Source organism: Macrosteles quadrilineatus, unplaced genomic scaffold (assembly GCF_028750875.1).
Source record: "Macrosteles quadrilineatus isolate MER2022 unplaced genomic scaffold, UCM_ALF_1.0 Scaffold_9__3_contigs__length_116548681, whole genome shotgun sequence".
Classification (NCBI taxonomy): Eukaryota; Metazoa; Arthropoda; class Insecta; order Hemiptera; family Cicadellidae; genus Macrosteles; species Macrosteles quadrilineatus.
The window spans coordinates 19,088,196-19,212,768 of record NW_026542602.1 but is presented as its reverse complement, the minus strand read 5'-3'; the positions used below and the strand labels follow the sequence as shown (position 1 = coordinate 19,212,768).

At 34.3% G+C, this 124,573-nt stretch overlaps 6 protein-coding genes across 8 annotated transcripts; 2 read left to right on the top strand and 4 right to left on the bottom strand.

The window, feature by feature from the left end:
• Window positions 1–4,478: 4,478 nt before the first annotated feature.
• Window positions 4,479–18,649, bottom strand: LOC129004298 (opsin, ultraviolet-sensitive-like). Its single transcript, XM_054432829.1, has 8 exons — window positions 18,582–18,649; window positions 15,056–15,247; window positions 8,364–8,579; window positions 7,570–7,700; window positions 7,040–7,212; window positions 6,675–6,835; window positions 6,174–6,275; window positions 4,479–5,393 (listed from the first exon to the last, which is right to left on the bottom strand). The coding sequence occupies exons 1-8, from the start codon at window positions 18,635–18,637 to the stop codon at window positions 5,285–5,287; spliced, it is 1,140 nt and encodes a 379-aa protein (XP_054288804.1). The 5' UTR covers window positions 18,638–18,649; the 3' UTR covers window positions 4,479–5,284.
• Window positions 9,489–13,699, top strand: LOC129004299 (uncharacterized). Its single transcript, XM_054432830.1, has 5 exons — window positions 9,489–9,534; window positions 10,013–10,082; window positions 11,443–11,497; window positions 12,526–12,658; window positions 13,300–13,699. The coding sequence occupies exons 1-5, from the start codon at window positions 9,513–9,515 to the stop codon at window positions 13,668–13,670; spliced, it is 651 nt and encodes a 216-aa protein (XP_054288805.1). The 5' UTR covers window positions 9,489–9,512; the 3' UTR covers window positions 13,671–13,699.
• Window positions 18,650–21,707: 3,058 nt separating the features above from the next.
• On the bottom strand, window positions 21,708–45,989 carry LOC129004297 (FAD synthase-like). 3 transcript variants are annotated; one of them, XM_054432825.1, is made up of 7 exons: window positions 45,599–45,989; window positions 36,464–37,350; window positions 34,541–34,743; window positions 32,374–32,515; window positions 31,103–31,224; window positions 24,027–24,166; window positions 21,708–23,888 (listed from the first exon to the last, which is right to left on the bottom strand). In XM_054432825.1, the coding sequence occupies exons 2-6, from the start codon at window positions 37,340–37,342 to the stop codon at window positions 24,031–24,033; spliced, it is 1,482 nt and encodes a 493-aa protein (XP_054288800.1). In that variant the 5' UTR covers window positions 37,343–37,350; window positions 45,599–45,989; the 3' UTR covers window positions 21,708–23,888; window positions 24,027–24,030. The 3 variants fall into 3 exon arrangements, with proteins under 3 accessions (XP_054288800.1, XP_054288801.1, XP_054288803.1); XM_054432826.1 differs by having other exon boundaries at window positions 36,464–37,394; window positions 45,844–45,989; XM_054432828.1 differs by having other exon boundaries at window positions 45,872–45,989.
• Window positions 37,757–102,114, bottom strand: LOC129004296 (uncharacterized). The gene is made up of 19 exons (XM_054432824.1): window positions 101,995–102,114; window positions 88,027–88,063; window positions 86,864–87,027; window positions 86,256–86,393; window positions 83,227–83,432; window positions 82,582–82,655; window positions 80,891–80,936; window positions 80,235–80,488; window positions 77,292–77,457; window positions 76,512–76,574; window positions 74,974–75,084; window positions 74,184–74,361; window positions 72,757–73,638; window positions 71,885–71,938; window positions 70,032–70,094; window positions 68,612–68,788; window positions 62,194–67,461; window positions 38,097–38,221; window positions 37,757–38,012 (listed from the first exon to the last, which is right to left on the bottom strand). Exons 2-17 carry the CDS (start codon window positions 88,034–88,036, stop codon window positions 67,270–67,272), a joined length of 2,778 nt encoding a protein of 925 aa, XP_054288799.1. The 5' UTR covers window positions 88,037–88,063; window positions 101,995–102,114; the 3' UTR covers window positions 37,757–38,012; window positions 38,097–38,221; window positions 62,194–67,269.
• LOC129003273 (tRNA (guanine(37)-N1)-methyltransferase) lies at window positions 38,363–39,649 on the bottom strand. Its single transcript, XM_054431564.1, has one exon. It carries the CDS (start codon window positions 39,647–39,649, stop codon window positions 38,363–38,365), a length of 1,287 nt encoding a protein of 428 aa, XP_054287539.1.
• A 14,563-nt stretch (window positions 102,115–116,677) lies between the features above and the next one.
• Window positions 116,678–117,572, top strand: LOC129002021 (uncharacterized). The gene is made up of 2 exons (XM_054429514.1): window positions 116,678–116,832; window positions 117,357–117,572. The coding sequence occupies exons 1-2, from the start codon at window positions 116,704–116,706 to the stop codon at window positions 117,543–117,545; spliced, it is 318 nt and encodes a 105-aa protein (XP_054285489.1). The 5' UTR covers window positions 116,678–116,703; the 3' UTR covers window positions 117,546–117,572.
• Window positions 117,573–124,573: the final 7,001 nt, after the last annotated feature.

The following is a 124,573-nucleotide window of genomic DNA, read 5'->3' as shown; positions in this document are numbered from 1 at the left end:
ATTTGGATAAAAGAAGAACATAAGCATATTTAAAATGATTATGTTTTTATATGACTTAATTGAGCGGAGCAAGCGAAGCTCTTATACGTTGACTCTTATGCATTTCGTAATAGAGCAAACTTCTCATAGACGGCTGAAGCAATTGTTTCTAAATTTTGCATGGTGATAAATACCATATCGGTGAGTGCCAACATATATATATATGGCATCAAACAAATATCTTAGGAATCCGCCACACGGGCCCTCAAAGTTTCAATGCAATCCTTATGGAAGCAGTATTTGACACATAAACAAAGGCATAAGATCAGCTGGTGACTTTTGAATGAAGTAGATCAGAAATAGCTGATAGCATTATTTCCCGTATATTAGTACAGAAACGGTATAGATCATAATATAATCGAATGACGACACTAGCCTGAACCGTACTAAAGTCAATGAAAGTCAATGCTAATAGCCTTAATATCTCTTGTTTGGACGTTTATTGACAGTTCCATTTTGAATAATAAAACAAACATGTTTGCTATGAGTCCATCAAACTAAATTAACAGTCGGAGTTGTGTTTGGAGGCTTGTTCTAGGCTTACTTTTGGAAACCTTATGTAATATTTTTAGTGACCCCTATATTACTGATGAATTGGTTTGTGAATTAGTATATGATTTTTTTTATCTTTTTATCTTTTCCGAGTTTGTTTAGCTCTTCTACCTGACCGATTTTCATGATCGAGGTCTCAAATTGAAGGTATGCACGCAAAGACTTCACATCAAGATCGGCATATTTATCTACTGTATTACTCTACCAAAAAACATAAATTTGATTTATTTTCGAATTCTTACTTCAATTTAACATGTATTTCACCAGTTATAATTATACAATCCTATATATTTTGGTCTAAGAACCTGCATTGAAATACTGGCTTTTATTTAAGCCATAATTGATTCAAATTAATTTATTAATTAAGCAAACGCAAGGTGAACAATCAAGAGGAAAATTATATTTTATAAGGGGTTTCTATGATTAAAAATCAATGAGTTCAGTATTGTTTATGTTTTTTATATGTTTTAGACTCAAAATAATCAGTTACCCATGTAGCACAGATGGTTGGGCCAACGTTGGTAAATTGTGGAGCCACACAGTTGGCCAACGGTAGAAATGTCACCTCTTTAAACTGTTATCCAACTAACCATTGTCCAACAATGGCCCAACCATCCAAAAATACTGATGGCCAACTAACCATAACACAACTTATATCCAACCAACCGTTTTATTTCACACAAAATAATAAATATTTATTATGAAAAGTATAATTACTATATGAGTAAATTAATTAAATAGTTCATAAAAACAAATTTTGAAAAAAAAAACTAGAATAAAAGTTTTTGGCCCAGACGGGTCTCGAACCCGGGTCCTTCGACTTATGAGCCTCTTACCAATACCACTGAGCTATCTGTGATTGTTGCTGTAGAGAGTTTTCAAGTGGTGAAAGAGTAGCCGACAGTTGCAATGGTCGCAATACTTACATTTTTGATACTACACAGTATAATATGATTCTGTTAATCATTTAAGGCATCATAAGTAGTTATTATTATTATTATTATTTTTTTTTTTTTGGGAGTTATAGAGAGGATACTGGGTTTGAATATAGATGATTTAATTACTGTTAGATTATTAATGCTATTATAATTGACTGTTATGTTATGTGATTAATTACTCTTTCCACTTAAATTGTTGCAAATAAGTTAAAGAATAGGAAAATATATTTGCATTATTATAATTATGTTGTGAAAGCTAGATCCAGAGAATGAAAGTTGTGTAAACTCAACTATGGTCCAACGGAGTGAAAAACGGTTGGACAACGGTTGGCTTGATGTATGATACCCAGCAATGCATATTAATGTATATCATTAACAATGAACCAATGTTGGTCCACAGTTGTAAATATTGGTTGGCCTAACTATGAAATATACAGTTGGACAACGGTTGGTTGGTTGTGGAAGCTCCAACCAACCATCGACCAACTGTCCCCACAGTTGGCCAATGTTGGCCCAACCATCTGTGCTACATGGGTAATAATAGACTTTAATTTGAGCTATTGATCGTTTGATGTAGTTATGTTTAAGATACTGTATTACTCAATCAAAAATCATAAATTTAATTATTTCCCGGATATGATTTTTTTCCAACACAGCAGAGCAGCATGGGTCCTCTAGTTAGTATGAATCTTGTGGAGTTTTTGATAACAGAATCAAGTGTTTTAATGCGAACAAAGTTTATGTGTTTACATGGTAATACACAGCTTTGTAAATAATAGTGTCTTAGTTGAAATTTTTTATGTGATTGGCTTACTTGAGAAAAACAGAATTTTTAATATTAGCTTTTATAAAAAAAAGATATAAATTAGTTTGAATACATGTTAACAAAATTTACATATCACCCATACGCTGAGGAGTGAATAATTGTGAATTGCATGATGTGTTTGAAATGCCGCTACGTAGCAAATAGTTCCATCTTGTTAAGATCATCAAGGACGACTAGTAAGCACAGCAATTTTAGCCAAAACTCGACGGCTTAATCTTCGTCTTCGATCACCTTCCGATTGATTATACAAATTATTAACGTGTAACACATGGGTTATGGTTTAAACGCTAGAATCATTGCAAATGTGAATGTTAATATAACTTTTGTAACGATAATATATTTCTTGGTTTCGCTTATACTCTAACCATCACATAAAGCCCTCTTATGCAGTTATTAGTAGCAAAAATGGTAGGGTTCGAAACTGTAAAGGGTTGATTTCAAAGTTACATCTGTACCACCCTGTTTTAGAATAAGTTGATGACTAACCCTGAGGGTTTAAACTTAAAATGTAAATGCAGGTCTCCGAAAATGCCTAAAATTACATCTCTGTGTTTTTACTCCCCTTTTTTACGAATCAACGTGTAGCTAATCTAATTACACCAATATTTATCTTTACACAAATGTTCTCTTCACTTAAAATTGTTGGTAAAAATAACTATGAAGCTCGATGGCGAAGGCCAACCTTACTAATATTATAAATGTGAAAGCTTGTGTGTTTGTTTGAAGTTCAATCACGCATAAACCACTGGACGGATTGGGCTGAAATTTGGCATGATGATAGCTCACATTCCCGATTAACATATAGGCATATTCTTATCTCAAAAATCTTTTCAGACTCCCCCACAGTGGCTCTGTAGTTCCCCATGTTAACCTTATGAGTATTCATATTTAAAAGAATTAAAGAATTTAGTCAGCTGTTTCAACTAAAAAAGTTGGTTCTATGATATACAAAAGCATTAAAAAGTTATAAGATTTACCAATAGGGTGCAGCACTATAATTTTTTTTGCATTTATGTAAACAGCTAATTTGAACTAAGTAGCAACAAAAAACTGTGATACGCAATGAGAACTGTCATAGTAGGATTGTTTATATACAGTGTTATGTTTTGAATATCATGAATAATTTGTGATTTTTTGTGAATTCGTAATAATTTTTTTTTTTATCGTTTAGGTGAAGTGGTAGTGGTAGAACATTATGGCTATGGTAGATGTGTAATACCATTGGTATACCGTCAATTTAAAGAAGCAAATTTTATCAAACTTTGTCCTCCCCCATTGCAAACGCAAAGTTTGAGTACTATATAACTGCGATAAGCACTTTAAACTTATATGCCAACCCCGCACGAAGGACGGGTACTCTGCTAGTAACAATATGGAACATTGATGACTCCGCTCAATTTTGTGAATACCTCTGCAAACGCCACCTAGTTATGATAGCTCCTTACCTAAAAGCTGTTTTTATTTGATTTGACATAAAAATATTTCTCCAGTCTTTTTTTCTTTTGGTGAGGTTTAATCAATTAAATTGATCTCAACAGCTGATAAGTTGAGATCTAAGTATTACAATTTTACTTCTTTTCTCATCTCAATCCTTGAACCTCATTGGTCCATTACTTATGTTGTAAAATAAAACTAGTTGCTCTGCCCTGAGAATGGACCACAGATTTAATCTGCCCTAATTAACACTGATGAAATTCCAGAAGTGTGTACTACAAAAGATTTACCAATACAATTTTAATACTATTTAAAGATTCTTCCAAAAGCATTCTTCATTTTATTATATTCATTAAATATTATCTTCATCATTATACTTCATTTAAAAGAAGAGAAACCAGTTAACATAGGAACAAAACACCTATGAGGATGGTATAAGAAATATGTTATTCATTGAATGATCAACCATATTTTGTAGCTATTTTAAACAATGCTAAATCCTAAAATTGTTTATAATTTCTCTCTGTCGCAGTTAGAAGAATTATCGTAAGCCTTTAAAGCAACCGTATAGATTTCAACGGGTTTCACCTAGTAACTATTATTTTTATAATTTTTTTTACTATAAAACATTGAAAGTTTTTTTATAAAAACACATTAAACATTGAGGAAATAATAATAAAATCAAAGTGCAAGACAATAAAGTTCTTTATTTTCATAAAAAGATTAATTTACAAACTAAATTTTAAATACCAAAATATATGCTAAATTAAACAAAACATACACAATAATATAAAGATACAAAGCTTGATAAGTAATTCATACCTTAACTAAACATAACTACGAAATAATTATCAAACATAGTCCTCATAATTACGTTGCTGTGCAATATAAAACATAAGAAAAAATATATTTTACATGCAAAATAAAGTAAATGTGAAATGTTCTGTGTCCAAATCTTAGCCATGAAACATGCATAATTTCATACAAAATATGAGTAGAAGATATTATTTTGCTAGATACTTTTTAGTACCAGTAGTACATTTTTTGCGGTAAATTGTTATCATAGCCTATGGCTCTTTATACAACCAAATATAAAAAAATATAAGAAAAACCGTTAAATTTTGTTTACTTTTTCATGAGTACAATTGGAAGGATAATTTTGTAGTTATATCATCAATTATTGTAACTACTGCTATCAAGCAGATTAATTACAATTAATTATGTTACTTGTTTTCTGCTTTCAAATCACAAGATTTAAAATTTGAATAAAATTTAACATCAACACAAAGGTAACTAGATGTAGAGCTCTAGTAAGTTTAACTTCTATTTCAAATGACTAGCGATTACTAACAATGGTTAAGTAAAATATTCAACAGTCTTATGATTTATTGAAAACAACTAATTTTTAAATGGGACTAAATAGAATTTATGCATCGAAAGAAAATCCAGAATAATGGTCCAGCAAGCAGATGCAGTTCTGCCAACCAAAAAGATTTTACTCAGCTGGTGTGTTGGCAGCAGTGGTCTCTGTGGTAGTAGACACTGTTTCACTCGGAGCGTGTTCGTTTATAGCCAAGAACGGAAGTCGTTTAGCCAACTCAATCCTGCAAACACACGGGAAGATTAATTTATTCAATTACACCTACAGCCTTCAATTAAATAATTTTTATAGTATGGCTATTTTTAGAATAAATTCAATTTCTCTTTATCTGTTTTGTGACACTTCACCAAAAGTATTTTATAAAGTTAAAAGCTCAGTTCATCAGGAATCTCTGTAACGAATGTAAATGAATTTTTGCAAGAGGAATATGAATGGACATGTGGGACAGTTTTTCAGGGAAAACTTACCAAAACAGTTTTACAATACATGCAAAATATTTATGATTAGATAAAAAAGATTATAGATTCCTATTTTTTACTTGTATGAAACAATACAGACAATTTCTTGAAATTCCACAACTGTCGCAAAAATTCTTAAAAATTAAAAAAAATTGTTTAAAAATAATTAATTTTAGATAACAAAAATAAAATTTTGTATAAAACTTGTAGAAATATATTTTTATGGTAAATTTTATTTTGAAATTTCCTTGATCAAAAAACATCTCAAATATTCCCTTAAAGATTTGTTGGTAATTCCAACAGAGTTGTCAAATTGTATCCTGTTATGATGGTATATAAATCAAATAATTTAGACCCTCCCCAGTCCCCAACACTTTATTATTTTGTGAAATAATATAAAAAACTGCTGTTTGGTATAATATAATGCAGTATATTTATTCAGTGAATAGCAAGAATAGCGTGTGAATGTTCTCTCAGTTTTCTGTCCCTCTTGCACTATCCTCCCTATTGACATAATCTTTATTTTCAATTGTTATAATCATCACCTGTATCTAGGGTGGCTGATGGCATAGACGTACGGGTCGATACATGCAACTGCCTTGCAGGTTAGAGCGGGAATCATCGTAACTCCTGGTGTCAGCAGGGATCTGAAAGGAACACATCATAAATCAGTACATATGTGTTAATATGTACAGAACTAATAGTACAAACACTACATTATGGGGTTAAATCACGTTAAATGTTAAAAGTTTTATATCTTTTATATTTTCTTAAGCGAAGGACAGGCTATGTGATTGATTGATTACAGTATTACCTTAATTGATACTTTGGGGTTTTGAGATGTATGAAACAATCTTTATGTGAATAAAAATCTTATTCATTTATTTATTAATCCATGCTACGCTTTAATCCATTCATATGAGGATTAGTTGCTCTCTATTAATAGGTATTATAAGTGTTTGAATGAGATTTATAAACTACAGTCTTATAAACTCTTATCTGTTTATTTGATTTATATTGTATTAAATATGCTTTAAAATACTCACTGGTCCCCAAACGCTCCGATGAGCGCGAGCACAGCATATGGTGTCCAGGAGGCAACAAAAAGGAAGCAGATTGTGATCGCAGCCTTGGCAATTCGGATCTCCGCAGACTGACTTTGTTGCTGTTGGTTACTCCTTAGCGATTCAACATTCATCTTCTTTGCCTGAAGGATCATCAGTTACACTTTAGTTTGAAAACCAATCTTAGATGTTTGACAAAGTTAAGAAATGAATGCAATATCTCCTCAAATCATACAGATTATGACAAAATTGTAATCACATTACAACCAATGTCACACAACAATATCTCCATCCATACACTATGTATAAAGGAAAAGTAAAAACAGACCACATACTCATTTTCTTACCTGTTCTCGCAGGGCCTTCTCATGGTTGACAACATGGCTGACAATCTGTGAGTAGAAGAAGACAATCAAGCTCATCGGCAAGACGTAGCAGATGCAGAACAGAACCAGTACAAAGAACCTGTTCTCGTCTGTGTTGGTGAGGTAGTCAAATGAGCAAGCTGTCAAGTATCCCTCTGGAAAAAAATGAAAAATATCATTACTGTTATTCAATTGATTATTGCTGAAATTTTCCATTTTGATAAAAAAAAACAATGTCTTTACAACATTTTGGGTATAACTTGTAGTTTGTTTTCCCCAAAGTGTCCATTTGGGTTATTTTTTAACAACAAAGAATGCCTATCTTATCTTCTGTTTTAAGATTATTATTTTCTTCAGAATCAGGCCTATTTATTGTTGCTTATTAAACTTATATTTAAGTGTCTGTGGAGGCTTTACTTAAGTAATTTTCCAACTTTGACTATTGTTCTCAATCAATGATTCATCAAAACTCTCCACATTAAAATACTGTAAACAAATTTAAGTATGTTTACCAGGAGCGTATCGTCCCCATGTTTGTGAGGCTGGTAGGAACACCCATGGAGTAACGTACATCCAGATACAGAGGATGAACATGAATGCCTTCCCTCGAGACATCTTGCCATCCAAAGGTCGTGCAATCGTACTGAAAAAATCACAGTGTTAATACTAGTAAAACACTTCCTTATAAATTGTGTGTTGACAATTTGTGTTAAGTTCTGTAGTTATTAGAACACTGCAGAGATTGAACATGAAATGGCAAGACTAAATGCTACAAGGTGTGGAGGATGGAGGCACACTCACTATAGGTAGAAGCGGAGGCAAAATGTTGTAAGTGGTCACAGAGATAAGTAGGGTAAAATATACCTAGTAAAGGAACCTTTAAAACCAGCTGGAATTATGTGTTTTAATATGTAAAATTTACAATTAGGATTTTGTAACTGAGACACAATTTTATTGCTTTTGGTGTTTCAGTTATAGGGAGAGGACTTCAGACTCCATCTTGTTTGGACTTGAGTATGAGTCACAAACTCCCAACTTTTCTTTGTAGGCCTGTTAACAATAAACAAGTTACTACCTGTTTTTTTTGTTTTTTTTTTTTAAGTAAAAACCGATGTTTTTTTGTAACAGTTGCTATTGTAAAGTTAAGGATATAAATAAAATAAATTCCATATAATCAAGTTTTATTCTATTTATTTTTCCTAAGAACCATACTGTAAATAAAGAAACCAAGACAATATATTCTGGAGGGTTGATTTTGTTTGGCTTAGCTACAAGCTATTCGGCTTACTCAGATTATTTAACCTACCTGTATCGGTCATAGGCGATGGCAGCGTTTGTAGCAGCAGCTCCGATCCCCGACAGTGATCCCATGATGGCAAATACCTGACAACCTGTCTGGCCGAGGGCGAACCCGAGGTTGAAGGAGTTGTAGATGAAGATGGGAGTCTTGAGCATCATCATGAAGTCGCAGAGCGCTAAGTTGATGACAAACATGTTGGAGGGAGTACGAAGATTTCGTGCACTGGAAAAATACAACAATATCAACAGTTTTCTATTTACTGTAACTAAAATATAACTGTCATTTTAGGTTACTACACATTATGTGATAATGTAGCTCAGCTGATTTGGCACTCCTTCTACTGAAATTTTTGTACTGGGAAGAAGGAATTTGAAGGAAGAGAAAAGGTAGAAATGGATAAATTGCAGTCTGGAAAAGGTGTCATTCTAGAAATGTAACAAGTAAACAATTGTTTTAACTTATTTGAACAAGAATAAAAAGAGTTAAAAATTTTAAATCAAACAAATATAATAATTTTATCTACAAAAATAGTTAAATGAAACTACCTCAGAAAAGGAACTTATTGTGTTAAAATTATAAAAGAAACACTGTTGTGTTGGTTATGAATACAATAATTTCACACAACAAAATAAAATAATATATTCTTAGGTTTTAAATATCATTTGTATACACAAAACTCACATGGATTAAAAATTTGTTGTATGGACAAAGTTGCTAACAAATCATAAAAATTGAAATAAATTGTTTACGAAGACATATGTAGATTGTAAATAGTTTGTCCCCTTGTAGGTCAAAAAATTTTTAAAAGTACCGGTAGCTAAAGCTATTGTTCAGATGAAAATAAATTATGCAATCTTTTAAATAAGGGCAAATCCTATAAAAATATGTTTTTAAAAATAATAAATTCTTTCAAACAATTAATTAAAACTGACCGCAACAAATTTAAATATTTTGTAATTTGGTATGTTTAATCGGTACCAGCCAAACAAATTCTAAACAATATTATAGTATGATAGGGCCAAGCCCAGGCTTCATAAAGCCCAAGACCAAAGTACAAAACCGGATCATGTGTAGGTTTAGACCTGCACAAGGACAATCCTCAAGTCCTTATCAGTCTGCCCTTATCAGTCTAAGCCTAGATCATCTCATATCAGCATGGAAAAACATGAGCTTTCAGGTAAATGTGAATTTTTATTGCTATAGAAAACTAAATATATGATGATTCAATTGGTTTTTGTAGTAACCTTATATCCACACAATCTATTAAAATTAGAATAACAACAGAACTTTTAGACCTTAAAAATGATATTAATTATTAACACCAAACTAAGTTTGGCTACAACATGAAATTTTATTCTCGTAAGACAGGTGGGAATTTTACTAAAAAAACATAATAATAAATGTTTTAAATCGATTAATTTGAAATATTACTAGTGCAAATATTATACGATTAATGATTGGGTTGTTTGGTAATAAAAATACACTTTAAAATTCACAGATATGGATTATTCTATAATCTGTTTACCCGATAGAGCTTTTTGATAGAAAAATTTATGCTATATGGAAGTATAGAAATGAGAAAGAAATGGTTCATCCATGTTATTGAGTTGGTTATATGATGCCAATAGAATAATTAGTTGTTATGCTTGTTGTAGAGAGTTTCATCAAGTCTTTTTCAAATATAGCCGTCAATAAAGAGGAGAATGGAAATGAAGACAAAAAGAGGTGAGAAATGAGGCTAATTAATTAATACTTTATTACAGTATGTTTTAAAACAGTGGTTCTCAGCCTGGGGACGCACCCGCCTATACTCTGATTATCGAAAGAATATGCCTTGCGGAGCGGCCGTACGGTGAGCGAGTTTGAGTATAAACATTATATTTCACAAACTTGTGGAAACGTAACACAGAAGGTTAGAAATTTCTAGTAAATGGTGCTTAAATATTCAGTTAAGCACGTTTTCAGCGCATGTTTGAAATATTTTGTATCATATTCCGATGAATTAATATTTGTAGTTATGTTTGTAAAAACACGAATTTGCAAAATTTTAATTGCGATTTGTGTTTTTTTACAAATATAACTACAAATATTAATTAAAATTAATATGAATCGGAATAAGATAAAAAATATTTAAAACATGCGCTGAAAACGTGCTTAACTGATTATTTAAACACCGTTAATTAGAAATTTCTAACCTTCTGTGTTACGTTTCCACAAGTTTGTGAAATATAATGTTTATACTCAAACTCACTCACCACACGGCCGCTCCACAAGGCACATTCTTTCGATAATCAGAGTATAGGAAGGTGGGTGGAAGGATTTCAGGGGGAGGGGTTGTGAGTGATCCTAAAATAAACGATTATTAAAATAAAGCAAAAACTATATAACATTAATTTGGAATTGTAAAAATTTTAAATTTGATCAAGTTACCTTATTAAAAATAGAGTAACAGTGTGGTAGAAAATTCCTGGAACAGTTTAAGACATTTTACCTACGACCGTTTTTTAAAGTAGCCGTTTCAGTTCAGTTCTTAGAATTGAAAAGTTTCACATAACAGCATTGTTTACCTACTTTCATAACAGCATGGTTTTACTCATAACAACTCGAGTAATGGACCAATGAGGTTCAAGGATTGAGAGAGAAGAAGTAAAATTGTAATGATTGGAACTTCAACTAATCAGCTGTTCAGCCTAATTTAATTGTTGAGTGGTGCAATTACAATGTTTCATTGCATCACTGTCAAGTGGCATAAAAGAGGTTATAAACGAAAACATGACCTCTCTTAGAAGTTAATGATAAGTAATTTTTAGTAATTAAAACACTGTCATAGGTAAAGTAGTGTACGCAACTCGCGTAAATAGTGTTAACGACACTCGTAGAAGTTTTTAAGACACTCGCCAAGGCTCGCACCTTAAATTTTCTACTCGTGTCATTAACACTATCTTTACCAATCGTTGCGTAAACTACTATTTAGATCAGGTTAAGAGAAAGCTATTTAAGTTAAATATTTATTCTTTGTACCGTACTATAGTCTCTAAAACAACAAGTTTTACCTTACTAACTTAAACATTTTTTTCTCTTGTAGAGGCTCTTCAAAAAAGAAAATAACTGGAAAAAATATTAGTGTGCAACCTCATGACGTAAGTACTTGTACTTGTTGCTCAGTCAAGGACATTTTCTTTTACTGAATTTATTACCGATAATATAGAAGAAGGGCTGTATGAACATGTCGTGTGTTTCTGTGTTTCTACCACTAAGCTAGAAACACCAACTAAAAGAATCAAACAGCTCATTGGCTCATGGCTTCATTACAATCTTACAATCCCCTACTTCCAATTTGCTAAGTACAATGTCTACAATGTAATATTCCCTTAGTACAAATGGTGGCCAACGTCTCTCATTCAGTGCTACTGGCATTTTAAAATGTTTTTTGTGAGGGAAAGGTTGAAATTTAGCATTGAAAAAGGTCCAATACAAATTCACTTCCATAATAAGAACAAACTTATTTACAATTGTATTATCATCTGTAATCTTATAAATGGAAGTGGTTTCTTTTAACAATGTTTTTGTCAAAATTGTTGAGTTTGAGTTTTGAGTTGATACAGATACTGTATCCGTTTTGGGTCCCCCTGGACCCAAAAGTGGTTTTCACAGTGATGTGTGTGTGTGTGTGTGTGTGTGTGTATGGATGACGTGTACAGAGCTACAGACCACACCTATGGTCCAATCTAACATAAAAAAAAAGGTTGCATATTAAAGTGTGTTGTGTAGTGTAAAGTGTAATTGTGTGGCTGATGTATCGTACAGGCTAGCGAAAGAAATGCAGCCTTATCAGATTCCGAGTGGTTGACTACAACTGACACGTGTCCGTCCATTCATCTCCGAGTGCTGATGAGGAAGTGCCAAACGATGTATGTAATCTTGTACATTCTCATTCTTTACGCTAAGAATTTGTAAACAGGTGAAGAGTTTTAGCCGGTGTATAGTCTTACAACTCTATGAATGGGAACGATAATGTTGATGGTATCTAACAAAATTATATCCACAATATGTTGACATGTAGAGAACAAAATGTAAAATGTAAATGCTAACATAAAAGTCAGAGTTAAAAAGTTGTAAATAAATTTTCTATTGCCAACATTAATGTTAACATTAACTTATTTCACAGGTGCTAGAGAAGTGTGATGGACTGGATGAGCTGAACCTATCGTCTCCTGTTACTAAGAGAGAACAAAGAGGACGTCGTGGCAGAGGCAGAGGTCGTGGGTTTTATAGAGTCAACAGTAGAAAATCTGCTCCAGGTAAATCCACAACATAGAGTCCTTAAATGGATCAAAACAATATCAAATTCGCTACTCGCAGTACACTGATTATGAGAGTGACATTAAAAATGTGTTGCAAGTTCAAAAGAGTAAAAACCAGATATTTTAAAATTTGTCTTCATTTTAAGCTGGTTTTGATGTTTATTTGATATCCAAGAACACCATAACGCATATTTCTGGATAAATGTTGCTTTACCATCTATAGACAAGAATGTAACAGTTGAAACGTTTTGTGTTGGTTATTGGGATAGATGGTTTACGATACCAATTTTTGATTCAGTGGATTTGTATACTCTCGTTTGATAGTTACAACTTCAACATAACAAATTTATTTTTGACAAGACACAAGCACACTCTCACTATAGATTAACATAGGTACTATAAACTGGCTATACATGTTATAAGTTGTCCTCCTTTATCAAGTTTTTTATGTCCTCTGTAACGCATAGAGGATGCTGGCCAGCTAGTGAAATTTTTCTTGCTAGTTAAGGGTAAATTTTACAGTGTGCACTCTGTATAGTTTCTGAACGTGATGTGTTATTGAGCTGTAATAGATCTATCAGGAGTATGTTTGATACCTGATTCAACCCTTATTCTTATATTGTATACTATGTTTTCAGCAAGACCAATACAAGAGTCATCAAGTTCAACCGGAACTTCTGATTCCGCTTCTTCTTCTGATTCTGAAGATGAAACTACCTCTGAAGACACCTCAGACTCGGACTCAGAATCTACCTTGGAGAGTGGAACTAGCTTGTCTGGAAGTGAGGATTCTCAGACAACTTACACATCTCACTCGACCAACTCAGAATCTGAAGATTGTGACGACAGCTGTTCATGTTGCTCTTGCTCCTGTTGTGAGGATTCTTCAGTCTCTTCTACCTCTTACGAGTCAACTGATGATCTGACTGATCTTCCCCGAGTGAAACGTGGAGGTCGTCTAGGCTCCAAGGGTAGCAAGAAGGTGGCTCAACACTGCGCTCAGTCTTAACTCATTAGCCTTAAAGGCAATGTTGAGGCTTACAGATGTATTTTTAAAATTTTAAGATATGCTGATTACTTCAAGGTGTTTGAATGAGTTAAAAAACAATTTTAGCTTTAAGATTAGGCTGTGGTTTTTAAAAATTTATGCATTTTCCCAAATTTAGAATTTTAAAATTAGATACATAAAAAATACAAAGTGATAATGCAAAGAAGACTTTTATAGTATGAATGATGGAGACAAATCAAATGATAAAGGTATGCTTTAATTTTGTGGTCTACGAGTTTAAGCTAATTTTAAATTAATTAAGGATTATCAGTTAATAATGCATGTGTGATAAATGTAATTTATAAAATTATTGATTCTAAGATATTTATAAAATACGCTTGCAATTCTTTTCTTTATAACGTTTGTAAATTGCAAGTTCTTAGAAATATTTCTGTATTGAAAATTATAGTATAAGATATTATTAAGGAATGTTATTACAAGTTTTAAAGATATATTCAGACTTTGAATCCTATGATAAAAATACATTTTTACCAATACAATTTTTATTTTTATTTTTACCAAACTTTCTTAAAAATCTTAGATTGGCAATGTAAAGGTGTGTAAATAATTAATTCTTCTTTCATGGAGTTCAGGCTGAGGAATTTTTCAAATTTTTGTTTGAATGGAAACACATGTGTGCCCCTGTGTAAAAAAGGCTGTAATTAGCCCTGGACACATATCTTGTACTCGTTCCTGGGATTTGTTACTTAACATCTGATACGGGAACCATGAGTATACTAAAACCCATTACAAATATCAAGCTAATAAACTGCCCAGAAGCTATCATGTATTTTACTTGACAGTACAACCAAAATTAACTACTATTTCAAAACTATTTCCAATACACTGTAGGCCTACTTGTAGCTCGCTGTGTTTATGTAAAGCTTAGTTAAGTTATTTCTTTATTTTTACAGTCAACCGTCTTGATTTATGGGAGAAACAACTCTTTTAGCTTTACCCGGCACCAACGTTAAGCCGTGTTTACACCAGAATATTTAACCTGTGTCTAAAACAAAACTTTAGAACAATCCAAAGAATGCTAGTTATTTGTTGGAAACATGTTCAGAGTAATTAATGGGTTTTCAGTGTTACAGAAATTTTGTTTTCCACAGTAAGTTGGAAAAAATATGTTTACAGTCCTATTCTTAGTCCTATTTTCACCTGAGTTTACAAATAGTGCCAAACTTGAATAAAGTTAGCCACAGTTTTTGATTGTTGTAAACTCCATGTAAAATAGGCTTTAAAACAGTAGAGGCGTTTAATGACAAACCCCTTGATGTATTAAATAAATATAAGGTGTAAGTTTCCCAGAATGTGGATTTTACAATGTTAACAGTGATACTCACCCGCAGAAAATCCAGATGACCAGTCCATTTCCGACGAGAGCTATGATCATGAAGAAGACATAGATGAAGCCGAGCATGTAGTGTTGCATAGCTTCCGGAGCCTGGTACTTGAGCCAATGCTGGGGAATGTGGACGAGCTCTTCCGTAGGGACGTTCCAGCCCAGCATACGCGGTCCTCCTCCCAGACCCATCCTGGAATTGAAATATGGGATGTGAACAGCTTAGGAGTTGAGATGGTATAATTCTGAGCTCTTATTTATTGCAATAAAATAACTTTATCCCACTACTTTACAAGACAAAAATATTTTGCATAACATTTTACCTATAGTCGGGACCACATAAGTTTGCAGTTGGTGGCAGCCAATCACAAGACAAGGCTAGTGCGACGTTGCCACATCGCCCGTTGACAACACTAATTAAAATATACAAAGCAATATTTTTAAATCAATGGTATTGTTAGATTTGTCAACACCACACGGTTCTCATTACACCTGCAAACTTAGGTGGTCCCGACTGTAGAGGATGGAATAGATGGAATTGGAATATGTTTGTTATTTAATATTTTCTAACATAAATAATCATTTTTTAAACTGTAAGGGTGAACCTCTCCCAAAAACGTTATATTTTTGCAATCATCTGAGTGAGGTACAAAGCACCAGATAGGAAATATTTTAATTTTGTTCATATAATTGAATCAATAATTGAGGGCTATTACTTCAAATTGGTCTTTTGACTGTGTTTATTGTATTAACACACATCCACTACCAACTATCCTCACCTCCCAGAGAAAAAGGAATATATGACAGCTCGTAGGGAACATATTCAACTAAAAAAAAGTAATCTTATATATGGCTTTGTTTTAACCTTGAACTAATGCACAAGCCCAGACAATTACTGACATAAAATAATACTCATATTTAGAACGTCATTATGTACCACTGCAGAGGCTTTTGCGTGAAATAGTTTGGAGAAAACTGGCTTTATTGAAACAACTAGTATGTAAAAAAAATATTTAAAAATACACACACCGCAGCAAACCTGCCTGATTGGATTTTCAATTAAATTAATTTAAATAACATTAGGTTTAACCTACGTTTGCTGCAACAGGGATGGTAATAATGTGTGTTTTTAATAAAATATAGCTTAGTATAAAATGTATAAAATTTGCCAAGTTTTATCAAAATATTTTCATAAAAAAGCATACTAAAACAGTTTCTCCATAAAATAACATGGGAATTTTAAATTAAATTTTTTTCAATTTCCTCCGAAGCCAATGGAGGAAAAAGGAAATAGGAAGGGGAAAACCCTTCCAAATACAGAATCATTTTTTTAAGCGCTTTAAAATAATTTAAAAAAAATCGGGAAATTTTATGTTTTGGGGGTCAAAAATTAGAAAAAAATCAATTTTTATTTCGTTCCCATGGTCCAATCATGCTGGTTTGCAAACTCATCTAAGTTTATCCCACCCTACATCTTCAAGCCAAATTTCATCCAAATCGTACAGTAATTACTCAAGTTATCCCGTTCACCAACTTATATATAAAATACTCCTGCTGCACCAAAACCTGCGGACTAAGCTAATTTCCATTTGCCTGGATTGATTTTCAATCAATCTATTAAATTAACATTTATGTTTAACGAGTACCTAGCTTAGCTGCTACAGGGAAACTAATAAAGTGTGCTTACTAAACTAATATCTAGTCTTAAATATCTAATAGCTTAGTATGAAATAAATAAATTCGCCAAGTTTGATCAAATCAAAATATATCCATAAACAAGCCAATTACAACATTTTACAATATTCTCCATAAGAATAACATGGGAATTTTAAATTAATAATTTTTATTCTGTATCCTATTCTCATTGTCATAAACTGTTCCGCCCTTTGGTTTACAACCTGTCTGTGGTTAAACATTTAGCTGTTAACACACACACTCCCGCATGGTGCTTGACAATACATACAGCGGAGTGTGGGGGGTGCGAGAGATCGTGTTAAATTACAATTCACATTTAAACCGTAGTTTTGTCAGCATCACTTCATGTTTGAAAGTGAACTCTAGAAATTAAACACAAGGGCGGCGAAGCCCTACTGTAAAGGAAATAATATTTTTCACTACCCTTCGTCCCTCCGCTAGATCATAAGCTTTAAAATGACAAAACAGTCGTAATAATAGGTTAAGTAGGACGACTGAAAAAGGGATGTTACAGACAAAACCCTTATTGTATTGAGTATATAGAAGATATGTAGTTAGAAGATTAAAGACAAAAATCTGTACTAAACGAATACACAGTATCTATGATATGATTAAGTCGAGGTGGTTTCTGTGTGTGTTTGTTCTGAGTGAAGGCAGAAATTACTAAACAGACTGGGATATGTTACACAAAAGGTATTGAACACATCCAACAGATAAGAACTGCGGTTCTTTTGTTCGATATTAAACAAAGTACTTTAGTTATAGGCTTGGGAGCAATATCATTTTATTCCTTCTAGATCAATTCTCTAGAAGAATTTCCCACAAATTTTCAAAAGTTTAAACAAGTTATCTTTGGAGACCTTTATAATTGAGTGGAGCGAGCGAGGCTCTCTTAGACCGGACCATATGCAAACTATGTAATCAGAATTAACTCATTAATGGCTATTTAATACAAACTTTCCAGAGTCATTTTGACAAACAGTGTTCATGTTATAAAAGAAACAAATTTCAATTTAAAAATATCTGTACTATTTAAAACCAACATTATGTTTTTAGCATCAGCCTTTGAGTTGCCATGATGGTTACGAGATAACATCGTGGATGTAAACAAAGAATCATAGCATTGTTGGCAAACTAATATACAATCTAAATACAGCACAAAGGAAAAACCACTCATGTGACAACCTTTGATCAAAGAATAAAGAGAAAGTATTACAGGGCATTTGGAAACCACCACTGTTTTTTTAAGAGGTGCACTATTTTACAGATTTTTTTGCGGTAATCCTAAAATGCTATGGGAAGGAAGTGAAATAGGACCACGACGTAGGTCAATGACGTTCATCATTAAACGCTTTTATAATTAGTACTTTTTTTAATTCAAATTTTATTTAGAATAAAAGATTATTTTTTAACTATTTTGTTCACTATGCTCAATTGGCGGACCTGAGACCGCACACCTAGTACGTAATGTTATGAAAAACTTAGTTATCTTTGAAGACCATGACATTATGAAGCATACTAAATTATTTATTATTAATTAATTATTGAAAATTAATCATATTTTAAAAAATCTGGGAAACACTATGGTACATAGAAATAATATTGAAATATTTAAGCTTTGGACAGAAATCCTGTAAATCTGCATTTACAATACAATATGTGCTTACTCAATTAAAAAAGGATAGTCTTGATGAGCAACCTGATTAAATACAAACTCTTTCTTTCACTTACTTGGTCTGAGATACACAAGCTATGTAGCCTTAATAAAGAGTGTCATTGTATCAGGACATATAAAAAAATTTTTGTGTGGTTTGTAACTGAAGTAGACATACCTGGCCATAGCCACAGGGGAGGAGAGGTTGTAGCTGGCCCCATCGAAAAACTCCATGGCTGCCGCTGGACTAACGGATTCGGATGTTGTCCGTGGATATAAAACATGGATCAGCTGATCCTGTTAGCAGCTAACGTTGTTAGGGTTAACCCTGAGTCAAGGACGGATTACCCCCCTTCAGCAGAACTTTGTTAGCCATCTGTCAATAAACTTTCAAGGTTCTTTTAATTCATTAACCTAGTATAGAATATGTTTAAGATGTTTTAAGTTCATTTTTTGTGATGGTAAGATTTTGTTATAAAAGGGATTATTGTGTGCGTTAATTTTCCATCACGATAAGCAAAATCTTATTGTGAAATATACTTATTACCATTTCATGCAGGATCGTTAACACCTTTCCGTAGAGTAGCGTACGATACTTTACGCCTCACTACTAGTAACAAATATACAGGCTGAGTAAAACACAACTTATTGACAACCTACTTACAATTACTGCATTATTTTACATACACTATTTTAAATGAATATCCAATTTTTAAATCGTAACGTTTTACCTTGCCAATATTTATTGTGAAGTGGATGTTACTGATAAAACCCTTACTGCTTTTTAAGTGTTATATTTTAGTGAAAATACACTACGTGGGTATTTTTTATTTATTTATAATGTAGCATAGCATGATTTATGGAGCTAATAGAAGAAACTCATATTATACATCCTTGAAAAAGTGCAGCTAAAACAAGCCATTTTTTAATTTATGATCCACAAAGAATACAAAAACCAGCTGCTTACAGCGTAGTGTTGGAGGAAAATTATATTCACTTGAATATAAGGATATTGGGGGGTTCTGATATGAGTTATAACCATTTATAATTATTTCTAGTAAGACTGATTGGTAAATAGCTATTTGTGTATTAAGAGCGAAAAGTACGTCATTGCCGCTTGAGAACTGTAAATGGCTGCACGAAGCTTAGTTGAGTGTGACCATACATTCCTAGAGCGGCAATGACCGTTTGTGCTCGTAATACACTCAACATTTTTCCTACCACCTTCATTAACTTATAATAACACACAGATTAACTTTTAAGGTATATGAAATGTCGTTTAAGTTATTTTTGCTTTCTTAAAGGTTATGTTATTTCCTATCGGTTTTAACTAACTTACCGGATCAACGGCTGTGTTTGATCTAGAAACGACAACAGGGAAATCATTCCTGCTCTAGAGCGGCAATGAGCTATTTTGCGTACTGTTTACATGTTTCTCTATGTGATTATTTCCATGCAGTGGTAGGAAAAAAAATATCTTCTTAAACTAAGCATTCATAAAAAAAAAAATTACAAAGTATGTATTCAAAGCAATATAATCATATTTCTTTGAACAGCAGATTCAGATCAGCAGTATTGGGTGGTTTAAAAAAATGTATTGATGTAAGTAAACGTATTGTACAGTAGAACCCCGAATAACCACAATAAAGGGGGGAATGCCGTTTCAGATAACCTATCCTATGCTAAAAATAGCCAATGTATTACCACGGTGTGTAGGAATATTGAATGTAAAACAATGTCTAGGTGTTTTATTTCAGCGACAAAAATGTTACAATGTGTTTAAAAAGCCCCTTTCTAGAGTTTAGATATTACGTACTGTACTTATATTTTAGCCCTGTGTTCATTCATTTATGGAACCATTTCGGTTAATTGCGGTTCTACTGTACTACATTTTTGTTACATAATTCAACCAGCCTGTGTTTCACTTTCATAACCATTACGTTATTGAGAGAGAGCACAGGTTGGATTGACCTTAATCCACAATGATCTCCTCAACCAGTAAAACCTTCAATCTGACATCCATGAAGCCTTACATCCACAGTTGATAGAAACCCTTCAAAAGCACATTTAGAAGTATATGTTGAGAGTACAAGTGCATATGTATATGTAAACACAGGGTGTCCCGTAACTCTCTGGACACATGTATATAGTGTTATTGCTTAGGTCAAGACAAACACATTTCACCATAGGAACATGGGTCTGTGGTGCCTAGCTTTCTATCTGTCTGTATTTATGTGTTTTTTACAAAAAAATTAATAACTCCTACACGGTTTGAGATAAAGCGTTGAGATTTTTCAGAAATGTGTATTTTATTAAGACCTATCTTTGTTTAAAATTATACGGAAAGTAAATAAAAGAAACGTCTTATAACACTTAAACATATATTTACGCTTATACTGTTACTCACAAGACGGTAAATATACAAAAAAGGTGGTAAGTGGTGCTCGATTTCGATTGGACACTCCAATCATCATCAGACCCAATAGGCGAATTCCGCCTATCCTATGCTAAATAAAAAGTTGTAAATGCTAAGTAAGTAAATAAAAAGTTTTTATTTACTTTCCGTAAATTTAATAACACGTACAATGCTGATCAAGAAGTTATTTAAAATTATACTAAAAAATCATTAACCGTTTCAAAATGGCAGCCATTTAAAATATTTGATGCAAATTCACGAAAACCGTTAACTTTAAAAAAAAATTGCAAGAGACAAAAAAGTTAGTAAATTTTATGCAGTTTTCAATGATACCTTTTTTGTTAGGGATGGATAAATAATAACAGAGAAATGTATTCTTTCCCAAATGCATGACCACTTTTCTCCATTTAAACAATGCTAAAATACTCCATTTACATTGTCTAAATATCTTTACACTAATCTGTTATACGTCAATCAGGTGTTTTAAAACATAACAGCTTATTCAATCATTTGTTTTTGTTATTTATAAATATATCTTGTTCTTTGTTCTAAGTAACATTAATCTTTCTTTAAATAAATTTTAAATTTTAAAGCGTTGATAATGTTAACATTTTTTGTAATTATTAAATTCAATTAATTGGACAATACCTTATAGTACTTCTTTATCTACAAGAGGCCTCCTTTACTTACAATGAGGAAGATTCTTTACTTATAACAAACAACAAAGTATACTTATAAATAACAAAAACAAATGATTGAATCAGCTGTATAAAAAAATACACCAGAGGTATTTAGACCTATGGTAGTAGCTTATTCACTATACAGGAAATTGAGGAAATTCACTGAAATGGTGTGTGGGGGGGGGGGAGAAAAACAAAATAACAAAAGTTTGGCATTTTGACATTTTAATATAACTAATCAACAACTACTTTAATCTGTAGCAAAATCAGGAAAATACCATTTCTAAACAGTGAAAATATATTAATATTAACAGCATTCAGTTAGAAACTTCCACAGCCTAAGTATTTTCAAACAGTGCAATCAAAATTTTACTGAGAGTGAAAATCAATGAAACCACAAACCATGGTAAACAAATTAGCCAGAGTAGGCTACTATTCACATTAAGAATGACATCTAATCTAAATAATTAGATTTTGTAACACTTAAAAATAATAAAAAGATACTGAGTACAACAAGGTACTTAAGTACAACCCTTCCTGGATTTCTTTAAGAGACAAAGAATGTGATACTTTCAGCACACCTACTTCTACATAAAGTACAAGCTGCCAAACGCACCCTAAATTAATTTCATATTTTAACTCACAACAACTTAACTAATAGGCAACGTCTAATTTATCATCAAATTCAGTTGATATACATTAAGTACTGTTCTTAAAAAGAAAAGCCTGCAACGTAAAATGCAATAAATTCTAAAGAGAGAGAATTTAATATTCAGTAATTAGTAAAAAACAACACTTTGTGGTCCGATAATGATGAAATAAAATACCAATAAATAGTAATAAACGTTAAACCTCTGAATATAATAAAAGGGTGGGTGAGGTGAGAATTTTAAGTAGGACTTTTTATAACTGTTCTTGTATGACAAAAAGTTTACAAAAATAATTGAATTTGGTATCACAATGATATTTACTTAAATATTTTTATACAAATTCAAGGACATTCACAAATAGTTTAGCTTAAGCGCCCTTTTTTTGGTTTCAATATAGCCCCATCTATTCTACAAATGCTTGCAATCAAGTTGATAGCTTTACATAAAATCTCCATCCTTAATACCACCGGTTCAAAAGCGTCGAGGGAATCAGACTTCTGAGATTGTAATGCAAACAGACTTTGACAAACAACATCGACAACTTCAGCATCCATACCTTCTAAGCATTTAAGGTTCAAATGCTTCAGTAAATTGGCCTCTTCAGGAAAAGGTTTCCTCCAAGCCATAAGCTGGTCCCTAGATTTTACTGGAGGAAGTCTTTTACTATCGTCAGACAAATTAAAAAGTTTTTTAGCCAAGGCAAGTTCAAAAAGTCCACCAGCAGAAACAGTACAATTAGATTTTTTAAAACTAAACTTCAACATTTTTAAACAGTCCAAAATTCCTTCAGCATATTCAGAGGCAAGAGATTCACTGGGTGCTTTCAACAAAAGTTGATGAATTGGCAAAGAAATCCATAAGAAATCATTATCAGGTTTGCATTCTACAATAATATTATCTTGTAACGAAAGTTCAAATAAAAATTTAGCAGTGTCTGAACAAGTAGCGTGGATGAAAAAAACATTCTTAATGTTTAGCAGATACTGTGCTCGATCTTGAAGGAAAATGTTGGTCACAAATAGAACATTTTTGGATTCGTCTTTAAGTATTTCTGTAATGTCCATTTCAACTTCCCCATCTTCAGGAGATGTTTCTAAAGAGTGGTAGTAAACTTTGAGTATACTCTGCACTTTAGTCTGGGGAAACCTTTTAACCCAATGTCCTTTAATAAGTAAACCATCTTGTACACAAGACAAACTGACTGGAAAAGGACTGAATTTAGGGCAAAGTAGTGAGAAATATTCCACATAACGATCTATATCACTAATCGAATCGAGTTTTGAAACTAAATTACTCACCAAAGAGGCAAGCGTTTTAGAAACAACAGGTGAAAAGCGAGTGGAAAAAAACGTTTTAATCACATTGTTCAACTTGTCATTTGTTAAAACACAACTGCAAGTGGTCGGAAAACTTAGAGACAGCTGAGTCTGTAAAACTAACAGTTTATATACAAAGGAAGCATTGAATGCAACTTTTTTCAATAAAGCTTTAACGAGTATCACAAAACTCTTGACACCATCACCGGCAACGTCGTGTAGGTTGTTGGCAGAGTCCAATAGTAGAGATAGGACGGGGTTTGGTCTCAGGAACACCAGGTTCAAGATCAGGCTTCCGGAGCGAGTGATAGTGAGTCGAGTGGGCGACTGTGCGAGGACTGCTCGTCCATCTGGGCCAAACGAGGAGTAAAGAGCTGTCCACATCTCCTCGCTGGCTTCCACAGCCTTCACAATCACCTCGTCCTGGATAACAGAAACTGCAATGAAGTAGACCTACATTGATCCCAAACCCACACACACATTGACCCATTTTTGCGTTGGATAAGACAAAAATGTTAGAGTACCTGTAACTAAGATAGATGAATTATGCAGTTCACTTACCTGACTATAACCTGCCATTTCGCTCGACTGAGTCATCTGACAACATCCACGCAGGTTGATACTTCTGTGAACCATCTGAGTCTGTGTACAAGAGGCTGGGATTTGGCCGTGTGTTGTCTTTGTTGCCTAAAGAAGTGTACCTGGAAACCACATATCAGGTTATATGTATTGCTTAATGTAAGAGGGGGAGGGTGTTGAAAATGGAAATCATAAACCTTATGAAATCTTTTGTTTTCTACGGAGATATCGTTTTAATGTATTTAGTCCACTTTTTACTGATTGGAATTATTTGGCTTGAACTAGAACCTAATGGAAACAATGAATTAAATTTGAAGATACTTATACTTACTCAATTAGATAGTCTAATGCTGTATGACAATTTGTGTTTGATGCAAACCCAAAGAGCAGTTTTGACGTAAAATTACTGCTTAGATGATAATCTTGGGTGGCATAGAATAACCAAGATTGAAGCTAGGTTTTAGAATCAGTGCTCCAGTAGTCTGAGATTTACCCAAATTGAAGACTTTAACATCATTTTGAGTGTTTTTCATCTTCAACTCCCTCAAATTCTTCTTGAACTCAAGTTCCATAATTTTTTTCTGATAGAACGATCTCGGGTCATTTGATTTTTTTTTTACCAACTTCTTTGCCTTTTTATACCCTCTAAGAAACAACTTTCTCTTCCACATGTAAATTAAAGAGGCAATCAAAGCGACCGATGGAATCAAAGAGATTGCAAAGTAACGAATCAACTCAACCTGAGAATCGTGACCGACTGCCACAGCAAAGTTGGGATCGTGATACACATTACAGTCAAAGTGTTTGCCAACCTTTGTAAACCTCTCAAAAAATTGTGGACAAGTTAACTCAAAATTAAAGCCACATCCGAGAATATTTGCAAACAGCGGCACAACAGAAGTAACATTATAAGACTGATACTGCACTAAGACTTGAGTACAATTAGGCCTCGGGTTGGTACAACTGGCCTGGCAAGATGTCCATGTGGATGAACAGTTGGTAATGCCCAAAACAGTCACTGTGCTATGTACTTGACAAACAGCTGGATCAAACGGTAAACTAAGACTGAGAAAGAGAGGCTGTGACACCACAAGCAGGCAAACCAACATAACAATCGTCAACAAAACCACTAAAATTCCACAAAGCTGACTCTCCATAGCTTCCAGTTTAGCTCTCATTTCCTGAGTTCTATTTTGAACACATTAATATAAAATGCAATCTGCTAATTTACTTATTCCTCACACCGATATAGAAAAAACATAAGTTCACTAAATACCTTAAGGAAGACAGTAGATTTTTACACTTTGAAACAAACTCACATTAACTCAAACTTCAACTTGTGCTAACACTCTGAGAGGCATTCTAAAGCCTTACTCCAGGTTATCAATTTTTCACGATTCTATTCATTCACAATGAGGCAATTCACTCACGTACACTCATTAATTACAAGCTAACATCAGCTGAATTAGCATGTTAAATATTCACTAAATGTCTCTTGTCACAGAATGGCGAGAATATTTTATTTGTGTTTTCTGCCTTTAATTATCAAATTGACCAAATTTAAATGTTGTAATAATTGATGTACATTTTTATTCTAGTATTTGCTACAAAAATTCAATTTAATAAACATAAATTTTACTTTCTCCCCCTGTACAACAAAATCGAGGTTCTACTGTACAGCAGAACCTCGCTAATCCATTACCTACGGGACCACAAGCATAGCATGGTCGGAACAGCAAAACATCATATTATCAGAGGAAAGTGTTTATTGACATAAAAACATAGTAAAACTGTATTTTGAACGAGGAATATTCAATATTGTACTAAAATTGTTCAGCAATCTAGAAAACTAAAGAAGGGCCTAAATAATTGAAAATATTATTAGGCCTAATTTATCACAGTACAGTAGACTCCCTCTAGTTCGGCTACGGTTGGATCGGCAGCCGGATGGTCCTGCCCGGTTCAGGGGTATAAGTCATATCGTCACGGGCGAATGACCTTCGACAGGATTCAACTTAAATGTTTAGTTTCTGGCCATAGAAGTAAACAATTCATGTCAGTTTAGTTGACGGGTGCTTCTATGGGTGAATTGTTGCATATTACCCATGTAAAACTATGTTACATAACCTCAAAAATACCAAGAACATTTTATAAATAGTTTTTCTTCAGTCTAATATGTTTAAATGCAGTGGTTGTTATTAAATATTTCGGACCATTTTTTTATGCAGTAGGTTCCCCCATTATTGTTTTTGAAACACCACGGTTTATTTGACAAAAATAAATTAAAGCAAAACAAAGAAATAGCCATTGTTAGCTTCAAGGTCAAGCTATCCGCTTGCACTGACAATCATCTGCTCTTTACACAACTGTCTGCTGCGCTTGCTATCTCACAACAGTTTGTGATTGGGGTATTAGTAAGCATGGCAACTTGTTGAATGTGTAAATGAAGAGAAACCAAAGAATGAATAGAAGAACAAAGAAGAAAGAATAAGTGGTGTTTTAGGCCAGTTTGTTATCTTAATCCTATTTTACGACTGTCGTTATTATTTATCTTTGCGAGCCGGGTGCGCGGGGGGAGAGCGGTACCAATCTCCCACCACGCAGCCAAAGTTTCCATAGCATTGGTCAGACTACGCTTTCTAAAAACATTCGACCAGCGCTGATCGCGTTGTTTTCCTTTTTTGCGTACATTTTTATAGAATTTAAATTTGAATTTAATTCAAGTACCATACAATGTAATTACTAAGGGTTCTATAATATTGTTTTGGTACTGCAGTAGAGTATTTTATTTTGATATAACATTTTTTTTTACTTATTTAAATGTACACCAAACGGTAAAATCATATTACGCCTATATTCCAATTTAATTGTTAAGTTTGACTTTTTAGGTGCAAATTATTAACTTTAATAGTTAGAGTTTATAGACGATATCTTAAGATATAGTATTTTATGTAAAAACACATACAGATATACCTATGAACAGAAAACCATAAGGCTTAGTACATTTAAGGCTTAGTAGTCATTATGGAAACTTTTGCTTATTTTCATATTATGTACAATAAATAACACCTTAAAATATCGGACGGGTTTTCCGAACACCCTTTAAAACGGTTAATGGCTTGCAGTTATTTATTTTATACTTGCTATACTTTATACTTACTACTTTTTTAAACTTGATAAAATGAAAGTCAGTCTCTTAATGTTAATGTCATACGTAAAGTATTTTATGACCGGAAGAGTATTGTATTCTATCGTGTTCTATCGACTGTCAGTTTATTGGACTGTGCTGTTTAGATGAGTAGTGCGGTTGAGTAATTATTGAGTGATTGTTAAGCCGTGGGTTAAAAAAGTGTCAGGCTAGGCTAACATAGATTAATATCATGCAAACCGCCCGTAAAAAAGGGCAAACCATTCACAGAGAAGCGATGGAAATATTATAAGACCAACAGGTGCCGTGTGTTGGTGTTACGCATCCGCTGGGAGTAGAAGTAGTATAGACAATATTTTTAGGGCGACTAGTAGCAGATCGCCAATCGCCCGGCTGTGGTGGGGGCCCCTCCTGGTGGAAGGGCCACGCGCAAACATGAGCTTACAGTAGACTTTCTATGGTTCTGTTCTTTACGTGATTTATTGCTGTACGTACAGTGTTGTGTAATTTTTGTTTTGCTTGAGTAAGAGTGATTTATTTAAACGTTACAGTTTTTATTTCTGAACCAAGGTTAATGACTTAACATATCACGATTGCGCAATACTACTATTTGTATTTTGATTATGTAAAATGCAATTTAATGATCACATTAACATCCATTTTAAACAGTATTAGGACATTAGGTGTTTTATGGATATGTAATATATGTTTACGCCATGTTGGATTAACCGTGGTTTTCAGTTATCTGTAGTCTCCCCCCCCCCCCCCCCCCGCATTACCCTCGATAATTGAGGTTCTACTACATCCGGTTAGTCCGGCCGTTTTGTAGTCCGGCCAGTGGTCCAGTCCCGAGGTGGCCGAACTAGAGGGAGTCTACTGTAAATCACAAAAATAATATATCAGAGTGTTTACTACATTCTGGATAAAACATTCATGGACAATTCCGGTACATTTAAGGACACTTTGTCGTAACCTGTGTTGTGCGATTACCGAATATACTTTCCTGATTAGTCAAACTGTATTAATTTTGTTCTTCACTGAAGTTGTACCAGACAGAAAAGTAAATAATAATAGTCAAGAGTTAAATTTCAAAATATAAATTTATTGAAAGTAAAACAACATATACTTTAGGTAAAGCTTTGTTATGGTGTAACAGAGAAACGCAATCATCGTCTTCCGCGACAGCGACAAAATCCTGAATATCTCCATCGGTCAGAAAAACATTATCATATCATATCCAATCTAGGCAAATTAATTTAGCATGATTCACCCTAGCACAACGTTAAGTTCTCTACTTTTAAAAAAAAATTCTTAAATTCATATATTGTAATTTAGTTTTTGGTACAAAATCAGTACGGTAAGCGGCTACCAGTAAGCACAGAATAAGATTATTATCTTTTCATTTGCAAAGTTAAAATTTTTTTTTTTACAATGAGGTTATGTTACGTAATTTTAGAGCCATATATTGACCACGGTTGATTCGCCCCAGGTTAATCTAGGTTCTACTTAAAAAAAGTAAATGCAAACTCACACTACTACACCAAGGGTCATTGTTCTACTGACTGAAATACGCACTGACAATATACAATGCGTCATTGACAGGAACCAACCTGAACGGAATGATTCACAGGAAATGTAAACAGAGATAAATTTCCGCTAGAATGGTTGGACTAGGCGAGGAGGAAACCCCTCCAAGGTTGGACTAGTGGAAGACTATTGTGTCACAGCACGGTCAGACCAAGATAGGAGTCGGACCATCTGAGGCCGGAATAGCGAGATTCTACTGTACTGTAGCTTAGCATCTACAAAATATGTGAGAGTAACAACTTTTATTAAAATCCATGTTTTAGCCCCTGAGCTGTATAATAACTATTATTATTATTATTATTATTATTATTATTATATAGTATTAACTGTATAATAACAGATTAGTTGATAGACTGATAGCTAAAAAGAAAAACAAAAGGCCAGGAGATAATAATCTACAAAAGGAAAAGAAAAAGTATGTATGTGGGGAATACTCCCATTCCATTCAACACACGCTCACGAAGGAGCTGAAGAAACTCGACATTCAATTGACTTTTAGGACTAACAACAAAACAAATTAACAAATTGAATGTTTCAAGTGGCGTAATTGATAAAGGTAAAAAGTAGGGATGGACGGGATTGAATTTTTGGTTCGGGACGGGACGGGACGGGATGTTTATTTCCTTCCTGATTTTCGGGACGGGACAGGACGGGATTTTTTTTCTATGCATAAAAAGAAAGTCTTGAGTATTGCAGTTACCAAAAAAGACATAAGAAATCAATTTTTACCGTTTGTGGCACTGATCTATAAAAACCAAAAAATGGGTAACAATTTACAGGTACCTATAGAAACTTGTGACTCGTGGTCGAAATGACTCGCGGTCACGGGGTGATCGTCGGTATGACTCGTGGTCACGGGGTGATCATCGGTATGACTCGTGATCACGGCACGATCGTCGGCATGACTCCGCGGTCATGGCGCGATCGTCGGTATGACTCCGCGGTCACGTCGTGATCGTCGGTATGACTCCGCGGTCACGGCGTGATCGTCGGTATGACTCCGCGGTCACGGCGTGATCGTCGGTATGACTCACGATCACGGCACGATCGTCGGCATGACTCCGCGGTCACAGCGCGATCGTCGGCATGACTCCGCGGTCACGGCGCGATCGTCGGTATGACTCGCGGTCACGGCGTGATCGTCGGTATGACTCGCGGTCACGGCGTGATCGTCGGTATGACTCGCGGTCACGGCGTGATCGTCGGTATGACTCGCGATCACGGCACGATTGTCGGCATGACTCCGCGGTCACAGCGCGATCGTCGGCATGACTCCGCGGTCACGGCGCGATCGTTGGTATGACTCGCGGTCACGGCGGTGGGATCGTCGGTCCAATAATCGCGGTCACGACACGATAGTCGTTATGACTCCGCGATCACGGCGCAATCGTCGAAATGACTTTGTCTCCTGCTTTCACGGACCTATCGCTCGCAATAGCGGCGTCATCGGCACTCGCGAAGCGGCAAAATCGCCGACGATCAGACCAAATCCCGTCCCGAAAAATTCCCGAATAAAATGTTATCCCGTCCCGATAATCGGGAATATTTTTTTCCCGAAAAATTCCCGAAATTTTGGGACCCGTCCATCCCTAGTAAAAAGTCAGGTGTGTATAAGATTAATTGTGCAAGTTGCCCGAGCTACTACATAGGAAAGACTGGACGTTCATTCAAAACCAGATACAAAGAGCACCGTCCATTTCCTAGAGCCGACAAACAAAAGTCATCGTTTGCACAACACTTGGTTGACAAAAACCACGACATGAACGATCTGAACACTGGCTTAGAAATACTCCACACAAGTAAGAAAGGCAATAGACTGGACACCCTAGAAGAGTATGAAATTTACAAAGCTTACACCGAAAATAATTTGGACGATATAATTTTAAACGACAAACTACAGTACAAGTCACACTTCATATTCAATAGCATTTTAAATCAGAAAAGGAACAAGAAGCCAGGAGTACAAAGTTCAACTGATAACGCCACCACACCGGGCTCGACATAGAAATCTTCCAGTCGGTTTTTGCTCGGAACGGGAACATGTCACCCGTTAGTACGACAGGCCTGTTCGGTTTTTGTTAATATTTTTAATGTATATTATTGTTCGTATGTGTTACGTGTTTAAACTTCAACGACGCTACTTCAGCCGTAGTCTGACGATGGCATTGTAATACCGAAACGGCCGTAACATAGTTACACCACAAGAATTTGAGCTGCAGTGACGAAGGTAAAGCCTATTTTTAGTAACAACTTTTCCTGCGATTTTTTAATTTTAGGAATTGTGAAAATCACGGATCACTAAATAGACAATGCTTCTACTCACCCTTGGTCATAGAGAGAGCAGTAAGGTGCTGCGATGCCCCGTAGGAAGGTCCAGATATCCTGGTAGCTCCAATCCAACAGAGGGTTGACTCTCATCACCTGGGTCCAGTCAGGGTCTGTCATCTGAAAGTACGTCATCTCATAGTGAAAAAGTTACTATGTTGTAGTATGGGCAAAATGTCTTGTACAGTTGAACCTTTTTAGTAAGAACCTCAGTAAAATTAATTCCTCGATGAGAACATTTTTTTTAATCCCCTTGAAACTGTCATAATGGTCAACGCTAAAAACATCTCTATGCAACATAGTAATTAGGTTAAAAACCTCCATAAGACACATTTGTTTGTGACATGGGCTAAGACTGATTAACCTCTATACAACGAATATTCTACCTCTACAAGACGGAATCAACCTCTATAAGACAAATTTCTCATGATCTTAACCTTCATAGTACATAGTTTTCAAAACAAACAGAAGCTTGTCTCAACATGAAACCCCCACATTCCCTCTTCCTTTCACAGTCATTGTTTGGCACGTGCCAAAAACCTCCATAAGTGGAATAAAGGCTGTATTAAACCTCAATAAGACGAACCTTTTATTAAGAATACATCGATAACACAAATTTTTCCCATACCCCTTGAAATTCGTCTTATAGAGGTTCAACTGTACTGTAAATCATGTAAATAGTTTCCTATTTGACACAACTCTCACTGTAAGACCTAGAATGTATTGTTGACTTTGGCCGCTTAAGCCTACAAATGAAGTTGTTTGCATACTTAAACACACATTTTATTATAACTTTACTGAAATTAGGAGAAAAGTTTATATATCTTCTAAATTTTCAATTATACAGTACCGGTAGTCATTTATCACACTGAAAAAGTACTTGACCTCTATGACTAAATCCTTCAATTTGGCAACACAAGTAACATTCTTCCTTTAGCTATCAAAAATTGGTTTTGTATTGGATGAAAATATGTTTTTTAAGTGTTTTAGTTATGAATCTTGAGTGGCCTGATTGTTCATGTGCATATGGATCATACAGTCATTGATGATGTATGTTAAAGAGTGGATAAAGCGACTGAAGCATACTCTGAGATAAGTATGAATGAAAAATGAGAGTGAGATTTGAAAGATAAATTTTAATTGTTGATGCAATTTTATGATTGCTGTGTTTTCACAGTAGGATTGCTGCGATTCTTTAAAATCCAGAGAAAAGTAGGCCACATTCTTTTTGTAGTATCCTAAAAAACCTACATTTATTCATAGGCTTACCTGAAAATCATTTAGGTCTTTGGAGTAAGGGTCAGTGCGTCTAGTTCCAAGGAAAATTGCTTTAAGGGAATTTTTTTCTTTCACTAGTACTTTTAAAGCTGACTTGATGGGTCCAGGTAGTGTAGTTAATCTGATTTGATACCTGTTACACATCAAACAAAGAATCTAATTATTAAAAAGCTTATGCTCGACAAACCAACAGCAAATAGTTTAGCAGGTAAGTTAAATACCATAGTATAGGCCTATTGTTCATTGATTTAAAAATATTATTTAATGTTGTTTCCTAAACTCCCCTCACAAAGGATAAGATTTAAAGTTCACAGCTCAATTTTAAAAATGAAACCTCACTAATACTAAAAAAAACTCAAAGGAAATTGGTAGGCTGAAATTTAGTTAATGGCTCAAAAATATGATTTATTGTTGAATTATGTATACAATTTATTGAATTTGAAATATTAAGTAGCCTTTGAAACCAACTATATTAGAACAGATTTCAGTGTTCTTAATAATAGCGCTGAGGAAGGAAAATTCTAGCTTCCTTACTTCAATTGATGACTAAAAAAAAATATTTTAACATAAAAGAAACAGTAAACTAAATACTATGGAAAAATGTCTAGCAAAAAAATACATATATTACTGGTTGATGTTTTCTGATTTACTAAAATAGGCCTAGACCACACCAAAATGAATAGACAAAAATAGCAAAAGCGTTTGAAACTGATATTAAATTATACTGTCATTTGTTGTGCGTAGGATCAAATCTTATTTAATGTTTAATCTGTACCTTAATTCTCTGTGCATAAACCTACATAAACATATTGTTTATGTAAAATGTTATTTAACCCTTTCAGTGCTATGAAACGATATATCGTTGTTTTAAAAAAACCCTAAGGGATATAGAGAGGAAGGTTATTTAAAAAAAAAAAAAATAGCAAAACGGTCATTGGTGACCTGCATGTTCATATGATACACTACCAACCACTAAGCTAAAAGATTCGCCCATTCCGATGATTTTGAGGTGTATGTCTAAACCAAGGATTATGAACACCTCACTATGCCCCAGTGGTTGTAGTATATCGCTACAAACACACAGGTCACCAATTATTTGCCACACAGGACGGGATTCGAACCCGAGCAGACGAATGCCACTGGCCAAGTGACACACGCCCTAGCCTTCTCGGCTATCTGTGCTTGAAGACTGGGGAGTCAAAACCCGGTATTTAAGCTGTCGCCACCGATTGCGAACAGATGGCGCTGCAGATGGTTGTTCAATGCGTTACTAGGTAGCAGCACCAGCTAGTCACGGACTATTTAGATGCAATCTTTTAGTTTTAGTAGTAGTAAATGTATTCCTGAGACTTTGCTGCAAAACATTAGTTTCCCTAAAATTGCTATATTACAATAACCTCGTCCAACTAAATCAGGGTTAAATTCAATATTACATTGTAAACTATATGTCTTTTGATTTTGTGAGATTTCGGTTTCAAATAATGCTATCAGAACATAAAAATTTATAGGAAAACCAGGAAAATTACAACAAAAACTAAGTTTTATTTTATGTTTACTACAAATACCGGGATTTATCTTTCTTATATATTTTCTTATTGTGTTATTATTCAAAATTAGCCTAATTAATAAAACGAGAGGTCGTCCAGTGGTCGAAACTCGACCAAAAATATTTAATGTACAGACTTCTTTATTTTCATTCCACACTTTGAATAGAACATGTGATTGGAGTTTCTTCCATTTGTTTTGATTTTCTGTTTATATTTCGTTGTTATTTCGTCACCAGCATGGCAACTCATAATATCCATGTTAAATTTTTCAAAATTTTAAATTCATTTTTTGTGCTTATTTTTGAGCCTATTTTAATTTATAAAGGGATTCTGCACACCTACAGGAAAATAGCTTTCTAACAGTATGCGTAGATTTTCCCTACGATGCACACGAGCTGAGAAAAAAGGTTTTAAAGAAACATGCTTGCCTATTAATATATAGATAGATAGTGACAACATGACAGTTAAAATTCAACAACGGGTAATGGAATTAAAAGGCAAACAAAAAAGTCTTACAAAATATGAATTATTGGCCTAGCACTGAAAGGGTTAATGAGTTTATTTATTGATTAGAAATATCTACTTTAGTACTATTTTGCGTAGTTGTTCACCTGTCAACAGTGTCTTTAATGAAATGCTCCACTTCTGGGAAGGGATTGGCGGGATGGAAGTAGACAGCTTCCAAAGGTTCTGAGATGTTCTTGTAATCCTTGACTGCCAAAACAATGTGCAGCAGCACGGTGCAATCTTTGCCTCCGTTGAAACTAACGCTTACTCCACTGGGCGAGTAGGTGTCGAACGCTTCCTCCACCAGCTTTGAGCAAATATAAAAGTATGTATCTTTATTTGTAATTAATTACCAGTGTTGTAATATCATCGTACGGTTGTATACAATTTTCTCAATAACTGACAATATATCGGGGAAATTTGTTTAGCGTTTGATACCAGCTGCAAACTATAGGTTATTGAAATTATATACAGAAAAGTGGTCTCTGTTAATTAATTTTGGCCTAGTTTAAATTGTAGCAGAGACATAAGTCCTGTCACTACGAAGCTAATTCTAGGTGTCATTCACAGTAGAGCTGATTTGTTTTGGTCGTTGAGACGAGCTATGTAACATATTAGTGTTCATAAAGTGCAATCATTAACTGTACGGCTCTTTGTTTCAGGCCAACAATCATATAGGTACCATAAATGATCAACAGCAATGTTTTCAAAACTAGACCGGCAGCTTGTAAGTAGACAGTATTAAAGCAAAAAAATACTTGCCTGGCTAATGTTTGTAATAATTTACTGTTGCAAATCAGTATCTCTTTTGTACCAAAATATGTCATTCAATATTTTAGAATAGAACTTCACAAATTCTAGCTATTGACATAGATTTGACAAAAAAGTAGAAAAGGAATCAACAGACCTTGTTGACATTAGAAATACTTCATTCAACCTAGGTTAATGTCACAAGAGAAAATACTGTTATAAGCTGTATGAGGATCTCTCTTTGTTTGATAATTCAAAACACAGATGGAAGGCTAGTGCAGCAGGCAGGTGTTATATTGATCACACCTGCAACTACTACAGGCCACCTGTCATTGTTACCATGGTTACGTGAAAACAATGTTATGTTGCCATGGCTATGTGAAAACAACATTTTTATTGATGTTATAATGTAAATCCAATATTTTACCAATAAATAAAACTCAATGTTATGACTCCTCTCAAACACTTTTTGAATTATTTCATTTTGTTTTTGTAATTTGTTTAGGGATTTAAAAATAATTATGCCATTGAAACTTAATTTTTGATTGTGAAGTTACTAACATAATAGTTTTTTTTTTATTTCATACTTATAAAATAAATATTTAACTTTGGTCATTTTTTAAAATCTTTATATAGTCACACATATGGGAGTGCAGTGCAAATGGAAAATGGCTGCGCTGTTGTACTAATCTGCCCCGGCAGATGTAGGGTGGATTCTAGTGATTGTTTAAGAGTCTAACAATGCCAGAGGTTTTAGTGGCAGAATTTCCATAAAAGCGAACTTTTGGTAAAATTGTTTGAAACTGTCTTTTAAGTCTGTAGACAGATGAAAAATAAAACAGAACTTTTTATTGTATTTCAAAGTAAAAATGTAGTTCACTCTAAATTACTTAAAAAAAATGCAAGGCCACGTTCTTGCCATTTTGACCTTTATCACTTAATAAAAAATAATATTTTATTTATCATAATATATTGATTTGCATTTTAATTGTCATTCTAGGCCGTATAGCCGTATTCATATTGTCAAATGAAGTAGATAATGAAAAAATAAATATTACCTGTTCAGTTAGTCTACAGTTACCCATAAAAATCGTACTTGGGCATTTTTTGAAAAATCTATTACCAAATTATTTTTAAAACTTTAAATAGTTATGTGACCTTTTCAGAATGCATTATAAAAATCAAACTGAATATAATCACACACCATTTAGAATAAAGTAAAATATAGTAGGTAACTTAAATTAATTGGTTAATAGCTTACAGCCACGGAACATTACCTTGATAGATTTGTTGAGAGTAGCAGCCAGTCGTGTGTCAGCGGTGGTCTGAAGGAACTTGTATACTGGGTGACTCATGGTAGGATTCTGTAGACAAGGAGCCAACCACTTGGGCGAGATGAGACTTTTGAAGTAATCCTCTGCCGCCTTGATTTTGTCCACGGACAACGCCTCTATCGTAATCTGAGTCTTGTACTTAGTCCCATCCCCCACCACTGGGTATGAACCAAACACACAATCTGTCATCTCTGTTACCGTTTTGTTTAAAGCATTAACAACTATCTCTTCTTCGACTGACAAGTAAATCCTACCAGTGTAAAACGAACAGCCCTGACTTTGGAAATGCTCTTTTTCCAGTGACGAAAACAGACTTTGCATGTACTGGGGGACTCCGGGAAAGATAAAAACATTTGCGATGTTGACGACAGGGAATTGGGTAACAAGTTGAGATTCCTTATCAATAAAAAACGGAGTTTCTGATTTCCCCCAGACTATTTTAGCAGTTTTTGGTACAGTTGACAGTGCGCGAACACTTTCAGAGGAGTTCTGATCTAAAATTCTGTTCCAAAATGCTTCCAGTAAGCTGTTGCACGCTACATCAGTTTGGAATCCCGCAGCGATTCCTCTATATGTAACGTCATCATGGGTCGGTCCGATTCCACCAGTTGTCAACACAATGTCATACCTTTTTGAAAAATCCTTTACGGTTTCAGCTATATCGTCAATGTTATCTTCCACCACTGATATTCTTGCCACTTTTGTCCCGATTGCTCGCAAGCGTTTACACATAAAGAATGAATTTATATCATGAACTTGTCCTTTCAAAATTTCATCTCCCACCACGATTATTCCTGCAGTTTTCCCTGTTACGGATGCCATGCTCGAACCTGCATTAGTAAACACTCCTAATTCCTCCAATTCCCTACATACACTAGCAAAAATGTTTAATGAGAGCATATTCCGGGTAAACAATGCAAAAAGTAAAAAATCTTGATCAACTCAAAACAGCATCAATTATGGTTAAATACCTCATTTGATAACCCATGATAACTTATCTAGTTAATTTAAAGTTTTTTTTTTTTCGGTTAAGATTGCCCTACAAATTATATTGCAATCTATACATTTGTGTATATATATTACATCTCTCACACAACTAAAACACAGCAATCAAATTAGGAGATATTAAATTCAAATTAAAAACAAATTAAACTGTAATTGACATAAAACCCCTTTGTCAAATGGAATTATTGTTATTATATAAGATTCTAAGTATTTCAAATAAATGAGAATCAATAAAAAATAAAAATAGATTTATTACGGACAAATGTACAATTTTGGTTTAGACTTCCATTTTGCCTAATTTGTCCAAGGCTTCTGCTGAGCTTTCCTCAGTTTTGTTGAACTTTTCGATTCTGCTCTTTAAGTCTTCCTTGGGTGGAAGGGAAGGTTTATTTTCTTGTTTCTGGGGCTGGGCTTGTCTAACTGTCTCTTGAAGCTCATTGAGAAGCTGATCCATTTCAACGGTTTTTTGTTTTGTCACTTCTGTCAGCTGTGAACAATTACATTTTGTCTTGAAAGGTCATCTTCATTAACCGAAGTAAAAAAATACGGGGGTGTTGAATAAGATACCTACTTTTTTCAACTGTGTGGAGACAGCTTTTGCCTTGTTCTTGGCTTTGAGGCTCCTTGCGCCAGCAACTTTGAATACATTTTTGCCTCCTTTCTGCTTTCCTCCTTTTCCCATTTTGACTTAGGGACCTACGGCAGAAATCCAGGAAAGTTATTTAAGCAATAACAATTTAGTTTCAGCAAAAAAAATTCTTTTTGATTCTTTACAAATGATTATAAAGTATTATGTACAAATTTACATGGCATGTATGAATGAAACTAACATTGATTTTATTTTGATCTCTTGTAAAGTTTGCCAGTTTCTTCAGAATCTAACATTCTTTTCTTGTCAAGTAAAATATTCTCATTCAGTTGGAAAGAAACCCTCATCATTTCTTTATTTGGAGCAACATTTCGTACAAATGTAATTTCATCCAGACTCTCTGTGATGGAGCAATTCAACTCACTTTCAACTAGTTCTTTTGCCATCTCTTTATAATTGTCGACTCCCTTGACAAAACAGTATACGTGAGTTAAGGGAAGGTATTTCACACTGGCTAAATCATCTGCAGAAAATAAGTTCCTGAAACATGGAAGAAAAGTGTGAGCGAGAGCAGGCAAGTTCATCACTATGTGAGATTTCACATTTCCTTTCTCTTGTAAAATGTGTTGCTTTATATCCTCTTTGATGAAATCTGCACCGTCTTTGTTGAAAGCTTTAAAGTTATTTCCAACTTTGTTGATTTTTGCATTGTGTTGCAGCCACTTGAAAGACTCCGGATTGAGATCATTAGCTAGAACTGTACATTTTTTCTTAGCCGCTGGGATTGAAAATGGCCCTACTCCTGCAAATACATCATAGAGTACACTTCCTGGCTCTAACCTATTTACTATCCTCTGATGCTCTGTGGACAGTCGAGAGTTCCAGTACACAGATGAAAAATCAAACTTAAAAGTTACATAATTTTCCTTGACTTCAGTGACAAAATTTGGTTCTCCAGCTAAAACCTCCATTTTGAAGACTCTGAAAGTATTTTCAATATTGTCTACTTTGTTTACAACTGTTCGTACTCGTTTGAGCTTGTCAAGAAGAACCTCTCCGATGACATACTTGTAATCTAGAAGGTGTTCCTTGAGATTCACATGGACTATATGTCCCACCATGGAATATCCAGAGAAATTGTTATCAACTCCCTCTGAGAGTGGCAACACTGCTTTAAGAATGTCGTCTGCAGTCCAGTTATCATATGACAAATTCAACGAACATGTCTTGAAATTTGACTCAGTAACCTCAAATTGTTCGAGCTTTTCTCGATGAGGCGGTTGTATGTCAGTAAAGCAAGATACTAGTTTGGGATTAAGAATTACTTCTTTCATCTCATTTGTTATGTCTCCTTCGAATGGTCTGATTGGCCCGAGAGCGCGCAACCGTAGCAAATATTGTTTAAAAATATCTTTCAAGGGTACGACCGACTTGGTCTTGACTAGAAGGCTCGGAACTGTAATTGTGCTGTTAAAAAGAGACCGATCGAGTTTTGTCATACCTCTAACTGACGGTGGGGGAACAAGCTCTGCCATTTTAACAAAATAAGGACGGCTTAGTACAGGAGAATAATTAGGCCCAGTATTGAAAAAAATGTACCCAGTTAGTAGACAATTCCACCTCACTAATGTCTTTGGTCCATTCATTTGGAGCAGTTTGAACAGTATCAACTTAAAAAACCATGGTTGAACAATGTCTTAGTGCAGTAATACACATTTCTGCTCCCACGTTGATAATTAAATCCCTGAAATAAATGTATGTTTCACTAACTATCAGCGTTCAATACAAAAAATTAGAAACAATTCTTTTGCACATAACTGCGTAGTTAGGGGCTCTAATTTTGTAACTTTCAACACTTTTTTATATAGGCTACCCTAGACTGAGGACTTAATTTAATGTGATGCTGTTTAAAGAAATGAAAAATTGGGCCTAACTTACCAGCAAGTAACAAACTTTAGGTGTTGGGTTTTTAACCTATTTAAAAAATTTATAATATGCCTATTATATTCTCTTTGATATACCTAATAGGCCTAAATATGTATTTGATTAATTCTGTTCTAGACCTAAATGGTAAATAAACTAACACTACGGATAAGTTATACTTAAAAAAAATGAAATACTATTCATATAGGCCTATATATATTTATTTATTCACGGATTCACCATTTTTGCCACTAGAACAATACCTACTGCAAGAATTGCTCAGACCAACTAATTAAAAAATAGGTAAAAAAAACAAACAAACCTAGACAGCTAACTATAACAAATTAAACTAATGAATCTAAAAGTTGGCCAAGACTAACATATTCCTACCTCATTATTTTTTTAACTTTAGTTTCAGCTACACACAGTTCAGGCACAATAATAAGACGGAAACTAGCTATCAACTTTCAGATTAGATAATCCCTTTTTTATGATTTTAAGAGAAATTTATTGATTTGAAAACATTTTATTTCTGATAAATGATTTTTTAGATTTAGCTTAAACAATAAATTATCAAGTAAACATCAGAACGGATGGCACAGTGCCGGTCGCTATCAGATTATTCAACTGACGTGATACTTAAACGATGATGAGTTGAATAAATAGAACATTAGGTTAGGTAAAAATTATTTTTCTAAATGTTTAATCAGGTACGTGAATAAATAAAGTAACTGGACTTAAACTGAGTAGGTTGTAAGTCTATAAAGAGGCCTAGGCCTGGTTATTGTTTACTAAAACATAAGAAATTTAGAACAAGTAACTTAGTCTTAGGCGCTTGATTTATAAATTTAAAATCTAAATTTTTAAACGCAATTAATTTTTATCCTGAATGTTACACTTCAACTGATAGTTTGATCACGTTATGATATGTTGCGCGTGAACGTAATAAAAAAATTATTGTACGGCCTAAGCATTACTAATTTTTTTAAGCTCAATTTCAAGACCATAAAATTTATAAAAAGCAAATAGTAGCCTATTAGGCCTAGGCTAGCAGTACTTAATTTTCCTACAATAAATAAACTACAAAACCCAGTAGGCCTAACATAAATATGAAATAGTTCTAGAGGTAAATTATTGGCTTAATTTTATTCAACCATCAGCGATGCATAAACAACAGACAGACAGTCTAATCCCTACTTGCGTTAGATAGTGCGGTAATTATATCGATCACAGATGTTACGTTAAAATAGTATTTTTTATACTATTTTGATGCTAAATAATGTCCTGAAATCAAAAATGACTGCGGTTTTCAACGGAAAAGTCAAATAAACATGGAAAATCAGAAAAAAAGATGTAGGCTAAATCTTTTTGTATCAAAACACACATTTAAGGTAGGCCTACAGTAATTAAATTGTGCAGAATTTTATGCTGAATATGAATATGTAATTTTTTTTTCAAACTATTAATATTAATATAAACACGCTATCATCGAAAAAGTGGGTGAAACGCCTAGGGTTATAAACAAAAATACCCCCAGCTCAACAAACCTGCAAACTAAGTGAATTTCAATTTGTCTGAATGGATATTTACTACAATATTTCCATAAACAAGACATATTGTCCATTTGAATAGGCTAGCATTACATTTAACGAGTACTTAAGGTTTGCTACTACAGGGAGATTTGTGTTAGCCTATAGCCTATGTTATTGTCCTTTAATATTGATTTTGTAATTATTGAGATCATCTGTTATAGTTAGTTTTTTTGTTTATACTGTACTTGGAATTCAGTTTAACCTTTATTCCTAAAATAAAAGTTGTTACTGTAATACGTTGTAAAACTTCATTATTTGACATGGTGGCAGCGGTTTTGTTTTTTAAAATGCCAAGAAACTATAAACCATCCATAAGTAAGTCAAACCAATCACCAGAAACACTAAATGTTCTTTTTTTTTTTAAAAGAGGTTGGCGGCCTCTTTTAACCTTGCATTTGCCCGTCCACATAGACTAAGCGCCCGTGCGTGGATCGTTAACAGCAAGGCAAGGAGTGAGCCGGTACAGTACAAAGGTAAACTGTAGGCCCACTGATAAAATGTTATCGGCAGTGACCAGGATCCGAACCCACGACATCGCTGCCTTGGGCCCGAAGTCCGCGACACTACCGACTGAGCCACCGACTCACTAACTAAGACTGCAAAATAGGACGTCGTAAGTCATGTTTCAGCCTCCTGAACCTTTTGATTCCAAACATTCAGAGTTATGGGAAAAGTGGTTTAAGCGATTTGAAAGGTATAGAATTGCATCAGGACTAAACAATGAACTTGAAGTAAAACAAGTAGGCCTAAGTTACTTGATTTACTGTATGGGGCCTGATTCTGAGGACATACTATCAACAGCACACCTCTCAAAAGATGACAAGGCCTCATATGAACCTGTAAAAGAAGCCTTTGATAACATATTTACTGGGAAAAGAAACGTCATATACAAACAAAGTCTAATTCAAGATCACAACATCCAAAAGAATTATTTGATACATTTCTAGATAGCGGACATAAGTTCAATGGCCGAACACTGTTCATTCAAGATAGAGCCTTAAAGCAGAACTAATACGTCATAGAATTGTAGTGGGTATAACAGACAAACGTTTGTCGGTCCAATTGCAAGAAGATTCAAATATTACACTGAAAAAAAAAAAAACAGTTCAAAAATGCAAACAAAAAGCAGCAAACAAGCAGCCAAACTAGGAATGATAAGCCAAGGAAAACATGCAGAAGTTGACCGAATCAAATCAGAGACCTTTGTTTTTACGTTGTTGCAGGTTTAAATGAACCTTTACTTAGAATTCCTGTGATTCAATCTTTAAATCTTATAACTCTCAGAAAACCTGATACTGCAGGTCTTAACTCAATTACCTTAGACTCTGTATTAACTAGGCACCCTGATCTTTTCATTGGTTTGGGTAGCATTCCAGGAGAATATAAAACTGAATTGAAAAAATTGCTCAACCGTACTCGGTTGGTGCTCCAAGAAACATATCAATTCTACGTTCAAAAGTGGAGACAGAATTGAACAGAATGTTGGACTTAGGAGTAATAGAAAAAGTAGAGTCTCAAACTGACTGGCGTGCACCAATAGTACCAGTACTCAAGCCCAATGGTAGTTTACGTTTGTGTGTCGATTATGATTATGTATACTGCACTTAATAGGATTTTTTTTACAACACAGATGTAAAAGAAACACTCAAGGACAAATTGGACGCTCTAAAGTATTTTCTAAATTAGATGCCCAGTCAGGGTTTTGGCTGATTATAATATCATCTGACACAGCTAAACTAACTTCTTTCATTACTTCATTCGGAAGATTATTTTCAAAAGATTACCCTTTGGCATTACACGCGCTCCAGATTTCTTCACTACACAGATGTTTATTTTAAATGGTAGTCCTGATAATCGATGGGGTAATTGTCACATGGATGACATACTTATACATGGCCAAACGCAAGAGGAACATGATTACAGGCACTTAAGTATTAGATCGCTTGAAAAAAAACAAAGATTGTACTGAACAAAGAAAAATGTTCTATTTCTCAAACGTCTGTGAAGTTTCTTGGAAACCTGATAGACTGCGATGGTATCAAGATCGATCGTATGAGAGCACTCAAAGAACTTCTCCTTCCTAAAGATATTGCGGGAGTTCGACGTATAAATGGTATGTTGAATCAACTGAACAAGTTCATTCCAAACTTGCTGATAAAACTTAATTCTGTGACCTCACTAGAAAGAATAGAATTTTTTTATGGACAAGTAAACATCAAGAAGCCCTTTCAGACATTATACAGGCCGTTAAAGAATCAATATCTTTAACAAAGTCGGATGTAAATGCTGAAGCTATTGTTATAGCCGATTCATCAGCAAATGGATTGGGTGCAATGTTACTTCTGGTTGAAGATAAATCTCCCAAAGTAGTGATATTGCTTCAAGGACCTTACAGGATTAGGATTGTGAAAGACAATATGCTCAGATAGAAAAGGAGGCTCTTGCATGTGCATGGGCCGCAGAAAAGTTTTCTAAGCTTTTAGATGGAAAAAAATTTAGAATCCTAACAGACCACAAACCATTAGTTTCGCTCCTAGGAAGCAAAGACTTAGACATATACTAGCTAGGATTCAGAGATTCAAAATGTGATTGATGATACCGTATTTGACTACTCCATTGAACACATTCCCGGAAAAGAAATGTTTACTACAGCAGATACATTAAGCCGAGCGCCGATTCCAGACTCTACAGAGCTTCTTAAATGTGAATGTGTGTGTCTTATTGTCGCCGAGGCTTCCTGTAGACACCATGCCTGAAAAACTCGCTTAAACATCGTGACAGGACAGTTTCCTATAGGTCTACTAGATACCTCACCAAGATTACTAGACACCACGCCCATATTACTAGACACCATTACCATTACTAGACATCATTACCTAGATTAACCTAACCTAACCGTAATCTGAGCAAGGTGTCTAGTAATCTTGGTTATGGTGTCTTGGATCTGGGTGTGGTGTCTAGTAAGTTAATCTATGAATGGTGTCTAGTTAGTTGGGCTTGATGTCAAGTAATCTGGGGGTGGTGTCTAATAATCTTGGTGAGATGTCTCTGAGTATTGTAAACTGTCCTGTCACGATGTTTAACTTAAGCGAGTTTTTCAGAGATGGTGGTCTAGTAATCTAGATGTGGTGTCTACAGGAAGTCTCGGGGACAAAAAAAACATTCGTGAAAGTTGTAGTGTTGGTGTCTAGGAACAGTTTAGAAACATCTTATAGAACGTTTTGGATGAGTTGGGAAAGTGAATAATAACCAAAGCGGTCATGCTTAACCCTTGAAGATAACCAGACATTTAATCCACCTTTTCAATAATAAACTTAGTGCGTTTAATATTTACCGCATGAAAAGAATTAATTAAGTTACACAGCCTGATTCAGCCTAGAATTCCGCACATTTAAAATACCTTGAATGTGGTTTTAGGTAGGTATGAAAAGATTTGACGTGGTTTTTCCAATTTTTCTGTGTTTAAGTTATAAGGCGGACTGGCTAATTGACTTTTCCAGGGAAAACGAAAATCATTTTTGAATACAGTTTGATAATTAGCATCATAGTACCGGTATTGTAAAAATACCATTTAACCTGACATCTGTGGTCAAAATAATTACCACCTGTCAATTGATTCATCTGAAAGAGCCATAGCCATCAAATATGATCCGGCTTGATGCTTTGAGCTGCATCACAGTCTGAAGTAAGTTAGGCCTACATAATTAATTTATCTTAGCATAACTGAGTCCTACAGTATAAAATCCAGTGAAATAACTTAACTAATTTTGTCCAACAAGATTCTTACCGAACCTTGAAGTAGGCCTAATAACTTAGGTAACTCAAAGCCATCTTTAACTTGATGAAGGTAGGTGTATGGCTCTGGGGAGTGGGATTTTTTAAACAATATTTATCTAAACGCCCTTTTAACTAAGTTCATTAAACGGTGTGGACTAGGGAATAAAAAGGAACTTGAGAGTGTTATCATACCTTAACTGTAAACAAAACAAGGCGTAGGCCTACGGTAATAAACAGGTAGCACTAATATATTCCACTGTTGCTAATATCACACACGGATAAAATGGGGTTTAGTCTAAAAAACAATGCACAATATTCCGAACAAACAAAATTAACTAGGTAGGCCTAATAGCTTAGTTTATCGTAGAAAACCGCAAATAGCAAAATTAGGCCAATCCACGGAGATGATCCGGTATTACTATTTACTACTGTAGTACTTAGCCTATTAGTGTATTGTTGGTTTACCAGGTTTAGGTAAACACAAAACAAATGAATTGCCCAAAGCCCAAAAATGACCAAATGATGAAGGAAAACTTAAGACTTTTAAGGTTAGATTTAGTTAGATTATGACTTATGGAATGGTTCGCACTTCGCTCTCGGCTCGCTGTGGTTGGTTCAGCACATGTAATTAATTGTTTTTGACAGAGAGAAAAAGGAACACCTTTTACCTTTTCACAACAACCTATAATCATTGGTTATACATATACAAAATACCTGAAAACGTCTTATAGCACTTGTTATAATATAGTTACACTTATACTGTTTACTCCACAGTCCACAAGACGATAAATATATATATATATAAGATGGCAAGTGGTATAAAATACTCAATAAATCATACTAGGTGGCGTTTGCAGAGGCATCCACAAAATTGAGCGGAGTCATCAAGAGTTTATATTATATTGTTTTGGTCATACTACAGTAACAGTTACACCGTTACACCAGTCGTTTTTAAAGCATGCGTTGCGGGTCTGTCTAAAGTAGCATTTTTACTCTTTAGGAAGTAAAAATACCTAGTTTGTATCCTCTATGGAGTAAAAATCAGCTGTTGTCAACTCAGTTGTAAATTTCTATATTGTAAACGATTGCATGTATCGAAATATGTATCGATTCGTGCTTCGTAATTATTTTAATCTACAGTCTACAGTCTCTTCCCATAGCCTTTTAGCATTGCAGATACATTAATCCATTCCCACACTCAACACGCTCACCTTTACTACTTCCTTCACCACCCCCAACGTCGTGGACCTGTTTCCCTCTCTTCCCACAGCATTTTAGGATTGCAGATACATTAATGTAATTGCCAAAGATAGTTCCCACACTCTGCACTGTAAGCCTTACTACTTCCTTCACCATTTCCTACGTCAGAGACTTGTTTCCTTCCCTTCTCATAGCATTTTTGGATTAAAGATACATCAATCTAACTACCACAGACGGTTTTCACACTATGCTCATACTTTACTACTTTCTAAGCCATTTCCTACATCGTGGACCTGTTTTCACCACTTTTCATAGCAATTTAGTATTTTAGATACGTTAATCTAATTGCCACAAACATTCCCCACACTCTGCACTGCTAGCCTTTACTACTTCTTTCACCATTTTCTATGTTGTGGGGATGCTTCCATCCCTTCTCATAGCATTTCAGCATTGCAGATACGTTAATCTAACTGCTACAAACGGTTTCCAGTTCCCACACTCCACACTGCTCACCTTACTACTTCCTTCACCTCTTCTTACGTCGCGGACCTGTTTCCCTCTCTTCCCATAGAATTTTAAGATTGTAGATACCTTAATCTAATCGTCATAAACAGATCCCACACTCCGGACAGCTCACCTTGACGACTGCCTTCACCACTTCATATGTCTCGGACCTTTTATCTCCCTTCCCATAGTATTTTAGGATTGCAGATTCCTTAATCTAATCGTCATAAACAGTTCCCACACTCCGGACTGCTCGCATTTACTACTTCCTTCACCACTTCCTACGTCACGGACCTGTTTACCTCCATTCCCATAGCATTTTAGGATTGCAGATACCTTGATCCAATGGTCATAAACAGTTCCCACACTCCGGACAGCTTGCCTTGACTACTTCCTTCACCACTTCCTACATCGTGGACCTGTATTCCTCCCTTCCCATGGCATTTAAATATTGCAGATACCTCAATCTAATCGTCATAAACAGTTCCCAAACTCCGGACAGCTCGCCTTGACTACTTCCTTCATCACTTCCTACGTCGCGGACCCGTTTTCCTCCGCTCCCATAGCATTTTATGATTGCAGATACATTAATCTAATCGTCATAAACAGTTCCAACACTCCGGACTGCTCGCCTTTACTACTTCCTTCGCCACTTCCTACGCCACAACCCTGTTTACCTCCCTTTCCATAGCATTTTTGGATTGCAGATACCTTGATCTACTCGTCATAAACAGTTCCCACACTCCGGACAGCTCGCCTTGACTACTTCATTCACCACTTCCTACGTTATGGACCCGTTTTCCTTCCTTTCCAAAGCATTTTATGATTGCAGATACCTTAATCTAATCATCATAAACAGTTCCCACACTCCGGACTGTTCGCCTTTACTACTTCTTTCACCACTTCCTACGTAGCGGACCTGTTTCCCTCCCTTCCCATAGCATCATAGGATTTCAAATGCCTTAATCTATAATGGTCATTAACAGTTCCAACACTCTGGACTGCTCGCATTTACTACTTCCTTCACCACTTCCTACGTCACGGACCCGTTGACCTCCCTTCCCATACCATTTTATGATTGCAGATATCTTAATTTAATCGTCATAAACAGTTCCCACACTCCGGACTGCTCGTATTTACTACTTCCTTCACCACTTCCTACGTAGCGGACCTTTTTCCCTCCCTTCCCATAGCATCATAGGATTGCAAATGCCTTAATCTAATGGTCATAAACAGTTCCCACACTCCCGACTGCTCGCTTTTACTACTTCCTTCGCCACTTTTAACGCCACGGACCTGTTTCCCTCACTTTCCATAGCATCATAGGATTGAAAATACCTTAATATAATGGTTATAAGCAGTTCCCACACTCCGGACAGCTCGCCTTGACTCATGGCCCCCACAAGGGTGGGGCTGGTGCAACTCTGGTCACAGGGCCCGGGGCCTCAGGGGGCCCGGGCCTACCCATATTTTTTTATTTTTTTCCCCATTGAAGATCACTTTACAGCAGATCATAAATTGAAGATAAAAAATAATATATATATTTTACAAAAAACAAAGTTTAATAATTTAAAATGCATTAATTCTAGATTCTAAGGTAGTTTATATTTAAATACTATAGCTGCGTAGGAGCGTATGTTCTATACAACAGCAGAACAGCCAGCTCGGGCCCCAGTGGCCGGCTCCACAAACTCCCTCTACCCTTTCCTCCCGCCAGGCGCCTAGCCCCTCCTACCTCACTCTCCCCGTAATAAACAAAGTTTGGTTTTATAATTGAACTGATAGTTTCAAGAATGAATCCTTATAGTTATAAGTTAAAATAAAATTTGTAAAGCATTGAAAAATTGACATGTACTATGTACCATAGCTAAGGTGACCAGACGTCCCGTTTTAGGGGGACTGGTCCGTCCCGACAAATTCTCTCGGGACGCGTATTTGTCCCGTTTTATCAACATTTGGTCCCGGTTGCACTTTTATGTATGGTATTCCATTTTCCATTTTTCAATTAATGATTGCAATCTAGGTTATTTGACACAAACTTAAAAATTTGGTATCGTTAGTTCTGAAAATTTCCTTCAAATGTCGGAGCTGTTACATTTCTGTATCATCTTCTGTTTTGATTTGAAACCCCTATTCCTGGCGGATTCATGTACCGGGCATTCAATCATCAGGTGTTCTACTGATTCCTTGCGGCCCATTGCGCAGCTACCGCAAATAACGAAATTACAAACGGGGAAATAAAACTGGGGCTAAGGATAACTTCTTTCTAATCTTTCATCTCATTTTTGGCTGATATTGAGTCTCCTTCAAGTGGTCTGATTGGCTCGAGAGCGTGTGCAGCCGTAACATATAATCATAGTAGGTACTTAGATTAAGAGTATATTATTTATCTATTATTAAGGGTACCGGCACTCTTGTCTTAATCTTAGTCAATGCTATCATTTCGATAGTACTATACTTTCAATATAATATCTTCTAATGGTATAGATAAAATGCTATATTTTCTACTAACACCTTTGATCGTTCTCATGCACAAATAATATGCCTGGTTTAGTTAGGAAAAACCTAATAGGAAAGTATTAAACCCAGGGCTGGATTTAGAATTTTGGCTTTTGTGCATCCTTTTGTAACGAAGTTGATATGTCTTGGAAAATGGTAGTTTGTTTATATGAACGGGTGTTTGCGAACCAGCATGATCGGACTATGGGAATTTATGGGGGGTTTTATTAGGGGCTAAAAATTTAGTTTTCTCATTTTTGGCCCATATATAAAACTTTGAATTCCTCAATTTTTCTCTTAAACATTTTCTAGATCTCATAGAACAAAAAAATCAGTATTTTGTAATTTCGAACTGTTTTTGGCAAAACTGTTGTTGGTTTTTTTTCCTAAGCTATTAACATTTCATCAAAAACTTTTATCTTCCCCCTAGCAGCAAATCAAATAAGTAGGCCTACTCGTTTAACCTTAAGTTATTTCAATAGGGAATAAAGCTGACATGCTTAAAGGAATATTTTAGCGGAAATCCAGTCAGTTTCAGGTAAATGGAAATTATAGCTTATTCTGCAGGTTTGCTAGGGGGGGGGGGGGTATTATATTATTTTATTTATTTATTCTCAACAATAGCAAAAGTCAATTTCTAGAGTTCTTATAAGAAAAATGATGCAATATTATAAATAATCGTAAGTAGCCTAGATCGTGTAGTAATTTTAAATCAAAATTTCTCCATTACCTAAAAAAACTCTTACTAGGTGGCGTTTGCAGAGGCATCCACATAAAATTGAGCGGAGTCATCAAGGGTTCATATTATATTGTTTTTGTAATACTGCAGTAAAAACAATCTATGTAGTAGTAAAAGTAGCAATTTTACTCTTTAGGGAGTAAAAATCGTTTTTAGCCTCTATGAAGTAAAAATCAGCTGTTTTCAACTTATTTGTAAATGTCTATTGTAAACTATTGCATGTATCGAAATATGTATCGATTCGTGCTTCGTAATAGTTTTAACCTACAGTCTACAGTCTCTTCCCATAGCATTTTAGAATTAATTGTGGATAAATTAATCCATTCCCACACTGAACAGTGCTCACCTTTACTACTTCCTTCACCACCCCCTACACGTGGACCTGTTTTCCCCTCTTCCCATAGCCTTTAAGGATTGCAGATACATTAATTTAATTGTCAAAGACAGTTTCCCATACTCTGCATTGCAAGCCTTACTACTTCATTCGCCATTTCCAACATCATAGACCTGTTTCCTTCCCTTCTCATAACATTTAAGTATTAGATACATTAAATATATCTAACTGCCCAAACGGTTCCCCCACTCTGCACTGCCAGCCTTTACTACTTCTTTCACCACTTCCTACGTCGAGGAGCCTCTTTCCATGCCTTCTCACAGCATTTTATGATTGAAGATACATTAATCTAACTGCCACGGACGGTTCCCACACTATGCTCATTTTTTACTATTTCCTAAGCCATTTCCTACATCGTGTACCTGTTTTCATCACTTTCCATAGCATTTTAGTATTTTAGATACGTTATTATAATTGTCACAAACATTGACCACACTCCGCACTGCTAGCCTTTACTACTTCTTTCACCATTTTCTATGTCGTGGACATGTTTCCACCCCTTCTCATAGCATTTTAGCATTGCAGGTACATTATTCTAACTGCTACAAACGGTTTCCAGTTCCCACACTCCACACTGCTCACCTTACTACTTCCTTCACCTCTTCTTACGTCGCGGACCTGTTTCCCTCTCTTTCCATAGAATTTTGAGATTGTAGATACCTTAATCTAAGCGTCATAAACAGTTCCCACAACCCCGGACAGCTCGCCTTGACTACTTTCTTCACCACTTCCTACGTCACGGACCTGTTTCCCTCCCTTTCCGTAGCATTTTAGGATTGCAGATAACTTAATCTAATCGTCATAAAAAGTTCCCACACTCCGGACAACTCGCCTTTACTATTTCCTTCACCACTTCCTACGTCACGGACCTGTTTCCCTCCCTTTCCATAGCATTTTAGGATTGCAGATACCTTAATCTAATCGTCATAAACAGATCCCACACTCCAGACAACTCACCTCTACTACTTCCTTCACCACTTCCTACGTCACGGACCTGTTTCCCTCCCTTTCCGTAGCATTTTAGTGTTGCAGATAAATTAATCTAATCGTAATAAACAATTCCCACACTCCGGACAGCTCGCCTTTACCCTTTTCCCTCCCTTTCTATAGCATTTAAAGATTGAAGATACCTTAATATAATCGTCATAAACAGTTCCCACAGTCTGGATTGCTTGCCTTTACTACTTCCTTCACCACTTCCTACGTCAAGGACCTGTTTTACTCAATTGCCATTGCATCATAGGATTGCAAATACCTTAATCTAATGGTCATAAACAGATCCCATACCCCGGACAACTCGCCTTTAATACTTCCTTCACCACTTTCTACGTCACGGACCTGTTTTCCTCCCTTCCCATAGTATTTTTTGTGAATAGATACCTTAATCTAATCGTCATAAACAGTTTCCACACTCCAGACAGCTCGCCTTGACTACTTCCTTCACCACTTCCTACGTCACGGACCTGTTTCCCTCCCTTTCCGTAGCATTTTAGGATTGCAGATAACTTAATCTAATCGTCATAAAAAGTTCCCACACTCCGGAAAACTCGCCTTTACTACTTCCTTCGCCACTTCCTACGTCACGGACCTGTTTCCCTCCCTTTCCATAGCATTTTAGGATTGCAGGTACATTAATCTAACTGCTACAAACGGTTTCAGTTCCCACACTCCGCACTGCTCACCTTACTACTTCCTTCACCTCTTCTTACGTCGCGGACCTGTTTCCCTTTCTTTCCATGGAATTCTAAGATTGTAGATACCTTAATCTAATCGTCATAAACAGTTCCCACACTCCGGACAGCTCGCCTTTACTACTTCCTTCACCGCATCCTACGTCACGGACCTGTTTCCCTCCCTTTCCATAGCATTTTAGGATTGCAGATACCTTAATCTAATCGTCATAAACAGTTCCACACACTCCGGACAACTCGACTTTACTATTTCCTTCACCACTTTATACGTCACGGACCTGTTTCCCTTCCTTTCCATAGCATTTTAGGACTACAGATACCTTAATCTAATCGTCATAAACAGTTTCCACACTCCGGACAACTCGCCTCTACTACTTCCTTCACCACTTCTCAAGTCACCAACCTGTTTCCCTCCCTTTCCATAGCATTTTAGGGTTGCAGATACCTTAATCTAATCGTCATAAACAGTTCCCACACATCCGGACAGCTTGCATTTACTACTTCCTTCACCACTTCCTACGTCGCGGGCCTTTTTTCCTCCCTTCCCATAGCATTTTAGGATTGCAAATACGTTAATCTAATGGTCATAAACAGATCCCATACACCGAACAGCTCGACTTTACTACTTCCTGCACCACTTCCTACGTTGCGGACCTGTTTCCTTTCCTTCCAATAGCATTTTAGGATTGCAGATACCTAAATCTAATCGTCATAAACAGTTTCCACACTCCAGACTGTTCACCTTCCTTCACCACTTCCTACGTCACGGACCTCAAGCTAGTGACGTCATTTGACTATATTTATGATGATCCATACCGTTTCTATTCTAATATCTGTGGATTAATGCTATCAGCTATTTCTTTATATGTACTGCATTCAAAAGTCAACAGCTGATCATATGTTTTTGTTTATGTGTCAAATACTGCTTCCATAAGGATTACATTGAAACTTTGAGACCCAGTGGGGTGGATTCCTGAGAGATTTTTTTAACGCCATATAGATGTTGGCACTCACCGATATGGTCTTTATCACCATGCAAAATTTGAAAACGATTGATCCAGCCGTCTAGGAGGAGTTTGCGTATTACGAAATGCATAAGAGTCGACGTATAAGAGCTTCGCTCGCTTCGCTTCGCGCGCTCCGCTCAATAAGTGTCAATCTTGGTACGTATATTCAATTTTACTTCCTGAATAACATACTAAAAAGTCCTTGGAAAAAAACTTGTGTTACAGCCGCCATCTTGGAAAATGGCGTCCAAAAACCAGTTTTTGCCCGATTACTCAAAAACTATTCATCCTATAAAAGAACATTAAATGCAAAAAACGTTCGCCAAATACAACTTTTGTATTAAGAATATTTCAATATAATTAACGGTTTAGCCATAAAATTCAATATTTAGAAGGAAAATTCTTAAAAATAACATTAATTGCCATTAAAAAGTTTTAAATATATTCTTAAAAAAGATTTTATTATTTTAATTTAAAAATTGGAATTTTCTGAACAGTTTCATACCATAACATAACTTTTCCTTTCCTTTTATATTTGCTGTGACATTTTAAATGGTACACTGCTGGTGCTTTTGTGATAGACTACCATATACTAATCCCATACTGAGTTCATTATGGTACAAGGATGGGATTTGGTATATATGTTTTATTTACCTACTGGAATAACAAAACAAAATCCCTCGCAAAAACACCTATGCACTGTCAATTATCTTAGTAAACGGATATTGATATTTACCAAAGGATTAAGATTCAGGGTGTATTTAAAAGAATGTCGGGATTTCAAAGGTCGTTCTTCGGGATCTATTCAAGATAATTAAATGATTTAAACGTAAAATTGAAGGGAAAAGAATAATGTTTTTTTTCTCATTATTTGATACAAATCGGAATGATTTAATAAAATTCAGATCTTCATCAATCTTATATGAGCGTAAAACTGGCAAAGTCTGTACGCTTAAGGCGATCGGCGGGTTTATCTGATGTCTTAAGTCAATCCTTTTCGACACAACGACTCTATCTTTTATAGATAACATCATCAAGTGACCAATTTAGGTTTGTTCAACTGAAGATTTTGTCGGGCAATAGATTTTTTCGGGCTTCTGATGCAGAATTGTTGGATTTCTTTGACTATGTCATCGCTTGTTTTTAGCCGGCCAGGTGAATGTCTTTTCAAAACACTTCGGTGCCACCAACGATCACATAAGACCAATCTGGTCCATGTGATACCATGTGGTACCACTTGGTCTTATGTGATCGTTGGGTGCCACGAAACTCATTAAACCAGCTTCAAGTTTCTTTATGATGATATAAAGAAACTTGAAGCTGGTTTAATGAGTTTCGTGGCACCCAACGATCACATAAGACCAAGTGGTACCAAGTACCAAATTTAGTTTAATTTAGCGATAGATATAAATGCCATCTGGCATATCTATATAGCAATAGATATATATGATTGCAATCTGTGTCTCTTCTGTTGTGCCGTAAACCGTCGTACAACTTTGCAGACTAAGTTCAATTTTGCCAGAACTTTCTAAGTAGGAAATTGTCCGTTCAACCATTTTTCCTGTTATATACTATGCTCTTCCTGCTTTTGCCTGTTGCCTTACTGGGGAAAATTTGATGATTCTTTCAAGGTCTACAATCTGAAAACATTGATCACACTAGCGAGTCCAGATTGAGTGCCAAGGTGTTGACAATCGAATCATGGGGAACTCCGACATACAAACTGTAAATCTGGCCCACAAAGTTCTTCAGACGGGAAAACCTGAGTACCTTGGGAAAAAGTTGGTGTTTAGGCATGAAGTCAATGATCACAGTACTCGACAGGACAGCCTGCTGCACTTGCCAAAGACAAAACTGGAAACGGGGAAGAAGGGGTTTAGTTACTTTGGTCCCAAAAAGCACAATGCTTTGCCACACACTTAAAAAGAGTACAGTTATAATAGGTTTAAGAAATGTGTAAAAGAAATGTTTACCTAAACTGTATAGATACTTATACTTTTGATTTTATTAATAGATTATTGTATTGTTTTATTTACTTAATTTGACAAAAGTTGTCATGAAAAACAGAGTTTGTACTTTGATGAACGCTTGCAAATAAAGACCTTATTTATTTATTTATTTATTTACTGGCGACTGGCGTCAAGCCTATGAGTCACAATAGCGGCCTACCACTGCGCACCTGTTATGCGCACGCTTAAGGCCAAAGTTTTCTCCATTGCTACAAGGGAAATAAAACTTAGTTATTTTAGCTTCAATTCGACGTATAAAACGATTAGTTACCTTGAATAGTACCCAAAAATTATCATTTAAAATCCCGGCATTCTTTTAAAAACACCCTTTAAATCAGTGGAAATAGGTTAATATTGTATGTAGTTAAAAACAAACCCATTTTATACAATTAAATATTTTTTAATTCAAACAATTATCATTGTATCCAGTTACATAATTGTCCCAACCTTATTCATCATCAGACTGAAGTACTACTGCTTGCCAAGAGTTTCCGCGTTATTTTTATTATGCTAGTTTATTATGGTAGTCTAGCAACGGCATTTAAAATTTCACAGAAAATATAAATTGAAAGGAGAAGTTATGTTACTGGTATGAAAATGTTCAAAACATTCCAATTTTTGAATTAAAATAGTAAAATAGTTTTTTATTAATTTATTTAAACATTTTTAATGGCAATTAATGTTTTTTTTTTTAGAATTTTCCAATTTATTGTCTGAATATTGCATTTTATGGCTAAACGGTTAATTATATCGAAATATTCTTAATACAAAAGTTGTAGCTCTTTCTTTGGCGAATATTTTTTGCATTTAATGTTCTTTTATAGGATGAATAGTTGTTGAGTAATCCGGCAAAAACTGGTTTTTGGACGCCATTTTCCAAGAGGCGGCTGTAGCACAAATTTTTTTCCGAGGACTTTTAGTATGTTATTTCGGAAGTAAAATTGAATAAACGTACCAAGTTTTATACTTATAAGAGTTTTTTTAGGTAGTTTCTCAAATATGACTAGACTAAGATAATAAAAATATACATCATGGTTGTTTATACAACCATGGGCAGTTATATTGACATGTCATGAAAATATTTATTTACTGTTGATTCTAACATAAATTAAAGACACAGAATCACAGAAACCGCTTAAATCTACGACACAACTGAATCAAAGAATTGGTTATACACCACTACATGATGTTTTTGAATATGGACTATAGCCTACTCTATACAAAATATTCAATGACAATTTTACAAATAAAAAATGAAAAAGTAAGAAATCAATTCCATGTTTTAATACTATTTTTTTTTACTCACGGAAAAGACATAATGTAACAGACATCAGTATCGCCCAGAAAATCATTCCTAAAATGAAATTTGTTTTCCCCCAGTGATTATTAAAGCTGCAGCCTGAAAAGATACGAGATGTAGTAATTTAAATATTACCTATTTATGTTCAGGAGTTCAGTGATCAAATATTTGCATTGTTATCAATCCTGCAGACATTATTTTAACAACTGAACAAATGAGATTGCTTACCACCAGCCCATGCTAAATATAAAACCTTATGTGGGTACCAGTAGGCTATAACATTCTGTACAGCCTTTCTCTGATAAATAGTCCCAGAGTTAGATTTTTAGACTGCTCTAAGGAAAATTGTCCTTCTAGCCTGAGTGTTTGTATGATGAGAGTGATAATGGGTGTCTAAGGACTTATGTTTTACAAAAAACAGTTAAAACCCGAAATAATTCTTTGGAAATGTTGTTCAGATCAATTTGTCTAAGATAATTAAACAGTTAATATTAACATAACTAATAATTTAAGTGATTAGTATTTTTGGGTGGCATCTGTTTCTAAGAAAAATCATAACAGATAACAATTTAATTTTAAACTGTCCTTAGTAGTGACAGTGTAGCTGTGAATAGTAAAATGTTTAGTGAAGCTGAACTTAAGAGAGACTTTCCTTTAATGCCATTTAATTATCCTCACAGTGAGTAAACCTTTGACACAGCGAAAAAGCATTTGTGTCAACCACTTAAAATATACACCCGTCCATAAAAATCAAATGACATGGAAATTTAAATCCAAAGAAAAATTAAAAAATATGAAGTTAGCATTGGGTGCTAAAAATATTCCTAATTTTATTAGAGAACAGACATACACCCAGAATTTGTACAGACTACAGACATGATTCTCTGAACAAAAGATAGAGATAAAATAATCATTGCTAAGAACTAGGGGTGTGCGAAGCAGCAAAAAATTTTCGATTCGAAGCAACGATTCGATTCAAAAGATTTTCGATTCGATTCGATGCAACTCGATTCGAAGCAATACGGTATTTTTCTATTCATAATTGTCAATTGAGTGGATTAACAATAATTAAAATGTATCACATTTGTGTAATACAAATTTTTGTTGATGTGGTATTAGGCCTATTTCATACTTTACATATGAATTTTAGGTGAAAAAATATTTATTTTCAATCATATGTATTAGAATAACTGCTGGAAATACCAGTGAGCTGCTTTACTTGCCTATTTCATAATTTTTACTTGAATTGGCTCAACTGCAAGAAAGAAGAAAATATTTTTTTTATCAAGACATTCATTCTCATTTTAATAACTGTTTAAATAACTAAATAGGTGCCGGTAGCTAAATTACAACAAATTTGAATGGAACTTAATATAAAAAGACCATTAAGAAATAAATTTACATATCACAAGTTTAGGGCCTGTGGACCGGCTTCAGGACTGCAAGCAAGAAGAAAATAAAAATAATATGTTTCCACCATGCAATATGTATCATTCATTCCCTGCCTCCTAACCTCCTTAGTATAATAACCTCACACTTACATTATTTGTTACATCATCATAAATAAAGAATTATTATTGGCATCAGTAGGCCTACAGCTTTACCTAGGCATTATTTTTATAGGGCCTAAAATAGTAATAGGCTAGAAGCAACATGTCAAGTGGAGAACTCATTGAAGAAAAGATATTGTGTAAACTAATTTCCTATAAAACTCAAAAACAGTAAATAACATACAAACATTGTTTATGGTATAATTAATAAGGACTAAAAAATGCATATCATGTCATACAGTAGTATAGACCTACTGCAAGAGATTAAAATCCTAAAACAACTGATTTTGATAGCTAATGAATGAAAAGAATTAAAAATCCATAAAATAAAGCCAAACAATATCACAACTAATTAGGTACCCGAAAAGTAACTCTTAAATAATATATAGAAGATTAAAATAATATTAAATCAAGAGACAAGAAAGTTAAATGCTATCTTCTAGCCTAGTGCCCTTGGCAACACAGGTCAATGTTTTTAAACTACCCTCAATGTTTTTGGAACAGCAGGGCCTTTTTCTCTTAAGGAAGGGTAGTAGTATGTCAACAAAAACAATGAATCAGTCTCACCAGCCAGGCCCGGGCAACGATGTGTGAATTCAAGGTCATAGACCCTCCCCCTCCCCTCTTACACCACCCGGTTGCTACCCAGTTGCTTCAATTGCTGACAAAATGCAAGTGATGAAACAAGGGAGTAGAGACAAAGAAATATATTTCTTTATTCAAAAACACAAAACTGTTAGAGATTATTTTCAAAGAAATTAGTTCAATGTAATTTGTGAGTTGTAAATATTGTATTGGATCTTAGAAATATATTTTTTTAACCCCATCTAACCAAGATACAGATCTGTTCACTATATCAGATATTTCTTTTGTTTATAATTTATTATGTAAAATAATAAAATATATTTTTAATTAGGTCTTGAATAAACAATAAATGATTATACTAGTATGTCTGGATAAATAGTCTTTCTATTCTTTTGACTTTGTTTTCTTTGCACTGTTAGTGTTGCGTCACGGCTTTTGTCTTGTTACTCTTATCAGTAGACGACTAGACCTGGCTCTGGCTAGTGGCAGTGCGGCAATTGCTCTGTTGTGTCTTTATTCTTAAAGGTCGTGAGCCAACTTAATTTTAAATTCTCATTTGAACATTTTAATTCCTCTGTAATAATATATATAATAATATAAGAGTGTTTCTTTGGAAATAAATTATTCTTTTTTTTTTCTTTTGCCCCAACAAAAATTCGGGGACGGGGACCGGCAGACACCTAACAAAAATACCAAATGAATCAGTCTATAACATTAATTTTACTAGTTAAGTATTAAGTAACAATTTTTCAGACTTATTTTTAAAATGATTTTGGAGTAACCTACCTTGTTTTGGCTAGGTTCACAGTAGTAAAATATTTCACACACTGCTTACATCAAGACAAAAAACAAACCTCTAATCATTTGCAATGTCAAAACAAAAAAATATAAAACAATTAAAGCTATATTTAATGCAAAGAATGTATTAAATAAGAACGCCTTCGTAAAGGAAACGCAACAGCAACGCGCTCCTGTATTGCGGGTATTGCATTGACTTTCTGCAGGCGTTTTTCGTATATGGATACTGACTCCCTCGTGAATCGAATCGTTTTTTGACCACCACTGAATCGAATCGCGATTCGATGCATCGAATCGAAATTTCGATGCATTTTCGATGCATCGCACACCCCTACAAGAACCATATCATATGTTACATGATACAAGGTTCTGTTTGTCAAATTGTGTTGCAAGTTATTTAAAGGTAACCAGAGACTAAAAACAACCTAAGAAAACAAAAATTTTATTTTTAACTTTGTGCAAAATGCATTAAATATAACATTGCTAAGATGATAAAATATATTAATAAATAACCTGGCATGAACAATAACAATACTTAACAATTACCTTATCTGAACTAACCTCAACATAACAAGTTCAATATAACAACAAAATGTTAGAAAAAATACAAAATTATTATTTAAAAGTGGAAATTATCCAATAACCTAGGGAATGCTTGTACAATGTAAATATTGCGCAATATTAGGCTATCAACTATCTACAAGTTCATAATAAAATAGACACGAATCATATAGTTTGCTCCAAACCGCTAAATATACAAAGCGTTTTAATATCATTTTCTTCATCGAAAAAATTATTTGTTTGAAAATCATTAAGGTGAAAAGAATTAGTGATGTAGAAGAATAACAATATTTATTCCAGTGCATACTAGTTAATAAAATAGAAAAAATGTTAGGTTCCAAAACAAATCTTTGATGAAAGACGTTAAAGGTTTGATTAAAGGATCAATAAGGAGTTGCATTATAAGATTGTTATAAGGCAAGACAAAATGTTAAGTTTATAATATCTTCATTAAAACCCATTTTCAAAGAAAATAGAATCGATATAAAACAAGTTAAAATACATTTGGGAATGTGTACAGAGGTGGTTTAGTAAAAAGTAATGGATTTTTGTTAAGGTTTTGTTTGCAAAGAAATGAAAAAGCTTTTTGCAGTTTTTAGCTTGACTCTATCATCTACCTGATTAAAATAAAGGATGGTTTATGTTAGTATCAATGATTTGATAATGAATACTTTGAAACACATTTTACTTAACATTAGTTAGTTAACATATTGATTTAAAATAAAATAACAATAGGCCTATAAATATAGGTATGCTTAATTTTTAAGCTTAGCTTTCTTCCTTTGTTAAAATAGTTTTATGTAAAATATATAAGTTCTATCGTTCTATGTATAAAATATATTTTGGTCATGTTTGATATAACCCATAGGCCTACACATCCATGGTGATTTCATGGTATTTCAGGTTTGTAACACTTACTTATGAATTAAAACCTTAAAAATAAAAAAAAATTACCAAGAAGACAAATTTGTAACTAGGCATTAACAATGTAAAAATAGTTAATCAGTAGTTAAAAATAACAACCGAGCTGAATTGTCATATAATTAAGAATATGCATTTTACTGAAATGGATTGGAAAATTAACTAAACTACTTTTGAAAAAAAAAACAATTCTCTTAGAAAAAGTAGACAAATTTGTTATACAATCATAACTTTACTAGAAGGCATGTGTTAAAAAATACGAAGACGATTAAATTAAGACAAATTGTATAATAATAGGTTTAACAAGGAACATATTAAAACAGTTTCCATATTAAGTACTCAATCTCATTTCTTCACATTTATTATCAATCAGCCTTTAATACGATATAAAAATATTTTGAGTGTTTAACCATGATATAACTGGATATTAAAATACAATATTTCCTTAAAGCTCGACTTAGATTGTCCTTATTCAGTTTCTTGTTGGATTAGTCAAGTTTTAGATAGTTGGAAATGCTAAGTAAGACTTACACCCTGGTCAAATTGGAATAAGATGTTTGATTATCTGGCCATTGGAAATTACATCAAATTTGAGCAATCTTTATGCAAATAACATCCAAATGATGTCCGCCTGTTTGATTTTTCCTTTATGCATTACAAGCGCTATAGTATATAACAGCCTATTATATTGTTCAGTACCTAGAGAAGAAACTGTCTACTCAATTTGAATATGGGCTAGTTTCAATGATACCATGATAAACTTATGGGAATTATGAAATTGTACTCTAACTGTGTATTATGTTTAATATCTCTATTCTATGGTGATGCTGTTTATTACAGAAAATATGTAATTTCATAACTTCAACAATAATTGGTAACACTAGCTAGTTTGTGGCTGTTTTAAAGAAGTTCTAGTCAATTTAGTAGTAAAATATGACCAACCTTGAAGTAATAAGTAAAAAACATAGTGGTTATTCACTTAAAAAACTATGTAGAGCAAATATTGGTTGAAATATAGTTTTTACTTACATGCTGTAATCTTGTAAACCATGTTGATATTTGTAACACAACTTATAGGGAAGTTGACTCACTGAATTGAATTACATATTTAAAGTTTAATCTTTGTTGATAATCATTTGGGTTTTCATGTCAAAGACAGCATCACAGACCATCAACAACTGTAATCTCAGTGCATTGAATCAGCAATAACAACTGTGTCAAGAATTACTTGAAATTATTTCAAGTTTAAATGTTTTATGTATGTCAAGGTTATTTAATATTTTTTGTTTACACATTTTCTTATTTTTTTAAAGAGGTTGGTGGCCTCTTTTAACGTTGCATTTGCCCGTCCACATAGACTAAGCCATAAAGCGTGGATTGTTAACAGCAAGGCAAGGAGTGAGCCGGTACAGTACAAAGGTGAACTGTAGGCCTACTGATAAAATGTTATCCGCAGTGACCAGGATCCGAACCCACGACATCGCTGCCTTGGGCCCGGAGTCCGCGACGCTACCGACTGAGCCACCGACTCACTAAAAATTGTTTAATTCTCAACCAGATTATTGTTTCTATTTTGGCTCACCTTTTCATGTTTTCTTTTAAATTTGAAAATAAACAACTGTGTCTGAAGCAGTTGAATTTAACCTTGTATAACATCAGTATATATTTTATATATATTTCCAATGGCCAAATGAAAGGAAGAAGTTTAATCTAGTATATTAATTAGATTTGGTACGTCATATATATATATTATTAATAAAATATTTAATATGTAAACACGTTATGTACAAGTTAAGTAACTTTCATATAAGTACATTACAGGAAATAGTTATGTACACATCTTATACATTGCCTAGTTGGATTTCACAATTACTTTATCTAATAATGATATTACCGATACAGAATTTATCTTAGAGGATGTATAAAGTTTCTTGATAGTAATAACTAAAATATAACTTTATTTTTTAGAACTACTTAATTTCATAAACTATCCTTATACAATGATGCATAGTTCAACAAATTAAAGCTGCATCTCATTGTCAGTTTTTAGCAGTCCTTAAAGGAGTGCTGAAGTTCAACTAGTTTTAATGACTTTATATTATTTAACATTTTTCAATAAAGTATAAGGTTTTTCTCGACACTAAATGAAGGCACTAAATTTACAATAACAACCGTAATATTATGTTAAACTAGATTTTGTGCAACATTCACAACCAATGGAATACAACTATGGTGACAATAAATTTTTCAAATAATTACTAGGACTTATTTACAATAGGTACACAAGCTTAAGACATTTGAAAAATACTCTTTGTAATTATTATTTTAAAAACAGATGCAACATTTTAATTAACAACTTACTGTTCCGTTAATTTTTCTTTTGACACACGAATAAACTTCTCTTAAAAACCTTCTTCTTATACGTTTTTATGAAGCATGTTTTAGATAAAACGGGTATAAACACATCAAAATTAGCCTTTCATTGTTATTTTATTATTATTTCAATTGTATTTTCAATATTTAATGTTAGCATTGACTGAGACATTGTGGTTTATCTAATTTTTATGATAATCAGATCAGATTTTTTCTACTTAGTAATGCCATATAATTATTTGCAGCTCTTTCTTGTAAACTGGACGGAGAAGTCTAAATTAGGACATTGCTGATAACTCTATAGTTTATCTGCAGCCTACCATCTGCTTTAATTCTTAAAACAAAATCAAAATCATCCCAGAAAAACAAGATTTTTTTTAACAAAGCAGGGTGTCCAGCTACCATGACAAAGAGATTCAAGTTAACTCCATGATAAAAAATCTACAGCAACATATATGATTTCTTGCGATTTTGGCAACATCCGTGATAATTGCCCGCTGACATAACAATAAACTGTGATGTTTGTTTGAATCCCAGCACGTTAGTGATCATCTCTCACATTATGGGCCCTATTGTTGTAATGGTTGAGAGTTGAGTCAATCGTCAACACTCAACTCAACCAACAAGAGGATTTTGTTTTTTTGAAATCCAACAGTTGAGAAGTGAGTTGGTGATCACTAGTTAAGTGACTCGTTTAGAAATGAAAGCGGCAACACCGCACGAAAAACAGATGACATCATTTTGAACCAATAGCACAGGTGCAGATTGGCTTGCGAGCTTCAAGCTAACCTCTCACTCTAAATTCTGGATGGATCCTTTTCTCAGCTAATCTGAATCTCAACTCAATCTGCCATATTTCGAGAAACTGAGGTAAACTGTCAGCTCAGTCCGTAGAGATTGTCACTTGCCAGATTAAGGTTATGTCTTAATCTTAGTGATTGCAAAAGTACCTTTTTTATAAGTTTTCGAAATAAATTAACCACGGAGCCTTGTTTTAGGCTATACCTCATTATAATTATACCCGTTTGATAAGTTATTTGCTTTCTTCGTCTCTATTTAAGAACAAATCACCTTAGTTCCCTTCATAGTTTTTTTTTCTTGTTATTTTTAATTGTGTTTGATGTTTAAGTTAATAAATCATAATAATAATTATCTTATAATAAGTTTAATTAGTAGGCCGTCTTTTTCAAAGTATTGCAACATACCAACAAGGATACAACCCTTGATTTGATAGTCTATTATTGACACAGTAAATAAAAATGTAATTTATTATACAGAAAACAATAGAATAAAATATTGGGCACTATGGCAATAATTGACAACAAATACCTAACCTATAATCTCAGTTAGTAATAGTAGTAGTAAACAAAGCAATTACAATATGGCGTTGATATAAAAAAAATAACAATTTTTGCTGAGGGAGATAAAAGAAAGTGCAGTCAACTGCTCACTCAACAGCTCAATTGGTGGTGAGTAGTTTTAGTTGGATTAGTCAACTGTCAATCGTTTGAAAAATGAAAAATACATAACAATTGGAAAGTGAGTGACTCAACACTCAACTCAACAGTCAACCATTTCAAAAATAGGGCCCTATCTGTGATGATATACAGGAATAGCAGCGATGTACAAATAATTTCTTACAATCGCAGCGACTTGCAAGATCATGGGCAACATTGTGATTTTGTGATGAGATCAAGATCATTTTTCCTGACAAAAGGAAGCCAAACGACAACAAACAGTGCTTAGTGGCAGATTTTATTTGCATTCATTCCAAATTTCAAACCTTTCTTCTATGCAAAATTGACCAGCAGTTCATGGATTCCTTCTCGGTCATGAAAATTCACATGATATTCCCAGTATTCAGGTAGGCTGTACACACTGCAAAGACCCTTAAAACGTTTTTTACAAGGTGTATTATAAAAAAAAAATACTATTTAGCTTCTTAGAAAAAATTATCAAAAACCCTGTCAAAATGGTCCCAAGTAATTACTTTTGCAATATAACTTTCTTTTAAGGGAAATCAGAAAAAAAGAGCAAACAATACCTAAAAGTTTTCAACTTTAAATGCTATCACATTAAATAATGTTGTGCCCTATTCAGACTTATAAACACACTGCCTAATCTAGATTACCACAAATTATTTTGCAGTACTATAATTTGTATGTAGCATTTTCATATTGTCTAGTCGAGCTATGAAATTAACTTTTTTGGTTACTTTAGCTGCACAACAAAACGTTTTCCTGAGGATTTAAATATCCATCATAAACTTAAGTTGAAATATTTAGCCTACATAAAGCCTTAAAATAAGATTGGGAATTCTTTTTTAGGATATAAAAATGGTTATTTTAAGTTGAGTAATCACTTAATTTAAGTACAAGGCATGTAAAACTCAGCAAAAAGTTGTTGACAAGTCAGCTTTATGAGTTTCAGAATTCATTGTGAGATATAACTGGTGTATAAGAATTTTTATGATAAAAATTGTCATTTAAGCTATTTAAAAAATAACCTCTCAAAGTTGTTCCAAACTGAGATAGATTTTAAAAAGCTTCAATATTACATCCAGCTTGGTGAAGAAACCATTTTAGTTGAAAGAGTTTTTCCTGACCAAAGTCTAAATTTTCTAAACGTGCAATGCTTAAGCTAATTGCATTTTGTCATTGTACAAGTTAAAAAACAGCATAATGCCATACAAACAGTTGTACAAAACATACATATACATATCTTATTCAAACTAAAAGTTCCATTGTTACTCACAAAAGGAAAAAGATTCAGGGCAAAGAAGGTAATAAGCTCAAAAATTTACCAAATCAAAGTTTCATTTGTGTGATTTGTGAGTGATATTAAATATATCTACAACCGTAATTGTAGGAATTTCATAAAAATATGGGAAATTTCAACTCAGTGTGTGCAAAGATCTAAAAGAACTTCTTTTAGTTAAATAAAAGAGTAATTTAAAATTGTAGTAGAATCAGAATGTCGAGAGGGTTTGCTAAATCTACTTAGGTCAGAGTGACACCTTGCTCGCAGACGACGCAACACCATCTAGCACAGCTTATGACACACTGGCACCCCCTCAGCTGATTGGCTCGTCTAGTGTACGTCACTTGGTCAGTGAGACACCTGGTTTCGCAGGTCAGAGAGTGCCTGTGTGTTGCAGTGGACAATCAGCTCCAGAGCTCGCAGACGACACAACATCACCTCGCACAGCTGATGGCACCCTGGCACCTCCTCAGCTGATTGGTTTGTCTAGTGTACGTCACTTGGTCAGTGAGACACCTGGTTTCGCAGGTCAGAGAGTGCCTGTGTGTTGCAGTGGACAATCAGCTCCAGAGCTCGCAGACGACACAACATCACCTCGCACAGCTGATGGCACCCTGGCACCTCCTCAGCTGATTGGTTTGTCTAGTGTACGTCACTTGGTCAGTGAGACACCTGGTTTCGCAGGTCAGAGAGTGCCTGTGTGTTGCGGTGGACAAGCAGCTCCAGAGCTCGCAGACGACGCAACATCACCTCGCACAGCTGATGGCACCCTGGCACCTCCTCAGCTGATTGGTTTGTCTAGTGTACGTCACTTGGTCAGTGAGACACCTGGTTTCGCAGGTCAGAGAGTGCCTGTGTGTTGCAGTGGACAATCAGCTCCAGAGCTCGCAGACGACGCAACATCACCTCGCACAGCTGATGGCACCCTGGCACCTCCTCAGCTGATTGGTTTGTCTAGTGTACGTCACTTGGTCAGTGAGACACCTGGTTTCGCAGGTCAGAGAGTGCCTGTGTGTTGCGGTGGACAAGCAGCTCCAGAGCTCGCAGACGACGCAACACCACCTCGCACAGCTGATGACACCCTGGTGCCTCCTCAGCTGATTGACTCATCCACTGATCAAGTTCTTTGCTCAACTCTGCTTGATGTTTCAAAAGTTCAGTCATCTAAAAATTTGAAATTTCTAAATTAGCATAATACATTAATACAAATTATATAATCAACTATACATATAGACAGCAGGTAAGTTTGGTTTCATAAGATAAAAATTAAATAATTCCAATGATTGCTTAGTCACCTTAAAATGGTAAGAAAACAGGATTCTAGTGGTTCCCAATATTTTGGGCAGGTCGGGCTAACAGTTGGCCTGTGGGATGGGTGAGGGAAAATTAATACATTGCATTTGGTCAAAATCAGATAGGGTTGAGCCAAGCTTCTAATTTTTACGATCACAGAAAGTGTCTGTGAAGATTGACAATTTTGCCACAATCGAGTATGCAGTTCACAGTTTTGCTGCAATTAATTGTGGGGGATGATGATAATGTCGCCGTGTCAACAGAAGATGTTCACAATTTTGCCTTGACGGCAGAAATTCACAATTTCACTGTGACAGCAAAAGATTTTCATGATTTTGTCGAGCCCAAAGGACACATTTACGATTTCACAGAGACTGCAGAAGATGTCCTTGATTTTGTCATAAATAATAATAATAATAATAATAATTCTTTTATTGCAGTCGACAAAGTACATTGCATTACAAACGTCAATAAACATGTCTTGATAAATGTGGAAGATGTTCGCGATTTCACTATAACTGCGGAAGGCATTCCCAATTAATCTTTCTGTGACTGTGGAAGACCATCACGATTCCGCCAAGACCACGGAAGATGTTCACAATTTTACTGTGATATGAGGGAGATCATGTAAAATATTTTGTATTGATCGATAGTAATATTAAATTTTTTTCCAAGTCTGTACTTTTTCAAAGCAATCAATGCTGCAATTTTAGCCTAACCAGGTTTCCGCCCAAAACAAAAGATTGTATATTTTTTCTGTACCACGATGCACCAACATGACTCAGTTAAAAAAATCTATGCTGATCCACCGAGAATTCTTTCATTCCATTGCCTAAATCCTGGTAAAAAAGTACATTTCTTTGTATTGAGAAAAATTAAACTATACACTACTTAAGGAGGTATAGTAGCGCCTATAGCTAAATAAAAGTTACAGTAAGTAAAATCCATTACTGCCGAAAAATGATGTTTTAATGTAAATTCAAAGAATGTAAACGTAAACACACTATGATGCAGCACAAACCTGCTTGACTAGAGTGTTGAGCATGTCGGGATCAGAGGCTGTGTCCAGCAAGTCAGACAATCTGGAGACCTCTACGCTGAGACAACACTTCAGCTCGTAGTGAGATGTATCTTGAGCCAGGTGAGACTGATAACTAGACAGTGCCAGCCTCACAACCCTACACTGCAGCTCACATCTCTGAAATCATTTGATGACAATCAGTCAGCCAATAACACCACAAGCACCAATGTGAAGGTGGCACCGCAAGTTGGGAAGGGTGAATGTTTGTTTGGTGATTTGCCATCTCAAAACATTGTTTTCAGTTGATGTCCATTCTCTGACAGGTGTGAAGTCATTTTTAAAGAGGTAGCAACCTCAACCTGTGATACTCAACTCCCGATTAACCGGGATAAAGTAGTGTTGAGGCTTCCTGGATACGTAAAATCGTGGTTAATCCGCAAAATACTATTGAATAGGAAAGTGTATTAAATTACAATACAGTATTAAATTATGGTAATTAACATGTTTATATTGAATCAAAACATTACTGATTACTGAATGAGTTATTTGACAGGAATTAAAATGAATAACACACGTATTTGAACACAATGACACTCGCACAAAGAAGATCTAGTCTCCAAGATCAAATAAAATATTTACAAGACATAAACTACCGTGAAATAATTTTTTTGAAAATAATCTGTAACAGTTTTCTGTTTTTGAAAAAAAAAAAAATATTTTTTTTACTCTACTTTCATGTTTTGTAACACAATTTTGTCTGCAATGGGAGAATTGTTTGGTAATTGGGGTAAAAGGGGAGGGTCTAATTTAGATCTGAACAACTTTGTACACATGTTGTATTGGTCAGTAGCAAAACGCTGGCAAATCATGTATGAAAGCAGAGGAATGCCAGTTAAGTCCAATGGCGATGGTAAAGTTTCTGTCAATAGGATGATTTTTCAAAATTCTGTTAAAGTCAGTAAACTTGGTGAGTGTTCATCAAGTAAAACTCTAACATTCCCAAACAGCTTAATCTGCATCATAATGTTGTGTATTTCTGAGTTCTCATCAATGACTCAATCCACTCTCTCTCTCAATTGAAGGATGCACTATTTAGTTTTTTATACTGGTTTTGGTGACTATATCCAAATGACAAATAGTAAACATTAAAATTTTTACTAACTTCTATAAATTTAGCCTTATAATATGATAATTGATCTTATTTTAGGCTACTCTTTCAATCAATAATGTTATAGACAATAATAACAATAATAACACTTTTTCTAAGGTAGGCTAGCTGCCATCCCTATTTTTCTAATTTATGCATAAAATTACTTTTTCTTTTTACCAATCAAATTCAAATCTTCTTTATTTGTTTCATGTACAGCAATACAATAAATAGCGTCATTATAATATTCGTGAATGACAAAATAGTTCATACCTCATTGATGGTCAAGTTCAGAAAGTGTTCACAACTGCCGATTTCAACTGGTACTTTAGCCTCCTGTGAAATTGTAACAAAAAATAATGTAAAACTTGATGCATGAATTTGGACTTAATGACTACTAAATAACTAATTCTTAATCCTTTCATCACAAGCATTGGCAGAAATGAACAAGTTGATATCCTACAACAGGTAATGATTTCCATACATAAAACATAAAATGTATTTTTTTATGAACAAGAGAGTATAAGGGAGTAAGCGCATAAGGAAATTTAAAATTATTGTTATTCAGGAGAAAGAAAATGGAAATTACTAACTTATGTTAGAAGTGAGATTTGATTTTGTTTCCGATAAGAAGAGCAGGCTTGCCTGTACAGTGGGTGAGTCTTCTCAATAGCAAAGAAGAGGGTCAAGAGCAAAGAGACAAGAGGGCAAAGAGTGTAGGTTAACACTTTAGAGTGTAGGTACACTGTAGAGGAAAGCCTGCTCTAAATATAAACAAAATCAAAACTTTCTGGTATAGATTTTTTGTCCAAGAAAAGAATATTACAAGTGTTTTTTTTTTCTATACACAATTAAAAGAAATGTGTGAAAATCAGTGTCTACTTGATAAAAAACAACAAAAGTAAAATAAATTGTAACATGACCTGTCATTTTCTAATAAGTAAGATGTTTCTGTTACTTTATTTATTCATTTTAACGGTCAACATGTATAACATAAAAGTAGTTAAATAAGGAACAGTTTTGAAAGCGTTTAACAGCCAACTTTAGTCAAATATATGATAAATAGAAGAGAAAATACAACAACACAATATCAAATATAACAATATAAATAAATATAACACAATATAATACATAAATAGGACTATAGACACATCTTACCAATTACAGTTTGTTAACCCATTTGCATACAAAAAATGCACTACCTACACACAAGAATCCTATATCCCATGCTATAGAAGAACCCAATAGGCAACCATGTTTCTTAAAAACCTTTTTCCTCAGCTCGTGTGCATCACAGGGAAAATATACGCATACTGTTAAAAAGATATTTACCTGTAGATGTGCAGAATCTCTTTATAAATTAAAATAGGCTAAAAAATGGCTCAAAAAATGAATTTAATATACAAAAATAACATGGCCTTATGTGTTGCCATGCTGATGAGGAAATAACAATGAAATATTAACAGAAAAATAAAATCAAAACAGATGGAAGAAATTCCAATCAGATGTTTAGAGTTTTCAACCATGGGGCGGCCTCTAGTTTCAATTGATTGGCTCTTTTAGTGACTTACAAATACAACTATAACTTTCTTATTGATTATGCTGGATTATGTTTAAAATGACTATATCTTCCTCTTCAGAAATATTGGGAGACTTTTGCAAATTATCTATATATCGGTCTATTTCACTCAATCGTAAACAGACAGTCGCGACATTTTGACACAAAACATAACCTTATAACTCCCACTTGTTAACTAATATTTTTGTTTTCCAAAACAGAACAAGTCAACCAAATAATTTAAAAATACAGACAATATACAGTGTCACAATTACAAATAGATAGAACAAAATTATTGATCCGACAAGTGCTGTGATCCCTTGGAATAATGTAGAGCTAGTGGCAATGTCCATGGATGGAACAGTTCCGTCTAGGAATGCCAGAACACATTAGCGGCAGGACGGAAATATGCCAGTGGGTTAACTACAGTAGTATTTAGTGCAGCGGATTCAGCCTATTCTTATAATATTTATTTATAAAAGGTAAACCCTCCATCATATTAAAAAAACTTTAAGCAATCTATTAGTGATTAAAAACAATACATCTTAAGTAATATCAAAATACTTACCACAAGTTGTTTTGCAAGTGATCTGAGATCTTCGAAGCTATGTACAAGTTTTTCCTAAACAGAAATTACTACCTGAGTAAAAACAAATTGTACTCAACTTATATTTATCATTGAGCTTTTCATTGGTAACCCTTGTTACAGAATCAGTAGTTATAAAAAGTAAAACCAAAAGTGAACAAGGCATCAACATTTTCCATTAAAAAGTACGAATTCCCCAATCAAAGTCACGGTGTCATCTTGAACATCTACCGCGATCCCGACACAATTGTGAACATGTCCCACAATCGCAGCGCGATCGTCAACTCATTGCGAGGTCACAGCGCCAGCGCAAACACTGTTTTTATCATTTTCTGTGTTATCCGACCTTGCCGTGGCCGTTTTAGGTAGGATAATCGAGCCTCTACTGATAATTAAATTAAATTTCTACAGTTGTACATAAAACCACATTCTGTCACAACCCTGTTTCTTCCTTGAAGAAGATTCTTCAGGAAAACATTCTTATCAACCGGACATTGATACTAGTACAGCAAAGCATAAACCAGACACAATGGTTAACAGGTTAGGTTAGTCAGGGTAGAATAGATAAACTAATTCAACTCAACCCAATAACATTTAGATAAAGATATCAGTTGATCAAAACATTAGACTACTCAAACTGCTACCTGACTGACCTCAATTTAATTACAGGATATTTATTTTAAGTCTAGAAATGTAAAAATGGAAATCTAGGAAATCAGGCTGCAGATATATATTTAGAATACCACATTAACTAAAGTAGCTTAACCAACCAACATTCTATACAAACGTATAGCCTACTCTGTATGAGCAATAATAGGTACAAAAGAAAGCACCTTAACCTTAGAGAGATGTACCTTATCTGATTGAGATCTAATGGCTGAGTTGAACTGAAGACTGCTTTCCGTGATGACTTCCAGGGGCTCCATGATTTTCTCTAATGATTCTATTACCTTGTCTAGACTCTCAATGACTCGAACTGGAGCTGAGGTTGATGGGTGAGATTCTTCCTCATCTTGCGATTCTGTCTCCCTGTTAACTACAGGTGGTTTTTCTTGCTCTTTCAATTGTGCTTGTTCTAACTCACTCGCGAGGCTAGGAAACGGACTAGTACAAGAAGTTGATGTGTCAAAAGATTGAAGACTAGTATAAACCTTAGGCCGTTCCAGGATACTTGATGAGTTAGACGCGACAGAAGCTTTTTCTAAAACGTTTGAATCTGTCACACTGACACTTTTTTCACTATGTTTATCACTTATACTAGGATTACCCGTCGGTAAATTGGTATTAGAATAAAAATCCGATCCTAACCTAATAGAAGTTTCTTCATCGTTACAAGCTTCACTTAATAGTTCAACTTGACTAATATGTGCTATGCTACTGGAATTTGGTTGATCATTTTTTGAGTCTAAACTACTATCAATTTCTCTAAACTCGCTGGCCAAAGTTTCATCCACTGATATGGATGGTAAAAAAGATTCATTCAACACAGTTTCCTGAGATTCACTAGGTGCATTTGCAGTTTCAGTTGATCCGGAGGAATCTGGTGATGGAAAAACCTCGAGGGATGAGGGGGTCTCTGGAAGAGGTTGTTCGACGGTGACAGCTCCTGTTCTCGTGCCGTAGTCAGGACTGTCAAACTCATCAACTCCACGTGACGATCGACCGCTTGACGGCAATCCAACACCACTGTCACCCAAAGAGCGGGCTTCCATTGAAGAGCTTGACAACTTTGATTCCTGAAGGAAGAAAGTACATTTTTTGTAATGTTTCTGGTGTAACTATTACTATTGGTTTGTGTAAAAATGCTAAGTATAAATTAGATCAAATTCAAAATGGCAACTAATTACACATAATGTACTACTAGAGGATAAAAAGAGGAATTTCTACTGACAACATACTAAATCCATTTTGTTTTACTTCTTTGACCAATGAATCATTGGCTTATCCACAAAACCAGTTTTAAACATCCTGCAATTTTCTTTCACCTTTTCAATTTAAAGGAAGTAGTTCTGTTGCTGTTGGATTCAAGAAGTGTGTCTCCCAACCAACATGTGAGATACTCAAACATGTTTGTTCATTTTCTTTATTTACTGACTTGCTATTTACAATTTATTTTACTATTAAACTCAACCGCTTTAAAATCAAATGTCTTGTATTCCTAAAAACATTGTTAATGAATCAATTAAACTGCTACCTAGTAGGTTTATGATCAATGGTTGTTGTCATAAAAAAGACTTGTTTACATAAACAAAATTATGTTGAAATAAAAACCTAACAATACCTGATTCTTCTCTGCCAGCAAAGTTGTGACTATGTTGGCAAAGGCATGGCGGGGAACAGTGGTTGGAGGGGAGGGGGGAGCTGGTTCTCCCGCCTCCTGTATGGAGGGGAAGCTTGGTTTGTCCAATGAGAGATCGTTCTTTTGAAGCCCTGGGGTGCCGGTGCTACTCGTCCATCTGCTGTTTAACATTTAACAGAACTGAGTTTTAAATACATATCAAATGCATTGCTAACAGAGTTGTAAATTTTAAATTAAAGATTTTGGAATATTTGTTGACACTTAAAAATATATTTCAATCTACCAGTGTTCATAAATGGAATTCTTTCTCGAGTAGCACTAACATTTTGAATTGCTCATCTTCCATTGTTGCTTGTAACCTTATACTCTAACTGGCTAGTTGCTATACGTTCTATGTTTATTTGTCGTATGTACATGTTTTAGGTGTGAATTTTCGATGATTTCAACAGATCTGGATACATTGGCTAGATGACACATTCATTAAGATGTTCCTGTGACACCTCAAGATAGACTCAAGAAGTCTGAAACCATGGGTAGTAATGTAACACTAGTAAATTTATAAAAAAACTATTCTTGAATAAACCATTAATCCAGGGGCCAATTCATTACACGATAGTTTACTGTTTGAAACAGTTAAAACAAAACTTCATACTGCAATATACGACCAAGCAAGCAAGTTCAAAATGTGTTTTTGCTCTCTAAAAAGATGACAATGAATATCTCATTAACTAACACAAACAATAGTTAATTATTGAAAGTATTGAATTAGTACCTGTCGCTGTCAGTAAGACTGGAGGGAGGGCTTTCTATGAGATCTCCGTCCCGACTGAAAGTGAACGACTGCTGTCCGATGATGATTCTCTTCCGACTCACTTCTGGTGATCTACAACAACAATCACATTACAGATGCTATGTTATCAAGACTGCTATGAGACAAAAACTACTGAATACTGCAATATCATACAGTGGTTTGGCTAGTTTAGTTTATTTACATGTATTTCCACACGGGTTCAGAATTGTGTAATGTTTTGAAAGGTGCAAACTTTGGTCATGTTGTATCTTAATGTCACCCAGACTCTTGACTTGTTATGAGAATAAACCAAAAAATAAAATGATTCTCACCGTTCTTATAATTACAAATCTGTTTTTAATGGTAGCTGTACACTACATCAGATTACTTGGACAACTTCTGAGCTTTCCGTGCATTATGTGAATGAGTAAATGATAAAGGTGTGAAAGCATGAGATTTTTGTTCAAGTTGTGCTTTTACATTTATCATTCATTGTATTTTGCGGCAAAATAAATTTTATTAAAAAAAATTTTTTTGTCTATAGCTGAGAAATCACAAACATCCTTTGAGTTCGTGGGGATATATTATTGTACCCTGCGATCACAGGAAAAGCATGAATTTTTAAACTGTACAATCTTCTTGTTCTGCAGTGGCAATAGCATAGAATTAGTAAAAGCTAGGCTCAAGCTCAATTTTCTGACTTTGTGTTCGATCATTCAAGTGCGTAGTACTCATTTAGGTGTAAGTGTGAATGAGAAGTGTGACTGTGTAAATAAATGCTTAGCGTGAGTGAGTTAGCTATGCAGCCGACTCCATGCCGTACCACAGGAGTGAGTTAGCTATGCAGCCGACTCCATGCCGTACCACGGGAACAGATGCATTGACAGTCCTGGGACAACCCGGGGCTACCAGCCACCCGTTGGTCACGCAGAGAGTTGGTAGCATAGCCGTTTAGACATGATGCTAGGATAGATAGCAGTAAGACATGTAATAAAGAGTGAGTGAGTGAGTGAGCATGTGTCATTTTATATATGAGCTAGTTGGTTAATGTTTATTTTTAGATTGTTAAATAATTTTCTCTACTGACCACACAACTTGATCAAGTGGCCAGTTATATTTCCAATGATATGTTTGTTTTTTACTTTGTAATTTTTTAATGGAAATAAAATCATTTATTCAATTAGCATCCACTGATTTATAGTGCCTGGCCAGTTTTACTACCTAAACCTACACCTAATGTAAACAAATGTTGACAAACTCTTATTTTTTTTTACTGCACAATAATAACACAGGAAACAACCATTTTGTTGGGTAATTACTAAATTTTCCTCTTTTCAAACTTTGCAATCTAGGTACAGCTTGTTTTTGATTCACCCTCCTTTGTTTACATGTACTATTGTTCACAGTTTATAATATTTACATAAGATTCAGCAAGATAACTGAAAATAAAAAAAAATATGATGTTATAGAATATAGATTATTGGAATGGGAATACATAATTTTGTTTTTGCATTTCTTACCTTTGGTTTTGACTGTCCAGCCATGCTCGATTGTCCGGTGTCAGAACCGAATTCCCTGGGCTCCTATAAAACAAAGGATGTTAAAAATTAACTTTGCATAAAACATACCTTAAGCTAAGAGTAGGTGTCATTTAACATACTAGGATACTAGCCTATTACTGAACTGTCACCATCTCTAGCCTGAAAACATGGGTATTAGGTATTGAGAATACCCGTATTACTTTGGAAACCATTCTGAACGGTTTAAAAGAATGAATGAAATACAGTAACTATCACACTGATTGCATATTGCTATTAACAGCGAGCATCATAAAATAATAGTACCATGGTAATAGATTATTATTTTACTAACGACAGAGGTCTAAACTGTTAGAATGAGCGAGTGAAATAACGCTGATCGTGTCTTCCTATTAACGGTGAGCATCATTGTGGTACCTTATAATATGGTAATACAATTATTTTTGTAGCTTCGTCTGAACTGTTAGAACTAGGGAGTGAAAAAAAAACACTGATCCTGTATTCATACTGTAGGAAAAGCTACAAAACTTATGACTATTACTTCAAAGTAAAGGAAATTCCCATCTTTAATGCATTAAAAAGTCCTTAATCCTTTTTTCACAGTTGACTACCATGTGTTTTTTTCCATAATAAGCTACCCAGTATGAGAATCATGGCCTTGCACATCATTTAATTGTTTGGGACTATTTCTTTTAGCACAGTTGTCTAGATAGTCAGTTAATCGTCCAAGGATTAGGTATTGTAGGTGTATGCAGCACTCACTTGAGGTTGGTGATGACGTTGCGCGCCGCCCGGGTGAAGCGATTGTTGCGGTCAGTGTTTGTAGAAACGTGCGGGGGCGATGCGACCGAGCAGTTCTCTCTCTCGTGCTCGCGCAGCTTCTCCATAATCTTGGCAACGATCACTGAAGGCATCGTATGAGAAGGACCTGCGAACCGAACAGGATGAACTTTTTATAGATTATATTTCTATATTTGGGTGTGTATTTTAAAGCTAAGATGATTGGAGGATTAATGTTAAATGCATAAGATACTAGCTTTGTAAATGACTAAAATTAGGAGGTTCTTTAAACCAGGACCATTGAAGAGCCCAATGATCAAGCACAGCTTCTTCAGTTTAAAACCATCAAAGAGCTACTAGATTTTCTCAGCATCAAACCAACAACCTTTCATTGATAGGAGATGAAAAAAGCATTAAGCTCAACAGGAACAACAAAAGTTGGTAATATTTTGGCTCAAAATTTTGTGGTGTGTTTCATGAAAGGAGATATTGAATAGGGCCTAAGTGTAGTTCTACTTGCCTACATTTTGCGACTGGACTCTTATGGGTTATTGTAATTATGTACAAATTAATTATTACTTTCCATTTGAATGCATAAGAAAATCTATTTTGTAAAGAATGCAAAGATTAACTAATGTATGAGATGAAGGATGTAAATCAATCTCAAGACTATAATTTAAACGTTTACTAAGTAGGTCACAAGAAGACACTGGTTTTTGTTTTTATTTGAGTAACATTCTGTAAACATACAAAACAAACAATATTTAAGTAAATGTATTAATTTATAATAAAAATAAACTAAAAGTGATACAGACTAAAACAAAACATACATGCATTTTCACATTCTCTATTGCGAGTGCAAATGACAATTGAAAATTAAAATATAGAATGTCTGATATGTTTAAGCGTCAAATAAGTTTAAAAATAAGAATAAGAAATGAAAAAAATCTCAGTGTATGGTAACGAAAACCAGTGGTTAAAGTCACAAAAGAAAAACATGTAAAACGTAGTTTCAACAGACCAAAAAATAAAAAACAAATGAGTGTAGTTACCGATAGTTTCAATATTTGAATAAATTTGTAGGCCTATAGGAGAAAAAATTACACTTAAAAATATAAAAAAAAACACACAAAAACTACGAGTCATGCTGACTCACGTCCTGCGGCTTGTGGTAGGAAGGATCAAACTGTTAGCTCCTGGAAACAGGATCACACTTATATTGCAGTTTGCAGTCTATATTAGATAAATAGATTACAGTCTGTATTACATAAGCTGTCACATCACAATATTCACAATGTATGTATTCTTGGTTAACAGTTGGTCTCAACTCTTGTGGTTTACTCAGTGTAATATTAGATATCTAAACTTTCACAGCCATTTTGGTTATTTAACAACTTTTTAAAACTATGTATTAATATTGATATCACTTACAGTAATATTTTCCTAAATATATGTATATTTAATACAATAAGGGTTTTTTCTGTTACATCCTTTTTCCAGCTGTCCAACATAACCAATTATTATAATTGAGGTGTCATTTTTTTATGTATGTTGAATAGGCTACTTTTTGATGATTGAACGAATCAAATTATGATGTAGATCTCAAATCAACAAATTTAATGTATTGTAAATTAGTAATTGTGTTTACCTAATAACTGTCTTAAATAAACATGTTTGAAAATTTAAACTGTATTGCATTATTATTATTTATTTTACCTCAGCAACACATTTTGAACCCCCGGCTCGAACTTAAAAATGATCTCGAGTCAGCAAAACTTCATTTTTGGCCGTAGGTACGAAATATATTATTTCCTACAGTTACCTGACAAAGTGGGCTTCTTGCACTGATTATAGCACGCAAAGTAGCTAATTGCCGCACTTATTTTTTTGCAGCACTTTAGTATTCCAACCAAATAACACAAAACGTAATACGAGTAATCTTTAAACTAAGTTGGCAACACTTAAAGATACTACGATCCCAAGAACGACAGCAGGACGGGAGGACTAAATTTGGTTCTTAACTTGGCCTAAGCCAACGACTCCCTTCTTTCAGTTAAGTTAGGGTTAGGAGTTTTCTATTACTCGATTACACCAGCAGAAATTTCAAAATTTACTACTTAACACTATCCTTTGCTTGTTCTAAGTTTTTTATAACCTTGAATTTTCCTGACCACATAGGCCTGTGCGTGAAACATATCCAGCAAAGCAATGGGTGAGCCGGTACTGATAAAAAGTAGTGACAAAACCAGGATCCGATCCCAAGACATTGCTGCCTTGCGCTCAAAGTTTGTGGCGCTACCGACCAAGCCACCAACTCACCAAACATTTGATAGAAACATGATTTTGGTAAAACATTATTGGGACATGACTTACAGTAATCAGTTGGAGTACAGAAACCAAAACTAGTGAGATAAAGTAAAAAAAAAATAACCTTTGACTGGTCTTTATCTTTTATAGATGAATCTTATGGTTTGTATTATGACGCAGCTAAGTAGAAAATCATGGTTTCATATAGTTATGCTGCCCTCTAGACTTTTCTGGGGCTTTGGGACATGACCAAAATCAATAGGAGAATCCAGATCAATTGAAAAACAGAAACCAAAACTAATCGAATAGAGCAAACGAGAAACTACATAAATTGTACGGCCAAACTTATTCACCAAAAATGTTAGCTCAGTGATACACGTCTTAACGTGATCTGCGTTAGTTTAGTGATATTGCTGGCTCAAGACCACAGTCATGGACTATTTGATCCCTGTTGTCACCGCTGACTAGATCATGCGACTTACACTTATACTGTGACAGTGCTTTGCTGTCTTAATGCACAGAACAGTACGAGACACACCTACTGTATTGTAAAGGATAGATGAGTTTTTGTTTCACTTTTAAGAAACATAAAATAAAAAAAAAACATTTATGACTCACCAGATAGTCCTCTATAACCGTAGAAGCCAGTCTCAAAATTGGTGACCACCTCCTGCTGGTGCCTGAGAAAGTCGTCGATGGCGACCCCCTTCAGTTTGCTAGGCTGCAGGAACCGCTGGGGTATCCGACACTCAGACGAGGCTGCACCTCCAAACCCCAGTGAAAACAGAACCTCCTCAGGGTCAGGGCGTCGAGCCTCCAGCAACGACTCTACGCTGCTACAATGGCTGTCACTCTCACTGGGCTCTTGGTGGCTACAGAACAATGTTGTGAATCAGAAACATTATCACACAGCTTTGTGGTATCAAAAATGGGGGGTGTTTCATAACGAAACAATTTTACTAATGGTCCAAAAACATTTTAGTTCCAATTGGTCAAGATTAGAGGGCCTACTACTTCACTAAGGTATATACCAATGATAAATGATATAAAATAGGTCAACATTATTTAACTAACAAGCAAAGCGCTTTATAATTCGGAAGATAAAACAATTACCATACAAGTAAATATTGTCCCTCAGTTTTTAAACTTACATCAGAAAAATGTATAGACATAGACCCTGTATTGGTGACATTTATTTTGATAAGCATGAAATTGTTTTAATTTAATTCTTACCAAAGTTACTTCAAACCAACATAATATTTATCTATTCATACCTGGTGACTTGGACGGCTGGAGGCAGTGGACCACACATTAAACCCGCTGCAACGTACACAATACATGTATAAATGAATGGTATAATAAAACTTACATATTTATAAGATTCTTCTTTCTATTCTTTGTCTAATAGGGGATAAATACATGCATGCAAATGCATTAACATTTTGGTTCTCTTTAATTTACTACCAGAAGAAGACCAGGACAAAATACTAGAGTAATGTTTTGTGACTTTTATTATGTAGGTATCTACAAATCATCCCAAAACTCAACATTGTTTGACGAAAGCTAGCTGAACTATACATACCAAACAAATAGCTAAACAGAGATTAACTACTTTTAGCGAATTTCCCATATAAGGAATAAGCCCTACATTTATTCGAACGAGTTCGCAAATTAGCATGATTGGACTATGGGAACGGGGTTTTATGGGGTAAAAATTTGTTTTACTCATTTTTTGACAAAAGAAAACCATAAAATTTAGCAAATTCATTCCAAACAATTTTGTAGAGCTTAAAAAACAAATAATTTAGTACCGGTATATTAAAGTGTTATTATGCGCATAATGGCTATGGAGAAAATTCCAAAAAAATCTTAAATTTAAAATTCCCATGTTATTCTTATGGAGAATAAGTAAACTGGTGTAGTTTGCTTGTTTATGAACATATTTTGATCAAATTTGGAAAATGCATTTATTTCTTACCAAACTATTAACATTAAAAAAAACTGTTTTACCCTCCCAGTTGCAGCAAACTATGTAGCCTACTATGTACTAGTTAAACTAATTCTGTTTAAATAGCGAATAAATGTGTTTTTTTATGGAGACATTTTTGTGTAAATCCAATCAGGCAAATGGAAATTCGCTTAGTCTGCAGGTTTGCTGCGGCAGGGGTATTTTATACAAGTTACTGTTTTACAGTACACTCTTGATTAACCAAGGTTGTTGGAACCGAAACAACCGACAACCTCGGTTACTGAGAATCTCGGATAACACTGAGATCTCTTGGATTTTGAGGTTAAGCTGGGTTTTCCTAGGCGCGGAAGCGGAGAGCGGAGAGAGGAACGTAGAGAGCAGAAGAGAACTTAACACAGTGTTCCGCTCCGCTCCTAGGAAAACAGTAACATTAAATTACCTAAAACAAGTGGAGTCCGCTCTACACTTCCGCGCCTAGGAAAACCCGGCTTTAGGGGCTACGGTATATCATTAAGAAGTAAAATACTTGTAAAATATATACAATTGGTATTTTAATAGCCTACAATTTTTTTTTTTAATAATGTGTGTTATGAAAGCTGTGTTAACTAGTGTTATAAAAAAAAACAAAAAAAAAAAACAGTGACTCAAACTTGCTCCACAATTTTAATTTTCTTATGCTATATTTATTTTAACAAATAACAAATTACTAGCTATTTTTACTGTACTGTTAACAGAGACATTTGTAATAACATAATTATTGTTTTCCGAAAATAAAAATACATATAGGCCTAAAACAACCTCGTACCAACCTGAAGGCTCGGATAACCGGGGTTTGGAAAATCGAGAGTGTACTGTTATCGATACAAAAATCAAAATAGATTGTGAGCCTTAATTGTACGTTGTATGATGTTGGTTTAAGTTGCATGGTTTTGTGTTATACAGCTGTATATTGTATAATTGTATGTTGTATATGTATTCTATTGATTCAGCCGTTACCTTCAGCTCCTAGCGTGAGATTGTCGTCAGAGTCCTGAGTGAGAACAATACGGGGTTCTGTTTCTTCTTCTGCCCTACAACACCAGACAAACATGTTAAAGAATGTAATGTAATAGTAATGAGAGTAAAAAAAAGAGTTTATATAAAATTATGTGAAAATATAATTGAGTTTCAGAGTTTTGTTTGAAATATTTACAATCCAATACAAGCATTGTATCATTGATCATTGGATACCAAAATATGTGTGCTTATATAGACCATCTGTAGCCAATTTTTTATAAGAAAAAGAACAGAGTTGAATAGCTACTTATAAAGTGCGCTAGCGGTACTGTTTAAATTATATTTCCTTTCTTAACATGTGATACTTGGTTATGACAAGAAGATTATATAGCTAACAGCAAGCTATACTCTCAGTTTGTATTACTTAAAAAGGTGGCGTATTAAAAACAAAATTGGTTACTGACATAAGGTACTGTTGGTGCCTTAGTTCAATTATGTTTATTTGTATTTTAAAATTGGCAACAGTTTCAATATGGAAATGGAATATCTACTTCTATCAATAATCAAAGATTGTATCTTGTGGAATCTCTCCCTGGGTAAAGTTTAAGTTCTTTTAAAAGTACCGATTCCACAGCATTTGCTGACCTGTTCACTTGGCCGTCAGTGTCAGTAGGAGTGAGTGGCAGTGAGTCGACCCACTCCTGCACTGTGACGGGGGACTTGTTACGGGGCGTGGACGCGGGGGGTACCAGACCGCCCCCGCCCAGTGACAGCTCGCAGGGCCGCACACTCCCCCCGCCATTCCCCGCAATGGCTGCCGACTTGCTGAGCTCCTCATCTGTTGATGTCACCTGTAAATCAAATTTCATCCATTACTACAATTGTTTAGTCTGTACATGACTATTACATCCTCTTATATCCGATCCTCATAGACTGGCCCTAGATCTGATAGCCTAAAAATTGAATTAAAAAAGATGATAATGTAAACAGGTAAAATATTGTAGAAGTAGCTGTAATTAGGTGAATGAAATTCTGCTATTTATATATCAGTACTTAAATGTACAATGTTTACTTGTAAAATGTACAATACATAAGTATCGATGAAAGTATGTAAGTTTTCCTGTATGAATTGTATGTAAGTTACCTGTACCAATCAACTGTGCCTTAGAAAGATTATCGGTCTCATCTATATACAGAACATTTAACTTTTGAAAATAGAAATATATTGTTAGAAAAACAAACTCAAAGTTTAGGTTTTACCACACTCATTATTAAGATTTGGCAGGACCGCCGGCCATCTTGGATTTTCTGCCCATAATGGCAATGTTAATGGTTGAAGCGTATTACGGCATTGTTTATTAAGACAAATAATTGCATAATATCTCATTTTAAAGCTATTGAAACCGCGGATGTGATTTGCTATCTACTTTTTAATTTGAATCGTTATTTATTTTGTCTAACTACATAGATATATTGACTTAAAATAAAATTTAATTTTTTTCAACCTCTAAAACAAAAGTTTAAAAAATCGGAAAAGCAATTCACACGGAAAACATATTTAAGAATCACATTAAGTTTTCTGCTTGGTAATCAAGCTTATGGGGTATGATTAATATGCTTTAACGTGAGCGCATATTTTGCTGATCGACACTAGGACAACCACTGTTTAGCCTGGCATTTTACGGTCAACAACAATACAAAACTATTTACTCCTGCCGACTCTAATACTTGATTTATTAGGGATGGGCCGATTCCGATTCTCGATACCAGCGGTATTGAAGAATCACTGATACTTGAAACTTCGCTTCATAGTAGTCAATGAAAAATAAAAATCAGTAAAACTTTAGGCCTACATAAACTGGTGTTGGTTGTTTAAATTAAATTTAATGAAATACATTAAAATGTATGTCTTCTTGAAGTATCGTATTTTCCTTATAGGCTAACCTAATAAAATATGACCTAAAATAAATTAAGGAGCAAGTTATTTTTATTTAATCTTTGTAGAATAAGATAAATGTATTGCTATTGCCAAATGAGTAGATGGTGTTCGGCTGCTCTGAGGTTCTAAATCAATCAAATGACAAGTTCTGTGTAATTTTTTAATCATTCGTATTATTAACTGTTTTATGCTGTTGTATTTATTTGTTTTGCTGTCACTTGTTATACCTGTATTAAATGTTGACGGATGCCATGCAATTTTATATTTGTTTCACGGCAATAAAGATATATTATTATTATTATTATTATTATTGATTAAGGTTACCTACATATTATATAACCTTAATAAGATCTAATAAGATAACTGTATTGCTATTGATTAAGGTTACATAATATGTAACCATAATATATATTGCTTGATCAATAGCAATATAGTAGTTATCTTATTCTACAAAGATTAAATAAAAATAACATGCCCCTTTATTTATAGGGATAGCGAAGCACACATATATGTGTTATTAAATTCATTTATAACAGGTATCAGTATCGAGTGCATAATTGAAAATCGAAACCAAAGTTCTGGATTTGGAATCGGTATTGAGCAAATCTGTAATCGGTCCATCAGTAATATTTATAAATAAACGCACACATAATTGATTGAATAAACAAAAAATATTTACTTGCTTGGTTGTTTAAGAAACACTTTGATTCACTTTGAACTGAAAGAGTAAATTTAACTCACGCCACATTTCTATTGAGTACTAATTAATTATTCATAATGTGGTCTAATTATTAATAATAGCTCTTAATACCAATGCTAACTACTCAGATAGAACTGATCAGCTTAGCTTTGTTACCAAGTCCATACAATAAAATGAATCAACTACTTAGATTTTTATTTAAAATCTGGCAAAAAATTTAACATGGGGATGAGATGTAATGAATATGATAGGATGTTGTATTGATAGTCAAAGATATCAGACATACTAAAAAAAATCTAGAAAGACCTAGTTTTAACTTGTGTTTTCAAACCTAAATAGTCAGATGACTTTGAGTTTGTTGCTGATACTCAAATACAAGACGGTACTAAACAGAAAAGATAGTCTTAGCTAAAACTAATTTAATGTTTTAACGTACCAGATGTTTTACATAAATAAGGTTTTGTAGCCCTGAGATACTTCCCTCAATTTATTAAAACTTGTAAGCTTAAAAAATGGATTCATTAGTTCTGGCTAATCTTTTATTATTTCTTTTCAGATTGTCAAATAGTTATATTTCTGTCAGGAACTTAAAAATCCAGTTTTGCAAGTCCTAGTGTTGTATATTTTGAGAATATTGAAAATATATTTAATATTAGGATACTTGTAAGACAACAATAAACTTAAATACTACATTAAAATATGTTAAATAAATAAAATAAAAATCTAGCTGAGCTGAAACACTCTTTTGTTTCCTTTGCCAGTGGCATTTTGCAAGAAAGTAACTCAAACGCTTGGGAAAGCAGTTAGATCTCTCAGAATGTTGTGAATATGTAAGGGATCAATCTTGTTCCTCTAACACTAAAGTTTGAGACACTAACCTTTAGGCTAGCAACGCACTCATATATTTTTTTCAGTAGGCCTATCAACAAGTGTGCTAATTCTGATTTTAACTATCTGGTTACATTTTCTTGAATGCATTACAAGTAGTATGTTATAGTATTATAGATACGTGTACACCTCTCGGAATGTACTCACAGGCAGTTGGCTCAGCGAGGACATGAGCTGGTCAGCAGCGGAGGGTTTGCATCTCGTCTGTGTGGCAGCCGTTATCTCGGCTACCTCAAGGTCACAGTCCGATGAGGGCACAGGCTCAAACTCGGCTCTCCCTTCTCTCTGTGCCAATAAAATTATGTTAAATTTTGACATGAACGTCGTATTGTATCGTTACAGTATAAGTAGGTAGCTAACTAATCTTCAAAAAATCTTAATCTTACTAAAATATTTTCAATAGTGTTAACAAAATATGTGATTAGGAACAATCGATGGTGTTAAATCCTTGCCTTTTATTAAGTTTAATGCAAAAAGTGTTGATTTTTTTAAAGGTATATGTGACCTCTTTAAACGTTGAACTGGCCCGTCCACATGAGCCTCAAACAAACCGAGGGGTGAGTCAGTACAACAGTTCAAGAATGAACTGCACAGTCATTATAAGACACAGCACTGATGTATCTTAACCCCAAGATAACTAAAGGATACATCTATAATGGAATGAGATTCCTTGTGTAGCTTTGATACTGACCAAGACTCATGGTGTAAGGGAAGCTGCTTACTCACTTTCATTTAGGACCACGAGTGAGTATTACCTGAGTATCGGAGCGAGAGTCACATGAAACGGAGGAGTCAGTGGTTGTGGACGCAGGCCAGTGATTGTCTACAGATGCCAATAGATGTCTCCACTGCCACCGCACTCGCTCAGGCCGCAACTTGCGCACAAAGTCTCTCACCCGCAGCTGTAGCCCACTTGTTCCTGAAAAATTGAGATAATATCTTGAATTTATAGACCCAATTGTTGGAAAAAAAAAGATTTTCACTTTTTCTGTACTCTTAACGCTAAGCTTTTCCCCACCTTTAGACTGAAGTCCTTCAACCACAATTCTAGCCCACTAGTTCATAAAAACATTGAGGTTACAAGGTAAACATACTGGACACTTAAAATATACTTTGTGCATACATTCGCAAACTATGCTATGAGTTTTGATATATCCTAATGTAAAATTTGACTTTTATATTGTAACAGTTTTATAATCTATCTATCTATCTACCTATATAAATAAAAATGAATCCCCTTATTTGATTGTATTTCATAACTCAAGAACGAGTGCACCATATTGGATGATTATTTTTTTGTTCTGTTCCTTAGTGCCAGGGGAAGGATTTAATTTAAGGAAATTTATAATCCATCTACTAACTGTTATTTAGTAATTGGATTTTAAAAATTCAAAAATATTGCTTTTACATTAGCATTGGATGAAAATGATTGAATTAAACTGTGGGATACAATAACATGTGTTAAAAAAACATGCTTTAATTTTGAACCAAGAGGTGAGTGAGCATAGCGAACAAGCTCATCTTCAAAATAAACGAGCATTTGACATGAAACCACGTTAGGACAGGATAACGTATGTCGGGAGTTCTTAGTAAAAATAAAATAACTTATAGAAAATACTCAGCCGTTCAATTTTGAGCAAATTTGGCCACGGTAATTTATAAATACATTTTTCACAAAATAAAAATAAGAAGAGTAAAGGTGTGTGATATTTTTTATAGAGGAAAAGTTAGAAAAAATGACAAAGCCTATGTTAAATCAGCATAACGGAGAGGATAAAAAAATAATTTGTTTCAAAATTTTTGTTTTAAATTAATTTATAAAATCTTTTAACATAATGGCTGTACAGGGTAAACAGGCTTGTGCAGATGTACTTATCAAAATAGATGAAGATAAATTAATTCATTAATACAATGTTACCTGTCTCCATTTTGAGTTTAGTCACACCATCCTAATCCTTGTAAGCATTAAGAAGAATAAAAAAAACACAATTACTATCACCAGTAATAAAAGTAAAAGTAACATATTTTCAAATCCAAATGAACAATTGCTTGATTAAAAACGTAACTTAACTCATTGTGAATTAAATTATTTTTCTTCTATATTGATCAATTGATTGGTTGGTCACTTGTGGTCGAAGCAGCTTTAAGGGAAAAAGAGCTATACCACCACAAATCATTAAGCCCGCTGAATCCAAAATTTGCTAAATAATAAGAAAAACATATTTTATTATTTTTTGTAGGCTACTAATAACATTCGGCTGTCTTTTATTTGCAAAATCTCCATAAACTTGTATCTTGTATTTACATTGTAAACAGTCCAGCACAAAGCTTAATAAAGAGTTTATTTCCTTATTATAAAAGATTAAATTAAAATAAACAAAATAAAATAAATTCTATACCTTGATTAATAAAAATGTAGTAGCCTATAGTTTATTTGTTAAATCTCCCTAAATTTGAAATTGCACTGGAAACTTCCTAGAACAAAACTTAAGAAGAGTGTATTTCCTTACATAAAAGATGCAAGGAAAAATTTTAAACTCATAATGGTTTTAATCAGTTAGCCTAACCCGTAAGAGTATTTTATTGTAGGGAATATAAAAAATACAATATTATCTCTTCATGGAAGTCTTTGATTTTAATATACCCCCGCCGCAGCAAACCTGCAGACTAAGTGAATTTCCATCTACCTGATCAGACTTTCAATTAAATATAATAAAACCATGTTTAACAAGTACCTAAGTTTAATCTTACAGGGAGGGCAATAAAGTGTGATTTTTAGTAAAATATGAATAGCTTAGTATAAAATAAATATGTTTTGTCAAGTTTGATAGAAATATATTTATAAACAAGCAAACTACAACAGTTTACTTATTCTCCATAAACATAACACGAGTATTTTAAATTTAAAATAATTTATTATTGATATTTCTCTGTAACCAATAACCATAAAAAAACACTTCAATATATTAAATTATTTGTTTTTTTTAGCTCTTTAAAAAGGTTTAAAGAGAAATTAAGAAACTGTATGTTTTGAGGATCAAACACTAGAAAAAATAAATTTTTACCCCATAAAACCCCGATCATGTTGGTTTGCGAACTCATTCAAGTTTATCCCGCCCTACACATTGAAGCCCCTGAAATATTTTATTAGCTTTAAATTCCAAATTTTTTCCGACTGCCACTGCTAGACCCAAATGCAATTTTTCATTGAGCTATTGATTAATTAATGATGCGATCTAACCAAAGTAGTGATGTGTCAAAACCGAATTTTAAAACCATCAAAACTTTGGAAAAGTTTTTATTTTGGTATTTGATCACAGAGTATCGAGATTCAAATGTTTCGAAATTAACGAATTTAGCAGTTTTATTTTTGAAACTACTGATATTTTTTTGCATCATTATTATTGTTTGTAACACTGTTTTCACAGAAGCTGGTAGCAATAGAGCAAACAGATCACCATTAACAGTGATGAAACAAGTAAATTGTATTCTCAACTTCAATTTTCAAGTTTATCAGTCACATTTTTATGTTATTAACTTATGTCAGGGGGAGGAGTCGAGATCTCTTTCAGTTTTGATTGCATACTTAATATTTAATTATTAGCTGTATTTTTTTGTAACTTTGACATTTTTAACCAGCTAAGTAAAAAAGTTTTGCGTTTAGGTTTTGATATTTGAGAATCGGGAATTCAATTTTTCAAAGTTTTGGTTTCGGTTTGAGATTTGAAATTTCTGGTTTTGACCATTACTAAACCAAAGGACTAAGTACACAAAATAAACTACTATGCAAAAATTTGTTGATGATACAAGTAAAGTAGTGGAATTTATTCTACTTTGTTCAATTCGATACACCAACTCTCTATTCACATGTAGGCTTAAGTAGAAAATAGTAGGACATACCTTTTAATAAATTAAAAGGGGTATAAAAATTGCTTATTACATATATGGAAAATTTGCTAAAAATAAATAGGATTGTAAAACCTAATAAAACCAACTACATACTCAAGAGTAACACAATTACAGTAACAAAATTGTCAATGGTTGAGAGAGTTAAACGTGTTGTATTGGCTTATATTACATCATAATAAGCAGCATCGCATCAATTTAAGCAACGGAGTCAGCGTGCCAGCTTATTAACTATCACCCGGGGTCAATTTTGTCTGGCAAAACTAAACTCCAGCATAGTTGTTTTAAGGATCAAAAGGCCAATCTTTTCATTACTCCTTCCGCTCTTTTCTTTGACAATCACTCTTGAACGTGCATGTGAACACATCTACTGCATTCAAATTCCTAAGGGTGTTTGGAGTAAAAACTAAATATGTATTGGTTTGGGAAAAAATATTTCTATAACATGTAGGCTCTATTATGAATGTACATTTTATTGAACTGAGAGATTTATTTGTAACTGATGAATTAATCAGTAAATATGTGGCAAAATGAGTTGGCTTTGGGAAGTTATGCTAACTTTGGCTTAAGCATATTGTGGTAGGAAAATACTCAATATACTTAGCTTAATAAACCTTACCATACTGTAATCATTGAGGGTTGTCAAGCATAATCAATTAAAATGTATACTTTAAATTTGTTGACTCATTCAAGAACAGGAAAATTTTATATAAGCATATTAAAGAAAGTATATTATGTGTATAAATAACTATAATATAATCAAGATAGGAATGAGGAATAAGTTAAAAAAGCAATGCATAAAAATATTATTTTACCTTTCTTAAATCTTTTCCAAGCAGTTTTTCTAACCTGCGCCATGTCTAATTGCACATACAGAGTGGCATTTTAATTACTGATAGAAAAATGATCAGCGTTGGGATTATTGGCTTACAGATTAATAGAAGATAACAGATAAACGAAATGAGGTAGACATAACGATGAGACAGCTGTTACAGCGGACGACAACACAGTCATCTCAGGCGGTAAAGTAAACATGGCTGACGACAGGCATTTATATTTTAAATACTACCTCTCTGCAAACATTTAATCAAATGGGATTTGTTTAAGCCTACTGAACTTAAATAGAAAGTAAAATAATTAGTACCGGTACTAAAAAGGTAATTTTATTTTAGTTAAGACTTAAATCAACTAAAAAATAACAAAACATCACTGAAATAGACATAGGAGAATAACTAATGCAAGGCGACTAAATACTTAAATGTGTTTTTCCGAATGTTTGTTTTTTGAATCTGTAGGTACACATAGTTTAAGGGGAGACTGAACCTTTAAATTTTTGGAGACTGAACCAAAAACTCTACCAAAAGTATGTATTGTGCAAACCTCTCTATTTTAAACCCACGCTGTAAAGAAAACATGTGATTGTAATTTCTTTAATTTGTTTTGATTTTCTGTTTATATTTTGTTGTTATTTCGTCAACAACATAACATGACAACCCATAAGGCCCATGTTAATCTATATATTAATTTGAAAATGTTTTTCTTTGTGACAGCTATTTTGAGAGAACGGGTGGGTGTAGAAACTCGGTAGAGGTGTCCAAAGAAAGGTCTTGGTCTGTAGATGAGCCATCAAAAGAGAAACATGGTGAATTCCCTCGGGGCTCTGCCCCAGTGGCTTTTAAATTCCCATCCCATGTTATTCTTATGGAGGAAAACGGGGTTTTTGTCACAGCTAATTTGAGAGAACGGCTGTGCGTAAAAACTTGGTAGGGGTGTCTAAAGAAAGGTATTGGTCTGTAGGTGAGCCCTCAAAAGAGAAACGAGGTAAATTTCCTTGGGGCTCTGCCCCAGAGGCCTTTAAAGTTCACTCTGCAATTTTGTTTACATTACGACCATATGGATAATTTTACACTACTTTTAATGAACCAGCTGTTAATATTTAAATTGTATTCAAAGGTCTACTGAAACTGTCAAAAATAAATGTTTAAATTATTATTTATGATTTTAAATTGATTCTCCACTGCATGGCAAGTTTTTTTATAGTTTCAACAAAATGATGAATTTTTTATACGTTTTAAATGTTTTGTTCAAAAATCTATGCTTTATTGCTCTTAGAAAATTTTAAATTATGAAATAAGTGTGACATATCAATTTCGAAGGAATATATCATTATTCCTTATCGGGTTAGCTTATATATATTGTAAGGTTGGCACTTGCCTTTTTTTGCCTACTTTCAATCACCATTTATTTTTTAATTCAAGAAAGAACACCAGAAATTCATTTATTGGTATAAAAGTTTTCGATAATCGGGTTGAAAATTGTTTCATAGATGAGTACGTTGAGAATGAGAGCTGTGTTCAAGTTTTGGAATAGACTAACTAAGGAGTATGTTTCATCTATGGTTTGGGTGAAGTAGTTGAACTAATGTCAATTCAGGTATTTAAAAAAATGTGTACAGGGATTTTATTTTGATGTACACATGTAGCTAGGTCGAACAACACATCTAAACCTCACTACATACAAAGCATTTGGAAACACAACAGTGTCATCACATCTCATCGCATTTGCATAATTTGTTACCAAGGCTGGACTAGGTTATGGATTTGGTTCCGCAAATGTTCAAGATTTGTGATCAAATTTCCTACAATTATGGTTCATTCCATCCACGAAATACATGCACAGCTTTATGTGATCGATATGGCCAAGGCAAAACTACCCCATAAGTTAATGAATTATCAAGTAAGAACAGGATGATTAAATACATGGGTCGATGTGGCAAGAGAAGGAATTGAAATTGCTTGGATAGAAGTAATAATGTTACTGCTTTCTGGAGAATCAGATATTTTTATCAAATACAAAAAAACTAATTTAATATGCTGATAAAATTCTGTATTTTTATGACCAAAGATGAAGATTTACTTATAAATCCGGATACAATCTGAATGATTTTCCTAAAGCAGATGGAATTAGTTGTTAGTAATAAATATTGACTCTTTCCGTAACATGATAGACTAATTATATGAACTCATTCTCCCATATAGTGAAAGTGGCTTTGACAAGAAACAAACTCATGAACAAACAATTATAAGACTCCTAAAAAACCTTTTGGGCAACCTAAAGCCGATAAAAAGGTAAGAAATATTGTGTTAAATGAATTCATCAATAACGTTTTTAGGGAATACAATTGTCATACTTATTATTATGCTTATCCTCCCTTCATTTAACTAAGATTTTAATGACTTCACTCTATCTATCGCAGTTAGCTGAATTTACATAAAACCTCAAGATTGACCGTCGATTTCGACGGGGTTTTACTAGTTTTTTAAAATTTAAAACTCATTGTTTGTGCTTATTTTTGAGCCTATTTTAATTTACAGGGGATTCTGCACATCTACAGGAAAATATCTTTCATTTGGTACCAACCGCGTGTAATTCGGTCCAGAAGTATAGTCAGGCTAGCTGTCATGAGTTTTGCAAATGTTTTTTTAGTAATATAAGATTTTCTCAAAATGCCTGATGCAAATGTAATGGTGAAAATTAATATTTCAAAAGACTATTCCCTTTTATGAATAATAATAACTTAAAAATATGCTAGCTAATTTTGGTAAACAACTTATTATTACAAAACTTCAAGTATTTCCTTGTACTATTTTTAACCATTTTAGGACAAACATAGATTGTCATTAGTAAAGGCAAGACGCATCTTTCTACAAATTACAATAGGTTTTTATAGGATTTTGGGAAATGGACACAGACTTCTGGCTACACACACTTTGGATTCAATAAGTTTAAAAATACCCTTCATTCTAAGGTTTTAAAATTAAAACAGGAAAAAGGTTTTTTTGTGCTTTTACAATGGACGAAATAGTATATTTCATTACGAGGACCGAAAGTGGCATTTTCCGTCGCCCGCCCAAGTTTTTGTGTGGGCCAAGCCGAACACAGGGAACCCCAATTTCACGTGCGAGGCCAAGCCGAGTATGTGAGAGCTATTTTCACGTACGAGGCGAAGCCGAGGACGGGAATAATGGAGCAAGTGCCGGATAATAACTTTCGGTACGAGTTATGAACGATACTTTTCATCACGACGCAAAAATACACAAACACAGAATAGCAGACCTCAGTATATTAAAACAATTTGATTTCTCAATTAATTTGATTGAACATCAAAATATAATAAAATCTTCTAAAAAGAAACCTACGTATATTTCTCAATAAATTTTGTTTAAACATCAAAATAAAAGAATAACACATCTTTTAAAAATACATACAGCTGATTAAAATCATTAAATTAAACCGTAACAAAACACTGGCGCGCGTAGTAAATAAATGGAGAACTAATTGAGAGCGAGGGAAAGTAAATTTAGAGCGAGGGAAAATCAGCTGATCGATTTTCCCTCGCCCTAAATTAGAGCTTGGGAAACGACTACTTTCATTTATATCAGCTGTTATCGAAAATAGTTACTTTCGTTAAGGAGTGATGAAAACACTATTTAGTAGTTAACCACCTGATTTATAAAGTCTTTTTCAGTTTCATAAATAATCACTACAAAATTCACACAAAAAAGTAGAAAAGGAGAGCTTGTCTACGAAAACCAACCCAAAGAGATTTCTTCCGGCAGTCAATGCAATTGTGGCTCAAAGTTAAAAGTAATAATGATAAGAATAGATAGGTCAATGTACCTTGTACCTAATATAATACGACGTATTGAGAAGGTGAGTTACTGAGTTATTATTTTAATATAAAGCATAGTGTTTTATCATAGTTTTTTTTTGTGAGGAAATAGTCCAAACGCTGATCTATTAAATTGTTAAATATTGTTAAAATTATTAAATGTTACTATTTAACAAGATTAACAAGACAGTACATTGACAGTTTTGTAAAGCCCGATGGGAAACAGCAACTGGGTCCAAAATTAACACAATCAGGACCAAACTTATTAAAGAACAATATATTGTTATTGATTAAGGAAAACTGGCATGAATGAACTGCATTAATGACTGTTGATTACAATTTCTAACAATTCTTATTTCCTGTTTTAGTATGATAGTAGGCAATAAGACACAATCAACCACTGTGATAGAACCAGATTACACTTTAATCATTTACTAAAGCAAAATGAAATAACCCTGAGCAGAAAATATGCCTATTTAGAATAGTAGATTGTTAAGAATGTATGACTTAACTATCATTTTAATTTTCCAATTGGATTTTCACTAACTTACTAAATATATCTAACTCACTAGCTGTCTATTTACGTTTCTTAATATAACAAAAAATATCTGTGCCAAAGCTGATGAAATTAATTTTGTGATTGGCTTCAACAATTGGGGAATGGGACCCAAACCAATGACAAAGGATTTAGAAATCAATGAATGATTGGTTTTTTTAAACGTAAATAATAATAACTTATAAAAAATGTTACAATTTTTCTAACAAAATGATAATGTACCAATTGAATAAAAAATGCAATACTATTAACAATGAAACACTTGAAGATGTGGATGGAGAAGCAAATGAATACTTCAATGTTTTCAAAACTATCACTACTATCATCGATGAAAACGCTGAACGTTTAAATAGTCCTATTCTGATTGAATATGTAAACTCAATCACACCATCAGGAGGAATACAACTATGTAAACTTACACTAAAAGCAGTAACTTATCTATTTTGATGTTGATCAGAAACCCCTAAATCTAGGGTTAGGTTTGGTCAATGGTGTGCCTTTACAATAATTTGTTGGGACTTTATTAAAGGGTTATAAAATTAGAAATAATGACTGTATCAGGGTGCAAATGTAATGGTTATACCAAGAAAAAAGTTTATCTTGATAGACCCTTATTTGCATTTTTTTCATTCTTCAAGAAGACAATTTCCAAAATTCCAATAAGGGAAGAATTTTTTATTTTCATTAACCCCAAGACCAAAACTACCTTAGTAAACCAGCATATATTACTAATGAACAATTAGGCCTATAGGTTTATTGACTTTAGCAGACTTAAAACTCTGCAAGTAAGTTAAAATCAAATTATTATTGAAAACAACAACAACCAAAGCAAAAAAGGGTCTGTTGTTCACAAAAAAGATATGGTGTACAGGGACATCTATTCTGACACATAGAAAATGTGATTATTAGTTTAAATATTACAATAATTTGTTTTACGTTTGAGCTTTTTTTAACGTTACTTCTGTCCCTACAAGCCACTAGTAATTAATTATTTAAGTTTACAAACATTTTTGTAAAACTGTAACTACTGTGTTGTTAGGGAAATAAAAATATAATAAGAGCAAATCAAATGCCGGGGTTAAAATGGTTTGAAAGTAGATACTATTTGCAAATGTACCACAGCTTTGTGATATGCTTTTAAAGTACAGCCAAACTCGTACTTTTGTCTAAGTCTAACTGATTAGAAACTGAGTGATTGTTTCAAAGGGAACTGTTGTCTGAGTAATAACAAGGTTATCAAAGGTGATACAAACCGTAAACAGAAATCTATTACGACTCTGATTATTGTTTGTTTAATATATATTCTCACGTTAAATATATTTATAAACTGTGTTAATCAATTAGGCTAATCATTTTCATATAAAATAATTTAAAAAAATAGTATTGGTGATTAACTTAAAAACATTTCAGTTCAATTCCATTGAAAGCCAATTAACTTTGTTTTTTAAAATCAGTGGTTGTAGTCAATCAAAATATTTATGCAGAAATACTGAAATTTAAAATATCAACTAAATCATCTTGAAAAGCAATATTGTAAAAATAAAAGTTAATTTAATTTATCTATGAAAGTCATCATCTTACACTTCCATAAACAATGTTGGCTTTTAGATCAGTGATCTTATACAAACAATCTAGCTGACCCGGTGAACTTTGTAACGCTTAGGCCTACAGTAACAGGCAATGAAAGAAGTGTTATTTATTTAAACTTAATTTAAGCTTTGACAAATTTAATACAATGAATACAAAATAAATATAAGAATCAGTACAGTAGTTCATTAGCATAACACACAGAGAGAAAAGAAGTCAATAAAACAACATAAATAAGAACTTATGTATCGTACTTCAACAAGACATGGTAAAGTTAAACTATGCACTTGGGTCATTTCTCTTCATTTATGCACCTTGTTACTATGCATCTGGTGTTATGTTATAAGGTGCAAGAACAAATAGGATGAATGACTTTCCAAAACCTAAGTCAACCTTGAAAACAAGTCGTATTTAATAATCCCCACAATAGATTTGTTCTGAAGGTTCTCTCGTATATGTTAGGAACATGGGGAAATTTGTATACCAATTAGTTCAGAAGTGTTTCAGTTACAGTATAAATGCTTACTGTAATCTTTTATGAACTAACGCAAATTTATGTTTTTAACGAATTTCCCATATAGAGAATAAGCTATTACCCTAGTATACTCATGGTAAGACCTTGACCCAGGACGGATTTACTTTTTCCTTTTGAGGTCCCTAGAGGCCAAAAACACCATCCATTCAAATTCATATACAGGGTGATCAACTCAAGGAGGCCACCATTGGGATATCGGAAACGGTAAGAGTTAGAGAAAACTTTAAATGGGAGACATTCCTTTATTTTTTGTGGCAGTTAAAAATATGATTTTAGTTTTTCAAAATTCAGCCGCCATTTTCCAAAATGGCGGCCAACTTTGAAATTTCTTATAGAACACCCTGTATTTTATCATGTTTTCGGATAGAACGTGCAATTTAAAAACTTTTTTATTCTTGACATTTTTTCGATAAACCCACTCGTTTAGGAGTTAGAGCCTATGGAAAAATGACTTACGGTGTACATTTTACATCATGTAGCTCCAAAAAAAGTAGGTTTATAGCTAAAATGCGAAGAGTAAATAAGTCAAATAAGTCTTAAAATTGCATCCACACTCCAAAAAGTCCATAAAATTCGTTAAAAATATTAATTCTATTATTTAAAAATGGCGGCCATTTTCCAAAATGGCGGCAAACTTGAAAAGTGGAAAACTGTGTATTTTATGGTCTTAATGGAATGTGGATGCAATTTTAAGACTTATTTGACTTATTTACTCTTCGCATTTTCGCTATAAACCTACTTTTTTTGGAGCTACATGATGTAAAATGTACACCGGAAGTAATTTTTCCATAGGCTCTAACTCCTAAACGAGTGGGTTTATCGAAAAAATGTCAAGAGTAAAAGAGTTTTTAAATTGCACGTTCTATCCGAAAACATGATAAAATACAGGGTGTTCCATAAGAAATTTCAAAGTTGGCCGCCATTTTGGAAAATGGCGGCTGAATTTTGAAAAACTAAAATCATATTTTTAACTGCCACAAAAAATAAAGGAATGTCCCCCATTTAAAGTTTTCTCTAACTCTTACCGTTTCCGATATCCCAATGGTGGCCTCCTTGAGTTGATCACCCTGTATAGGTATATATTTATTTAGATATGTGTCCGTTAGTATGATAACTCGAGCAAAAATGATCCGATTTTGATGAAATTTGGTATGAACGTGTAAACCTACATTTATTCGAACGAGTTCGCAAACCAGCATGATCGGACTACGGGAACGGGTGTTTATGGGGGGTTTTATGGGGTAAAAATTGGTTTTTCAGATTTTTGACCCTAAAAACAAAAAATATAGCAAATTATTACCAAACCATAAAAAAAACATATAATTTAGTATAGCCTATTGAAACTTTACAATGCGCCTAATGTTTACAGAGAAAATTCCAAAATGTTGTAAATTTAAAATTCCCATGCTATTCTTATGCAGAAGAAGTAAACTGTTGTAGTTTACTTGTTTATGAACATATTTTGATCACATTTGGAAAATGCATTTATTTCATACTAAACTAGGGCCTATTAACATTTTACAAAATACACTTCATTACTTTTCGGTTGCAGCAAACCTAAGTACTAGGTTGCATTTAAATGCTATTTAAATAGGGAATAAATGTGATATTTTCAAGGAGACATTTCAACATAGGCCTAAATCAAATCAGACAAATGGAAATTCGCTTAGTCTGCAGGTTTACTGCAGCGGGGATATTTATATTAACAACCACTATGATCAATAAATATATTATTAATAAATGTGTTAGCTGCACTGTCTTTAACGGTTTAGGCTAAAAATACAGACATTTAAGTAAACGAACTTGCACGGAGAAAACAGGGAATAATATCTAACAAAATGCATTTTATAAAAAAAGACTCAACAAACAGGCTAATCTCTTTACAAGGAAGATAAGCTGTTATTTTTAAGTGCGGTTCTTCTGAGAAATATAAATGAGATGAACTAGAACAAGCACATTTCGGCACCTAACTTTACAAGGTTAACTTTACTTTCCTGCTTGCTCAGCTCAAACCCCAAACCGTCTGTATCGATTAATGTACTTTTCGCTGCAATGTACAAGAACTAAACGTAGGCCTACAATTTCACTTTTATGTCCGAGGGGAGACACAGAGTAATGTACAAGTATAATACAATAGGCTAAACCATTATTTTTTAGACATACCTAAGTCTATCCATAGATAAAAGGAGTTATAGACACCTATTGTCGGGACCACATAAGTTTGCAGTTGAGGGAGGAGCCTATTTACCATATGGTTTTGAATGAACCAATGAGAACGGTGCGGTGTTGCCAAATCTAATAATACCAGCTGATTTGAAAATATTGCTTTTATATTTTAATTAGTGTTGTCAATGGGCGATGTGGCAACGTCGCACTAGCCTTGTCTTGTGATTGGCTGCCACCAACTGCAAACTTACGTGGTCCCGACAATAGATACCCCACGCAATGCTAATATGTGTTAACAATTTTTGGTCTAAAACAGACTAGATCCTAGGCGGCGCTGGTCTCAAAACCGACTAACCGCGGTTGGCATGTCGTGCAACTTAGTCAGTCGACCGGCCAACTCAGCCGGCTGGGAACTGTCTAGGGCCTACCCCTTTAATCTAAAGTCTATCTTACTGTAAGCTAAGCACACTCAAAGTCCAATTTCCTAACCTGCCTTGTGGCAAGGCTACAAAATTGCTAAGCCGTCCCTTACTATCTGTCAATTTGCTGCTTCTATGTTAAAATTATCTGATCAAATGTTGTGATGCAACTCTAATAGTTATTTACAATCAAATAGGCCTAGATTATTTAATAATTGAACACTGTCTTTAAATTAATTCTTGTCATCAGTAAGTTAATGAAAGGAGAAAGTAAGTTAGCCTAACTAATTTAAATAAAACACACACAATTTTGAAGATAACACACACAATTTTGAAGATCAAACATACAAAATAACACAGACATAGGCTTACATAATTTCAACCAGCTTTAAGATGATAAAATATAACTAAAGGGTGATTAATTTTTAACCCACACTCTAATTGAATATTACCGTGCTAACTTAACTAGGGTAATAAAAAGGCTAGAACTGAGCAAAAAAAACCTTTGTCAGCAAATATCAAAAGTGACAGGAATTGCTGGATCTATTTACAAAGCACTCAAATAAAACCCACTCTAGGCTTAGGAAGCAAGAAATACATTTCCTGACCTTTCATTGAACCGTCATAATGGAAGTGGTAGGGGAAGATACAAGATTTCCTAGCGAAGGCTGAGCTCAAGCTGGAAGATCATATTGAAACTGAGAGTTTTTAATTTAAACTAAGTTAACTTGTTAACTGGTAGCTTTAATTAAATCATTCCAGAGCAAATTGATTGTATGGGCACAGTTTCTTAACTGGACTACGCTGATATTGATTCAAACTATTAATTCAATTAGTAAAACTTCATTCAATTTTTTCATTATCAGCAAGTTTGGTCATGACAGTTTCATTTTATAATTGATAAGTTAGTTAAAATATTGATTTTTTTAATCAATAGTTTTAATCAATATTAGCGTATCCTAGTTAAGAAACTGTACCCAATTGGATTAGGCCTATGTGGAGTATTCTTGAAATCTGATATTACAGCCACATTACAGTCATTAAAATCATTTACCTAAATAATTTACAGAATAAAGTTATGTTTTAGTCTCAAAAATTACTCCTTTAAGTTAGATTTTTGAAAGAAAAAATAACTGACTAAACAAACCCTTTCTTTATTATTCAAGTTGTTATTAATGCAGTTCAACTTCCTTAATGCGCAAATTGATGCTCTAACCATTGATAGATCGGACTAGGCAGATAAGTTTTAAAATAAACTTTTAAGAGTGGTCATAGGTTGCAGGCCTACCTAGATAGATTTTTGTTTTGGGTAGAATTTCATAAGTAAGTTAAAGCCAAAAACAATGGAATGAAAATATTGTATCGATTAATTTGGTATATCGATTATTTCATTCGGTTAGTTAGGTTAGGTTAACCTAATTAACCAAACTTGATATAGGGCCTATCGAATGAAATAATCGATAGGCTAAATCGATATGTGTATGATAGGCCTATTCATTGGATTGTTTTTGGCCCCACTTATTAAAGTCTACCCTTTATTTTTAAAAGGCATATCTATGAATAAGTTAAACTGTAATTATGTTCTTATTGTAAATAGCATTGATGTGGGATAAATAAATCATGAGTCATATTTCCAAGAGCATCAAGGATTTTTTATAACCCTGGCAACGTAACAAGCTTATGAATTAAGTTAAGTGTAACAAATATTTAAAAATAGCCTATTTTTTCCATTCTATATTGAAAATCTATAACTTAACAGCCCATATGCCTAAATTTAGGCTATGTGTTTGTTGCATTAGGGTAGGTAACTTAATAACAGAAGAATTAATACCCTGATAAAACTAATCTTTCTAAAAGAGAAAAAAATGGTAAAAACCATTCATTATCCAATAAAGTTTTGATTAAGTTATTACAAAATCCACAAATAATGGAACTTTTAAATCAAATCATCAGGGTCATCTGAATGAAATAGGGCCTAGTCCTAGTGCGATTTTACAAGATAAAATTTATAGGTTATGTAATATGATTATTTTATTTGTACTTACAAAATTCTTAACTTGGAGGCAAAGCAGTGGAAATCTTTGTTTAACACCACAAAAATGAGTACGTAAACATATTAATAACGAAATTTTGCTCAATCACAGACATTTCTCACTCAACTCAAGCTTTCATTAAAACAGCTGTCAAGGCCAAGGAAATGACAAGTAAAAAAATATTGCTTGTCATGTCCAACTAACAGATTGACATACCTAATGCAACACAGTGCAAGGGAGAAAGTGATTTTGACAGCTGTATTTCCACACTTAGTATCATGGATTAAACATACTCTCCTTTTTTAGGGGAGAGGAGGGAAAATGCTTTTACGCACACAGGTAGCTAGCCTGTAGTGTGAGTGTGAGACTCCTGAATTTATCAGACTACTCACTAAAACCCCCCTCTACTCTGTTAGACACAGACCTGGAATTTAATACTTTAATACTTTTCTTTGAAATGGCGACCATACAGAGTGAATGGAGATGAGTGTAGGATGAGTGGCGCGATCTTATTGTCTTGTTAGTGACTAAGGCCGACATATCCTTAGAAACAGCTGATAATTAATAGCCCATACAGCTAATGGCAACTAAGGGACCTACAGTTTATAGTGGACTCATAACCACATTTCTGCCTTGGTATATACAAATTTGTCTAATTATCAGGATAGTACTGCGGATATTCGTAGTACTCACTCGTGCGGACGTTAATCCACACCAGGGAGTATCACATCCACAGTGCATGCCTATAAATATCCACAATTCGCAAACTCAGTAGCTGGATTACAGGACGACGCCACCCGTCCCAGTTTAATTGTTTGTCACATTACTTCAAGTCAGTCCAACATGTGACCTAAGACCTCAGGGCCAGGACTCGTACCGTCTCCTGGTATTTAGATTATTTATGACCTACACTCAAGGTCGAGCTTCTTGGTGTGGAGAATATACCCTGGATATGTAATGTGACACACAGGTCCAATTGTCCTCACCCTCCATCATCATCGGCATGACTGTGTCTACCGACAGCAGTCCTACGAACCTTCGAGCCTCCAGGCGGGGCCTTTCCCAACGCTGGCAGTGAAAAAGTATATGTTCCACGTCATCGGGAATCCATGGGCAGTATATGCAATCGGGTGACACGACTTTGCCCATCCTGAATAGACGACCGGAAAAAGCCGTGACCCGTCAAAAAATGGGTGAGGTAGGAGTTCACCGCTCCGCACCACAGATTAACCCAAGGTTGGACTGTACTCGTATCAGTCGCCCTGGTCCAGCGTCCCCGTGTCTCCTGTTCCCTGCTCTCCTGACACAGCTGGTAGGTGCGAGTACGTTCCTCTGTTCGTGTCTGATGGTCCTTCCCACGGCGCTGATAAGTTGCCTTTCTCTCCGCCGCCAAAATTTTGACGGAGATGACTCCAGCAAACATAACCAGGTCGGCGAGTTCGGACACTGTTCGGTATGCAGATGCTACCCTTAGTGCTGCCTGACGCTGCACTCGGGCGAGCCGCTTATCCTATATACTTCCTTTATTGAGAGCGTCTACCCACACCTCTGCACCGTACAAGAGTACGGGCTGGACCGAAGACATTATAAAGCCTTCTACGACTGGACCGAGGCCCTCCTTCCGGCATTGCTCATCAACCGGCTAAGAGAAGAAACAACCCTAGCGGCCTAGTCCATCGTACGGAAGATCTGAGCCCGCAAGCTAAGCATGCTGTCCACCATGACCCCAAGATACTTGGCAGTACGAACGGTTTGGACTTTGATGGCCCCCACCCTCAAAGGCACAATGGTGTCAATCCTTTTTTTGTCAAAATCGCGATCTCGGTTTTGCTCATAGCGAGCGAGTGTTAGCTTGGTCTGACATCCATGCGTTTATGGTACGCATAACTCGGTTCAGCTTTAGCTGAGTCAGCTCAATGCTTCGTGCAGCAACGTCGTCTGCGTACCCAACCAAACCAGTTTCCTCAGGCATTTCAGACATCAGAAGGCTGTCATAAGAAACTTACCAGAGGTCTCGGCCGAGTATGCAACCTTGGGCGGCACAAGAAGTGACACTCATCGTCCGCGGGCCTTCCGTAGTGTCATACATGAGGAGGCAGAACCGGAGATAATCCTCTATGATGCACATAAACTTATGCCGGAACGTGGAAGGTGTTCTTCAGAGCGTCCAGCATACCACACCATCTCACAGAATTAAATGCGTTTCGCACATCGAGTGTACGAGCAGCACAACCCTGAACCCTACGAGAGTAGTGGTTAAAATCCTCAGATCTCACCACGGCTTGCCTCACCTCCTCAATAGCGTCAACCGTAGATCGCCACATCCTGAATCCATCCTGACGAGGGGACAGGTCCCTCGCAGCGACCACGGTTGAATTCAGCTGGGAACGGATCAACCTCTCGAGGAATTTGCCAGCCGAGTAATTTAGATCAGCGCAATCTGTAGGTGGCTCACATCATTAAGACAAATTTTATTAAAAACTTGGCTACAACTTTAACATTGGGATGGAATGTCTAATTGCTCTTTTAGCAGCAACTAAATGCTTGTCGTCATTACAGCTGTTAAACTGGCTTAAATCGCTTACAGCGTAACTTATATCAGGACGTGTACATACCGATACATACATTAAGCACCAATTAATTTTTTATGAAGACTATTTTCATTAGGTGTCTCGGATTTGGACAATTTGTGTGACTCACAAACAGGGGTGGCTAAAGAATTACATTAGCTCATTTTTAGTTTATCAATAATATCTTTGACATACGATTTTTGGTCTAATTTAATTTAACCTTCCTTTCTATTTCTAGTTACCCTCATTCCAAGGCACTCTTTAATAGCGCCAAGATCTCTCATCTTGAAATAGCAATTGCAACTTAAGTTTACTCGTTCCATCGACCGAGTTGAAAAAAAAAATCATCAACATGTAAACCAATATAACAATAAGAAAATCATTAGACTTCTGACTTCTTAATATATACATGGATCATACTTAGAGATTGACAACAGTAGTTCTGTGATTCGAGAAAGGAATGAATTTTGTCGTTCCAGCATCGAGCTGCCTGCTTAATCTCGGGAGCAGAACCTGTACCTCTTAACCTCCACTCTTTGAACTGTCAAATTAAAGTATTTACAGTTGACTTCAATGAATATATTTGTTTATTTAAATTCTTCCAATAGCTCCATAAGCATGACATAAAAACTTTACAGGCCAGTGGGGCTAAGCCACTGGCTAAGCCCTAAGGTTAAATACATAATTGAATATGCCTATATTTTAATCGAGACAAAGACGAATAAAACAAATCAAAGATCAATAAAATAGGTCCGGCCGTTCTTGAGTTAAAAGTGGTGTAACCAAAAGCATTTGTAATCTTTGGTGTAACTAACACGACTTTGTTTGTTATATATATATCGACCAACAGAGTACCCGTCCTTCGTCCTTCGTACGGGGTTGGCGTATAAGTATAAAATGCTTATTGAATAAGAATAAGAATAAGAATAAGAATCGTTTATTGCCGTTAAACATGTACATGCAATGGGCAAAGTCACATTTTTACAATATCTTAGCCTACTTAAAAATAAACAGATGTATAGGCCTAGACCTTAACACTGAATGGTAACATTGAATCGTTGAAAGTCATTTTCAAGAACTCGTTAACACTATACATGGGGTTTTCCACTAACCAATCTGACAAAACTCTCTCAAATTTACTATTACTAACTTCTTTTGCGCTATGAGGCAGTTTGTTAAACAAATTAATACTAAGAACATTGAAAGACTTGAGGGTTTTACTTAACCTACAATGTTGCCTATAAATATGATGACTAGATCTTGTGAAATGGTTGTGGATTTGGTTTGACAAAGTGAGGTTATCTAAATTCTTCTTAACATAACATAAACACACAAAAATATATACATTTATCACAGTTAAAATCTTGGCTTGTTTGAACAAGGGCCTACAGTGCTCATCAGGGTCTACATTAAATAAAATCCTCACAGCCTTTTTCTGGATCACTAAAACTTCACTTATTTTTGAACTATTGCCCCAGTACAAAATAGCATAGAGCAAAACACTATGAAAAAAAGCAAAATAACAAGATCTTAAGTAATGACTAGGTAGGCTAAATCTAAGGCGACGCAACATGTGAACAACTTTGGACAGCTTTGAACAAACCTTAGTAACATGAGTATCCCAAACTAACTTAGGATCAAGATGGACACCTAAAAGTTTAACGCTACTGTCATCATCTGCCTCTTTCGGTGCTCTTACGTCTAGAGAGAAAGTTATATTCTGTGTCTTATTCAAGTTAAGGAGAAATTTGTTAGCTGCATACCATTCAGCTGCCTCTTTAAGAACTACTTCATTCATGGTGCAACAAAGGTCATTAACATTTTTCTCGCTTCTAAAAAAGGTCGCATCATCAGCAAACATGACAGTACTAGCAGAGACATTATCAGGCAAGTTATACTCGTGCTCTGCGTTTGCAATGGGAGAGGACATACGGTTTAAGAATATGTGGTTATTTTAATTTACGGTATACTATAGTATAGCTCATCTACCATAGCCATAATGTTCTTCCACTGCTTCTAAACAATTGAAAAAAGTATAGTTCTCATTGTGTATCACAGCTTTTTGATGCTGCTTGTCATAAATGCAAAAAATAGTGCTGCGCCCTGTCGGTAAACCTTATAGATTTTTAATGCTATTGAATATCATAAAATCAGCTTGTGTAGTTAAAACGGCTAACAAAATATATGAACTAAGAGGTCGTACAGTGAACGAAAACCCTACCAAAAATATGTAATGTACAGACCACCTTTTTATATTTTCATCCTACGCTGTAAATAAAACATGTGATTGGAATTTCTTCCATTGGTCTTATTTTCTGTTTATATGCATTGTTATTACGTCACCAGCGTGACAACCACAGAATATAGATACCTAGGTACAGCAGCTAGTATTTTATAAAACTACCACTAAATCGGTATTGTGTCTTACCGTGCCACCTACGGCAATAGCTACATCCCTATAGTGGAATTCGCTAAAAACAAGTTATTTTGTGAGATAATTAAAAGACCAGCTTGGTTAAAGGTTGGTGTTTCCCTAGGGGCTTAGGGATGACAAGAATTACCTGACTACGAACAAACAGGGTTGTTTTTGCTTTCAATTAAACCTTTACAATTATCTTATTATTTTCCTTCGTACTCATTTTATTAGAGAATAAATTTAGAGATTACTTATATGCTAAGGCATATGCTTCACTTAAAGGTAAAATAGGAGATTGTTTTCATTTTATAAAATGTTTCATTTACTTTTTGTAACACATTATCATACTTATCATAAGACAATAGTCCTTTTCCGGAACCTTTTTCATATTAGCCTACTTCAAGTTAGGCCTAGAAGCACAGAAAACGTACTACTATAACCCAGAATGCCAACCGCATGGTAAAAAGCATTAAGCGGTTTGAGAGAGCTTTGCCTGTCAATCCGTAGGCAGCGCCACCAGCGTTGCTATGCTATTGGGGGACGCGGAAAGGTCGCCCCCGGAAACATCACCCCCCTACGTCATAATGACGTCAGAGACCGGGGGGTGATGTTTCCGGCCGCGGACACTCAATTTCAGTTGCAGCATGCACTCGTCGATATGACGAGTTATTTTTGAGTTTGCGTATTAATTAGATAATTATATTCACTTATCATATACAATTACCAGATTTTCTAATTACAATTGATGTTAACCGGATACGCTAACCCCGATCGTTTTCAAAATGCACACCCCGGAAAGGTCCCCCCCTGCCATGATCTCCCCCGGTATACCTGCTGTAGGGCTTGGGCTCGTGACTCGAGCCAGCTATTGTTCACAAGGGTAGAGACTGTCTTATATTACCACCGCTCGACTGAACTCACAAGAATGGGTAGGATTTGGTATTATTACGCAAATGTTGTGGATATTAAGATAAATACAAATTAACACTTTAATATTGTGCTTTCTCTAGACATTTTCCCTTAATTTTATACCTTAAATGATGTATAAATTACATATAGTTTTTTCCGTCAACGTATAAAATGTATTTGAAACACGTGGAAATGAAATAAAATGTTTATAGTATAGTACAAATTAAGTAAGGAATCAACTCGTATTAATATGAGCATGCTTAAATTGTACAATTCTTAAATTGTAAACATTGAGCAATAAATGCTGTATATGATATACATTTAAATAATTGTCTGGATTTTATGGTAAAATAAATGCATTGAGAATATTCCTGATTTGATTTTGGTGAAGGACTCTTTCCCGTAAAAAGAATTTAGAAAGTAAATATTGGTTAGTTTCTTCGGCAATAAACAGGAAAAAGCTCACACTGTTTACGTTTGCGTTGACAGAGAAGCAAGCAACAGTGTCACATTCACTTTATTTCATGACTAGCTGTAACCCGCGGGCTTTGCCCCGTTTAACTTCTTAATTTTCAAGATTATTTCGTTCGCATGGCTCAATCACGTCCTAGTTGAAGTTTGTTCGCTACGCTCACTCACCTTTAGGTTGGAGCTCGTTCGCTACGCTCACTCACCTTTAGGTTGGAGCTCGTTCGCTGCGCTCACTTGCCTTCAGGTTAGCTCGTTCGCTACGCTAACTCGCCTCCAGGTTGAAGTTCGTTCGCTACGCTCACTCACCTTTTGGTTCCAAATTAGCTGTTAGTCGTCATAAATGTAAACGAAATAATAGTGCTGCACCCTGAAGCTCACACTGTTTACGTTTGCGTTGACAGAGAAGCAAGCAACAGTGTCACATTCACTTTATTTCATGATTTCACACTGCTGATTTTAAATAACTAAATTGACATTGAAGTAGTACAGTTATTCCATGAACGGTCACCCATTGTTTTGAAAGTTACACATTTAAATCTACCTGTAGTTCGCAGAATATTAATACGTATAACTTAAAAGTTTGCAAGAGAACATAGTCCTAAGTATGGTATCCACTATTCTCAGAGTATTGATTTATGGAATTCGTCTGTAATTTGCAGACTATTAATTTCGTAGAGTACAACTGTATTTATAGCGGAAAGTATTTTTTTGTAAAATAGCTGAGACTTCCCCACTTCAGGTATCCCTCCCAAGAATACCTGAGCCAAATACGTTTGTTTAACATAGTTAAGGAAAAGTTTAGTTAGTTACTTAAGTCAGTTTCAACTTTTTACCATAATTCGTACATTAACATAATTCATAATTATCAGTGTTATCTAGCCTATGTACTTAATTAATTTGGAAGGGGTTAATTTGTGAACAGAACGCCTCATAGAGTTTTAAACAGATTTTGAAAATGTTAATGTAATTTGTAAAAAGTATACCCTGAAGTTGCACTAACAATAAAATCAGCTCAAAATATGGTAGGGGATTTTCCCCAGTGTTTTCTAGAGACCTGCTACAACGTTTCACATTTTTATAGCCCTCAAAATTTTGGTATATCGATATAGACTACACACATTCTACAAAAATTACATAACTTTCATGGCATAAACTTATAGGCCTACATACACAGATTTGATTTCAGACAAATCTTGATTTTACCCTAGGGTAGAAGTATTAGAGATGTATAGTTCAAATCTACAGATTTCCTGAATACGAAGATCAATTACGGTAGGAAAAAACAACATTTAAAATTGAAACAGTATGCGGGCAAACACCGACGATCAATATTTAAGTAACTACTTGTAACATAAATACCCCCGCCGCAGCAAACCTGCCGACTAAGCGAATTTCCATTTGTCTGAATTGATTTTCAGTTAAATATATTTTATAACATTAGGTTTAACGAGTACCTAGGTTTGCTGCTACAAGGAAACTAATAAAGTGTGTTTTTGAGTAAAATATTGATAGCTTAGTACAAAATAAATAAATTTGCCAAGTTTGATCAAAATATATCCATAAACAAGCAAACTACAACATTTGACAATATTCTCCATAAGAATAACATGGGAATTTTAAATTTACAATTTTTTTAATTTTCTCCGTTACTAATAATCGAACAAAAATACTTTTATATACTAAATTATTTGTTTTTTTAAGCTCTTTAAAAAGGTCTAAAGAGAAATCGGGAAATTTTGTGTTTTGAGGGTCAAAAGTGAGAAAAACCAATTTTTACCCCATAAAACCCCCCGTAAAGCCCCGTTCCCATGGTCCGATCGTGCTGGTTCGCGAACTCATTCAAGTTTATCCCGCTTTACACCTTTAAACCAAATTTCATCAAAATCGGACAAAAATTACTCAAGTTATCGCGTAGGGTGACAAAAAAGTCTGGAAACGGTTTAATATCTTTTTAACTAAATTCGTTAGAAAATTCAAACCTTTTACATCAACTTATATGTATGAAAACTACTTTTTGCAATCATTGCCATTATTTGACCTTCACCAGGGGACGGCCCACGAGGAGTAGGTACATAATCTTTAATGTAAGCATAGGTTGATATGCACATCATTTTAAAGGTCTGGTCAAGTGGAGTTCATTGCCGGAAACCGCGTCCAAAAAGGTTCATCCGTTACAAAATGGCAGCTGTCCAAAGTTCTTGTGAAATATACCTGCACAGGCCTTAGTATGGGCAAATACTCGTATTAAACATAAGTTTGAGAGCTTAAACTGTATTTTAAAGTCAACTAGCTCATAGAATAATAGTATTCAATCTTCAAAACAAATTTAACCGGGTTTCAGATTTCCCTGCTAATGTTGACTATGAGTATTTACCAAAACTAAGGCCTCTGCAGGTATATTCCGCAACAACTTTGAACTGCCGCCATTTTGTAACAGATGAACCTTTTTTGACGCGGTTTCCGGCAATGAACTCCACTTGACCAGACCTTTAAAATGATGTGCATATCAACCTATGCTTACATTAAAGATTATGTACCTACTCCTCATGGGCCGTCCCCTGGTGAAGGTCAAATAATGGCAATGATTGCAAAAAGTAGTTTTCATACATATAAGTTGATGTAAAAGGTTTGAATTTTCTAACGAATTTAGTTAAAAAGATATTAAACCGTTTCCAGACTTTTTTGTCACCCTGTATATAAGTCTATATATATATACATATATAAAAATTTGAACGAATGGTGTTTTTGGCCTCTGGGGACATCAAAATGAAAAAGTAAATCGGTCCCGGGTCTAGGTCTTACCGTGCCACCTACGGTAATAGCTACTTCCCTATAGGGAAATTCGCTAAAACGTCAATGACAGTTTGGAACCAGCTGTTAGTTAAAACAGCACTGAAACGACTTTAAATTATTGGCGTCGGCTGCTAGACTAAAAAAATTAATCTTAAAAAAATGAAATCATGGCATTGAAATTCCCTTCCTTTGAAAATTATATTTATTTCAACACAAAAATCACGAAAATAGCGAAAGTGGTTGATTCAGAATCCTGAAATGAAAAAAACTCTGTCACGTTTAAAAATATAATATATCACAATTAATTGCACACTCTAGTGGAAATCGATTAAACCCACCCATATGGATTCTTGCTTATCCGTTTACTTTTCCACTCTTTGCGTTTTTGTACATGCCAAGTCAAGTCTTAAAACATTATATTTAAAACAATTGTATTAAATCTTCCATAAATTACAAGAAACAGTGACTCATTCATTTTCCCCGATTCCGAATATTTGTGCACAATCTTGGCGACTTATGTTCAGTCTCCAGCATTTTGGAGGTGTTCGCAATTCAGACACACCCGTTCCCATAGTCCGATTATGCTGGTTCACGAACTCGTTCTAATAAACTTAGGCATACACGTTTGTAACAAATCTCATTAAACTCGCAGCGTTGAGTTGCCCGAGTTACCGCGCTCACGGTCACATATACAGGGTGTATTTATAAAGTCCCGGCTTAATATTTTCAAAACGGCAATAGATAAATCAATAAGATTTGGTACATAAACACCATACCTAAAAACAACGTTTTAAAGGCTGTACGTTTTCTGTCATATAATGGGGACATCCCGCAAGGAGTCAGAAGGAAATCTTAAATAAGAGCATAGGTTGATATTTACAGATAACCGTAGGCATATTCTACAACTTAGTAAAACGTTATTTTTTTTTATTAAAGCCATTTTTGATTTAGGAAACACGTTATTTTTTTTTTTGCTTTCTTTATTTGTTGTGCTCTTGGTCTTTAATGTTTACCAGGTTTATAATGATTTATTTGTTACCAATAACAATTTAAGAAAATATTTAATTATTTACTTATACATTATCTTTTACGTAGTTAAAATTACTAAGTATTTGATTTGATAATTTGAAATATTGTCAACATATTTTTCAACCTTTTCCCATATAAGAAGGCGTCCAAACACTACCAAATAGGTAAAGGTACTACAGTAGCAAAATGTGTATTTATAAAAAGAAATAAAAATAAGAATACGAAACGAAACACACAAATTTAAAGGGCGTAAGACAAAAAAACCTTCCTTATTTTTTCTTTATGCTTTTTTCTTCTTTTTGTGCTCTTGATTTTGATTTTTATATATTTTATTGTTTTAAATTATATTGTAAATGAAGTTTGTACTGTATAAACTCCTTGACACTTTGTAGAATATTAAATTTTTATTCAGTTATATTTTTGTATTTTCTTTCCATAATAGACGATTTAGTACCCATTGTATCTATTTATTTCTCAATTTAAGTACCTGTCTTCCAAACTTTGTTACAAAATCCTAAATTTGTTTTAGCGAATTTCCCCTATAGGGAATACGCTATTACCGTAGTACTCATGGTAAGACCTGGACCCGGGACCGATTTACTTTTTCGTTTTGAGGTCCCTAGATGCCAAAAACACCATCCGTTCAAATTCATAAATTTGATGAAATTTGGTACAAGCGTGTAAACCTACGTTTATTCGAACGAGTTCGCGAACCAGCATGATCGAACCAAGAGAACTGGGGTTTATGGGGGGTTTTATGGGGTAAAAATTGGGTTTTCCCATTTTTGACACTAAAAACTTAAAATTTAGCAATTTCTTTATAAACCATTTTGTAGAGCTTAAAAAAAACAAATAATTTAGTATATTGAAGCGTTAATTATGCGCCTAGAAAATTCCAAAAATTTGTATATTTAAAATTTTTATGTTATACTTAGAATAAGTAAACTGTTGTAGTTTGCTTGTTTATATATATATTTTTTTTAAATCAAATTTGGAAAATGCATTCATTTCATACTAAACTATTATCATTTTACAAAAAAAAAAAACACCTTTTTACTCTCCCTATTGCAGCAAACCTAAGTACTCGTTAAACTTTGATGGTTCAAAACTGGACCCAGATGTTCCTGATCATTGGGCTTTAAATAAATGATCCTGGCTAATGAAACAGCTGATACAGTCAGTAAAAAAGCTACACAGTCATCTCACACCATTCTACATATATTTGGGTTAAAATACGCACCAAGGTCATGGTGGAAGGAAAAAAATAGGTGTGCTATTCCTACATATTCTGACGTCACTCGGATTGCAAACATAAGATCACCTGATTGTAACTGTCAAATTAGTATGTATTTGTTTTGATTTGATTGTTATTGTTTTTATAATAATAAAAACAATAACAACCAAATCAAAACAAATAAAAACAATAACAATCAAATCAAAACAAATACATATACTAATTTGACAGTTACAATCAGGTGATCTTTTGTTTGTAATCCGAGTGACGTCAGAATATGTAGGAATAGCACACCTATGTTTTTCCTTCCACCATGACCTAGGTGGCGTCCCCATATCAATTGATATTGATATTGATATATGTTGAACTAATGTTATTTAAATAGGGAATAAATGTGATATTTACAGAGACATTTTAGCGTAAATCCAATCAGGCAAATGGAAATTCGCTTAGTCTGCAGGTTTGCTGTGGTGGCCGGCGGGGGTAATTGGCACTTTGTGATACATTGATTGGAGTATATACGAATGCCACTACCGTTTAAGCGATGTAATACAAGTTTACAGCTCAACATTTAAAATTTTGATTACATATTAAACATTTGAACTCACGTATATATTCCCCTTAGTAAATATGAAACATAATTTTGCAAACTTCAGAAGCAAAAAGGTTTTCTAAACATATACATATTATAACAAAACTAATTTATTGGTATATCAACACTGATTGCAAGTCATCTTCTCGATTTAAAGTTATTCTGATATTTTTATTATACTTTCATTATATTTTGGCTCTATTCCAGTGATATGAATCTAGCCTAGGCTGTTTCTGAATTAAGATACTTTTTGGCATAACCTTTAGAATAGTATCATTTACATATTTGTAATTACTAACAATTAATTATTTCGTTAAATTTAAGGGATTAATCCCCTAAAAGATATTATTATGTTTATTCTTATTTAATAATCTGTTTCTAATTTTCAAATTATTAATTAAATCAGGGCCAAACCTAAAGCAATGCGATTCATTTTTAATACATTTAGCAATTATTCTATTTTTAACAAATGTGTTGCTTAACAATTACCATAGGGTGTAAGGTAAGTTTACTGATGTTGATAAGTATAACTACTATTTAATGCAACAGAAAAAGTTTATACTTTACGCATTATCGTTGGTAGTTTTTTTATGAATTAAGTCTAAAAGAATCATTTTTAAAGTCAATCTTTAGTTGTCTTAGAAGTTCATACACATCTAAATCTACTGATAAATATTCCACCACAGGGTCTGCAATTTTATTCTGTGGAAAAGCTGTTGTCCAATCGACAATAATAGGCCTAATGAACGAGCGGCCGACCCTCGGCCTCAGAACAATGGACTAGGGAGGACGGGCTGACGGGCAGCAGGTAGGCTGCCGAGCAGCCCAGCCCTACTAGGGGTAGCGTTTCAGGGTGGGACGATTCCGGGGTGTACATAGATTTCCGTTTCAACTTGTTTGAATTAAAATTAATAACATAATTAGTTCGTATCAACTAGACTTTGATAAATTACTTGTCAAGCCCTTGGGGGGGTATGATTCCGGTCGCGGACATATATTTTATACCAGCTGGTTGTCTGGTATCGTGACGTCACGTTTAGCCTGGGGGGTGATGTTTCCGGGGGCGACCATTCCGGCGACCCTGCTATTGCATGGCAACGCTGGTGGCGCTGCCTACGGATTGACAGGCAAAGCTCTCTCAAACCGCTTAATGCTTTTTACCATGCGGTTGGCATTCTGGGTATAGTAGTACGTTTTCTGTGCTAGAAGGTCGTGGCATTATCACTTAGATAAAATCCATAATGATTGGCAGGACTTGAACCTTGGACCTCGGCTACCGAAGTTATCACTAGATTAGGTCACCCCTTCCTTCCCCCTCTTATTATCGGGCTTACTACTTATCGAATGAACAGCTTTCCTTTGTTTTTAATTAATAATCCACATCATCCTTAAAACCCATTGTATCCTACTGGTATAAAAAATGCACTATCAAACAAAAATACCTAATGATTATATTATATGAGGCAAGTGGCAAGTGGCTTCTAATTTCCTTTTTGCACAGATTAATTATACTCTCTCCATTGATCTAAAATAAAAAAATAAATAAATATAAATAAATAAATAAATAAGAATATTTTATGTCGTTAAGCTTTACAGCAATAGACAAAGTCCTAAATAAATTATTAACAACATTTTAAGGAAATCGTCGAAGCAGTTTTCATTTTCTTTGTGCAAGAAAGCAAGCATACATACATACAATCAAACATTGCTCATATAAGAGTATAAATAATAGATAGATAGGATAGGATAGTTTTAGTTTTGCCTATTGGGTCTGATGATGATTGGAGCCTTATCGATATCGTCGATATAGATATAGATCGTCGATATGGATATAGTAGTAGGGTAAAAATGAGAGAGCTAGCACCACCGTGTTATTAAACGGCTGAGAGAACTGGCACGGGGAGAACGTACATGGGTGAGAGAGCTGGCACGGTGAGAGAGCTGGCACACGGTGTCGAAAGTTTCCGTCGGCGTGTCGGGGTGGACGGTTGAGAGAGCTGGCACCGCGGAGGCTGGCACACGGGAAAGGTGTCGGAGGTGTGTCGGTTTGGAAGGGTGTTTGTTACCTGATGTCGGGCGTACGACAAGATGTATTATAAATATTTTTATTTAAAACTCGATTTTTAAGGTGGTAACGTTTGACTGACAAACGCTTCTCGCTTCTGCCATTTAGTGTTGAGTGTAGATAGTTTTCCAAATGTGTGGAGTAAATAGAATGTTAAATTGTTAGCCTTATGTAAGAAATAATGGATAAATAATAATATCTTAATAAATTAATTTAAAAACACTTATGGTGGACTTAAAAGCGCTTTTATGGCATGTCATTTAACGATGACGTTGTTTACCATGAAAACAATTTGTTTAATAAGGATATTTGTACATTTATATCTGAAATTCATTTATATCATAAAACTACTGTTTGTATATTTAAATAAATATTTAGCGCTGAGCTGATAATTATCCTTGATGATGCAAGGCTTATCGTGGCGTGCAAAAACTCTTGATAGGGATTATCATGGATGCAGCATTAGTTTATCAAAACATAATAATTTGCGTAACCATTACAAAGTGCAGCGTTGCAGCGTGTGTGTTTAATGACTTCCGACTGATAACGTAAATACCACGTGTGGAGGTTAAGGTCAAAGACGTCATATCTTATCAGTATATATATAGATATATAATTCGCGCACACAAAATCATTATCATCATGTCTTCCTCCAACGCGCTGACCACACCCTCCACCTGGGACGTTTCCATCGTCGAGGGATCAGGCCTGGAGAGTCTTGAAGACCTCTACATTATCTTGAAGGCAGTGTTCCCTCAACCTAATGTTCAGGTAGGAAAAAAATAAAAATATTATTGATAAAAAACTTTAGATTTATAAACGTTATACTTTATATCTTTAAAATGTTTTCAACCAAATTCACCTAAGATTCAATAGTGATGATATGTTATATCACTATCTGATAAATACACTGTATATTAAACTTATTTGCAAGTAATAATACCCTAAATTAAATAATCATACTTATGAATTAAATTATCAATGTCAATTTCTATTTTTATATCTACATTTTGAATTATGATTATTTCAAAAATGATTGCCCAAAAAACTAAATTGTCATTGTATGGAACAAGAAGGCTTTAATTTATCGTTTCATGTTCATCATTATTTTCTTTGTTAATTAATGTTTAGGTTGATTAATTATTTTTTTACCTATAAATTAAACTTATGACTAAACCTATAACTAAACTTTGATATATTTCTAGATAAGGTACAGAAGATAACAGCACTTAATTTATTTTAACACACGTTTAAAAAATATTATAAATTAATTTTATTTTACATGTTTGTTTAAGTTTGAACGGAGGGATGACCAAACATACAGAGTACGGCTGCCGTATTGTGTGAAGCTCACATCGCTCCAGGCCAGGTTTGGGGAGTATGCTGGGGCAGTGACAATAATCTCCGCTGCGGCAGACCTCACGTTGGCTCAAACCAGACGCCTGGCTGAGCTGCGCTCGAAGATCATCAATAGTAAGAGATAGTGAAAAACCATCAATTACTATAGTACAATTCATCGTAGGGACTAGCCAATTATAGAAAAATACATTTTATAATTTGAATAAGAAATGCTCCATATCATTGTCAAATATAAATTACTATTCTATTGTAATCTGTTAACGATGCAAAACTATCTTGCAACGATTAAACTCAAATTTTGTAAACCATGTAATACGTGGTACAGAGAATCTGACAATCACCCTGCAAGTAACACTCATTTAAAAAATACATTGGGCTATTTGCCAATTATTGAGACCGAGTCTGCTGCAAAATGTAGGCTTAAAACCTATTACTTAACAAATGGTGAAGGATACATCGATATAGGTAATTTTTTAAAATATCAAACGAAACCTTTGATTATTTCAAAAATTCAAGAACACCTTCTTAAGTCGAAAACTCTGAAATGTAATATTATTTTAAAATGTATCTATGCAAGAACTGAAGGAGAAGAAGATGAAATCAAAGAACTGTCATTTAAGACTGCAAACGAGCCCATACTACTAGGTACAGATCTAAACACGTATTGTAAAAACGCTTTTGATAAACTTTTAACAGAACAATCAGAACACCAAGGTAAAGGTTCAGGATGGAGTCTAAAGAGTATTATAGGGCTGGAACTAAGAATTAATAAATACTATCCATTAAGAGGATGTAAACATATATCCTTACCAGCTTTCATTGCAAACAAGAAAGCTGTTGTAAATGTAAAGAATCAGGATGATTATTGCTTCAAGTATAGTATATGGGCGAAAAATGTACCTCGTAATCCACAAAGAGTCCGCAATTATATTGATAATGCAGAAATGAATGCAGCGTATGACTGGGACTGTATTAACTATCCTGTAAAACTTAAGTCAATACCTAAATTTGAACAGATAAACAATATGTCTATAAATATATTTGGAATAGAAAAGAAACACAATAGTGAGGAATATATTGTATATCCTATTAAAGTAACAAAACAAGAAAAAGATGATCACCGTGATTTATTACTATTGAAAAATGAAACAACATCTCACTATGTGTGGATTAAAAACTTTGATAAATTAGTAAGCGCGCAAACCTCTAACCACAACGGAAGAAAATTTGTTTGTAAATCATGTTTAATCCATTTTAATGATAAACCTACCTTCGATGTACATAAACAGCTATGTAACAATCATGAACCTGTTGCTGTAGAAATGCCTAATGAAGATAATTGTAAACTTAAATTTAAAAATTTCAAACACCAACAACAAGTCCCGTACATTGTATATGCTGATTTTGAAAGTATATTAATACAAAAAAGTCCATGTAATAATTGCAATTCTTTTACCTGTAAAAATCCCAATGAATGTTGTATTAACTGTTTCCGAGTCAACTGTAAAAATTTGAATCAATGCTGTTTGAACTGTAAAAGACCGAATTGTAAGAACTCCCACACCTGCAAAACTAAACATGCTACGCAAAATCAATCTACCTCTTCAACTGTTGACTATCAAAAGCACTACCCATCAAGTTTTTGTTATTATGTTGTTTCAAGTAATGGTGAAAAATCAGAACCAGTCCTTTTTCGCGGAGAAAATGCTGTGAAGGTATTTTGCCAAAAGATCAGAGATGAAGCTCTTAAAGTGTACGAGACGTACAAAAATAAGTTGCCTATGGAGTTAACGGATGAAGAAGTGGACATGTTTGAACGTTCATCTTGCTGTCACATATGTGAAGAACAGTTTACTGCCGATAATTTAAGGGTTAGAGATCACGACCCTAATACAGGGAAATTTAGAGGTGCAAGTCATTCAAATTGTAACTTGTCATATCAAAATCCACACTTTTTGCCCGTAGTCTTGCACAATATGTCAAATTATGACCTCCATTTTATTATTAAAAGTCTCGATTATGATGAAATGGAAATAAAGGTAATCCCTAATACAGAAGAACGGTATATCTCTTTATCAAAGAAAGTTGCTGCTAGATTTGAAATTCGTTTTCTTGATTCGTACAAATTTATGTCTAGAAGTCTTGATGAACTAGTCAAAAATCTTGACAAAAATCAATTCAATGAAACACTTTCTTATTTCGGTTATGATAAACTTAATATTGTTACAAAAAAAGGCTGTTTTCCCTACGAATACATAGATGGCTGGGAAAAATTTAATGAGACTAGCTTGCCTTCTATTGATCAGTTTTACAGCTCTCTAAATAAGTCAGAAGTTGCTGTAGAAGATTATAATAGGGCTGTTGAGGTTTGGAACAAATTTAACTGTCAAACCTTAGGAGAATTTTCTGATATCTACCTTAAGACTGATGTGTTACTATTAAGCGATGTATTTGAAAATTTCCGAAAAGTTTGTAAATCCAATTATGGTTTGGACCCAGGTTGGTATTTCACAGCTCCTGGCCTTTCGTTCGACGCGTGTCTTAAATTGACTAAAGTTGAAATCGATTTGTTAACAAGCTATGAACAGTACATGTTCATAGAAGCTGGTATTCGTGGTGGTATTTCTATGTGCACTAAACGTTACTGCGAGGCATCAAATAAGTATTTAGTTTCAGAAACAAATCTTGACTCGGAATCACAACCTGGTGTCAAACCTATGGATCAGGGACTCTGGACAGTTGATAATTCAAACTTTATATTATTCCTAGATATAAATAACCTTTATGGGGCTGCAATGGGAGAAAGTTTACCGTTAAAGGACTTTAAATGGTTAACCCCTGTTGAAATTGATGAAGTAAAAAATAAAATTAATGATATTGGTGAAAATGATGAAGTAGGGTTTATACTTGAGGTAGATCTAGATTATCCGGCACATCTACATGAACAACACAACGACTTACCATTTTGCGCCCAAAGAAAAGTACCACCAGGTAGTAAACATTCAAAATTGTTAACAACTTTAGAACCTAAACGTAATTACATAATTCACAGCCAAGCGTTAAAACAGGCCGTAGAGCATGGATTGGTTTTGGTTAAAATCCATAGAGGTATGAAATTTGTTCAGTCTAAGTGGTTGTATGGATACATCGAAAAAAACACAACATTTAGAAAAAATGCGCAAAATGAGTTTGAAAAGGAGTTTTTCAAACTCATGAACAATTCGGTTTATGGCAAATGTATGGAAAACGTAAGAAACAGAATGAATATGGAAATAGTTTGTAGCACTAAAAGGCTCGATAAGCTTATTGCTAAGCCTAATTTTCGTGATAGAACTATATTTACAGAAAAACTGATAGCAGTTCATCTAAATAAAACTAAAGTAAATTTTAACAAACCCATTGCAGTAGGTATGGCTATTCTTGAACTAAGCAAAATCGTAATGTATAGATATTTTTATGATATTTTTCCTCGTGTATTTGGTCAAGGAAATGTAGAACTATTATATACAGATACGGATAGTTACCTTATAAATGTAAACTCAGTTGACGTATATGAGCAAATCAAGGAGAATATACATTACTTTGACACTAGTGAGTACCCAATAACACACGCTTGTTTCTCTCTCGATAATAAGAAAAGACTTGGTGTTATGAAAGATGAAACTTTATCAGTTCCCCTAAAGAAATTCATTGGTCTTAGGACAAAGCTATATACTACTCTTAGTAAGAATTATGATTGTAAGAAACGTGCTAAGGGTGTAAAGAAAAGTGTTGTTAAAAATGAAATAACTTTTCAGGACTACGAGAGAGCTTTGTTTTGTAATCAAAACCAGTACAAAGAAATGAATATAATTAGGAGTAGGAAACATGATGTATACACAACGAAAGTACGAAAACTAGCGTTATCGTCTCATGATGATAAAAGATTTGTATTAAATGATAATATCCATACCATGGCATATGGCCATTACAAACTAATTGAGAATAAAAAAAGGAAAATTGATTTACACAAAGAACTGATTGCAAAAAAAGCTAAAATGACCAATGATTCTTGTTAAGCTCAAATTATTTGTTAGATTTGTATGTAAGTTAATTTAGTTTTTTACTTTTCAGATAATGTTTTTTTGGAAACTGTACCGGTCAGGTACGAACAACTTTCTGTTGACGAGGGCTTCCTTAATATGCCTGAATACGAGAACATGGGTCGGGTTGCTATACCTCTGCACGCATTTTTCCCTTCCTGTATTTACACTATAACCTTAAATCCTGGAGAAAGAAAAACCATATCTGCGGGTATAAAAATTAGAATACCTGAAGGTTATGAAGGACAAATTCGACCGGTAGCATGGCAAGCGGAAACTTTCGGGGTGACAGTTTTAGACTCTCCAGCGTCTATTGACTCCAACCATACAGACGTAGTCAGGGTTAACCTAATAAATCATGGAAACGAGCCGTTCAGCATTAATTACTGTAGTCACATCGCAGATCTTGTCCTAATAAAGGTTGCTAGGGTGTGTTGGGTCTTAAACGGTGGTTCCGAAGATCACGATGATCCGGACTGTAAATTAGAGGAAATAATTGTTGACAATCATGTGTCTGTCATTGTAAGAAGGGACATTATCTAGTTACAAATAAATCAAGTAATTTGAGCTTTACAGTAAATTTATGTAAATAGTGGAATAATAGAAAGTATTATGACTGTAATGAAAAAAACTGTAAACTTAACTTATCTATTTAGTTTGATTGTTTATGTTTTTAATTACTGTAACCATTGAATCTTCAAATTAATACATAGATTTTTTTTCATAATTTTGTAAGTGTAACAATTATATTTGACATTTGTTATGTATATTTGTAATTTTGATATGTTTGTAAATAAATATAAATTATTTTGACATACAATCTGTGTTCAGTGTTATTTATTACCTACCTTGTTTCAGATTAATTTATCTCCCTTTCATTTATCTGATATAAATATATATTTATACACAATTAAATATTACGTCATGAATAAAAACATAGTTATATCAATCAAAATAAGAGAATAGCATCATTTGATGTTTGACTTTCAAGACGATGAAACCAAGTATCGACAAGTTTGGAGGTTATATAGGTTTTACTTCCAAAGAAAACGTTGTAGTAGGACCTTCAGGAATAGGTTTCAAGCTAACTGATAAACAAAATTTTAATATTGAAAACAAAAGGTTAACAAACGTAGGGGAAGCTGTCGATTCTAGTGATGCCGTTACTTTAAATTATATTTCATCAAAATGTCTATTGTTAGAGGATAAACAAGTTAATTTAAGAAAGAGAAAAATTGTTAATGTCAATGATCCTGAATCAGACATGGATGTTGTTAATAAGAGGTACTTTCAAAATAGTATGGACAAAGAACTACGAGATACTATTAAGTTTGATAGAAAGAAATTTATTATTGATTGCGAAAATCATAATATTAAAAATATATCAAACCCTGTAGATGGAAAAGATGCAATATCTCTCGATTATTTCAAAAGCAATACTTTAATGTATGAAAATGGCAATTTTAATGCTAAAAGAATGAGAATTAACAATATTGGAGATCCTACCGAGTTAACGGATGTAGTTTCTAAACAATACATCGAAAATTATGTTAATTCACAGATTAATTTAAAATGTGTGACTTTTGGTATCAATGATGAAATTAATATGAAGAATAAACGATTGAGCTTTTTTAAAATTGAAAAAGATCCAACCGATGACTCTGATGCAATAAATAAACTTTATCTAGATAAAGAATTAGTTAGGGTAAATCAAATAATTAGCAAGACGGTGGAATCCTTCATTAAACCAGAAAAAGGAGAATTAAACTTTAAAAAGTTTATAATTAATATAAATGAAGCCATAAATAATTATTCTCCCATTACTTTAGGTCAGGCAAGAACACTCATGCAGAAGTATTTATACATTGATGACAAAAGTGAAGTAAATATCAATAATTCAATAATAACAAATGTCAAAAAGCCAATTGAAAGACATGATGTTGCAAACAAAGAATATGTAGATGAAACAGTACGAAGCAACAATACAACTTTAGTTGAAGTGGTACTGAGGGAAATGATAAAGGATTATATTAAACCTGATATGAATGGTGTCATAGATTTAAAAAAGTATAATATTCAATTGGTTGTCAAAGCGAGCGAGAATGAAAATTCACCTGTGACTCGTAAACAATTAGATGCTTTCAAAAACAGGATAAACTCTGATATGTCACGTATTGATGAAAAGCTTAAGGTTTTTTATCCAGCTTCTTCGTTGACTGCAAGGTCCCGAAATAGAGAAGGTAAGCCCATATCAGATGTCATGAGTGCAATGATAAATGACTTAGCTTATCTTAGGTCTGAAATAAAAACCTTGAAAGAAAGTAAATCAACAGAAGATGATGATAAAGACGACTTTTGGGATAGGGTAGGTAAGTTGAATAGCAAGTAGGACTGGTCATCAGTATGGTTCTGAGCTTCAAACGAGGTGGAGGTCTAATTAATAAGCTTATTGATAACCTACCTTTTGAGGCACATCTGTTGGGTGGATACCAATTTTGTGGGGCTGGTACTAAATTGGAGAAACGTCTGGCAAGGGGCGACAAAGGGATCAATCCACTTGATAGTTACTGCAAGGAACACGATATAGCATACGCTCAGAACAAGGATTTAACGAGTAGACACAAAGCTGACAGGCTGCTGGCCGATAGGGCGTGGACGAGAGTATCGGCTCCGGACGCTAAACTCGGTGAAAAGGTAAACGCTTTTTTAGTAACGAACGCTATGAAAGCAAAACTTAAACTCGGTGCTGGTATGAAGAAATCGAAGTCAGAAAGTGTTACAAAGAAAAGGCAGAAAAGGAGTCCGAAACATGACAGTAAGAATGGAAATACACAGAAGAAACACCTCAAGGATGCTATACTGGCGGCTAAAAACGAACTTAAAAAGAGTAAAAGCAAAGAACTTAAGGTATTGGTTCCTGCAGCGTTGAAAGCTGCAAGAAATGCGATGAGGGGTGGTAAAAAGGATCAAATAAAAAAACCTAGAATCATACCCATACCCAAATCTGGAGGAGCGTTACCGTTCCTGTTGCCATTATTTGCCGGACTGTCTGCCATCGGAAGTCTGGCCGG

Coding starts and splice junctions, on each gene's coding strand:
- LOC129004296 (XM_054432824.1), bottom strand. Junction 86,394..86,863: donor ACTCTCGCTCCGATACTCAG/GTAATACTCACT, acceptor TTATTGGCACAG/AGAGAAGGGAGAGCCGAGTT. Junction 73,639..74,183: donor TGCTGGCAGAGAAGAATCAG/GTATTGTTAGGT, acceptor TTCTTCCTTCAG/GAATCAAAGTTGTCAAGCTC.
- LOC129003273 (XM_054431564.1), bottom strand. CDS start 39,649: ATGGCAGAGCTTGTTCCCCCACCGTCAGTTAGAGGTATGACAAAACTC.
- LOC129004298 (XM_054432829.1), bottom strand. CDS start 18,637: ATGGAGTTTTTCGATGGGGCCAGCTACAACCTCTCCTCCCCTGTGGCT. Junction 8,580..15,055: donor GTCATCTGGATTTTCTGCGG/GTGAGTATCACT, acceptor GTATTTTTCCAG/TGCACGAAATCTTCGTACTC. Junction 6,836..7,039: donor AGAAGGCCCTGCGAGAACAG/GTAAGAAAATGA, acceptor ATGATCCTTCAG/GCAAAGAAGATGAATGTTGA.
- LOC129004297 (XM_054432825.1), bottom strand. CDS start 37,342: ATGGCATCCGTAACAGGGAAAACTGCAGGAATAATCGTGGTGGGAGAT. Junction 34,744..36,463: donor CTCTCAACAAATCTATCAAG/GTAATGTTCCGT, acceptor ATTTGCTCAAAG/CTGGTGGAGGAAGCGTTCGA. Junction 24,167..31,102: donor TGCTCTCTCTATGACCAAGG/GTGAGTAGAAGC, acceptor TGTGGTTTCCAG/GTACACTTCTTTAGGCAACA.
- LOC129002021 (XM_054429514.1), top strand. CDS start 116,704: ATGTCTTCCTCCAACGCGCTGACCACACCCTCCACCTGGGACGTTTCC. Junction 116,833..117,356: donor TCCCTCAACCTAATGTTCAG/GTAGGAAAAAAA, acceptor TGTTTGTTTAAG/TTTGAACGGAGGGATGACCA.
- LOC129004299 (XM_054432830.1), top strand. CDS start 9,513: ATGGAAAAACATGAGCTTTCAG. Junction 11,498..12,525: donor TTAGTGTGCAACCTCATGAC/GTAAGTACTTGT, acceptor CTTATTTCACAG/GTGCTAGAGAAGTGTGATGG. Junction 12,659..13,299: donor CAGTAGAAAATCTGCTCCAG/GTAAATCCACAA, acceptor CTATGTTTTCAG/CAAGACCAATACAAGAGTCA.